Source organism: Tinamus guttatus, unplaced genomic scaffold (assembly GCF_059628265.1).
Source record: "Tinamus guttatus ecotype Peru unplaced genomic scaffold, ASM5962826v1 Tinamus_guttatus_pri_ptg000459l, whole genome shotgun sequence".
NCBI lineage: Eukaryota > Metazoa > Chordata > Aves > Tinamiformes > Tinamidae > Tinamus > Tinamus guttatus.
In genome coordinates, this window is record NW_028288993.1 from 3,885,290 (window position 1) to 4,007,185 (window position 121,896).

The 121,896-nt window shown below is 47.2% G+C and overlaps 1 protein-coding gene and 1 long non-coding RNA gene across 4 annotated transcripts; one reads left to right on the forward strand and one right to left on the reverse strand.

Annotated features, from left to right (window-relative positions):
* Nucleotides 1-27,948: 27,948 nt before the first annotated feature.
* HIC2 (HIC ZBTB transcriptional repressor 2) lies at nucleotides 27,949-95,562 on the forward strand. Of its 3 annotated transcripts, none has more exons than XR_015913811.1 (4): nucleotides 27,949-28,153; nucleotides 87,640-87,783; nucleotides 89,158-89,289; nucleotides 91,776-91,816. XR_015913811.1 is itself a non-coding variant. In XM_088532334.1 (4 exons), exon 4 carries the CDS (start codon nucleotides 93,664-93,666, stop codon nucleotides 95,374-95,376), a length of 1,713 nt encoding a protein of 570 aa, XP_088388460.1. In that variant the 5' UTR covers nucleotides 27,949-28,153; nucleotides 87,640-87,783; nucleotides 89,158-89,289; nucleotides 93,628-93,663; the 3' UTR covers nucleotides 95,377-95,562. The 3 variants fall into 3 exon arrangements, 2 of the variants coding, with proteins under 2 accessions (XP_088388460.1, XP_088388459.1); XM_088532334.1 differs by lacking the exon at nucleotides 91,776-91,816 and adding an exon at nucleotides 93,628-95,562; XM_088532333.1 differs by lacking the exons at nucleotides 89,158-89,289; nucleotides 91,776-91,816 and adding an exon at nucleotides 93,628-95,562.
* Nucleotides 95,563-108,513: 12,951 nt separating this feature from the next.
* Nucleotides 108,514-110,977, reverse strand: LOC148593091 (uncharacterized). The gene is made up of 2 exons (XR_015913808.1): nucleotides 110,812-110,977; nucleotides 108,514-108,812 (listed from the first exon to the last, which is right to left on the reverse strand). It is a non-coding gene; the product is annotated as an uncharacterized LOC148593091 (long non-coding RNA).
* Nucleotides 110,978-121,896: the final 10,919 nt, after the last annotated feature.

Consider the following 121,896-nt stretch of genomic DNA (forward strand, 5'->3'; position numbering starts at 1 on the left):
GCTCCTGTGGCTCTCCCCTTCAGTTTAGCAGTGCCAGAAAAGGGGAAGGTTTCCTTTCCTCCAGGAAAACCAGGAGCCACCTGTTAAACCCTGCCCATGCACAGGATGGGGAGCAGAGGTGCAGGGGACCATGAGGGGACACATTTCAGAGAGCTGAGCTGCCTGGTGCCCTCCAGCCCTGGTCTGGGACTAGATCTCAGCCTGGCACTCGCCAGGTAACAGCACCTTCCCCTTTCTCAGTAGGAGCTGCCAAGGTCTTGCCCAAAATGTCTTAGGGGTAAGGGTTAATTTTGAGATCCCCAGAGGCTCTCTCTTAACAGGGGAAAATAATTGGTTTGGGCTCTTTCCATAGGAAAAAAAATCCATCAGGAGACCAGGTCCTCCAAGTTGTCCAGGTGATGGCAGCTTCCCTTAGAGCAGAAGAGAGGAACACAGATCTTTCTTCCTGCTACCACATAGTCCCTTCTAGCATTTGATCCATTTCCAAGGAGAGATCTGTTCCTGGGAATTTCATGTGACAGAAGCAAGTCTGCAGCCCAGAAGCGAACAGTTCAGATACAGGGTTTACATTCCCACTTCGTGCTCGGTTGAGGACTGCCACCTTCGGCCTGGTTTACAAAGATGTCAAGGCCTGATGCAGACTGGAATCCAAGACCCTTATGTTATTTAAGCCTCTAAACCCCTGATTTGAACAGGAGTTTTGGGCTTAAACTGCTTAGAAGTTTTTTAATCCTTTCTGGACAGCTATCCTCTTCTGTAAGTACTTATAAGCCATTGTGAATTAGGACTGGTTTCAAGATTTTCAGATGTTCTCCTTCTTGAAAGGGGAAAATAACTGCTTTTGGCCTCTTTACACAGGAAAAACTGCATCATGAGATCAGCTCCTCCAAGCTTTTCAAATGATGAGAACTTTGCTTATGTTCAGTGGTCACTGTGAACAGCAGGACCAAATCTGCAAAAGTTTTGCCTTTGGGAACTACCAAACAGCCACCTAACTCCATTTCACAAACATATTCCTGCCCTTATACCTTAAAAGTGTTTAATTATATGTGAATTGATCTACATAAGCATCTGCTGGCCAGCAGACTTTCCTGCTCATTTATGATGTTAAGGGTTGGGATGCGTGACCCAGTGGGCAGGAAATTAGGTACCAAAAAAAAAAAAAAAAAAAAAAAAACACCCACACCTTTCCCTCTTTCTGCCTCATGTAGAAGCAGGAAAGAGAAAATATGGTCCAGGGAAGGAGGAAGAAAGCACGAGGAAGAACAAGGCTGGTTGTTGCACTTCTCTGCCACAGCTTTTACCAGCTGCCACTTCCAAACACCTTCGTCTCGCACGGGCAGAGGATGCAAGGGGAGACCTGCGGCTGCTGCGCAAACCCCACGCGCCTGGGCCACGCAAAGGAGAACAAAAGGCCCTACGCAGCCCACGGCTGCCCCGCTCTGCCCCAAACGCTGAAAGCCACTTTTTAGGAGACAATTTACAGAAAAATAAAAAAGTTTACAAACTGCTTTACGAGACAGTTAAATGGTTCTTGAGGGGGGGTCTTTATAATTGAATTATAAGAACAAAAGAAATCTGAGGAGCAGGCAGAGGCCTTAAGGCCCAACATGCTTGACCTCATTTGGTTTAATTGCACTGCTGGCTCTCTCGCTATAACCTTCACTTGGAGAACAGTCTCTGGAAATCATTTAAACTCTTTGCTTCAGTTGCTTTTGTTAGTGATTTAGTCAATAATGTTATTACCTCTTTGGTAAGATAGCTCTGAGTACCCCAGCCTTTAATTAAAAGCCTCTTAGTTTTGAAACTTTGAGCAATAGGAACATATCTATCCGAGATCTTTATCGGAACCTCCTATAAATTTTATAACTTCCTCCTGGCCATCCCAAAGATGCTGTTTTCCATCATGGACAGAGCCAGGCCCCTTTGCAGTGTCGCTGTGCCCTGTGTGCGGTGCCAGGGCCCGGCAGGCAGGGTCGTACGCGCCGCGCGGCAGCGAGAGTGGAGACGGCTGCAGCGGGGCCCGATGGGCCCGCAGAGGAGCTGCCCCGCGGCTGCGCCAGGGCTGGGTGCTCACAGCTCGGTCCCTCCAGCGCTCTACCCTAGAGCGAACACGATTTGCCTTTGCATGTGGTTGTTACAGCGACCCTCATGGCCCAGTCCTCAAGTTTTGGGTTTTTTTTTTGTTTTCCATCTTCATTGCTGAATTTTGAGAAAGCCCCTCTTGAAAGGCTTTTCAGACCACCACTGTCTATCTTCTCCCCCTTTAGTTTCTTTAATTTTAATGTTGAAGCTATTTTTCTTTTAATGGGCTCCTGTTCTCAAGGAAGATAATCACTTTATCATTGGATTTCTGTTCAACCAGGAATTCCCCTAAACACCCCACTCATTTTCAGCTCCAGTGTGAAGTGTACATCCGCATAGTTATTACCCCTCTGACCATGACCGTAGCTTTCAGATTACTAGGAGGGGAGCAAGGAGCAGCAGTGAGATGGGCATCACTGCAGCACATTGGGCAACCACACTCGTTCCACCTGGGTGCCCTGCTCCTCGCTGCTCCCAGGGAAGCTCCCCAGCAGGTTTGCCAGGGCTGGAGGAAGGCAGAGCACATCCAGGAATCCATCTCCTACCTCAGAAGTGCAGCTCCATCTCACACACCTGAGCATTACTGCCAGTCCCAACGCTGTCCTCTAGCCCTGGGCTAAGTCACAACCTTTCTGCCTCAGTTTCCCATTCTGCAGAATTAGGGTAATTGTGCTGGACACCTCGGGAGTGGGGGTTCAGGGAATTTAATGAGCTCTTTGTAAAGTGCTTAGAATATGAATACTACTATGGAGAGTAAGTGCTAACTATCAATTATTAAGTGGGAGTCAGGTTGCAGGAGCCTTATAACAGGGAAAGGTTAAGCAAGTGTAATAGCAGAAGACATGTAATGAAGCCCAGCACTGCCCTGTAGCACTGGCTATGAAAAACTAATATCCACAGTAAAAATTCCAGCTCTGTGGCCTATGCAGAGTATTTTGCTCTGCTGCTATAATGATGACACTTAGAATTAGACCGACATAACCTAGAGAGCTCTGGGGACTCATCATCTCTGAGATTTCACTTAATTATTGGCAAACTCTGTCATTTAGTATCCCGAGCAGGCTGTGCTATGTATAACCAACACATCTAATTTGATTTCATCTTGAATTGCTCCTATGAGTGGTCTTGAATGGAACCGCATCTGGTATCTTGGCAACGTCTCTTCTTCTCTTGGAGAGAGCTGTCCTTGAATCTATAAAATGGATCTCTTACGGCAGCGGGGGGGATGCACACGATGCGGGGGGAAACCTTTGAGAATGCACAAAGGGAGCCTTTGCTTATGTGCACAGTGCATGTGTTTAGGCTTTTAATTTTTTTTCCAGATAAAAATATATCCATGAATCTTTGTGCCTTTTTTTTAAAAAAAAAAAAAAAAAACCTAGGCCAGTGGATTTAAGAAGCACTCAGGCTACCTCATCTTTAATTAGAGCTTTCAGGAGGGACTTGTTTGTTGGATGGACAAAACATTATTGCTTTCCCCTCCTTGCCCTGTGCAATTAGGGTGGAATGTAGAGGAGAAATCAAGTGTACATTTCAAGGAGAAAAAAAAAACATAAAAATACATCAGACACTGATTTTTGTGTGTAACCTGAGAAGACTAAGAATTCTGAGAAGAATAATTCTGCTATGGAGCAAGGACCGCTCAGCTCCCCACAAACTCAAGATTTCTCCATCTACTTTGTTCATCTACCCTGCAGCTATGGGAAAGGACCTCATCCCAGCTCCATTTTCATACAACATACAACATGGAAGTGAGAGGCAACTGGCAACTCATTACCTGCTTCCATGTTTTGGATCCTGTACTTCACATGGTGACGAGCCCAGGTGAATTAGCGAGAGGCTGATTCCAAAGCAAAGATGTGCCTTCCACTGCTGTTACTCTGCGTGGGAGAAATGTGCAAATAGAGCATTACATTTATATATGTGGCATTATTTCAGGACCTTCTTTAGTTTCTACTGCTCCTTGATGAAATATTGGTTTTTGAATTAGAGGAACTTCACTTGCCACTTAAAAGCTGTCACCCCTTTTTCTCCAATAGACTTTAAATCACTGTAGTTAGTTCAGATAGCACAGTATCATCATACTGGTCAATAAGAATTAATCCTGCAAACCTGAAAGCACAAGAATTCTTTTATTCTACTTGTCTCCAGAGATGGAGGATCTTATTACAAGGGTAAGATGAACAGCAATGGAGAATCCACTCCCTTTGCATCATAAGTTGCACATACTTAAGAGTCCCACTTCAGAACTATGGTTCTTTTAGCTCTGAAACACAGAGGGACATCAGGGAAGTTCAGGAAGCAAAGTAAGTTACAAATGGGCTTATTTTATTATATACAGTTCAGAAACTATATGACTTTTTCGGTCTTCCCTTGATCATTTCCAGATTAAGAAATGAAAATTTTTGTGAGACTAAAATATAGACTAGAGTCAGGAACATAATCAAATATCAAATAGCTGATAAACTACTTGTCTATTTGACAAACCAATACTCACAGAACATTTTTGTTTGTTTTTTCTTCCATGGGAAGGGCCAGTCTTTCCCTGTTCAAAAAGAAAGCTGTGGCATCTTTTGCATGACAGATTTTACCAAACCCAGCACGGCCCAAGCTGCTCATGTAGAACAGCTACCATCCGCTTCCCTCTTTACTCCTCTTTCCCAATTCCCTTAAGCAGACTGAAATCTCAGTAACACATGCATTCGTGAAGGGACTGTTTCTGAGCGGTCAATGTACATTCATCCCAATAAAACACTCAGTACTTCCGGCAAGTACAGGATATGAATCACTTAACGTGAAGATGACCACGTAGCATCATCATTACAAAGCCACGCAAGCACCGCGCTGCCTGCGGAGCAGCTGTGGCAGCGTGTTCACCCCGCACGTTTCCACAGGCAGGGCCAGAGGTAGATGTTTGCAGTCCTCCCCCAGGCACACAGGAGTTAATTATCAAAAACGGCAGCCTCTGGTTGGTATTTTCTTCTGCAATGATATCCCTCACTTGCAAGGCTTCCTTATGATTTTTTCTCCCAATAACAGTCGGCTTTGAAGTACAGAACACTTAATCCTGTTTGCTATCTGCATTGTAAGTATGAAAGAATTGTGACTTTCAAGTAAACAGAGAAAATAAAAATGAAGTTAACATCATGATATCCTGGGTCATTAATAAAGGCAATAATGTTTGGAATCAGAATGGAGACGGCGAGGTTGCTGGGAGAGCTCAAGGACCCTGCTGGGGGATGGTCACTGCACTTGGAACGCTACATGGAGTTTTGTTCATCATGGGTCTTTCTCCAATTTAAAGAATAAAATACATTTTTTTTTTGTTGCTTTTAAATTTAAACCACTGTGGTGACACAGTGCAATGAACATGTGTTTTTTAAAAAGCCAAGAAAACCCTTTGATTAAAAAAGACTGATGACTGCCAGACCAGACAGTCATCGCTCAAGGTCTCTTCCAGATACAATGTTCTATGATCTGGCATTGGTCTGGAAAAGTCTCTGCTTTCTTTTATTTTTTTTTTAATCCTTTTAGTTTCATTGTTTCCAGCTTACGCAAAGCAGCGGAGCCATAGAGAAGCCAAGAAATCAAGAAGGGATCAATGACCAAGTCTGTGCAGAAATCATAATGTTTATTTCCAAGTGTATAACCAAGGAGTACAACTGTCTAAGGACTATTGAGCTTTAGGTCTATCCCACAAAGATTTCTCCACAGAAGATTTCTTTCTCTGAAGGCCTTGGCATCTAATCTTTCCTGTCAAGCATAGAATTCCCAAGAAATTAGCTTTGAATTTAAAGGTCCTTCAACCTTCCTGGCATGCTCATACTTCCCATCTCCTCACACACCGGTAGCACCACTTGCACACACCTACCCAGGCCCTGCAAGGAAGGTGCCTGTTGCTGCTCTGTTCTCCAGGCCACTGTTCTCATCACTTATCTCAAAGTTTTGGAGTCACAGAAGCAGCAAACACATGCGCAGAGGTGGTGAAAAAAACTGGAGACAGGTTTCACTTGTGGGAAGATGGAATGGATGGGAGAAGGAGCCAGGCTGGGCTGGCTTCATGATAAACTGAAGCACAAACTGAACTTCATGAAAACCCTTGTGGGAGGATTAATTTAGAATTACCAAGCTCCCACGTTTTTTGAAAGTGAATGCCTGCACACAACATGAAAGCATTTGTCATTAAAAACCTCCTCCATAGCTGCCTTATAACAAAGGATCTGGAAGAGGACCTGTGATGCCCCATCCTGCTCCGAGTTAGACAAATTCCCACCTACATTTTCCTCAATGGAGACTGAGCTTGTTCTTGGAAAGCTCTAGCAAGGCTATTCCTCAACACTCCTGATAAACCAGGAGTTGCCACATGAGACCTTGCCTTCCTCCACACACAGCTGCCTCATCTTTTGATATGAAAAGCTTCAGTTTTAGGAAAGAAAAAAAAAAAAAAAAAAAAGAAAAACACACTTAAAAGAAGAGAGGAAGAGGGAAGTGCTCCTGAATAACAATACTGGATATTCTCTCTGGATACAGAGAGAACTCACTTCAAGACATAACAGCTGTAAAGAGACAGTCCGTTTCAAAACTTACATGCATTTGGAGAAGCCAAGCCCAGCAACTCCCTATGGACAGATCACACCACTCCGTGCTGGATGCTGCCGATTTGCTGCTGATGTCATTTGTGTCACAACCATCAGTTGGCAACACAAGATGGAAAACATAGCCCTAATACCTACTTAATCTCCAGGAGACTCCACTCCTGTCATTTCATTTTCGGTATAAATCTACTCTCCATGTCATATCCTTTTCTGAGAGGCAGGGACCTGGAGCTAAATATATACATATATAAAAATATATATATAGTGCCAGAGAAGTTAGCACTTAAGAGCCTGGAGGTGCAAGCAGGCAGATGGCTGTGGGAAGGCAGCACTTCTGAGCTCAGTTCGAGTAAGATCGAGGCCTGTCCCCACGAGTAGGCCTGCGCTGAGAGCTACATTCTGCCCTAGCGGTTTTATGCCTGCAACAAGAACCAACAGCCTTCTCTTCCTGTCACCAGCAGGAGAGAGGTGTCAGAAATAAAACAAACGCCAGCTGACTCTGGAGGAATAAAGGTACTAAGAGTCTGCTCTTCATCTGCTCCCTTGGCTTCAGGCTCCAGCCACAAGCACCACTTCCTAAGGAGGGGTCTGATGCTCGTTCAAGTGACAGCGATGTCTATCAGACCATAGCTTGAATTATGGCCCAGCATCGCTGTGCAAAGGCTTGTCCATCTTTGCTGGGTGTTCTCACGTTTTGAATTCTTGCCCATGGCTCAAGGAAATAAACCTGATTTAGCGACTTAAAAAAAAAAAAAAAAAAAACAAACAGTAGGAGACAGGCAGATTGCAAACAAGGGGCTGGTTCCTGCTCCTGTTGAGGACACCGAGTTGAGGTACCAGGGCTCATTCCCAACTCTGCTGTAGGTTTCAGGGACAAAGAATGAAGTAAGAGCCAGCCGTAAGGCCAAAGCTATCAGACCTCTGTGATTACCGCTGAGGGGAGAAACACAGCTTGTAAAAAGTGTTATAAGAGGATAACTGCACCTTCTCCTTCATGAAAAGGACCAAATTCCAGAGCGTCTTCCTCTGCCTTTTGCTTCAGCTTCATTTCACGTGCTGTCTCGCACAGCCGCCTCCAGGGAGTCTTAGTGGAGAGGGGAGGAAAAAAAAAAAGAAAATCACCTCCTATGCCCAACTCTTCCCTTACTGCAAGAAAATTATTTGCTGCCTTCCTAACAAACTGCTTCAGTTGTCACTGTAGTTGAGGTTATGTCAACACTTCTATTATAAACTCCTCTAGTTAGGAATTTATAAGTTGGCTGTAAAAATTCCCTTTGCACTTAATTTTGGCATAGATGGCAAAAACCCCCAGGAGCACATAAAAAAACTACAACGTTTATGCATTAGATTTTAACACATTCCAAAAAAATAAGTTTTCACTGTTAATGCAGACATTGTATCATAAAACAATGACCTAAAACAGTAGTTTTAGGCAGTGTGTGAATCCTCTCCTGAAATGTCACCTTGGATTGCCCTACACTCCCATGCTGCAGATATGGAACATCACACCAAGGGGCACAACAGGAATAAGAACAAAAATCTCCTGAAAAAAAGGAGTCTTATCTACTCAGAGTACAATTAAAATGCAAACTGTCCTGTTTATTCAAGAATACATCCTGCCTCTTATATCTAAAAGCAGAGTTTAATGTATGATTGTTTCAGAGTAGTGGAGGAAGGATTATTTTCCTCTGTCTAATATATTTATCTCACCTTCATCCTCATCTGAGCCCCTCAATCACCAGCACATTTAGCTTTTCTGGTGCATTACTACTGTTTATTTTCATTTCAGAAACAGAACAGCTATATGGAGGGAGGTTAAGTGATTTGCCCAAGGTCAGAGAGGACATGTCCCTGAACTGGGAATGGACTCATGTCCAGGACTGGGATCCAGCCTGTGAGAGTTGCTGTCCTCTCATGGCTTGCTAAGTAGTAACAGCAATTTATCAACCTGAATCTAGCTCTGAGCCTGAAATTTCTTCTCTTCCCAAGGACTGTTTGGCAGGATTTAATAGTTACTAGTGCCACTATGTCCCTCTGCTTCCAGTCTTGCTTTTTGAGGGCTCCTGAAGGATCTGAGGATCCTGAGAAGGGTTGGGGTGGATGAGCTCCCCAGACACTTTGTACATGGGAAGTTTGCTTAGCTGCTGAAATGGAAACAGGCAAAGGTTGCTGCAGATGCAAAGATGATTTTGTTTTCATTCAGCCCCACACAAACTGAGGGGTACATGGCATTAGCTAAACTTTGTCTGTTGAGGGAAAGAAGGATGACAGATGGGAGAAGGAAAAATAAGATACCGACAAGACCTAAGCATTGTCAAATCAGTGTTTCATTCAAACGTTTCGGGAAATTAACAACCAAAAGCAAGTAAAAATATTTCAGTCAGAACTAATGCTGCTTCAGTAAAAGCCACATTTTTGAAAGTAAGATTCAGCTCTGCAAACTCTCCCACATATTTAATGCATGCAAGTCACTGCACGCATGCGTACAAGTTAGACCCATGTTTGCAGCACCACAAGCTGCATTTTAAATCAAGACTCAGGTCTACAGCTTTTACCTTCCTTTACAAGTGTTGACAGTAACGCTGCTTATTTTAGAGACAGCTTGTGGATAAGGTGAAGAAGCAGTAACCCCGAGACCATGCAGGACCAGCGTGGAACCGATGAAGGTACATGTCTTGAGGCAAAACTGCTAAATTCTGTGCAACAGAATCAGGCCCAAGAAGCACAAAAGGAATTTACAAAGCAGGATTTTCTGTAATGTGGTCCATTGACTTGTGATAATAAAAAACATATTGTAAATGGCCAAGAAATTAATCTTTAAAAGGCAGCTGTAGCCCATGTGTATTAACTATTTTTTTCAAAGACATTTCCTCTGAATTTTTGTTACCCTCCTTAATATATGCTTCCAGCCAGCAGAGATGTTGTTATGCTCTGTGGCAAAATATAATATGCATTTTCAAAACATTTATAAATATGTATTCACCCTATGGACTCACATGGCACCATAGGAGCTCTGTTCTGGTCTGCCTTCAAATGAAGGCAGTCTTTAAAAAACAATTACAAATATACTAAGGTGAATGTTCAACACAATGCACGGGGATTTAGCCACATCAATTTCATTAGCACTAATGAGAGGTGTGCAGCTAAAGCCCTGAATATCAAGGCATCATGCATAAAGAAGAGCCTGTCTAATGAGGTATTTACGTATTAAAACAGAACAGCTCTGAAGGGCATGCATGTTTCTCCATTTCTATTTTCATTTATTCTTTTTCAAATGAAAAGGAAATGCACTCATACATAGACATCTATACACCACAGAATTGGGAAAAAATAAATTTGGATAAATTTATATATTGAAGAGTCCACTTAAACGATTCTTTGGCTATATATATATTTTGCAACTAGAAAGATTAAAATGCCCCTTGAGAAGGCAAACCAGAAACATGCAAACAGTTTGACTTGGTGGCATGTCACCTCTGCGCTAGAATACACAGGTGTGATGATAAAGGCGGCGGTGGCAGCGCATTTTGGTAGTGCTGAGACTGCGAGGCTCAGTCCCCAGAGCTGGGAAATTCACAGTTCACCCACCTCATTTTCTCAGCTCTCTCTTTCACCTCTAAAACTTTTTCCCTTTCTGGGGAGCTGGGCACACAGAAGGCAGAACCTCTTGCTGGGAAGGCCTCATTTTTAGTGCACACACAGACTCACAAGCTGGAGATTTTCCAGCAACTTCGCTAGCTGCTGGACGCCATGAACACACTTATTGGTCGCAGCCATCTGAAGCGCTCGCCGGTTTTTCCCTGTGGATCACAAGCATCCTTGACACGCGCTCGGGGGCCGCTGCTCCGATCCCCACGGGAGCGTGGATGTCACCCCGGGCAAGGACGATTCGCCACCCCCGGCCGCAGGGCCCAGCAGTCTCCGTGGCAACGCGGCGGCCCGGCCCGCGCCGCAGGGCTTTGTTCAGGCCGGGGTTGAGGCTCGGGCCTAGCAGCCGGCAGCAGCGCGGCCTGGGCGGCTATGGGAAGCGGAGAAGCCAAGCAGGACGGGAGAGCCACCGAACGGACCCCGCGACTCTGCCTCCGCTTCCAAGGTGCCCAGAAAGCCTCAGCGCGGCTCTGCTTCCAGACACGCTGCACGCGGACACCCTCGGCAGCGCTGTCCCGCCTGGATGTGGGCTGTGCCGCTTGCACACCTTGGTTTGGACACCAGAAAACCTGCACATAGCAAAAGGGCGAACACAGAAACTGGCCCAGCCGACCATGAGCACCAGAGAGGTCTCAGGTGGCTGCTAGTGCTCATGGACACACAGTGGTCCCGCACCACAGAGCTGCAGCTCACTTGGGAAACCCAGCTGCAGGCAGTTTACAGGCAGCATTTTGTCACAAAAAAGAAAAGAAAAAAAAAATCAAGAAATGTAGACAACCACATCCCCCTCCTTTCTTCTCACTGTCCCCCATGATGCCAGGTCCAGACGCACACACCACACACACAGTGTCCCCTCTGCATGTGCTGCCACTACGAGGAGTCAGACCCAGCCTGCTTGAAGCTTCCACTTTCCAACCAGAACTTTACACTTCTGCTGTTCACAACCAGATACCCCCAGATACATCTTGACAGTTATCATGCTTCAAAGGCAATGGAGAAAGAAGTGGGAAGCATGGAAAATGTGATGGATCTGATGCCGGGTGGGCAGCCCTGGCTCAGGATGCAGTGCCCCAGGTTACCCGGTGCAGAACTTCCAGCCCTGCTCAGTTTTGCTTAACAAGAGAGGAACTGCCAGGCTAACATTACTACCTACTTGTATCAGAGCCCATTTCAGCTCAAAACTAACCCGCGTGGTGACCAAATGGCAGGGACACGTCACCTCCCCCTGCCTGCTGGCTCTCAGCTACCAGCTGGTCGGGCAGGGGAGCTCACACTGCTGCTGCCCTCACCCTGCTTAGCATTCGAGATAGACAGACAACTATATTGCACCGGAACCATCATATTAAAAAAAAAAAAAAAAAAAGCCTCTGCATATGTATGTTTCTGTTTTTTTTCTGTGTGTCAGGTATGGACATATGCACATTTATATACACTTATATTAGAAAGGATTTTCATGGCTTTTAATACTCTTCATTTTGTGGCTTTTTGTCCCCTTTATGTAACACTTCATATGACTCAGCTTATAACTGCACTTGAGAGTAGCCACAAGCTACAAACACTTGTGGCCAACATAAAGATCCGGACAGAACCAAACTTGCTCCCTCCTACAGCAACCACAGCTCTGATTACAGTGACACAGAGTGCGGCAATTCACCTTATATCGGCCCATAGTCCAAGTTTCATCAGTATTTGGCATCAGCAGCAACCATGGCAAATACCATGTAATTTATGCAATGTCTTTGAAACTTGGTCTTCGGTACATTTCTTATACTACAAGGTCTGAAAAACACAGAGCACTGGGTAAAATCACACAGGTTTTAGTGCCACTTTATGCTTTTCAGACCCTTTCAATATATTTCCAGCTGGGTTTTTGGACCCTTTGAGCTTCCCCAATGGCCCTTGGTGGAGGTGTGTGTGCCTGGATGGCAAGGGAGAGGAGCACAGGTGTAAATGAAGCAGCTCACCTGCCTCCTGTCACCATTTGGGCAGCTCTGCTGGGATTTCCCAAAACAGAGCCAAAACCAACTGTGAGTTCCCTTCTCTGAAAAGCTTTGCAGCCCTGCTTGCTGGCCCTGCCATGGCTGCCCCAGGGGCAGATGCAACAGCAGGAAGGAAAAGAAGAAATTGGGGAAATGGACAAGCCAACTGCATGACTTTCTCCATGTATTTCCTGCTAAGTTCCTTGGTAAACAACAACAATCTTTCTTTAGGCCTAACCCCAGCCTTCCTGACCATAGCTTTTCCCCTTGGCATCCTGGGCAGGGGGCAAGGAGAGCCCCCTATAAGAAGGGGGAACTCTTTCTCCCCCTTCTCCATCTCATTTCCTTCCCTCCTTTCAAATTCTTTTCCTGAAGGAAGAAAAAGGGTCCCAGGTGAAGCTACTCCTCCATGGAGGGCTGCCAGATCACAGGTAGTCACTCTTGCCCACAAGTCTTTCTCACAGCACACTTATCTGTCAATCTGTGGAACATAAGGTGCAACATGAACTAGTAAAAAATAACTGAGGGGCAGCTCATTTCCTCCTCCCACATCACAGGGCACCTCCTCACAAAACCACCATCGCAGGGTGATACCTGCTCTCCTTAGTGCTACATCCAGCTCTAGCTGTTCTGCTGCTGCCATTTCAGCCTGCAACAAAAGAGCCCGGGGTAACGAGTAACCTAGGGGAGATGCAATGGAATCCAGGCACCAGGAAAACCATTGGACGCCCCTGCCTAATAAATAATAATAAATAGTGTAGTTCTTCATTTTCCTGCTTAGGAAATTGAAGAATTGAGGCAGAATCAGTCACAGCTACTTAGAGCAGGAGATAAAAGACACTTCCATGATGCTTTCAAGGACCAGGTGATATGTCTAGATGACACAACTACCCTGCATGGATCTGTGCACATGTGTAAACTTAGTATTCTTAAATAACCACAGATTTTAAAAATAAAGTTGGTGCTTAAAAATAAACACATTATTTAATGCTTTAAATTCCTGTCCTTTACCGCAGGTCACACGCGACTCGCACTGATGGCGGGCTGCTCTCATTTAAAGACTCTGCTTCTTCAGAGAAGGCACAAATCTGCTTGCTTTGCTAAAAGCCAGCAAGAGCCTGAGCATCACTGAGCTGCCCAGGCTGTGGGGAGACCAGGGGAAGACGACAAGAAGCCTGTGATGTTTGGAGCTGGGTGCTACTCAATGCGCTAAAGGGATCCAGTGTATCCAGCGCTGGTCGGTGTGCCTGGGCAGACAGACGTATTGCTCTAGTGTTAACGACACAGCTGTGCTTGGGAAAACAGGAGCCAGGGGCCGGCTGCACGCCGCGGCCGAGCCACACGGTGTCAGGAGCCGCTGCTTCGCGGCACGAGCCCGGAGCGGCCGCGCAGCCGGAACACTCCTGCCGGGACCAAGGGCTGCCGCGCACCCCAGCTACCCTCCCCTCCTGGGTGAGGGGCTGCAAGCAGGAAAATGAACAACTGCCTCCCCTTTGAGGGCTTTTCCCAAGCCCCCAGTATACAGCTTGCCAGCTCCCTCACCGTACACCCACACTCAGGCTTCCCCCATTACACCTCACTTTATCCGGTTAATTGTGTTTGGATTCTCCATAGGAGTCTTGGCAGTTACTGCCTACTGCAAGCTCCTTAATTCACCTCCCTGTTTGCAGAAACACATTTTACAGCTCCCCCACATAAAATTGAAAACTAGTCATATGTGAGAAAACAGCTACTCACTAGAACACTCCAGATAAAAGACTAAACAAGAGCCTCCACAGAACCATGCCTAGGCTGGCATCCAAAAGCCTTGCATTATATCATTAATAGAAAAAGATGCTTACAACACGCATATCAGACATGCTGTACACCCTCTTCCAGTGAATGCCCAAATCACCAGGCACTAACCTGCACCAAATACTGCAGAAAGACCTTTCCTTCAGAAAAACCCCCTTTCCTGCACTCAGAACTCACCCCCCCAAGCTGGTTTTGTGCTTGGTCAGACCGGCCGCAGCTGCGCAAGCTCCGGGCTCAGCCCCAGCAGCTGTGTGGGGCAGCCCCCATTGCCCAGAGCCTGCACCTCGGTGCCATTTCTTAACAACATTCCTTCAAATCCAGCTCAGTCCATAGGCAGAATCTGACTATTGATGTCACTGCCTGGAGGCAAGTGAGTGGCTCCCATTCTGCTGTTTCTATCAGATCAAAACGGTGGCCCAAGGACACCTGCTGCATTGCTCTCCTTCGCACTCAGACATACAGCCGCTTACTTGCAGAAGGAAACTCAGGAAACTCTCTTTAGGAAAAGTAATTTTTTCCCAAGTGCAAGACTGTTGGAAGGAAAGGATTTGTGGGGCCAAGATGTCCAAACTGATCTGGGCATCTCAGGGCCCAGATCTTTACCTCATTGGTATTTTCAGCTCTTGCCTTCACTGCAAGTTCTGCTGAAACAGGAACACTTGGGACTGCTCTCTCTGCACACGTGTAAATGGCAACACAGGCTATTTACATGGCCATTTATATGGCAGGGGACAGTCAGTTCCTTCCTTCTCCAAACTGGAAACCATATCTCCCTATTTGGAAACGGACGCAAAAGCTCAATTTCAGAAAAAAATCTATCTTACTAGGATATGTTATGCCTAAATTTCCGAATGGTTGCACCACGTTACCTTAGGGACACCTTAGCTGAGAGCACTGCTGGCGTCAGGGAAGGAGGAATCGGGGCCTCTGAGCACCCAGCAGCTCTGCATAAAGACGAGTGTGCTCAGGAATTCGTGCGTGCGTATTTTTGTCTTTCACAAAAGCAGCTGTTCTGCTCAGGAGTAGTCTGTGCAGCAGCACACTGAGTGTTCCTTCAATGTTAAATCACGCTTGTGTCTCATGGATTCTTCCTTTTGGGTCAGTTCTTGCAGATGCTGCAAAAAGAACATTTAGAAAACACCATAATTATCCATTACTGTTGGTAAAATAAGAAAAATAATATTTTTTTTTTGCTAACATTAAATATGTAGAATGCAAAGCAGTGATACTGACATATAGGATATTTTCACTTACTGAACAGTGGTTCAGATTTGGGCTTGGTAGTGACTGGAGATTGTCACTGCACAGATTTTGACTAGCTATGCAAAATGACATGAAAGCTACCAAATTCACATCAGAAAAAAAGCATGAGCATAGATAATACAGGGTTTTTCTAGCAGCACCTGCAGAGTAAATTAAGATTATGCAGGTAAAAGGGGTGAAACGCAGACCCAGTGTCAGCCACGGGTAGGATTCAACTTCCAGAACAGATTTCTGCAGGGTGAATCCTGCTGCACAGGAGCTGTCCTGTCCTGCCTCCCCTGTCTCATCCTCTTTGCCAGGGCCGAGGCTCCTAAGTGGAGCTGCACGGGATGCTCACGTCACCCCTGTGCCTGTGGCACCTCGTAACAAGAACATTTCTGTTTTCAGCATGTCAAAGTAGCAAGCTTAGCCAGCTATGATAATTCAAGGCATTTACCAAATCCTGAGCTTCTCTGCAGCAGCTCTTACCCTGCATTTCATCTCATACTCAAATCACCGTATTATCTTCTGTTAAAAATGACATATTTGGTTCTGTAAACACTGTAAATACTGACTCCAAATTTGTCTGGTCTACAGTTTATATTCTGGGATAAATTTTGGTTTCTTACAACAGAAAACTCCTTGGAGTTTTGCAAATTTGCCATAAGCTATTGAGACAAGAAAGATGAAGTCTCAATAACCCTGACAACTAACCAGGTTCCTCTGTTTCTGTAAGACCCGTGGCACATGGAGCTGCACTGCATTGCCCTGGCACCAGGACCGGTGCCTGCAGAGCTGGGACACGCAGTGCGACCTCGCGCGTCCTGGGGGTGAAAAGCAAAACTACAGCCAGCCCGAAGCGCATGAGAACAGCCAACTAAAACCGCGTGCAGGGCGAAAACGGAAGGAAGGGAAACCAAACTCCAGCTGGAAGGGAAGTTTTTGGTGACCAGCAGCTACACGATGTTATCTTGTCTGAACTGGAAACTGGGGGCTGACTGTTCGCAGGGCTGCCCACTTTTCATATGGAGAAGAAAAGCAGATAAAAAACGATGTTCATTTCAGTCGAGTTTACTTCTAGGCATTCATTTATTGCTCAGTACAAGAAAAGAGAAAGAAACAGCAGATTTGGGCAGCTGAATGAATCTTCCCTATAAATATTTGCAATTTTTTTTCAAGAAAAATATTCTCATTGTCCAGTATACCTTGCTAGCATTTTCAGTATATATGGCATGAAATGTTTGACTAAGTGAATATTGGCACTAGGTAGAATGATTTAGCACTTTTATTTGTTACCTCCCGGGAAAGTTTTTTGCACAGGCAGCAGGCTCCGGCTGTGTACCAGCATGATGGATCTTTTTAGAAATAAATGTTAAAAGAACCTGTGTTCCACAAGTTGAGCCCTTTCACAGGGAAACAAGGACAGCAATGTGTTGGGAGCGCTGCATAGCGTGGTGTGGTTCTGTGCCCCACGTTGGCGGAAAAAACAAGTTGACGGCAGCACAATTTGTAAAGCAATTACCATTGCTGGAATTGAGAGTCGCAGGCTGCTAACTGGGATCTGGCGGAATCGGGGGCTGGAATCAGCAACGACCAAAGCAGCAAATTAGGTGCTATCCTGAGCAGCAGTGAAAATATTACATTTCTTCCTCTAAATGGACAGCTCGGGGGTTTTTATTTAAACTTCAAAGGCTTGCTTGGAGGCCAGAGCGGTGTGTTGCTCTGTGGTCAGTTTACATAAACGGGCAGCAATGCCAGGTCGAGGAGAGAGCAAAAAGCCGCGGAATCTGCTCTTGCAGCGAACAGCCCTCCAGCTCAGCAAGGCTGTCCCGCTGCGTCATGTGAGGGCCCTTACCCTGCCTGCAGACCGTGGATTATCATCCAAACTATTTGGACACACGCACACATGACCCTACAAAAATGCACACTCGCAAAAATGGACTTTTTCTCAAGCCAAAAAGGAAACCACGCTTTCCATGGAAAAGACCAAAAACTTGCACTAGTGCTAGTGATTGGATTAGGTAATGACTAATTAGATGAGGTCATCATTTTCTATGTCATCTATATGCAGTATTTATGGAGAACTTGCTCATTCTAATTAGCAAAGTAGAAATAGTTTCTTGACAAACTTCATTTTCCTGAAACTAAGAGCCTTGAATTTGTTCCACTTTTGATCTTTCTTCGGTGGCTATGTTTGCTTTACATTAAAATAACTTCTAACATTCCCATTAAGGATAATCCCTCCAGCAGCCACAGTATGACATTTCTATATTAATCTTTTAAGCATTTTAGAAAAGCAAGGTTTCATGTTTTAATAATCACAGTGTTTTTCTCCAAGGAGTTGTAAAAATTTATGGGGCCTTTCTATCCTATTTGACTTCTACATCTTTAGAGTTTGGTGCTAATGGCCCATTCAGCCTGCTTACTCTTTGACTCCCTTTTTATTTCTTTTTCATCTTCTTACAAAAGAAAAATTGATTCCATGCCTCACGCTGCTGCAGATGCTATCAAGTGGTAAGTAATTTCAACTCAACCAGCAAAAGAAACCCCAAACCGTTTACCCTCTTCTCAGAGTCACTTGGGGGTCTCCACTGAAGACCCATGCCTATAAACCCTTTAATTCTTAATTAAGAACAAAATGGAGCCACTTATTTAAAGCAGCAAACACCACCCACATACATACATGCATTTTTTGTAGAGTACCTGCCTGTTTAAAAACAGTACCTTTTCTCTTCTTCCTTTAGTATTTTATACCATTATTCACTTTGTATTTTTTTTAGCAGATAAATGGAAGCAATGGATGAACTTTACATGTTCACTATAGTTTTAAGAAGGCCACAGAAGCTGTTACCACGTGGGAGCATTCGAGTCCCCTACCAGCTATACTTCGTTAGTTGCACAGCCAGGCAAACCACTGCGGCCGTACGAATGCCGCCATGCAGTCACAGCAGCAAATTCCTTGTTTTATCACCTAGACCTGTTATCTGTTCTCTGTTACCTGTTACTGACTTTTATCGCCTGTTATCTCTCCCAGTTACATGTTCTGAGAGCCAACAGATCTTGGCTCTTTTTGGCAAAGCAATTTCCAAAATGGAGAGAAAACAAAACGCCTCCGTGGGCGCAGCTTGCTGTGGAGGGGCAGTGCTGCCAGCTGCACTGTGACGGGCCTCGAGAGCCCCGAGCGGGGCACGTGAGAGACAGGGACGGGCTTACCCAAACTCCCAGGAACTACTCACCTAACTGCCCTGGGGAGAACCAGGAGGATCAAAAAACAGAGTTTTGCAGCAGCCCCACAGCTGCAAAGTTGCAATAAGCTGCTTCTGGACACAGTCTTCTGTGCTGGGAGGGAAGGTAAAGAATTGACCAGTTAACAACACTCTGGAATAAGTTTGATCATTAAGGAGCCAGGAGTTTCAGGGGCTGGAAACACACACCAAAGAAACTGCAGCAGCTAGAGAGCAGTGGGAAAACGTAGTTTCTGTTGCATATTCAGGACTGTAATCAGAGATAAGTGCCAAGAAGATCTGCAGCGTCTAGAAATTGTCAGGATTGTCTTGTTGCACCTTCCTTCATGATCTTATCCCGAGACGAGTGTTTCATAAGAGATGGAATGATAGCTAGCGTGCACTTAAGGAAGAGACAAGGAAGATGAGCAAACCCTTTTCTGCACCGGGGGGTCCTACACCCTTCTTAAAACGAGACCCTGTTGGTGGCCGCCAGCAGAGCTGGAGCTGCCCCGTGTGCCCCGGGCTGGCGGCCGGCTGGGTCTCCCCTGCGGCCGCGGGGATTCGCTGCGTGCACAGAAAGCTGCGCGACTCCGGAGCCTCCTGCGTGATTAATGGAGGCGTGGGTTGCTCCTCGGAGCCGAGGAGCGAGATGCACAAACGCCTGTGCTCTAACCAGTTTCTGGCACGGACTGCTGTGGCTCACGGCACGGCACTTTGTTTCTCAGCCTCTGGGCAAGCTCTCGGTTTCCAAAGCAAATCCTGATCATCCCTAGATGTGCTGTTAAGGGTTCCAGGAGAAGACGCAGAGCTGCATAAGTGGCCAGCTAATCCTTCCCAGCTCCTCTGAAAATCCAGCTCTCCCCTCGTTCAGCCCCTAAGAGACAGGGCTGCTGAGTCACTTGATTTGCAAGAAGGGGCAATGATTTTCTGCAGGAGACATCCTTGGTCTCGCTTCTCCAGAAATTTGCTTTGCTCCTTGTTTGAATGAGCACTTTGAAGAAAGATTTGTCCTATTTTTTTCTCTATTTGTACAATTATGAGTGTGATATTTACTGCTCTGTATCCTTCTCTAGCAAGTATTTGTAATGCCACTGAAAATGTAATGTACTAAATGCTGCATTTTGTTGACAATCTAAAGATATTTCTCAGGCAATACTGTTGATGACAGAGGTCATTCTGCTCTCTACACCAAGTGAGATCTTTAGTGGACTTTTGGGATAAGCACAATACTACCTGGCAACCTGTCACAGTTTGCAAACATCACATCGAGCAATGGGGTGAGCATTAAATTTAGGACATAGTGAGTTATCGTGAGCACTTTTGTTAGCATCCTGTTCTGAGAAAGAGCTTGAAACCTAAAGCAGACACAGTCCAGAAATAAATGAGAGTACCTAACCACGCGACTTCTCAAGATTTGGGGGATAGATAATCAATGGATTATTTGTCATCAGCAGATAAATGAAGGTGGAAGATACTTGGCCCTGGTTCAACCTAGAGTTCGGCTAGGGAAGTCCTTAGCTGTTAGCACCAGCTGGGCCATGCAAGGCGGCCCCTGGGCTCTTTGGCCTGGTGTTCCCCGTGGAGGGTGTCTGTGGTTCCCTGTGCCATCCTGTCCCGCAGCTGCTGGCAGTGACACCCCGGCCCAGGGGCCATGGAGCAGCACCAACAGCTCCACCATGCGCGGGAGTCCTCGAGCTGAAACAACGTGGGGACGTTGCCAGACTCGGCACCCGCAGCAGAACAGAAGAGAAAAGTGACCCCAAGCATTAGAAAGAGGAAGGAGAAAGGACTCAGTGGAGCTGCATCCCCGTGTACAACCCCCCGAGCGGCACTGCCTCCCCCAAATCCCGAGAAAGCGACGCTCAGCCCATAGTGCGGGCACACGTAACAATAAAACCATTTTGCCCCAAACACTCAGAATCCATCTTCTCTCTGCTGCTGAAAATAAACCCAGTCCCTCGCTCTTTGTCCTGTGACGAGTCACCTCACATTACACGGTGCCAAATGACTAGCCAGGCTTCCCATTGCCACCGGCACTAATCACCCCCGGTGAATCTGAACCGCCCGCCCGTGCCCATAACCTGCTCAGCAGTGTCCGACACCGGGCTGGAGTCTCCTCCATCTCTCACCCATACAATTTCAGCAGCTTCGCTGTAGTTATTTCTAGTTTATGTCAGCACCAGTGAAGTCCGCCTCAGACAAAAAGACACTTTTAGGAAGGAAAAATCCAACATTTTTAAAAATTAAAAATGAACGGAAAGCCTCAGAGGCTGGTGAGTGTCTGTTCTCCTCAGCTCAGGTGACACAAAAGCCACCTTCCAGGAGAAGTGCCCAGCGAATGGCCGGGGACAACCAGTTGCTCTCTGAAGCAGATCCCCTGCCTGTGTGGAGCAGAACACGCTCCACACCCCTGTCTTTCCGCTAGCGTTTGAAAAATCACAGTAAATACGGTCTGCTTTCATGCCAGACAAGAAAATGTCTCTCTAGTGGTAGAGCCATGTTTATCTCTGCTCACCAGTGCCCTGTTGGCATTAGGATGTATTTATTTTTTAGCATTCAGTGACCTTTGATATGACTAACCGCACAGGGCTGCTGACCTGCCCGTGGGCTCTTCCTTGCCAGTCTTTATCTGTCCCTTACACTGGGCAGTTTGCAAACAGCCCCGCTTGTTTGTGCCAAGGTGGCCGGGGCAGCCCGTGGCAGGGACCGCGGCTGAGGGGACACGTGTGTCTGCGTGTCCAGCCGTGTCGACACTGATGCTGAGGTCACTGCTACTCGGTTAATTCAGACCTACACATGTATGAACCTCATCCATCTATAGCTGACAGAGACACAAATAACACTTTCTTTGTCTCTTATAGGCAATGACTACTGTATAATATATGAAAAGGATCTTTGCATGTCTTTTGGTTTTAAAGAACAGTCTTCAGCTGGGCTACAGCATGTCCTGATATTCTGGTGTCCACTTTTAATGGAATGAGCCTCCGTGTTGTCGGTGGTTTTCCCCAGCTTAGCACAGCTCAGTTGCTCTGAGACAGTTCAGGGTTTTCCCAGCTGGAGAGGCACATTTTACCCAGGCCAGATGTGCCCGTGCCAAGCACCAGCAATGCCAGAGCACTGCAAGTGTCCACCTGGATGTAACCCACTGAGGAGACACCCAGGCGAGGAGGGAGGAAAAGGCGGCCTCTCGGTGGACCTCAACCAACTACATCTGGCTAAAATTACCTGTGCCATCTGCTTAAGTGCCACTGCTTGAGAAGCAACCTCATCATGTGTGCTGAATGCGAGAGTTCAGCTAAAACCGATCCCTCTGCTGTCCCCTGGTCACCAACCAGCAACAAAGCTCCATGTTGACACCGGTTTGGCAACCTGTAGAGTTTGCCCTCTATTACATTTTTGCTTCTATAAGCACAGCTATTATTGGAACTGCTTACTTGACCATATTGTATGCTTTACCTCCATCTGACAATAATTCATTCTTCCACTTGCAACATTAATTACACACACACGCTGTACACACTTCCATTCAAGATGCAAACACACAAAGAAAGCAAAAAGCTTTTGTGTACAGCTGCATTTGTTTTTCTATTATTTGTTTCTACTGTGAAGAGAAAAAAGATTTCTAAGTTACCTATATATTGAAAGTCAAAGCCATATATGTTCAGAAATATGTTATTTTAACATGCACTAGTTGGTTCTGTGAGTTACTGCAGATAATCCAAAATATAACTTAGTATCTTTAGGCTAACCAACAAGCAACGAAATTAAAACATTTTATACATATATATAAACATGTGAGTGTGTGCATGTGTGTGTGTATATACTTACATGCAAACACAAAAAGACCAAACTATATATATAAGCTTATATACATATTTTTAAAAGCTTTGTATATATATACTTGTGTGTATATATATGCATACTTGTGTATATACATACACATTTAATGGTTAACTCATTCCTATCTATAATAACAAAAGCCTAAGAGTGGAAGAACTCTTGGCACCTCGGAAATCCGAGCCAGCACCAGCAGCATATCACACCTCTCGTACCCATGGATCAACATGAGGCTTTAAAGCTGCTATAATTTACAGCTCTCTGGGGGAAAGGCAGCATCTCTCATATTTACTGGAGGCATCTTGAGAGACTGAATGCCTGTCTTGGTCAGAACTCACTCCCTCTGACAGGAGTGACTAGATCCTCCACAGCATCAGACATGAAGTCCCACCAGGTCCTGGTATCAGGGCAGCGGCGCCTTCCTGTTGCTGCTAGAAGAGCTTCAGAGCTTCTCCTAGGATCACACTCATCACTTCAATCACTGCTGTTCTCTTTTTTTGTAGCCAGTTTCTGATCTCTTGTACTAATCTCCATCTTCATCATCTTAATTAATAATTTCCCATGTGTCATCATATCAGATGCTTTATTAAAATCTGCATAGATTATACCTACCATTTTATCTCTTTCTTAGAAAATCAGTTATCTCAACAAAGAAACATTCTCTCTCTCTCTCTTTTATTTAATTAAAGTATTATGTCTACTACTATAAAGAAGAACCACCTCCAACTCAACAACGTTTCTAAGAAGTCCTTTCTGTCAATGCTGTGATTGCATGTGCTTGTTCCTTTGAATTCTGTATTGGGAATTTTCGGGTCTCCCTTGCCTGAAAAACCTGAGTCCTTTTGGATTTGCTTTCAACTGTGGTGTGATAATATCTATTTTCGTGTCCTAATTTCAAGTAATCCTGCTGTTTTACTCCCTTCTTCAACTCCACTCCTTCTCCGAAAGGCTAAGCTTTCATTTAGATTTTGGGTCAGAATAAAGGTATTTTTAATCTTTTCCCTGTCCCCACACTTCACAGGAACACCAGTTCTTCTCTTGTTCCTTGTTCCTTGTTTATTTGTATGGCTGAAGAAACATTTCCTTTTTGGTTTAATTTCCATTTGAGATTGTTTTCAGAGTTATTCTGGGTGAATCTCACTTAATTCTCAACACATATAGGCAGTGATTTTGTTCATCAGTTGTTCTGCTTACTTCTTATTACTCTCCCATAGTCTTCTGAAATGATGCCATTGCACACACTCTATTAACTAATAGGGCAGACAAAGTTAAGTACAGATGTTTTGCAGATACGTATGGATTGAACATACTAGCAATGAAATTCATGGGCCAACCAAAATCAAAAACATTATTAAAACAGAAGCAACGTTTTTATCTGATTAGAGCTGCAAAAACCCTTGCATCAGCCCTGCTTATGCCAAAAAGTCTAGCAGTAAACTTCAGCTTGTATCAAAAAAAAAAAGCTGTTACTTCTTCCTTTCCAAGGAAATTAATACATTCTATCACTAAGAATACATCAGAAGCAGAAGGTACAGAATACTTTGGAGAAGCACTAAACCTCCAGCCCGATTTTTATTTTCAAAACGTTACCTTTCTTTTTCTTCTTTTTTTTTTTTTAGGTGGGTTTTAGATCTCATGATTTTGAAGAGAAACCTTAAAATGTGAAGCAAAATAACAGCTCTGAACTGGGGGCCTTTATGCTTGTATTTGATACTAAGGATTCAGAATATTTTTCTCATTTATAATTTCCTGTGATTGCATTTGTGTTTCTTAAAAGACGCATTTTGCCTTTCAGCTGCATTAGAATAAACCTGTGGGAAAGCTCATTGTAGAGTTTGTGTCCTCTCCGGTTTTGAATTAGGAGCAATAGGAATAGATGGAGAAATGGAAGCAAAGGTCAAAATGCAGTGTTCGTTGGGTCTGTCCTCCAGCTGCAGATGTGTTGGGATGATCAAAAGACCACAGAAAGCAGTGGTAGAATTAATTAATCACACTAATTATGAAGGGGCTTTTCTGAGGAAAGCATATTTGAACGTATAAGTATTTGCAGTTAAGTGACCAAAGATTTTCAAAAGCACTAAAAAAATAGGTAAGCAACATTTTTATTATTGGGCCTAAGCCCTACTTTATTTTTGGTGAGCAGCAGACACCTTGCCTTCACTTTGCCTTCAGACTACACTCAGTGTCAGTTTTATTGCCTTCTATAATTTGCTTAGTTCCTCATGATGAAGGCACAGTGTTTTTTTTTTTTTTTTTTCTTTTGATTCAGCTTTTCTGCCCAGTTTTACCCATCAGTTTTCCACTGTAAACAACTGTTTTGCCTGCTAGATGGCACTGGATATCCACTAGCTTTGGGACTGAAGGCAGGTGGCACTGAAGAGCTGCAAGGGCACACGGACACCCTTTGGTCTTTATTCTATTTACTTTCTGCAATGGCATTTTCATTGCTCAGGTGACTTCATTCCTCATCCACAGCATGGGATTGTAACTCCAACTCACATCCTCTTCCTGCTTTACAATGAACACAGACTTGCTCTTAACGCAGCTACGAGGGACTGGAGGTGCTTTTGAATCCAGAGTTTGGTGGAAAATGACTTAAATTGAAGCCCTCCAATTCCTATGGGTTTCAGCCACTGATTTGATTCTGAATGCCTTTTGAGGGGATAATATTGATTAAACTTTTCTGTCTTAAAGCAGCATTTCTGAGATCTTTATGAATAGACACTGAGGGATAATATAGAAGGATGGCATGAAATGGCTTGTTCTGTGGATTCTGCCCCCAAATCTTTGTGCAATATTAGAGTAAAAATCTGTAGCCACCTTGGAACCAGTGTCACCAGATTCACCCACACACTGAGGAGGAAGTAGAAGCCTTCAGCTCAACAGAGATCACCCAACACAACCCATTACTGTAGTCACGATCGTGCTTTTTTCAACATATATGTTAAAAAAAGTAAGAATAATCAACCAAACCCAGAAGGCAAAGTTAAGCATCAAGCATCTGTGTGGATATAGAACTCTCTCCTTTTCCACAGTTTCCAATAGCCCAAAATACGCTACAGAATCTGAACGAAAAGCCAGCGCTGCTTTCCAGGCTGGCAGACAGTGCTGCTCTGCGCTGGGCAATACCCTGCCTTGCCCCTCGACGGGCGCCCGTTCCGCCCGCTGCGGCTGCCGTTTCTCAGACTCACCCTCGGCCGGATGGCAGGCTCCCGCTGTGGTTGCTTGGAGACATTGTAGGTATCATGGTATCTCCTCGCATGCCTGGAGATGTTTTCCTGGTAGGTGTGGTCACACTTCTACCTGGCTCATCAGATTCTCCACAGATGTCCACGGTTTCAGTGACAGTGCCAGGTCTAGCTTTCTCATTAATTCTTCTTCAACCTTATAATTATCACGCATATATGAAGTTGAATGCAGTGTTGCTTCCTACCACACCATTTCTAGGTGCCAGACACCACCTCCTTTCTGTCCTATTTTGTCCGCTCTCCGCTGGGATGTCTGTTTCTCCATATCCTTAGATCCTGGGCGATCTTTGGAACCGATCGTCCACAAGTCTAGAGAGGATTCAAATAAAAGTAAAGGGTTTTTTTTGGTTTGGTTTGGTTTTGCACACCAGTACTGACAAGTCTCCTTAGTGGCGTTTTAAGAAATTTCTCCTCTTCTTCCCAACTTCCTTAATTCCCTTCACTAACAAAAGCTATCATCAGCTGCGTAGCAGACGGAACAAGATGCTCGTGCCTCGAGCCATTCCTGCGCAGAGCCTGGCACCTCTCGGTAAGGGCATCATGAAAGGGGGTTTGAACTAGGCTGTTGGCCTGGGAGCTGGCAGAGGCACCCAGGCACTTCTGCTGATGCTGTTTCTGAAGTGAGAAGCTCCAGCAGAAGGTGAGAAGATTGGGGGCAGCCCAGCGGTCTTGAAATGCCACACAAGGACTCAAAAAAAAAAAAAAAAAGGCAGAGTTTTATAAATCCCACTGTTTAACCCGGCTGAAATACCCCCAGGATGCATTTCTTCCCTGCTTAGATAACCTAGCACAGCAACTTCTGTGTATTTGCCTACCAATCCCTCTGGCACAGCATGAAGCAAATGGCTACCTCCCTCCCTGGCTATTTGCAAGGCCACTTAGCTTTAAAATACAGCCAGGCACATCACCTCCAATCTTAAATTAACTTTCCCGGTGGGGGCAGAGTCTTGAGCTGATCCTTATCTGCTTCCCCGGGTCTTGTGCTGACACTCGGGTTTGCTGTTCTCCCCACGGCTCGAGTGTGCTGCTTTTATGGAGCGTGCTGTGAGCTGCCCACCAGCGCAGTCCTTCCCGACAGGGCTGTTGTGATCTCCCTTATCTTTATTTGCTATTGAAGCTGCTTTGGTAGGACTGAAGAAACCATCTCCAATAAAAACTTTGAACCCTGGATGAGCAGATAGAAAGTACCTTTATTATCAGATGCGGAGGTTGCAGGCGGCGCGGGGACACGGCTATCGACGATGCAACTGCTGAGCCCTGCACAGGAAGCGGCTGGAGAGCGGCCGGGCTGAGGGAACAGGGAATTCGTAGGGATGCACTAAATGAGAAGCTCTGCTTCACTAATGAATCACCTCACTGCAACTACAGAGGGTTTGGGGTATGGGTGGCTGCGAGGGCACAGTAGAAAATGTCACCTCGCACTTGCACCCAAAGCAGTGATTCCCGCATGGCCTCCTGGAGGAACTTTGGTGTGCAATTACAGCACAGTGTTTATATGCATTGCTGCTGTTATTGCAGATTCATCAGCTACCGTCTTTAAAACACTGAAAGGATTAAGTGCTACATGGGCATTATTCAGATTTCTGCCCAGCTGCACGTTGTGGCAGCGGTCAGTAATATTAAGATTATATCAGCTCGTTTATACAGAGCAGCAGCTTGGGCTTGCAAACTTTTCTCACACGCTTAGCGTAAGCGTCTGAATAGCCCCAGCTTGTTCAGCGTGATTACTGATGTGCTTAGAGTTAAGCATGCATGAAAGTCTTTGCAGGAGCAGGGATGCAAAACACGAGTGAATTTTTCCCTTGATAAACTTCCAATAGGTAAGGACGAAAAAAAAAAAAAAGGAAAGAAAGGATTTAAAAAATGTAGGTTTCAGTGGAGCCAGCGGTGCCAGGGCCGCGTCTTCACCTGCGCCCGGCTGCTGCGCGGCGCCCCGCGAGCCCCGGCGGCAGCGCGGAGCTCGGGAGCGCTGCGCGCGGGACGCGCTCCGCGTGTGCGGGAGCCCCGCGCCCCCCGCGCGCCGCCGCCGCGGCCGGGGCCCTCCCCGCGCTGCCCGCGGCCGGGGCGGCGGCGGGGGGCGGCGGCCGGGGCAGCGCGGGGGCGGCCGCGGCCCCTCGCGCAGCCCCCGCCGCGGCGCTCCGCGCACGGGCAGGAAATCGCCGAGCGCTGCGGGCGCTGCCGCGCAGCGGGCGCCGATGCTGCCGCCCCCGGGCCGCCCCTCGCCGCCGCTCCGCGTGCCGCGCTCGCCGCTCGCCCTCGCCGCGCTCCCTCGCTCGCCTCTCTCCTCTTTTTTTTTTTTTTTTTTTTTCGTTTTGGCTTCTATTCAAATGTGGGTCAGGGGTGAGCGGCTCCCAACGTCACAAGCTTGCAAGATGGCGCTGGGAGGAAGGCTGTGAGATGAGGAACAGGCTGGTATAAACCGAGAGCACGGGAGAGGAGGAGGAGGAGGCGGCGAGGGCAAGGGGAAGAAAAGCCGCTGCTCCCGATGCAATAAGAAGGTAACGCGGCGCGGCCGGGCGGGCTCCGCGCGCAGCCAGCGCCGCTCCCCGCTCTTTATCCGCAGCCCTGTTTATTTGCCCATCCGCACGGGCGCCCGCGGGAGGGTCGCCGGGGTGGCACGGGGGTCCCCTCGCTCGCAGCCTTGCAGCCCCCGCGCCCGACATCAGCGGTAGTTGCGCTTCGGTAAAGGAAAACAAATGTCCATGTCTGTGTAGGATTGATATTTTTTTTCCTGTCGCCTCTGCCCCTTCCCCCGTGCCCGCTCCGCGGGCGCTGCCCCGCTGGGGGTGGGGGGAATGTCGGAGCGCCCGCAAACTTTCCCCCTCCTCCCGTGCCGTTTGTGTGCGTGTGTCCGCGTGTCCGTGTCCGCGTGCATGTATGCGCGGTTGCATCTGCGTGTGTGCATAGACGGGCGTGCATGTATGTGTGTGTGTGTGTGTGTGTGTGTCCGTGCGCGCTGCCCCTTCCCCGCGGGGCTCGGGGCGGGGGCGCAGCTGCCGCCGCCGGGTCCGTCCGGCGCGGGGCCGCCGCAGCCCGTGCCCATCCGCGCTCCCCCCCGCCGGGGAGCTCTCGTTTTTCCCCCTTTTTTTTTCTTTTCCTATATTCCCCCCGGAGGAGGGAGCGGAGGAGCGGGGTGCCGGGCGGGGGGCGTGTTCGTGGAGGGGATCCGGCCGCATTGTGGAGGAGAGGGCAGGGAAGGGGCTCCCGGCTCCTCGGTGCCCCCTCCCCGGTGGCCCGGCGCGGGGCGGGCGGCACCCCCGGCTCCGCCGTGAACTTTTGGCCCGGCTCCCCCCGCGCCGGCCGCCCCTCGGGCTCGCCCCGGACGGCGCCGCCGGCCCCGCCGCCCCTCGCGGCTCCCCGGCTTTTGTTACGGCCGCGGCCGGGGCGCAGGGACGCGCAGCGCCCCGCGCCCGCCCCGCTTTGTGGCCCGCAGGAAACGCGCGCTGCCCCCGGCCGCGCCGCGGAGGCTCCGCGCAGCCGCTCGCGCCGCGGCCGCTTTCGGAGGGATAAGAAAGAGAAATGTCCGTGCGGGGCCGCACTGCCGGTCCCGTGCGAGCGGGTGCGCGGAGCTGCGGCCGCAGCGCTGGGCGGGGAGGGGGCTTGGTGGCTTTAAAGGAAAGGGGATAAAACCAGCGGAGCGGGGGTGGGCTCGTGTACGCGGCCGCGCAGCCCCGCGGGCCCCTTTGTGGGGCGCGGCCCGGGCCCGGAGCGCCCCGCGGGGCGCGCAGCGCCGCGCTCCGGCCCGCGCCTTTATCAGGGGCCGCCAGCAGCGGGGCCGCGGCCGCAAACTTTGCCCGGCGGGATGTGCGCGGCCGCGGGGGCCTCGCCGCCAACCCCCGCGGAACCCGAGCGGCTGCCGGGCACCGGCGGGGAGGGCAGCGGCGCTGCCTTTCCCTGAGAGACTGTCCCTGGACCCAAAGGGGCTTAAATTGATTGCGGAGCGCTGCTTACGGCTCTCGCTCTGCCACAGGCTGACGGGGGAACAATATGCGAGAGTCACTTTCATTGGAAAATGTCGGAGCCATAAGCAGATGTTTGTTATGCTTGATAAATACAGTGTATAAACAACTAGTATTTCATGATGACTTATTACTGCTTTTTACAACTCAGAACTATTGTATGTTCTGCTGCAGCTCCAGAGAGAAAGCTGTGAACGGCTCCTTAGGATTTCAGAGCAAATCTACGCGGAGAAAATGACATATGGAAGGAAAATTGACTTATTTCCACAACTGCAAGTGGCCTCCTTTTTGCTCCTTTTCATTAGCAATCTAATCCTAAAAGCATTAGGAGCAATTATTTGCAGTGGTGCCTGACATTCTAGGTCTAATTATTTAAATCAGTTTAACTTTTGATGGTTGACCCATTAGGTCAATCCGTGTGCCCTTTGTTATATTTATTAAAAAAAAAAAAGAGGGGAGGAGGCCCTTCAAACTTGCCACCTGCCACTGCCATATCAGTTTAGCTGTGGAGATCAGCACTGAGGAGGAGGCACCTCTTCCATGTGTTACTTTCCATTCCAACGTGGGCATGGGAAGGGTGCGTAAACGCCGGGCTCCTCCGCGTCTAAACCGCGTTGCCGGTCGGGGAGCGCGAGCATGAGAGACGGCAGAATGGTGAGGACGGAGCAGTTTTCTCCTTATGTCATCCCTCCTAATCTATGTGAAATGCACATGAGTGCCTGTCTCCAAAAGGGATGGTTTTTTGGTGTTTGGGGGACAGGCTTCTCCCAAGGATCTGGGGAAAGCGCTAAATCTTTAATGCATAAGCGGCTCATGTTAGTATTCACATACGGTGCTTGGCAGAATGACTTAGGGATGTGTAGATAGTAATAAGTATTGCAAGATGCTTGAAGCACTTGGTATCACGTGGTGCCGCGCAGTGTCAGTGCTGAATTGTTTGGCAGAAGCCAATGTGTGACAAGGGGTGGGGGGAGAGAGAAAGAGGACGTTAGAGGCCTTATTCGAGGAGGGTACGTGTCCAATTTATCGCTATTAGTTGCTTAACACAAGTGGAATGCAACCTAATGTGAATCAGGGCGGCTACATAATGGATTGAAACTCCACAGAAGAGCCAGTGCTGCCCCAAACTGGTGGTTGCAACATGAAATTTCAAGTTGTGAATAGTGGCTGCTGCAATACGAGTTCTTTTCTATCTAGCATCTTTACAGCTCACAGTAATTAAGATCCATCAAGTATGTACTGTACGCTGTGCGTTCCTTTGACCTTGGGTAGAAAACAATATGCGGTTGGTTCTTGAGCTCCAATTCCCCTCTTTGATGATAGATGCGGAGAAATAGGATAATGTTTGCAAACTGAGGCGCATTTGCCTTAATATCAGGCGTGCTGTTTGTGCTGATTACAGTGTTTAACCCTCTCCTCCATCCGTATGCGTACGTGTGATGAATGTACTGTAGCTCGATAGGTAAGAGGCGTCGGTATGGCCAGGTTGTCCTGTTTCCTCTAAAGAGAGCCAAACTTCCAGTCCCCTAACTAAACCTGATAAACTGTAGGAACAAATCGCTGTTTCTGACAGCATCAGTGAAAGGCTGTGGCCACAAAGTGGCATTTCAGTAGAGCAGCCAGTGTGGTCCTGGGGTGGCATAAACCGGAGTCGCGTTGGCGACGTCCCCGTTGGGTGGCTCTACTGCGGCAGGCAAAGCGGCCGGGAAGCGGGACCGTTTCGGCAGCAGCGGACGTGCCTGCGCTGCTGGGCTTGGGGGAGAACTAACAGGGCTCCGCTGCGGGCTGGCTCGCAGAGACTCGAGCCAGCCATGAGCAGAATATTTTTTACAGAATACCTCTGACTTCTCCTGTGGTTTGGTGTGGATTGAATACAAGTGATCGTGCCACGCAGGCTGCTTAAATTAGTTTTTATCTCGCCGTAGTATCGGGAGCGAGAGCAGCGCGCTGCGGCAGGGATTCCAGCCCGCTGCGTGTGTTGCTCACTGGCAATACGGCCGGGCTGGCTTGTTTGCATTTCTTTTTTCCATCAGCTGTGACAGTATGTTTGCTCCTCTCGAGAGCAGCAGAAACGATGTAAAACATATTCCTGCAAGTTGCATTTCCTTGTTCATCTGGCACCGCCAGCTTACACCAGGATGATGCCAATTTGAAGCTTTTTTTCTCTCTCTTTTTTTTTTTTTTTTTTCCCTTCCCCATGAAGCACACGTGTATCAGAAGCTCTCTGTCCAAACTTGCAAGTTACTCACACTTCTTGTTTGTAATTCCTGGAAAGAAAATTCACCCTCCAGTGCTGGCTCCCACAGAACAAGGAAGAAATGAAAGAGTGAGGTCAATCCTGCATTTTAAGCTGATCTAAAAGCGATTGCTACAATAGCTGTGAGAGAGACTGGAGCCCTGCAGTAGTTGTACCTGCTCTAAGTGACAGGTGGGAAAAATTTTTGTTCTTTTTCATCTGTGTTTGGATGAGGGCCCAGTGCTGGCCACAAACTACAATCCAGGATTAATCCTCACATAGTGTTTTCTTTCTATATATCAGATTTCTCATTTTGTTAATAAGCACAGCCTAGCGTGCACTTCAAGTCAGCTGTTCTGGAGTGGAAGCAACAGGGTTTTGCATTATTGAAATGACGGCTCTCGTGCCTTCCTAGAGCCTGTCTTGTTTGCGCAGGGAAGGGCGGCGGGTGATCCTGGCAGTCACCCGGCCTCAGCCGGGCTGCTGCCCCTACCTGGGAAGGGCTGGGGATCCCGCCCGCGCCGGCTCTGCGCGCGCTGCCGCCTTCTGCTCCGCGCGCGGCCGGCTGTGCAGGGGCCGGAGAGCGATCTGTTAAACCCAAAACCCAGGCACACGTCGGCCTCTTGCTGGGAATGGCAAGGGGTCTTCCTCAGCGCGGGCTCTCTTGCTGGCGAGGGCAGGACGGACGTGTCCAGCTCCCCGGCAGCCGTGCAGGCCGGCGGCAGCCAGGCCGGCAGGAAGGCTCCTCGCGAAGCGCGGGCAGCGCCGCTCAAACTGTCGTCCCGTTACGATGGTGACACAAACGGCCTGAGAGCAGGACCCGCGTCTCGCCTCTTCTGTAAGATGCTCTGAGAGATCCATATAAGAACTACGGACAACTCACGTCTGCTCTCCGGGCTTTGGGCGCTGTGTTGTCCTCCTGGGGCTCCCGGGGCGGTAGGAGCCCCCGCGCTGCAGCTCGCCGGCCTGCGGCGTTACCTGCCCCTGGGTCTCTCGGGCAAAGGAAGAGGGGGGAGCTTCAATAAAGTATCGGTTTGTCCTATCCGCTCCCTTCCCCCAGCGAACCAAACTATGCAAGATAAAATTGCCTTGAGATCAGTGGTTTGCAATGGGGCTTAAAAGAGATGGAGTGGGGAAGAGGCCTCATACGGTTAACACCCTTCCTATGTTCTTCATGCCATGCTGGTGCAGGTCACTCATGGACTTGTTTAAAGTGACAGGGGTACACGGCACCAGCCAGTTTGACAATTTGGAGTTTTTATCTTCTCTTGTCCAGTAAAGAACAGAAAAGAGTAACTTGTTTTGCGATGCATGAAATGCAAAAGTAATTTTAACTGAGAATTTAAATCAGTCAACAAGAAACCTTATTTTAAGGCTTGCTTGTTTGCATACATGGTAGTTACTCTCCGGTGGAAAGACTGGATCTCACTGATTTGTACCTATTAGAACATGTTGATGTGCAACTAAAAATAACTTTAAAGTAAATTTGCCACTCTTTTTGGTTAAGCAGGAGGGCAGGGTTTAGCACATTCAAGCTATGATTTAATATGCAAATCACAAGTAAAAAGTAATTTACTGTTCCTGTTTCTGAGGGAAGTATCAAGCAACTTTTTATATATCATTAAAACCAATCAAGTGCTAAACCTCAGTATTTTAAAGTGTTAAATAAAAATAATATTTGGAAAATATGTTCTTATCAAAACACTTTCTGCTGTCATCCTAAGGTCCCTTCCAGCCTAACCAACTGTGTGATTCTTCCTGTGCTCTGTTTCAAATGCAAAGCAAAGGAAATGTTCCCCGTGGAAAGGGAACTGATCGTGTTCGTCACCTCCTTTGCTCTGTCTGCTTGCACCAGGAGATATTAGTCTTTAGCACCTACTTTTTATTTGGAGCCTAAAAGCGGGAAATAAGCTTTCCTGCGCTGCCTCCCAACTCCACATCTCAATTGGTTTCTTCAGTCTGAAAGAACTGGTTATTGAACTAAAGCTGAAAGAAAACATCCCCTCTCTGTCCCTGATGCAAAGGTTGGTTTCCCCCGGGATTCGATGTAATGATAAAGCAGTGACTTCCCCAGGGTAGGATTTGGCTTTCCTTAAAGCTTCTCTAGCAAACACGTACAACAGAAGACTAGTATTTTTTTAAAAATGAGAACTCCTTAAAAAAATTGAAATTATGCAGGGTAAAGTGAAACTTAAACTTTTATTTAAGCAGTTTCTCCCCCCCAGGAAGGGGTGTGCTTTGTTGTTGTTAGTTTCTGCTCACCCTTGGACAGTATCCTGAATGCCCATGTGGAACTTCTGGCATCAAACTTCAGAGTCCTTGAAAAAGGCTCCTTGTTCATTTTCTAGGTGGCTCAAATGCTCTTTGATAATATGGTATTAATGACAGGATCATGCCCAGTTTTTAAGTAAAATTGTGGCAGTCCTTCTGAGCAGGAATAGTATCTACCAAAATTGTATATGGCAGGGAATGCACTAAAATATAAGTGTATCTAAGAAGTGCACATAGCTGGGACTGAAGTGCCGAAATACTAAATAAAAGGAACTTTGGCATGAGACTGATAGTTGTCTTGCAATTTTTAAGATGTCAGCAGATAGCTGTTTGGCTAAGACTGTTTTAAATGTAATGTAACTTGTGACTTGAAAAATATTTTACCCTAAAAACATGGTTATAAGAAGTTACTGTTACGAGTTGGTGTAGTGGTTGAGCGTATGCCTGCCTTTAATTCTTTGGGATGAGCTTGTGGTATTGGGAACTCTAGGTTCACTTTCTATCACTGATCTAAATTTTCCATACCCTAGTCACAAAGGGAGTTAAACAACTTGTCTTACATTTTCTTCATCTTTAAAATACGGAGAAAACAATGTCCTTGGTTTGTCTTGTGTATTTATCTTATAAATGCTCATCATATTTAAATGTTTGCATAATGGGACCCTGACCTTAGCAGGGGCCTGTAAATTCTACCATTATACTTAGAATTCTAAAAAACCTTCCAAATGGTGCTGTTGCCAAAGGACTAACAATATAATATTACACAAAACGACAGGAGAAATGGGGAGAAGGAGAATGGAGAAGATTGTGCTCCAGCCCTTCAGAAAGGTTTTGTTTCTTTGCTTCTACGGTACTTTATCAGACAAGGTTTTCAAAACTGTAATGAAAATTGAGACATGCCAGCTATAAAAATTATTCATCCTTGCCCCAACAATGAAAGCATTAATGAGACTGTATTCCCATGCACTGAGCGCTGGGTTTATTTGGAAGGTCTGTTCGGTACCGCCGGCCTCCTCCTGGGAGGTGCCTCAAGATAATTTGAAAGTAATGATGGGTCTGCCCTCTTTGAAGATGTGCAGAGTAGCTGCTTGCATCTTCTCTTCCTTCCTTGCCTTGCGTGGTACCGTGCCAGCATGCAGCATGACGCAACCATCTTGGAAATTCTTGGAAAAACACTTCCGTTTGCTCTAGGTGAAAAATGCATTGGCAGCAAACCTGACTCTGCTGTTTACAACTGGCAGCGCTCTGAAGTGAGCTCCGAAAAGCGCAGCGTAATGTGTGTGCTTGGGCACATCCATGCAAGGCGCAGAGGTGCGCGAGGCTGCTGGCCCCGTGCAGGGATCGTCTCGAGTGCTGCCCCACGCAGGGCTTGCAGGAAGCTGGAGAGTCCCAGCAGGGCTGGATCTCCCCGTTTCTGGCCATTTTTAAGCGATGGGAGTGATTGCAATAGGGATGTTACTCAGCTGTTGAGTGAAGGAAAAGTGATCCAAAGGAGGGCCAAAGTGCTGTAAGCCAGTATCTTCAGTCCGACAATCCCTATTTTGGTGGCTAAATCAGAACTGAGTATAAGACTTTGCCTATGCTGTAGGATTTTGGAAAAATTATTTAATCTTCCTGTACCTCTCATCTGCACCTGTTTAAGGGCATGGTTGAATTTCCATTAGTAATTTATGACTAGTAAATGACAGTAGTAGCCACTCTTTGTCCAGTATTTCACCGTACGATTGCTGCGAGAGGATTTCAAGCTGAGTGCTGTACTACAATTCAGCGTCCGGTAAGAGGACCCAAATGCAGAGAAAAACATTATGCTTAATAGTGCTGCAGTAGTGGAAATCAATCTGTTATTTAAAAGCTGTGCAGAGGTGTAACTAACAACACAGGACAGCCATGGAAGGAAAATACTCTGTAAGAGTCCCCCTGGAACAGCAATCACTGGCATATGCAACTGGAATATTTGCCTTTCTAGAAAAGGGATCCTTTCCACCCAAGCATCTCAAAATCCTTTTATAAGTAGTAAATGATGGTTTCCAGTCCCATCTGGCATCTTCACCTCAGCCTTGCTATGCCCAACGTTTTCCAGATGTTCTGATGACTTTCTGCAGGCCACACGATGGTTCTTCCCTGCTAGAACAGAAGTCCTGGCCACAACCCGAAAAACCAGCTTTGCTCCCAGAGACGCAGGGGACTTGGTTACGCACCTCAGTTCCTCTCCTCCCTTGTAATAAGCAAACCAAGTCTCCCTTTCCCTTCCCTATTCTGAGAGGTTCCCATGAGATGAAGCATGAACTTCATAATGCCAGCTGGGCAGTTTCAGCAGTAGTTCTCTGGCTAATACTCAGACCATCTAGTACCACATGCCAAAGGCTTGGGATGTTCCCCACCCATTAAGGGGTTGGACAAAGAGGGGAGAGTCTAAGTGAGTCCAAGCAAGTTTCCATGCGCGTCTGCTCTGATGCTATTCAGAACATTCATCGACCCTGGCTAAGCCCAGACTTGGCTACTTCTGGAATGGCTCGAGCTGCAGCCCCATGGAAAAAAAAGTAGGAAGCAAAAAGCCCACCCTAAACCTTGGAGCAAGAGCGGAGCACCCCCCGCTTGGAGGCGGTGGGGAGGCCGCGTCAGTTCGATGGCTTTGCCCATCAGAAGTGGTGGCTGGGAGGGTGTCTGGCAGCGCTGGGGTTGGAGACTGGCTGGCGGGGGTCACGTTTTTGTAAGTGAGAAGGTAGCAGCTGTCCTTTGTGGCACGCAGGACGCTGCATTTCAGGGGAAGTTGCAGACCTCTTTCCAGAAGAGCTGCCCCATGCTGCGCCCTGCTGCGGTCCCCGGAGCGGGGCAGGGCTGGGCGCCTGGCGGGCGCTGCTGCTGGCACCGCACAAACTGCTCCTGCTCTGCAGAAATGATACCTCGTGGGGACTGGCCTGCATGTGTGCTGCATTGCTTTGCTTTCTGCTCCCAGTTTTCTTTTAAATGCTCAAGGAAGACAGGATGTCAGCATCTAAAGTACAGGCAGTATAATGTCAGGGGATTTCCATAATTCAGTGCCAGTATTGTTATTTTTCAACCAAAGTGTTTGAAATTAAGGAAGTGGAAGGGTAATATGAAAATGGTTTTGCCATAAAATTTAAAAAAAAGAACAGCACAGGCTGGTTGTTGGTCAGATCACAGTCTTGAGGGGAAACTGTCTCTAATAGATGTCATTGTAAGGGTAATGCCATGCTTGGCATGAAAAATTAGATTTAATGCCATAAATGGAGATCGAAAACGTTGCAGCTGACAATAAACTTCCAGACCCTGTCCCTGGCTAAGGAGTTTGCAATGCAAGGCACAAATAGGTGCAGTCTAGATAACTGAGCGGAGGGGTCAGATTCTGCAAATGCTTACGCAGACCCGGCTCTGCTCGAAGCCGCCGTGGCGGCTGGCGCAGGCGCTTGCACAACCCAGCCCTTGGGTAGAGCACAACGACTTGGGGGGTTTATTTATTTTTCAGGTGCCTGGTGGGGAGGGCTTCAGGTAGAAGCCTGCTTCCCACCCTGACTTCTCATATGCAGGCTTATTTGCTGATACTCGCAGTCACCTGTACCCGAGCATTGCAAAACTCCTGTGGATTCACTAGTGATGCTTTTGGAAGTTTCCTGAGCAAAAAAATCAGCTGGGTTTAAGAAGCGCGTGCTTCTTTCAAAATGCTCTGAGGTTCAATGTGGCACACAGGGAATGTTTCAGGGAAGGTCAGAGGACTAGGGAGCCAATTGCCCAGGCTCATTTGTTGCCTGAACTCTTTAAAGGGAGTGGAGGCAGCACCTCCCCTCCCAGGGCTTCCCTGGAGCAGGTGTGTGGGGCTGCAGGGGCTGCAGGGGTGGCGGTGGGAGCGCTGCCGGCCGGGCACGCGGAGGCTCCCGGGGCAGGAGGGATGGCAGCCCCTGCCAGGCGCTCGGGGGCAGCAGCCGCTCCATGGCTGGGGCAGGGGCTGCCTAATTGTATCCAGGAGGAGCTGGGAGGTGATAGGGCTGATTGAGACCTCTAGTTTAAAAGCCCTGAGCTGGGCTGGGTGAATGCCTAGTTAATGCATTTTCTTCTCAAATTTGTTTGCTTTGAGGTTGCAGCTCAGAGGCTCCAGAGAAGGTGGGCAGGACACCCCTGTGCTCGCTGTCCAGGTGCCCCAGGTGTTGGATGGAGGGCAGTCCCAGGTGGGCTCGGGTGCTCCTGTGCCGGGGTGGCTCTGGGCGGGATGTCCACACGGGTAAGGGCTCGACCGCGTTGTCTTTTCTAGAAAGCAGCTTGTTGACTGGTGCTAAAGACCAATAATTCTTATGGTGGGACATTGCATCCTTGCATCCCCTCTGTAAGACCTTTCTGGCTAATTATAAAATCTGATCTTTAAAGAACACAGAAAAGGTTTCTACAGTCAATGACTGAATAAAAATACCAAGCTGCGAGTGGCCAGCAAGTCTGCTGAGGGCAAGAGGCTCTTGCAGCTCTGTGCATTCCCCAGGGTCACAGACAGGAATAATCCTTCTCCCTCGTGCTTCTTGTTCTAGGTTTAGCAGAAAGAAATCTACCTCCTTCCCAATCCGTATTTGCTCTATGTGGACAAGTCAGAACAGCAATCCTGTTGCATGTTAACTACTATGAAATGTAGTGTTGACTTTTTAGCCCTATAGTGTCAGGAAATGGGCTTTAAGTTTGTTTTTTTTTCCTCAAGTATAAAAGAGTTAGGAGCACTGTTTCAGTAACAGAGTTCCTCACAATCCTCTCACTGAGTCTAGTTCTCCTGTTTAATCTTCTTTCCATTCACCTTTGTGTCCATTATGTGATTTGGTGTATGGTTTTAACCAAGATAGTCCTTACATGCAAGTTGATAATTTAGATCTCTGTGCTGGCTTGAGCCCTTAGTCCACAGGGTTTATTTCCATTCCTGTGTTAGTTGTTGAACTTGTTGGATATTTTACTTCGTTTGGGGTCCTCAGTTGTGCACATACTTACTTTTTCCAACTGTTTCTACATATCTGCCACATGTCCTGGCTGTGCTCGTTTGTAACTACTTTCTCTGTCTCCTTCCATGCACACTTCACACTGTACTTTTGGTTGACCATCATAACGGTCAGTTCTTCACTGCAAGTTACTCCTGAACTTCCAAGAGTCACCAGAGTAGTCCAGGGTTACGTTCATGCAAGTGTTGGTGTAGCATCTGTTTGTGCATGACAACTGGCTTCAGAGCGAGACCACTGTTTTGAACCTCTCTGTGAGCATCACTGCTGCTGTAACACTTGAAGGCCATTTGGCAGAAATCTTTTTTTTTTTTTTTTTTATCTCTGACTGACATCCCAGTAGAAAAGACAGCATAATTGCAAATGCTTTTAGAGACAGCAGCAGTGAGGAACCTCTACAATGATTTGCGCGACAGTCTTATTCTGACTGTTTTACTTAAGATATCTTTCTGCTTCTCCTAGTCTCATTTTTAACATTTGATTTTTTTTTTTTCTTGCTTTTCTGGAGAAGAAGAGTCATATGATAAAGTTCTAAGGGACTTTTGAAAAGAGAGGAACTTGGATGTGTTGCCCCTTTGTCTTGCTAGATACCAGTGGTTAGATGGAAGCCTCTGATGTACAATTCCCACTTGTTCTTGCCCTCAAACCTCCAGCCTATGTCAAAGTCCTGCTTCCCACGACTACATGCCCTTATCTGTAGTGGGAACTTGTGACTGATGGTGGAGGTTGATATAGAAAATTCTTAAATCTGCACATGGAAGATGCTCATTGCTAAGAACCAGCCCAACTGCTGAGATGCAGTTTGCAGATCAGAGCAGTCCCTCCTGCAGCTGGTCACAGAGCACTTGGGAGAAGCAGTAGATGGTCCCAGTCCCTTGCCAACATTCCCTGTTCCATATGGTCAGTTTTGAGCCTTCAGGTTACATTGATCATTGTTTGTTACACACACTTTTACACAGTCAACTTTCTAATTTAACTACAAATAAGTACCAGCCATGAGTGTCTTTTTTTAGAAAAACTGTACTCGGTTTGTGCAGGAAAAAAAAAAAGGGCTTGGTACTTTGTGCGAAATGGCAGAAGCAAATCCATCAAGTCTGAGTTGCAAAAATGCCATGTCTGAATTTCTTAAATAGCATTGTCTACAATAGGCCCAGAAACATGACGGCACACGTGGAACATGTGCATGAAGGGGAATACACAGGACACAAATTTTTCTGCAGGTTTTAACAAGGCCAGAATCTTCTGTGCCCTCTCTGGTCTGCCACACAGAACGAAAGCCCCAGGGGTTTCTAGAGTCATCTGAGAGCTGCCAGCACAAAACGAAAGCTCCAAGAGTTTCTCCAGGCACTCAAGGGGCATCCACAGCCTCTAAATGTGAAAATGCAACCAAGTTGCAGTTGGAAACTGAGAGTACAGCGGCCTGGTTCAGTCCCCGGGGGAGACACTGGGCAGTCAAGACTGCCATAATATGGGACTTGTGAACTCGTGCTCAAAGGAGAGGTAATTTAAACAACTTGTGACTTAGGACATGCGTGTAGCTCTTGGGTCCTGCATTCAGGAAGGGGCTCATGTCCACCGCCTTCCCTGTGTCTGTGCGCAAGCCAGCTCGCCCCAAAGGTGTGGACCACTTGATGCGGGGCAAATCCAGCCGGAAAATCCGAGTGTCCTGCGTGTGGGATGCCCGGCTCTAGTGAGTAACACGGGTTTTCCTCAGCTGTCTCTTCAGAGGGTTTGCCCACGTGTGTATCTGGAGGGAAGGGCCTGCGTGGCTGTGTGAGCAGCGTTACCCTGTGTCCGCTCCCGTCTCTGGCTCCGTCGCGTAGATAAGGTCACAGGCCGTGGCAGGGGGTGCTGCTGCTGTCCCAGCACGTGGCTGGTCTCTCGTGTGGGACACGGCCCTGCAGGAGGGAGCGTGGGACACGCTGGGGCTGTCGCTCCGCTCTCCCGGCCAGGCAGGCCGAGGTGACCATGGCCATGGTCACGGGCAGCTGCAGCTCCTCTGTGGCGGTTACCCGGCACCTTGTAGATGTAGTTTCCCATTGATTTTTGGTGGAATTGATTTATAGAGCTATTTAACGGAATTGATTCTTTTCACAACTTTTTTCCCCTCTTAAAGACCAACTGTTTTGCCTGAGTGATGGCTGCAAGTCTGTGTTTCTGTATTAATATACTCAGGCACCCACAGTACCAACTGTTCTATTCACCCTGCAAAGAAAATCTCAATCTCAAACACCATCTTGACTTTTATATTTAATGCATGAACTGGAATAAATTAAACGTGCTAGAACTTGCAAGATGAAATCCTAGTGGTGGGTATAACCACAAAGCAGTGTTCTATTAAGCCAAGGACTGTCGGGAATGTCTGTTGTGGTTGTGTCTGGGTTAAGAGTGGCTCCCTTTGGTTTGGTGTAGGTGGATATTTTTATTCTGTCTGGCTTACGAACAAGGGCATGAAAATTCAGAATTTACCTAAGAGAAGTACAGAACTCTGCAGAATTTTCCTTTACATGCCCATAGATAGGAACCACATTTTTATCCTAAAACCAGTGTTTTTATTGTACTTAATGTCTTTCACTGATTGTTGCTCCAAAGTGGCTTGCGAAAGGAAATATTTACTCTGCACCTAGAGGAATACTATGAGGAAGTTGAAACACCATTATTTTCTGGTTTTCTGGTTTTGTTTTGCACTTTGTAGTTCAGTTCTTTGAGTAAGTTTATCTTGTCTGTTATGTTTTTAGGCCTCCTCTCTCTATCTCTCTCTTTCTCTCTCCCCATTTAAAAGCACCAAGATAAATCTGGGCAGACTTCTAGCTCTGGGTGATATTGCTGAGTAGATGGCCCCAAAATTTTCAAATAGAGGCTTAAAAATGTGTGCAGTGATCTTAGTGCCCTGCTAACAACTGCCACTCGGGATACAGCGAAATAAATAACCTCTGAAATAGCCAGCACCCAAATCACACGAGGTATTAGTAACCCAGAAGTACCTCCTTAAAAGGCAGTGAGAAATCAAGAGGACATCGGCAATCACCCTTGTGCTGTATGATCTCTCTGTGTGAAATTCAGCTAAGCAGTTTGGCAACTGTGTGTGGTACTAACTGGTGCTTCAAAGTAGTGGCCTGATGTAGCCCTAAGCAAAGCACATTTTGGTAATGTAGTTATTGCCAGAGAAGTGGCAGAGATAGTCAGCAGGCAAGACCCCATTTGAATAGAAAAGCTCTCAACTTCATTACTGCACATCAGAACTTCCACCCTTGGCCAGCTATCGTCTGTAGCCATCTAAAAACTGCTGAGAATCCAGCAGGGCCCCCTGCTGTGCATTTAATTTATATTGCGAGTTTCACAGGACAGCCAAGAATAATATCTTTACTATGCTGAATCTGCAACTGCTGCAGAAGTGGGTTGTACATGTGAACAAAGCTTAGCAGGAAAACTGGATGCTGCGTGCATGATGCAGAGCAGATAATAGCAGTTTAGCCGGTTGTCTTATATCTGCAACTCTAAATCCCACATGCCATTAATTTTGGAAAAGGATTCCAAATGTAAGCAAATTGCCCTGACCCAGATTTTTAACTGGTGTAGGGACTGGAATTCATATGCAAGACAATATAGGCCCTTTTGCAATACACAACATTTAAATGTGGCGCTCTCAGACACTTCCAACAACAATTGGCTTTAACCATGTGCCCCAGAAGACAGCTAAGACTTTATCCAGCATCTTAGTGATCCTAAATGGCATTCTTTGAGAGCGAAACCGTATCATTACTTTGTAAATTAAACTTGCAGCAGTTGGATTATACCATAGTTTTACAGAGGTGTTTTATATACCACAGCCACATTGTAAACTAGATTTTGTTTGCTTGGACATTATACTAGCAATTTGTATTCTGTCTCTGACAGATGTGTGTGTGTGTGTGCGTGTCTCTCACCATCACATGCCCATAACGATTATGGGCAGTTAAGAAAACCTACAGAGAAGGCAACTGCTCTTATCTATCTTGCCCCATGCCAAGTCTTTGCTTTCTAGTCTCTGTTGGGAAATAGTAGAAATTCCAGGCATTCTTTGGAAGAGAGAGGGTTAAGTTTAAAGAGAAGGGTATCTTGTCTTTCACCACCACTGGGGTGGAAAGATTTTAACTGTGCCTGCTCCCTAGAGGTGCTTCATTATGGGTGTGATGATATGGCCTTCGCATGTCCTTGTGGGATAGGTTGGACATTCAGGTTCTGTACCGCAAATTTCCAGGTTCTTCCTTTTCATATGGACAGATTCTGGCATCATGATTCTTGAGGGATCAGGAAAAGCATTTGTATGAAAACACAAGATTTCATAGTTGGTATTGCCTACACTGGTCTACAGTAAATACTTGATATAAAAGTTTTGTTTGTTTGTTTTTTTTACTTTAGGGACTACAAAACCCTAAAGCTTTCATTAGGTGCTGTAAGAAAACAATCTCTCAAGATATCACAATCTAAAAGGACAGGACAGACAGAAGGTGAGAAAGGAAGGAGAGACACAGAGAGGTGTTAAGCCAAGGTGATGTGATAGGTGAGGAGAACTGGGAGAGAACCTGAATTCCCTGAGCTCTAGTTTGGTGTCTTTGCTACCGGAAGAGACTGCTGTTATCATAGTGCTTTTCTTTGCCTCCTTATTCTTCAAACTAAATTAACTTTCCTTGCCTCAAGGACTGACAGAGACCTTGTATTGTCTTCTGGTGTATATTAGCAGTTATTAGAGAACAGGAACAACAAGCACACAAACAAGTTACTGCACACTGAGTGATCACTGGGTGCTCTTTGTATGGAAGACTTCAGCTCATGGCAGTGGAAGGTAACCAGATAAGACAACTTTGGGTCTAGGGCAAAATAAGCCACACAAGTAAAAGCTACTTCAGAATTTGCACAGATACCTGGCAGTCTTTCTAGTTCTGGACATGTCTACTTTTTGTTTTGGTCTCCGGGTGAGTGCTTTCCACAAGCATAAGGCTGGGCAGTGCTAGTGTTGCCCCATGAAACTGCTCTGTTTTCACCTGGGACGTGCATGTGCATCTTACCTGGTTTGTGTCTCAGCTGTGGCCAGCTCTCACATTAAGTTGGAATGCTTTAACAAGTTTTTCTTGATCGTGAAACTCCAAAGGATCAACACTGTCCCCTCAGACTTTGCCCTGACCTCTGGCCACTTACTCTCAGAACACCCAATAGATCCAGTTTTCACACAAATGTCTCTTGAGACAAAGTGGCACTAGGATTAAAAAGTGCAATGTCTTAATGCCCCCTGCTCTCTCCTGACTCTATAGGATTGTTTTATCAGAAAGCTGCTGTAGTTGCCTACTCTAATCTTGCTAGAGTTTTAAATTCCTTGCCAAAGTCCTTCCTTACCAAGTGTCCCAAGGATTACATTTCTGGAGTGCTTGTACCCTGAAAGCTACCAGATGGGAACAAATATTCCTGCTCCAGAAAATGGTAAACAGAACCAAACTGTTACTTACTCTTTGTTTGCTGCCTTGGTAAATTTAAAGACGTCTTTCTATTAAGTGATACAATAGCAAATTCTTTGCAAAAAAATAAGATGCTTGTAATCAGATGATGTTTGTTCTGGTGCTAGAGGTAATGCGCCATTGAATATCTCTTGATTTGGCTTCCATAGTTCAGTGGTGAGGGGAACTGGAATGGTGTTTACTGAGCCAATAAACTTCTCACTAAACATAATTCATGGGCTCTAGCTGGCTAATAACCAGGACCTCAATGCACTAACAGTTGGCTCTATACATTTTGAAACAAAGTTTTATTTGAAGTGAAAACTTTAAGAAAAATAAACTTTAGGATTCAGTGGCCTCTAATAATCTCAACCTCCATAGGCCATAAGAGATCTCCTAAGTATGGAGAGGTTTTAGAATATTGTTATTGCAGTCTCTTTGACCAGTGTGAAAAGACTGCTTGCTCCAGAGATCGCCCCAGCATCATTTTCTGCTTGTTTTGAAAATTACAGGAACCCATATATCTTTTTGAAAACAGCACTGTGCAAGGGATTTTTCCTATTAATGTTTAAAAGACATTTCTGCTGACCATTTAAGTGCCCCAGGTAGTCTGCATTTCTTCTACTTGTTATAAGGACTAAGCTGAAGCAACAAAAATGCTCTTTAGGATAGCATTTTGAAATTAATTCTACGACCTTTCCTATAGTTCTGTCTTTCCTCTGGAGAGGAAGAGTTCTTCTTTAGAACAGGTTTATTCAAAACACTCATTGGAATATGTAGCAGAATTTCCCTTTTTCTCCTGCTATGCTTATGCAGGTTCATTCAAGGAGCGTTCCTCCTTGGAGCACTATAGAGCTTAAGACTTGGATTGGTTTCAGATTTCCTTCCTTTCCCTGTGTGGAGAAGCGTATTCTCGTGTTCCGTGTTTGTTTAGTTTCTAATGAATAAGATTTAAATACCTAAAGAATCCCCAACAGTTCCTGGAGCGGTGTGTGAGTGGTGCTGCTGCTGTCTGGTGCACGTGTAACTTGCACTGGAAGCAGATTGTTTATTTCTAAGCATGGGCAATCAGTTAATTTGGATTTCTGCTAATGGTCTTACCTTGGCTGGGAGACCTTGCTACTTGGTGCTTCAGTTTCTTCCTTGGATGGACAGAGACACAACTCCCATCAAATGCTTTGAAGTCTGTAGATGAAAGATACCGTATGAATGCAAAGTACTTGCCAGTTAATGTCAGTAAGTCATTTTGCTTGTACCTGGATGGAAAATGCTTTATTGTGGGCTTACAATGAATAGATTTGCATATCTACCAATAGCTCTTTCCCTTCTACTTAAGCCTTTTGGAGCATTATATTGACAACCTCTCAGAAAGATAGAGGGAGGTTAAACAACAGGCAACAAAAGATTATCAGAGGAAATTTCTTGTCGTGAGATGCTTTAAAGATAATACTTAGTAACATTTTGAAAAGGAAAGAGAATAAAGAGTAGGCACCCAGTGACAAAGAATTCCTGCCAAATACTATCTCCTTCTCTGTCTTTCAGGGATATTTTGTGCTGCAGAGCTGAACCTCAGTTCCATCAGTGCACGGAGAAGTTCTATTATTGTACACTGATTTGATAAGATAATATAATTAGCCTCTTGGTCTATCCATGCAGACCTCTACTGTCCAAACACAGCATTAGGTTATTAAATCAATTCTCATATTTGTTACAGTAATAAGCTAAAACAGCATTATTTAGATACCACTTGTCTAAACTTAGATAATTCATTCAACTATATCTGCATTTGCTTATCTGCATTCTTCTGCTGCTTTCAAAAAAGAAGGAAAAATTCAATAGGTAGGTGCAGGATTTGGATTTCCTGGCTTTATTTGGCAAGGTTTTCCCTGTCATCTATTTGTGTCCTGTCTGTTTGGCTCTTCCCCTCTGCAGCAGATGGGCAGTAAGGAATTGGGGGCTCCAGTGGATAAATGCAGCAGCAACAGCTGCTTTCAAGAAGGGTATCAATGAAGAAAGTCACAAATGAGATAGTGTCTGAACAGATATCTGCTAGCAGTTTCTGCTGCCACACACTGAGACCTGGATTTGAGACTTAAATTGGCATGGAGCCAAAGTCAGCAGAGAGAAGACTTTTCACATAGAAAGGCAGGTCAAAGTTCCCCCGACCTCAGTTGTCTTGGGGCATTTTGGAGCCTTCTGGCTCAGGGGAAGAGGAAGGAGGCCTTCCCAAATTCCTGTTTTGAGGTATAAATGCAATCCTGAGGCACAAATTGCACAGGACAGTAACTCATGTGGGCTGGTATTGGGAGCCCTTTGTGTCTAGTGACAACGCAAAGTGCTGCATTTTGCTTTACCTTGGGCTTCAGACCACAATTTCACTCTGTGCTCTGGTTTTGTAACGCATTTTTGTTAACAGCCATGAAAATCTCCCACTTCTTGCCACCGCGCGGAGGGTGCGAGCGGGGCCCTGCTCGGCTTTGCTGCCCGGCCTGCGCGGGAACACAGGACCCTTTGAGAAGGCAGAGCGCCAGCTCGTGCTCCGTGTGCTCCCTGCCTGCCGCTGGCAGAGCGTGCAGGGCCACGTGGGGAGGAACGGCTATTTAACAGGGCTCTGTGTTATTGGAACTTGCCATCTAACATTCCTCGCTTTCCCCAGTGTGTTCTCCCCCTTCCAGGTTGGAATGCAGTAATTGCCATACCAGAAAGAAGCCATGATCTGTCTGTCTAGTCTGGCATCCTCGCTCCGAGAGAGGCAAATGCCAGATGCTTGAGGGAAAGGTACAAGAACTCGTAAAACAAACAGCTAAGGAATAACTTGCCCATAGAGGAAGTTAGTGGTTGGCTTATACCCTAAGGCGAGAGAGTTTCTAGCCTACACATGAGTATTCTCTGCAGCTAGGTATCCTCTTTCATACAAAATATACTCGCAGTTACTCTATTCTTGCCAGCCCCTTTGAGTTGGGGACCAAGGCGTCCCACCGGGCAGCTGCCTGGCTGCGTGTGGCGGGGACTTGCTGGGGACTGGACGGCAAGGTACGACGTTGCTGCCGGCGCATCGCATCTGTGGCCAGCGGCTGTCATTGATCTCTTTCTTTCTACTAGTTTGGACAGTCTCTTGTCAGTGGCCCTTCTCTTGTGCTGAAGGAAGAAACTGTGTTGCCTTTTATGTAGTGCTCAGCTTTACATATTTGTCCTGTACTCCGTCCTTTCTACCTCTACCCACACAGAAGTCCTCCTACACCACGCGGCTTTGTGTTATGGCCTTCTCTGCTTTCTAGGCTTGAAGAACTTACTAGATGTTCCTGGTCTCTTCCTAAAGAGGAACCTGAGAGTCTGTGTTCCAGGATGTATCACCAAATGTCAACACTTTCCCTGTTTACTAAAGTGTTAGCTGAGCAGTTCCCTGTTCTTCCCTTCTAAACACAAGAGCAGGTGGGTGGGTTCCCCTGGTAAAGAATCAAACCCATCAGCAAAGGGCCATGGAACTTCTGTTGTGAGCCCAGATAGGGACTACTGACTTCTCTCCCTCCTGGTGCTCTCCACTGGCTGAACCTCTCATTGTAGTTCTGTTATGATCGTGTCCTGCTGCATAGGGATATTGCTGGTGGTTGGTGTGGAACGGTCCCAACAACTTAAAGCAAGGGGGAAAAGGCCTTCTAGAAAAGAAAGTTCTCAGCTGAAAGCTCTTCTCTGGTGCTGATGCAGAAGTCAGTATTACACAGGACCTGTGCTCACCTTGGGGATGAAGAGGGGAGAGCTGAGTTTTTAATTACAGATCGCTAATTCTTTCCCCACTAGCCAGCCCGGGGTTTCCTGGCTTTCCAGGGTGATGCTTTCATCTATCTCCTGTTTAATCTTGACTTGCTTGAGAAGTTGGTTTTCCTTCTTGTGGAAGACTGTGTTGGAACCAGCATGCTGCTTCCTATGAATATGTATAACATAAATTCTTCACCCTCTTTTTCCTTCATCTCCCTTTCAGGGGTGGCAAGGAAAGTAGCACGTATTTCTGTGGGGAAAGGTCATCTGGGTTCAGCCTATTAGTAACCGCAGTTACCTGGATGCTCTCACTTTAGCCACCTAGTCAGTCTCCCTCTTGCTGGCTGGATTTTTATAGTTCAGTTAAACATAAGAAGCATCATTATATAGATATGATTACTGGGGAAAGAATTGGCCTTCAAGTTCTGACTTGCTGCAGACTTTTCAGTAAGCTTGGATAAACTGAGGCACTTGTCCTAAACGGCAGCTAGAGATTATCGTTACTTGCCATTTTTGTTCATAGAAAGGATTTTTGCTGAGCCCTTTTGATGAAAAATCCTGTGTCCATGCAGATATGTGAGCTGTGGTGGTGTGCGGGCCTTGGGGAAGTTGTCAGTGGTCTGTATGGCTCAGGCTGGAAGCATCCCAATTATTACAAACAGCACAACAACGTTGCAACCAGACCTCGAGAAGTGCTTTTTTTCTGGAAGATGCTCTGAATTAGTATGTCCTGGAAATGGCTGGGGTCAAATCTAGATCCAGGTCCACATATACACTTTCCACAGATGTAGTTGGGGTCTGGTGCCTGTCACTTCTCTGCATGAAGTCATGCCAGGAAAGTTTCTGATGTGCTGTTGTCTTTTCCCATATTTTATGCTGTCTGTGTCCTTTTCATCACTTTCTTTCTGTGATTTTTCATTCTTGAACCATACATATGGTCTGGGAGATTGAAACAAGAGGCAAATGCAGGGACAGAGTGTTTGTTTGTTTTTTAATGCAGCTTAGAATTTGTATGCATGGATAGAAAAAAAATGAATTTGTAATTTTAGTTGGGTTATTTTTAAGTGTGGGGACAATGAATGTCAGCAATGGGAGTGGGAACTTCTTATACCACATTCAGCACTGACATATCATGTAACTTCCCCCTTTGTTCAGCCCGCTAATCCCTTGCATGGGCACTCTAATTTAGAATAAAAATGCTCTTAACTTGGAAAAATGAGATAAACCAAATTAAAGTTTCTTTTCATACTGAATGAATGTGTCTGTACAGAAATGTAATGTGGTTTAGCTAATTCACTTTAAATTCACAGCTTTAGTTAATCTGAATTAAGTTTCCCAAATACTGCGTGTAAAGACCTCTTTATTTAGAAAGAGCTGCTTTTGTGGAAAGAGCCCTGGCCTCGGCCCTGTCCCGAGGCGTTCTGGCTTGCATCTGCCTTCTGCAGTGAGAGTTTCTGGGCACTAGCAAGTTGTCTACCACATCCTTTTCTTCTCCTTCTCCCTGAATGCCTCTGTGCCACCTCCTGATATTGATGTTTCTGAGCCATTACTCTGAATATCTGCTCTGTTTTTGTTTGCTGTGCTGCTGAGGAAACAATTTTTCAGGAGCTTTCATGATTTCAAAACAGGGAAAGTCAAACTCCTCCTACACCCAGCTGTGAACACAGGCTTTTCTTTCTGAAGGCCTTGTCTAGTGGAGATCCTCTGTACCAGCCAGCTGAGGAGTAGGAAAGCAGAATGTGGCCCCTCTCTACAACAGCAAACGTGTTTGCAGCAGAACCAACCCCCGTTGCCTTCAGATGGGAAAGCCAAACCATGAGCACAGCTATTTTTTTGGGTCAGAACTGGAGCTCGGAGATCTTCTGGGCATACGTGCTTTTTGCTTGGAATAGATCTTGTGGTCATGCTACGTTTTCCTCATTAAAGGAGAAACTGGGCACATGGCTCAAATATAGGCTTTTAGGACAAATACCACCTCATGAAAGTTACTGGCTTGCCAGGGCTGCAGCGGGTGGGCTCTGACCGGGGGCTTCACCCAGGCCTGTTCCCCGCGCTGTTTTCTGACTCTTGCCCTAATGGGAAATTGTTCATGGAATCGCTGCGTTGTCCAACTGGCTGCTGATGCTGCCAGAGGAGCCGCTGGGGAGGAGCAGCTGGATCTGAGGTCTCCTGGTCGGAATTTCCAGGAGGCTGATCGTGGATGCTAGGAACAATTGGGAAGGAGATAACCGGGGGAAAAAAAAAATCCTTTCTTCCCAACTCCAGGTTGGAGCACAGAGGCAGGCAAACACAGGGGAAGTGCTTGGGGAATCTGTGTTTTTCCCACCTGGCAGGCCTGAAACGCTGAAGTGTCCAGAAGCCCTGAGAGCATCAAGCACTGCGCGTGCATAGTGTAAATAAGCTTTTTAAAAACATAATTTAAAAACACCTCTGGCAAACCGTATGTTTAACTGAAGCTTGCTTGGTGATGATTGACTCAGCAGTGTAGGAAGGAGATGGGGAAAGAGCAAGTGGGAGGAAATAAGTGGAACTTGCTCTGAAAGAAGCCACTTGTTTGTAGTTTTCAGGCTCTCCAGGCTCCTGGCATGTCAGCTTTGTGAGAGACTTACTGGATATTTGCCCTTAGCATCCATGGGGGTGTGTGATAACTGAAAATCCAAGTATTAATCTGTATGAGCAGATTAACCTACTAGAAAAGTATTAGATATCTCAGAATTATTTTTGATTCTCCAAGTAGCTCCTGCTGACAGTCTCCAATCAACCAGACAATAATTTCAGCAAGTCTTCATGCATTTTCATACATTCCACCTGCTGTTTAGGTAGCTGCGTCTCTTCACTTTAAAAGTATTCAAAAGTATTGTGTTCTGCACAGAACCAGAGACTGTTTGAGAAGGTGGGGCTCCCCTAGGGTAAATTTTCCTGGTAATATCTGGTAGATATATAGTGTGCACTGCTGCTGACTCAAAGCTGTGCTGGTTTGTTTACTTGTTTTTCTGCAGATGTGTGAAAACATGACACATCAAATGGGGAAAAGAAGCGGTATTCCACTCCGGAGCTGCTTTCGGTTGGTCACTAAGGGGTTAAGTGAATTGCCCGGTTCTGAGGAAGCCTGTTCCAAAAGAAGGCATTGCCTGGAAGAAGGTTTTGCTGCAGACACAAGCTGATGTGCCTGCAGCAAAGATTGCAGGCTTATCAGTAAAGATAAACATGCAAGGGCTTCCAAAATCGTGTGCCCCTGCCACTTGCTTGGGATCCTTTTTCAGAGGCCAAGAGAAAATGCAGAGCCTTCCCTAAGGCAGATGCTCCTTCGAAGAGGGCAGCCAGCAGACTTTGCAGAAACAGAGGCCACGTATTAATATGTCATTTGGAACAGGTACAGGAGATATTAGTTTACCTGATTCAAAATAGTACTTGAACCCTTGCAGTATCATGTGGGGTTGGCTCTTTCCACTCAATCATCAGCCTTTTGCTGAGTGCCCAAATGCTGTAAAATGCTGGGTTTTGTTGGCCTCACTTAGTTACTTGCCCTGGCTGATTTCTGCATATGGTTTTCTACTGTCAAGCAATCTCCTGGCTTTATTACCCACTTGTTTGCCATTTTCCACAAATACTTTGAATGTTCTTTTATTTTAATCCTGGTGCTGAGAGGAAGGGAACAGGGATAATGTTTCTTTAACAGAATGGAATAAAAATGGATATAGAATGTCTGGCCACAGAACAGAGGTCTTGAGTCGCCTGCAAAAACAGTCTCAAAGATAATATTAGGGGTAATTATGGGCTCCCTCTTTATATAATGTGTTTTGTTTTATTTCCCTCTCTTCCTGCTTGTATCACCAACAATGAAAAGCCAGGGATGCAGAAATCAAACTAGGATGTTTCTAGCACCCATCTTCTTGAAGTTCAATTCCAAAAGTTCACATTAAAAAGCAGAAATTATTCCAGATGGGTGAGGACTGGCACTTTTTCTGTCTAGGAAAGTCTGTGCCATTCTGAAATCTCACCCTGGGTTCCTCTGTTTTGCCACAGACTCTGATTGACACCTACATGTGTGTGGCCCTTTCATACAGGGGTAGACTTAAGTTTGAAAATCCGGACATTTTTGGACTGTGACAACAGTTGGTATGGTGTTTCAATCTGTATTTTAGTTTTTTTAAAAAATTATGTAGATTGCTTAAAAGGGAATGTAGCAAATTACTGCAAAAATCAGAAGAGAGCAGTGTATAAAAACAATTTAAAAGTCTCAGTGGAGTAATTCTCTGAATTTGGAAAGTGGGACTTGTACAATTACAAAAAAATTCTCTTAAACTTGCAATGTGATAGATAAAGCTGGTTCTGAGAATGTGAAAATGTGGGCTCCATGTGCTAAAGCTATTTGAAAAGAGGTGTGAGTGAAGGGGCCGAGGCTGGTGTGAACGTCAGACTTCCTGCCTCTGCTCTCTGTGTCGCAGCTGCGGCACGTTCCGAGTGTGGCACTTCTGAACGTGACTCTGACCTAACGCAGCCTTGCAGGAAAAGACTTGCTGCAGCCAGAAATTCTGGCCCATCGCAGGAAGGCGAGAGGAAGAGCTTTGTTACTCGCTTGTGTTTGATCTTCGCTGCTTGCTTTTTTTATTATTATTTTTATCCCTGCTCTCGGTAGCATGCTAATGATACCTGTGGGAGGTGAAAATTTGGTGAATTCCTGCTGGGGTGCAGACAGGTTTGCAGTTTAGTTCTTGTCCCCTTCTTCCCCTCTGGTAAAAATTTTGGGGGCTGTCCCAAATACATAAAAAGGAACTTTTTTTCGTAGAATAATTTTCTGTCTTACATCTGTGGAGGACTCTGAATCAGAAAGACAGTAAGCAGTTGACTCAGTTTGTTTTGTCTCCTCTCCCCCTTTCTCATGTTTAAAATGATGTGTATTTATGGGAAATGACTGGCTTGAAAGTGTAGGACGAGTCTGAGCTGCCCGGAAGCCATTCCTTTGCTCCTGTGCTCTGTTTTGCTTTAGTTATTTTAACGTTAAACCTGAAATAGGGCCAAGTGCACCCTGAATTCCCATTCTCTTTCAGATTGACAGAGCTGCCAGTTTCATTATGGGAGGAGAGGGTGGAGTGAGGGGGAGAAAGAAGTGCCGAATGTGCAGGCAAACAGGGCCCAGTTCCTGCTGCCCGGGAAGAGGGACTGCAAGGCTGTGATAAGGGCAGACACCGAAGGGATGGGTGGGCCCCAGGGAAGGTGATCTGGATGCCAAAGTATCTCGCTCTGGCTTTGTGAGGAGCAGCATGCAGTGCTGCGGAGGGAGGGCTTGCTGCGGTCCGTGGTTTTGGGAGCTGACACAAACAGTCCCTGGACTCTTTGGATGGGCCTGCAGACTGCGTTGTGCCTGGGGAACCAGAGCTGACGCTTTTCAGTGTAATCCTTCTCGCTTGGCAGGTTCCAGGCTGTGCACAGCGAGCAGTCAAGGCTGGCTGTTAGACTCCTAGCTTACGAAACAGGGTTTAGCATCTCCATAGTTTATGCTATGCTAGAGTTAGACTACGCTGGCCATGGCTGTAATTAAAACCTTGGGTTGGGGTTACTGTTTTTAAACTGTTACAGTAAACCAGCAGTAAATACCGTGGCAGGCAACTTATTACAATGTTTCTGTGCCCAAGAACCACATGGGATGCTAGGCTCCTTTATTATTTCTTTCATTAAGCGAACTGTGTAACTTTTGTGTGAACAGAAGGTACGACACAGCATGTTGACCTTCATTGCTGATCAAAATTCAGTTGCACCCAGATATAACTGGTAGCAGGTCTTACCTGAATTAACTTTCGCTCGATCCATGTAGTTGGTCACATGCAGGGGAAGCGAAATATTCCAGTATTGTGTCTTGTTGTATCTTGAACAAATGTCTGGATGGAATAAGAAGAAACAAAGCATGTCAGAGTGTTTAAAAAAAAAAAAAAAAAGGTACTGCAAATCTTTAAAATTCAATGAAAGAAATTCTGTATCATTCTGTATCAAAGGCTGATGCTGAAATGGAGAAGTCATCCAGATGGGGAGAGCCTTCTCTCTGATGCTAAAAGTGCTGCCTCGTGACCAGTACCGTGCTCCTTGTGCCTCGGAAAGCGCTGGTTGCACTAAGCTCCCAGTCTGCTTCCTTCCAGCTGAGGGTTTTCTGGGGGGGTGACCAGGGGGGCTCTTAGTGATGCTGCAAAGAAGCCTGTTTGCTTAAGGGGGCATATGTACATTTTTTTTTAACAATTTGGTTGTGTACCTCTTTTGTGGGAGGCTCCCTAATCTTATACAGAGAAGGACAAGTGCTAATTAACTTAATTCTGGAAACAGGAGGTGGTATGACCTTTTCCAGAGCAATTCGTTTGAGTTCGTGGAGAGGTATTTGCTAGATCCAATGCCTGAGTTAGCTATAAAAGCATTACTCAGAGAGAGGTATAACATTCTCTGGGGTGGCTGTGCAGGGAAAAAATGACCTCCAGCCTCTCTGGTTTCGTTCATGATTCCTTGTTTCAGAATTACCAGCGTTGTGGCCAGGATTTACATTACTTAGTGTCAAAACACATTCAGGTTTCCTATCTTATCTTTCAGCAGGAACTCGGCAAGTAGATACAAGTTATTAGATCATAGTTTTGACTATGCTGCCACCACTTGCCATACAGTGTGAGCATCCCGGCTTTAACTGGCACCTGAAGAGTCAGTTCATTTCTCTGTCTCTCAAGATGTCTGTACTGAGCATCTTTCAAATCTCCCCGTTTTGGCAGAGGAGCAGTGAGGATTTTTAACAGCACCTCTCTGCCGTGCTCCCTCCGAGCAGCCCAGAGACACAATGACGAGCACCCCAAGTATGTGGGATGGTTTAGGAAAACAGCAGCAGCATCTTTACCATGCAGAGCTTTCTGCCATGCTCACTGGAAGGTCTAGTCCATGTGTGAAGCCTTGCCAGGCTCATATATGTGCTATTAACATTGCGAAGCCAAAGCTGCCACGTCCTCTTCCCACTCCTTGTCACTGCTTCGCCAGCAGAGCAGGAGGCTGCTCAGTGATGCAGCTAGGGAAGGGTGTTTATTTAGATCAGAACAAAGCAAAAATCCCTATTTCCCCATTGGTTTGACCCCTATTTACAAAGATCTACTAATGCATGTATGTAGAATAAAGATGTACATAAGTGAAAATGTGACCCGCTAATATTAAAAGGTACACTGTGGGATTTTGCCTAAGGATAAAATGTATTTTTAATTGAAAGCTGCTGTAACTTGATAGGGAATATCCAGAGCAGTCTTGAGGATCTACTTTAAAAAAAAAATAGTTAAACACAGAGCCACCTCCCACCACTCTGTCTCTTGAGCTACCTGCCCTCTTTGATCCATCCATGGTGCTTATGATTCCTAAGGGACACGCGTACTGCCAGTAGTCAGAGCTCATTAATATTGATGCGATGCCTTCCATCTGAGGATGTGCACTTTGCAATTATTAATTAAAGTAATTTTACAAACCCCTAAAATTTAGCTCCATTTTATGGCTTGCGAAACCAAGACTCAGGCAGTTTGTGTGCTTGGGTGAAGCCAGAATGAGATTAGGAATGAGGACTTCCCATAATCTGCTTGCTGTGAGCATGGACTCATAGTTCCATATTTAGTTGTCTTTCTCTAATAACTTTTGAGAAAGTAGCATGGGTTTCCTTTGTGAAGAAGGTTTCTCTGTGCCTGTTCTGCCTAGAAAATCCTGAGCAGGTGAGTGAAGGAACCTTCTTTTTCGCTTGGTTTTGTTGCTTTTGCACTGCATGTGGTTGCTCTTTTAGAAAGTCCCTGAAAATGCCACCCGGGAATGCTGCGGGCGGTAGCGGAGGGCCCTGGCGAGCCCTCGCTGCGGAGCGGGGCCGTCGGCCGTCGCGCCGCGCTGGGGCTGCCGCGGGGTGGGCAGAGCGGCGCGGGGCTGCGGCGCGGCGGGACGCGGCTCCCTCGCTCCTTCCTGGTGCCGATGGAATGACGGAGCTCGGCCTGAGTGCGAGACTGATAACGGCAGGGAGGGCTTGCCACGCGATTAGACCGGCTCACTGTAAACACCCCAGTTGCACAAGTGGCTCAAACTTTGATCTTTTTTGTTGTGGAAAAGAAATCTGAGACTGTGAAACCTGCCCTCGGTCACAAACAAGGAGGTGGACATTACTCAAACCCCGCTGTGGAAACGCAAATACAGATAAATGTGATCAAAATGGAACAAGCGCTTCTTTCTTCCCCATCCCGCGCCCTCGGGAGCGCAGAGCTGCTTTTACCAGGGGCTTCCACTCTGACTTGTCTAGCTCTGTTTGTGAACGCGGGCCCCAGTCCCACACCTGAAACGCCCAAATCCAAATGCTCCCAAATACTGTCTGGGAGAAGGTTTAAGCCGCAGGTGCAATTAAGCTTTTAAGTGGTAAGCCTATTTGGTTAGGGGCACACCTAGAGCCTACAACAAGCTGAGAGAAAAGCGATCAGTCTTTCAAACTGACAGGCGGTTCCCGAAATACTGCTGGAAGGGTTAAGAAGAAGCTACAACATTCGTAATTCTCTTGGTATTTATTGTAGCAACTCTCTAAACAAGTTCTCCGTGGATGCATCTGGCTGCCCTACTGAGGTGGGACTTGATTTTAATTACAAATCTTGTAATGGATTGTCAAAATGATGGTGTTGCTAGGGCCCTGGGCACACTTTTCTTAGCCCTCTCTTCTTTCTCCCACCCCCTCCTTGCCAAATCTGCTTGAGCAAACACTGAAGGAAAAGGAGAAGTTTCACAAGAGTGGAGGCTCTTAGCCCCTGAGCTCTCTCCCATTGGCATTTGGAGCTTTCAGTAGGTTGTTTGAGAGAGGAAAATGTCATAGCAGGTTGTCTGGTAAAATGTTGGTGGATGTCTCAAAACGCAGATGGTCGCCCACGTTCACGGGACGGGAGCTGCTGCTGGGCGCCGTGTCGCAGCTCCGCTCGTGCAGCCGCGCGGACAGCGCCGCAGCCCTCTGCTTCACGGGGCCTTGAGTCCTTGGGAAGGGTTTGGAAGGGGAACATGAAGATGCGTTAACGAACACATCCTAATTAGTCTCTAACTCCTGCCCATGCTCAAAGGCCGCGAGCCTCGACTGTGCTAGGCCTCTCAAGCATGTTCAATAGTGTACCTTTTTATCCCAGTCTAGACAAAGTCTTAGGGGTTACGTTGTCAACTAATCACTCCTTTTAGTGGGAAAATTGCTCTCCTTCAGGATCGTTTCTATGCCTGATTTTTGCCTCCTTGCTGTCTCTTTTCTCCTCCTTGCCTCTGCATACCTTCCCTGCAGCAACTCCCGTTCCATCTGCTCTAATGTAAGCATTAACTATTTAATTGCTGATTAGGAAAATCTCATCACTTGGGCTTTAGAAGAACACTGGAGTGCGAATAAAGAGGTGGGGAGCAGAGGAAGGAGATGGGTGAGTTCCTGGCTCCCTATTGCTGGCCGGCCTAGAAGGGTGTTAGTCACTCCTGATGCTGCGAGGGTGCTTAATGACTCTTTGGTCTAATGGGTAGAACTGTTGGATTTGGATCTAGTTGACTCCTAGATCATCTGCTGCTGCTGAACTTGCTATTTGACCTTGAGCAAGTTGGGCCTGGCCTTTCATCCCTTAAGTGGATAGAGTGCAAGTACTGTAGTATGTGCTTGGAGATTCTTGAATGCAGAAAACCATAATCATGCAAAATACTCTTCCGTGTTATTACACGGAGTGTAATACAGTGGGGTTTTAGATTTTTTTTTTCATGTTTCTGCACCAAGTTGCACAGAGTGAGATGAGAAGCTGGAGGAGATCTGCAGTTCTCTAAACAGTGGAAACCCTTTTAGCCCTATGTTTCCAAGCAACCATCTGGGGGCTCCTACCCAACTGACTCGCTTCACTGTGTGATGTAAATTCAGCTGGTGTCCCCCTTCACTCCCCCTGGCATCAGCTATTCTGAGCGTTCGCGCGTTACCAGCGTTTCGGCACCACTTCACGCTTGCAGCACACGCTTGCCACAGTCCTGGGTGCTCTGTAGGATCAAACTTCAGCAACCTGGGCAGGCTCCTGAGGAGCTGTGGGCACGGGAGCTGGGCAAGCAGGCGCTGCAAGCCACAGAGCTGTTTCTCTGCCCTGGGAGTTTTTGCTGCAAGTCAAATCAGTCGCCTTCTCTCTTGCTTTTGCAGGACCCCAAAAGTGGACGTGGAGATGGGAATTAGGCCTTTTTCTTTGGGTCATGAAAGAGAAAGGCCTGAAATATTTTGATAGTTGGAGAACTAGTGAAAATACCATTGTAAAGGACAAGAATATGATATTCTTAGCAATTAGTAAGGGAAAGCTTTTTAGTCAGACTGAAACTATTTTCTCATTTGTATGGGGGTTTTATTGTTAGCAGATGTTTAATTTCCCTAAGTAATTAATATTTTGGACGGCTTAAAATTATTTATATGCATATAAAAAAACCCTTGCATTTGACTTGGGGGAGTGAGCGCTTGCACAGTGCGTCCTCAAAGGCTGCAGCGAGACCGTGAGCAGCATCCTTGATGCTTTGAAGGGACGGATGGGTCTGTGCGTAGGAGAGCACGAAGGAGAGGGCAGGCAAATACGTGAGCAGGAGGGGAAGTAAAGGAAAATACACCTTGGATTGAGGGACAAAAAGTGCCCACGTACCTAAATGCTGTCTCTCGTCACCACGAACAATTCCCACCCCTTATCCCCCATTACTATGCCGAAAAAATCCACTTCCAGTTCTAAACCATTCTTCCAGATCCTGTGGCGGCTGGCTAAGGCTGCTAGCCCTTCTGCCTAGGACAGCTTGAACTCTTGAAACAAAGCAAACTGGGTTGAAATTTTAGGCATTAACAGCATGGCAGCTGCCTCCCTGACACTCCGAGTCGGACTCTCAGTTTTGCTTCTGCTAGATCTTAGGTAATGTGACTGCTACGGAGCAACTGAAATCAGGATCGGATCTGCTAATGTTGGCGTTGGGTCACCTAATGGCAATCCATCTGTTATCGCCGCTGCGCTGGCGGGAGCACGCACACCCACTCCCCTTGGACTGCAGTAATTTATTTGGCCTGTTTTGTGCGTGATGGTCACTTGAAACTGTACCTCTTGCCTGTCAGCAGCTGTAGTTGTTTTGCTAAGTGAGTATCTAAAGTGAGACTTCCTTGTGCAAATGTGTATTTTAGACACCGTCACCAGAAATCCAGTGGTTCTCCTCTCTCCCTACCCCTCCCATCCCCTTCAGCTGTTTAAATTTCAGGACACATGGCTTAAATGAGCGTATGTTCGGAGTTTGCAAAACGGCTTGGATGACGGGAGAAATCGGATCACACAATGAGCGTTCAGAACCCGGCTACCAATTGGTACAACAGGAGTTTGCAACTCCCCTGCACTTATTATTGCCTCGGCACGACACGCAGCGAGGCGCCCTTCTCGCGTCCCCCTCTCCAAATGGCAACGCGATCGCGGAGGGCGGCGGAGGCGCCTCGGAGCCCTTGCCTGCTGCGGTACCCCAGGGGCTGTGGGTATCGGGGTGGAGAAGGGCCCGCACGCCTTGTTGTGCCTTCTTGCTTACGCTGGAGAAGCTCCAGCTTATCCCGCCGGTGCGCTGCCTGCATGTGGAGGAGGGGGAGAGGTTGTGTTGCAACCTCTGAGAAAATTAGTTGTCTCTATTTTATCTTCTGCAGCTGCAGCACTTTTTTTTCCCCCTCGTTGCTTCTCCCCCCCACCATGCAAGTGGTGTGTCTGAACCATATCCTTCAAAACCAGTTTTCTAAGCAGATTAGATGGGTAGCAGAGACAGCTATGCAATCAGGCAAAAATGTGCACTCAAGCCTTCATTTCGTGCAGTGGCCAGAGCCGTGTCTACCACCTGGATTTTTTTCCTTCGTTCCCTCCTTTTTCTGCTATTCCGCAGTGCTGTGGTCTCTTATGTTGTAGACTGAAACTAAATGCTCATCCCAGTCCTTAAAAATATCAAGAATAGGTAGGGAGAGGAAGCTGAGTTCCGTGTTATTAATATGAAACATGGTGTGCTGGCCATGCAGCACGTGTCAGTGTGGGATGGGATGTTTGCTCCTGTGAGTGTTGAAGGGTAATCCGGGGATTGCCTTTGAGTTCTCCTGTACCAACCTCCCTGACCAGTCTGGAAAAGCAGTGTCTAAGTTTAGTGCCCCCCTGAATCCAGTACCGCCTCTTGGACTGCAGCTGCGCTTGAGTTGGGTCTCTTGCTGCCCCATATCTCAGTGCTCCCAATGAGTCCTGTTGCATGCTAGGAATCTGACAATAATGGTCCTCACCTGCTCCGAGATATCAGGAGACCTCTTAAGCATCAGTATTGGTTTCATGTCTGGACTCTTACAGGACACGAAGCTGAATGTAGGGTTAAGCTCTTCAGACTAGTTTGGAAACCTTACGGCGTGTTCGGTGTGGGTGGGAAGCGGGGATAGGTTAGTGGGTTGAGTGGCAGACCTGAGGAAGAGTTGAGTAAGTTTTGGCTCTCCTCCAAGAGAGCAAACAGAGCACAGTGTCCTAGGACCATGTGGTGCTTCCCTGATGGACAGGAAGGAGCCCAGAGCAAAGTGATCCAGAAATGCTTTTCACCAAGTCTGGAGAAACACAAGGCTTAAGAGAAAGAGGGAGAGAACTCAAATGACCGGCCTAGAAAAGTGAAGCTGGAAATTAAGTTTTGGGACAAGAAGAATGAAGGAGAGAGAATAAACTCTGGCATCTTCCTTTCCTATATAAGGCACAGAGAAGTAAAGAGCTTGGTAAAAACCAAACTGAACTAACCTGGTGTGTCCATGGGGTAAGAAAGAAACTACCAGAAGCTCAGATGAAATAAGTTATATTTGAGATGCTGAGAGAAAACCGAGTTTTGAAATGTTGGCGCAAAGCATGTGATGATCTTATGCTGATCCCCTGCAAAGTAAAGAATCTCTCTGAGACGATGTAAAAATTGCAAACAAAATGAGGACTCAACCTTCCTGGTGTAAAGGGGGTGAAAAAGTGGGCGGAAAGTCATTTCGATGAGTCAGCCATAAGAGCAGTGAGATAGGATCATAAAGCAGGCCAGGTTTAAAGCACAGAGATGTTTCACGCCGACCCGCACACGGTCCCGGTGCTGCTGAACCCGCGCTGGCAGAGGGGCGCTTGTCGTGGGCGCCCCGCGCAGCCACGCGCCGTCTGTCTGAACCTCCCCGCGAAACGGTTGGTCTCCCTATTCCCTTCTATTAGACGTGACAGGTTAACGTCTGGCAGGGCAGATCACTGCTAGGCTAGATCCCTCCCTGGTTATGGTTCCCTATAACTATAAAACAGTCATGAGGTTATGGGGTTTAAAGAGAGAGGTTTACTACAGTTCCAACACGGAAACTACAGGATAAATGTCTCGTTTTTCTTTTCTTTTCCTTCTTAACAAAAGGAAATCAAAACCATACCTGTGCTTACCCTCCACCTTCTCTGAGCAAGCCTGGGGTGGAAACACACGCTACAAGGCAGCATTGCAGAGCCTACAGGAAAACTAGTAAAACAGCCTTTGGTGAATATAAACTAATCCTCCCATCGGGTCTTCTCTGCCGGCCAAGCCCGGGCTGGTGTCACCCGCAGCACCGGGCAGGGCGCGCGGCCGCGCTGGCTGCACCAGCGCACGGCCCTGCCGCGCTCGCGAGAGCCGCGGCCGGGGCTCAGCCAGGAGGAACGCTCCGAAATCTGCTGCAGAACCTCCACTTGGGTCTTGTCCAGTGTCTCTAACCTGACGTTGTGCTCTGACCTCAGTCCTGCACTCCCTGGGTCACAGCAGGGGCTGTGGAAGGGGAAAAGGGGAGCTGATACTGCCATGATTCAAGTTCCCTGTTGGGGAAATTTCTTTAAGGCTGAGCTTCGTTTGGCAGTTACTTGTAAAGACACTTTGAAGAATGCCTCTAGTACAGTGCTGTTGTGGTCAGTTTAGCCTGGGTTAAGTTTTACTTTGGAGGAGCTTTTTCAGGAAAAAAAATACATTTTTTTTTTAATAGACACTTTCCTTTTCTATAAAAACCTAGTTTTTCATTTTTTTTCCCCTGTAAAATTAATGAATCAGTTTTACTTTTTTTTTTTTTTTTTAATACCAGAAACACTATGTTAACCTGTCCAGGCTGCTTGGATGGGAATATCTTTTTGCTCGGCTTTTCTGGGCCCCGTGCTGGTCCGAAGCGCTGCGGCGCATTCGCGGCTGCCGCTCTGAGCGCGGGGCTCTGGCCTGGCCCTTCCTTCTGCCGGGTGCCTCATGGCCCTGCACTTCTGCCAGGCGTTCCAGGCCTCCCCGCACCGAGCTGTGTCCTGGGACGCCTCCAGCGCGATGGGAATCTCTCCCGCCGGAGAGACCGACCCAGAAGTGAGAACGGGGCTGCGGAGCTGCAGCGTCGCTGAAGCGAGTCAGTGTTGTGGGAATAGGAGCAGTTCAAGAGTGTACTGACTCAGAACAAAACTGCTCGTGTCAGGTCACCGAACCAAAATGAACCAACTTTGGTTTCGGCAATGTCAGAATATTCCGTTTCAAATGAGACAAAATGCATTGATGTTCATCAGTAGTTTTTTTTTTAAACTTATGAACTTCCGTCTGCAAAGAGTCTCCAATTTCAGTTTTTCTCCCCGATTTGGGATGAGAGCAAATGTTGAAATACTGGAATTTCTTCCTTCCCAGTGAGGAGGCAGCTGATGAGTATGAGCAACCAGTTTCAGGGTTAAGACAGCTGACTCCAAGCGTTGTGCGCTGGAGCAGAGCACGTGCTGATGGGGCAGATAGGTGACGCGGGGAGGGGAAGCAGGAATGCGAAGCCGAGGAGGGTAGGAAGGGTAGGAAGTGCCGAGCTGGGCAGGGCGGCGGTTTCGCTTCTGCTCCCCGAGCGGAGGAGCCTCCTGGGCTAACGGAGCGGGGCGGCCGGCCCGGGCCCTCGCGCTCCTCGTCCTGCTGCAGCCCGTGCGCCTGGGATCAGCTCTCTGCGAAATGTAGGAACACAAGGAATAGTCCTCTCTGATGCTACTGAGCAGAAGCATTCGTTACTGTTTGTAACAGACTGAAGAGAGTTTATTAGGCTGTTGCTTTCATTGTTTAACACATTTCCGAACTTCTTTTTTAATATACCAAATTGATACAGTCCATCAGCAATGCCCTCCAGGAGTGAGGACCTAATTAGAGAGAAGGACTTGTGAAAAGACAAACCTGGGTTATGCACAGAACAGGTTTCTCCAGTATTTATTGCCTACGTTACTGGCCAAGCTTCCCTGTAAGTAATAGTCAAATAATCGGCCTGGGTCCTTTTGTGACGGGTTTGAGTCTGTGTGGTCCTTCTTTGTTAGAGCAGCCCAGGGCTTCTGAAAGCTCCTGCACCCCCTGTTCTGAACAGTGGAGCCTGGTGGCACCAGCTGCTTCTGCCTGGAATAAACATTTGCATGTGACAAAAAAAAGCCAATTTCAAAATATATTTGCATTTTTTTGTCCTTTCATTTTTCAGTCCTTCTCAGAGCTTTGGATATGTTTATAAGAAAAATATATTGAACTTTTGCTGCAAGTTGCTTTTAAACAAGTAAAAAGAGGGCAAAGAAATCTTTCCTTTGGAAATAAAACAGCAGCCAGTGTTTGGAAATATTTTAACAATAGACCATATGGGAGTCCCAAACTATTAAGCTTTATTATTCAGAAGGCGGAAAATGTGGTTTGATATTCAATTGATATACAGCATAAATGAGAGCCGCAAACTCGGCTCCCTTGAGCTGGGATTCAGATGTTCTCTTGAATATAATAACTAACGTTTTGGCCTAGTTCCACAGAACGCATCCAGCTTGCTGATCGCAAGCCAAGAAACCAGAGGGGTTTTTTTTCTTCTTTCTTTCCCTCTCTTCTCCCAAGTACTTTCCTCTCCTGCCAGCGTGAGCTTTTGGCCTGAATATCAATCTCTCGATATTAGATGCTTATAGAAAATGGGGAGGATGCGAGGAGCGCACAGCAGTCGAGCTCTTGTGTGTGTGCAAGTGCATGTGTGTTTGTTTTGCCTCGGCTTTAATGCCGAGAAGGTTTTCCCTCTTGATATGCTGCTGGGGATTATGTTGGTCATTCTAGGTGGGAGCCGCTTTGTTCCTGCTTCCCTGTTTGTTTCTTATTGCTGTGGGAGCAGGTGAACATCTTCAGTTACTGTGAAGTACTGCCAGGGACCACGAGAGTGGAATTTGTTGGATAGAGAGACTGGAAGTGGTTTCAGTTTCTTCTTTGCCTGATTTGACTTGCGTAGATTTATAATTATCCTTTCCTGTTCCTATCATGTCTCTCTCAACCGTCTCTCTCATATGGGGATAAGAACCCATAAAAGTCGCATATAAAACACTAAACACCTTGACTAAGATCACACGAGTGTTAATGGAGACTGCAGATCACACAGATACGGAGATCTGTTTTTTGCAGGCTGCGTTACCTGCTATTTCTTGACAGAGGATCCCTGTTTGCTCAGTGTCCAGCCCCGTCAGTGTGACACGGGCGGTGGAGGGTGCTGTGACCGGGGCGCTGCCGGTGGCCCGGGCCCCGACACGGAGAGTCACGCAGGTGGTCCAAGGGAGAAGGGGTCAGGAGTCGATTAGGAGTCGTGGGGTGCAGCGACCGCGGCGCGAGGCTGGGCCCGCGCAGCAGGACGTCTCCTTGGGCAGAAAGGGGCAGGGGGGCTGCCCCGAATGCAGGGACAGGGGCAGAAAAGATGCCAGGCACGTGGTGAGGACCGTCGCTTACTGGGTAGCGCTCATCAGAACGGTTATGTCGGGTCCAGGTCTCTGATTCTGAAATCTGCCAAAATCAGAGCGCACAAGTTGCACACTCTAAAGTTCGAGTTCAGATTTGGCTTCTGCCTTTCCTCCATTTCTCATTTATCAGTTTGTTGTGATAGCTGAAATTTTCCATGTTTTTGTCCCAACCCTCTCCCATTTTTTTTTCCTTTGGGGAAAATTGGAGCAAAATCAACCTTAGTGTAATTTTTCAAGTGTCTTTGACTTGCACCTACATCTGTTTGGTGTGGGGGAATGGAATTTTACCATAAAACGTTTGATTTATTTAATGTATTCAATAAGCGTCCAAGATGTGCCAGGTACTTTCTCAGTCCTTTTTGGATGAGAAATCTTGCAAGCTAAGACCTTTAATAAACAAAGAAATAACAGAACTCAAAACTTCCTCACTCTTAACGTCTCCAAGTATCCAAGGAATATACCAAATTTGAACAAAATGGATCCAGCCACCTCTCAAGTACAAAATGTCACATTTGGTACAGACAAGGACATACACTACAGGAACAACTATATTTTTTATGTGATTCTTGACCCTGTTATCTACCCAAGTTACAACAAACTGAGTTATGTCCATATAGCAGCTCTACTTGCACTGCAACTGTTAGTCTATGTACATTGATGCACCCCAGATGTGACTGTATGATGCAGTACTAAACATGGGCTCATCTAAATGGGGCCATTGATTTGGACCAACGTAAGTTACAAATTTGAGCGGAAGGATCCACTTTGGGATCCTAACAAAGAGGTGATTCGGAATAGTTAGGAATAGCTGTTCTGGAATAACCCCCCTTACTCTTTCTATAATTGCATTCTAGGAAGCTATTCTGTACTGAATCAGCATGGGATAGAGTGCCTAGAAGACGCTCAGAGCAAGCCCAGCTAGCGGTGAGTGGGGCAGAACGCACTGGGATGCCCTATTGCAGGTATCGCGAGCGAGCAGACCCGCCAAGTCTGTGCGTTTCTCGAGAATTCAACAGAAAGTTTGAACCAAACTCATGGTGCAAAGGCCTCTCTCAGCGGCCATGAAGTCTTAGGTGGCTGCTACTGTCTGAGCACTAACCCTGTGCTGTGGACAGTGAGTGTCTGTTAACTTGGAACTGGCAGCGATTGGGTTCAGTGCTGGGGTGTGGAAAGCCTGAGTACCCTTTTTTAGGTGTATATTTACTGTATCATGAGGACAATCAATTTGCCAAATCCACCTGATTACCTAGTAGCAGGAAAAGACAACTGCCTGGCTGTGTTTTATGGTTTGTAAGGTGAAGAAAAACTTATTTCATTTTATTGTTTAATTACACAATCTTGTTTGGAAGAGCCTATGCTAACAAACCATATAAAAACTAGGAAAAGCCACTAGTTTATAGCTCCAAAGAAAATTTTTCCTGTAATGTGAAATTCTGTGCTTGACCTTGTTGAGACAGTGTTCTTGTGTTTTACGTAATATCGTTTATTTGATATAGTTGCTGTTAGTTCATATTTCTCCTGACTTTTGGAATTCTTCCCTTCTCTTAAAAGGGAAGGTGACGGCTGGAGCGGAGCTCCAGCTCTGGCTGCAGCCCTCTGGATGTTAATCCACCCTGACTTTCTTAAGCCTCCTACTTAAATCATTATCTTAATGAATCACCATTGCTGCTGTCTTCAGTGCTACACAGGAACATGCAAATTTTAAACAGCCTGGGGGAAAGACCTTTTTGTCTGCAAAGTGCTCTGATACTTGCATTGAGATGCTGCCATGATAGGTACCTTGGATACCCCTTCTGCCTAACCCTACGGATAGATGCAGGGTCCCTGGCGCGGGGGCTCTTGCCTCCGAGGGGAGATGGATGCCATTCTGCTGCTGACTGCAAGAAGCAGCTTTAGCTCAAGGGGTTGAAGGCAGATTGCTGGGCAGGTTTGTGATTTATCTCGCTGCCTGGTGGCTATGCTTTTGTTCGGTTGCAAAACGGCAAAGAGTGAAGGGAGCCGGGCTGGGGAGGAGGGGGTCTCTCTTCAGCTCTGCAGCTGCTCTTGTGACTTTGGGGCAAGTTTCTTCACCTCTCCACTTGACTTTTTTCCAAGCACGAAGAAATATGATGTGCAAATGTTAATTTACCAATAAATTTCCCCCACATAGGTAAAGCAGGGAAAGAAATTTAGTACAGCAGGAAAATTATCAGCTTGCTGGAAAGCCTTACAAGCATTTGTTTGAAGAAAAAAATGCATGTCGTGAAACCTCTGTGAAGTATCTCCAAAGCTTCCAGCATTGTGGTGTTGAAGGTTTTAGCTGAAGAGTTAGCTTGGCTACACCCTGAGCTTTGCCCAGTGCCATCTCCCCTGCGTGACCGTGTGAGAAATGTTCATTTGCTGGTAGTGGATGTGGCAAAGAGCAACATAGAGCTGTTTCAGATGGCAAATCTCTGCAGTTACGTTCTGTATATTTGAAAGTACTTGATTCCTTTATCCAGTTAAAACAAGAGCTGAGAAGGTGGCTTTACAGAAAGGTCCTAGCTAAGTGCTCTTCTCCAACTGCAAACTGTGTTTGGCCATTGTCCCTTTCTATGCCTTAGAAGACCCCTTCTGTGGGAAGCTGGTTCTCACCAGTAATGGTCCTGCATTCGGAACAACGGGATAAACACTGAGGATATTAAGTGCTGGAAATGCTGTACTTCATTAAGGATGAAGTGCAGAGGATTGTATTAACAGAACTGAGCTAAAGAGCGTTTTCTGTGGTAACATTATCAACAGTTGAAGTTCTGTCCATGCTGGGAAAATTTCGCCCACACGAGGCCAGGACATCTTGCAGAGGGCATCCTCCTCTGCTCGGCCAAATCTTGTCCCAAACCAGTTGAGCTGGAGCTAGATGTTTTTAAGAGGAAATGCATGCTCTCGGCTCACGCTAAAGCCAAGTAACCTGTCCTCAATTACTGACCAAAGGAAGGAGATGTGAGCAAGCAGAAGGCGCTGAGTTTTTGCAGCTCGAGGCCTGGACAGGAGTCCAGTGTGAGGCAGGAGCCGCAAACTGCTTCCTTGTCCACTTGCGCTTGCCTGCGGGAGCGCGGCGGATACCTGGCCCGGAGACTCCGTTTCCTCCCTGCTGGGCTGCTGTGAGCAGAGGCCACTCTCTTGTTTGAGGCACTTCTTGCAGACTGCTTTCCAGCACAGTTCTTCTGCTCCTTGTCAATGTTTGGTGTATTCAGTCTGCTAGCTGGTCCTGCTCCCTCGTCGGTGGGGAAGTGTCTTTACTTGGGAAGCCATCTAGTCGATTCACAGAGGGGGTTTCAGAAAAAATACCAGAAATTATTTTTATATATGTTTGTGTATGAGAGTTTTCAAAAGAGGAAAAAATGGAGGTGACACATTTGGAGCAAATGTGTGCAGAATCGGAGTGCAGTTTTCTCTCATTCCATTCTCGGAAAGTAATGGTGCTGGGTGCGACCGGGTCTCTGGCTGACTCTGAATTGTCTCTGTGCCAGAACCCCATAGGGGATCTGCTGGAATTTCTCATCCCACTGAGTAAAGATGATGTCCTGCCCCATGTTACTTCACTTCAAACAGAGGAGAGGGATTCTTTTCACCACCCCGCCTAAAGCACCCAGTTTAGCTGAATTATTTTTGCAGGCACTGTATGGAGAACATAAAGAAAATGAGATATCCAGAAGGAACATTCAGCTTCCAGCTTGCTGACCTGCCTTGCGTTGCTCACCCAGCTTTGTGTGCTACCTCGTGCTTGTAGGCAGCAGCAGTCATGTCCATGTGCAAAGGTCATTGCACTAGTTTGATCAGCCAGAGAGGTTTTTAGCTATGGAAGTAAAAGGTGTCTGTGCTATTACTTTGTTAAACTGTCTTAAGCTACTTTTTTTTTTTAAACTGCACATTCACAGGATTTGGATTGGCAACTATATATATCTCTAATTTTAATGGCTTTTGGAGATGTGTTAGTTGAGCTAAGAGCAGGGAGATAAGCCAAGCAATTCTGTGGAGCCTGTATCTTTGGTGGAGCCCAGCTCTTGGGATTTGTGATGACTGAGGCAAGGAGTGACTTGTGCATCCTGGTGCCAAGCCAGGCAGATCCCTGCAGGAGAGTCACCGTGTTAATATGCAGAGGCCTGGGAAACTTCTGAAGACCAGGGCACTTGCTGCGATGAGCTCGAGGAAGCTTGTGTAGTTTGTCAATATGGATTTAAAAATAGGAATATTTTTCCCTGCCTGCTGGGGGGATCCGTGTATCCTCAGCTTCCCAGTCTGGGGGATTCTCACTGGCTGCACGAGTGACGCCGTGAGCTTTGGGCACCGCGAGCTGCTGGGGCCGGTGGATTGGACTGGGGAAACGGCAGGGAGCCGAGAGCTGCAAGGTTCGAGAAAGAGGGACAGCCCTGGTGCCTCACGTGACTTGTCTGGAGCAAAGGAAGGCTTCGGCACTGGGGAGGAGAGGCAGGAGCAGGGAGCCAGTTATCTCCTCGGAGCAGGAGGGTGTTTCTGCCTCGGCCGCTCGTGCTCTGCCCAGCGCAGGCCAGGGGCCGGCCGGGCGGCCTCTGTTGCTGTTGGACAAGAAAGGAGGGGGTTTCTGCCGTGAGTTAAGGTTACCTTCACTCGTCCAAGTGGCACCAACGGCGAACTTCAATTAGCAAGACCAGCAAGTAATGCTTTTGGGGTGTTGTTATTGTTGTCTCTATAAACACAGCAAGGTTTGCTGCAGAGTTTTGCGTAAGGTCAGCTAATAGAGGAAAAGTCAGGGGAGGACCTGGGCACAGAAAGTCTGTCTTTGGAACCAAATGAAGAAAATACATAGATTTCTATTTAAACAGCAAAGAAATAAATGTAAGAGCAAGAGACCTGAGGAAGGACAAAACGAAGGAGAGTGTTCAGGGAGATGTGTTCCTAAGGCTGGTTCTTCCTCTATGTGCTGCAGAGTTGCATATAGTGGGCTCACTCTATGTTGCTCCTATAGAACATGCTTTATGTCTTGGCCTGGGACAGAACGTGCTCTGTTGAAGCTGGTTTTGTGGTGTCTGTGCTGCCCACTCCCATCTGAGCTGCTGGGACTGCTGCAGGTACCGCCTGGGCACAGGCTTTGTCTGTGAACAGACAATCCCCAGAAATTCCTGCAGAGACTGTGACCCAACTGGGAGAAAATGCTGCATTCCCTGGATGATCAGCACGCACTCTGGATGTTTACCCAAGCTGGTAAAACAATCAGAAAAAATCTGTGCTGCTGTGTAAGTTTCTGGTGTGCCAATACCTTAAACACTGCAGTTCTAATTCGCAGCTCTCGGGGTTAGAGTAGGCCCAGGGAGGCCCAGGGAAGGCCATCAAAGCAGTCTCACGTCAGGCGGATTTCCCTCTGGACCACAGAGAGGAGATGACTGAGCCCAAGAATTGCAGATGTTTTACCATCAGGAATGGGGTGGGGAAAGGGAATAGCGAGTGATTCTTGATAATACTTTGTTTTGTGTTAACTGAATAGACTTGAAACATGCAGAGGGGGCACTCCGTCAAGCAAGTTACCTTGTGAAACCCATTGCCGAAGGGTATTATGCATAACAAAAGCCTAAATGGATTGAAAAATCAATGAAGGATAGATAATTCCATATTAAAAGTGATGGTCTGGACACAACTTCAGGATTAAAAAATCTTTAACAATTGGAGAAGGTATAAGAAGGGAGGAGATTGCTTGTACTCTGCCCTGTTTTAGTGTATTTGTGGGGGGACACTATTATGGCTATTGAAGACTGGACAGTGAGCTGGACCTTTGCTTTATTATAATATGGCTATTTTTATAGATCCAAGGTAGAAGGGGAACTAGGTACACTGCAATGCAGGGAGCTGGCTTTGCCTTGCACCTTACATAGAATTAGGAGTCGAATCCATCCTAATGCCTTAAAACCTCTTATGTTATGAAATGCCGCTATAGTCTCCTTTGTTAAAATTCTGACTTAACAAAAAGCTGAGGGTGTTAATGAGCTATGAGTCACTAGCATGTTTCTAGTTATTTTTCTCACTTTCCCTGTTCGCTGCTGCAGGCGGTTGCATTGCTGATACTCCCCAATGTGCTGGCTTAGGCACTTCAACCCGTGTAGCAGTGACACGCTGGGCTGGAGTCGGGTTGGCTGCCCGCAGTGGAAGGGGCTGCGGAGGGAAGGAGGCTGAGGAGGAGGCAAGTGCTGCCAGTAACAATTCTAAAATCTCCCGTATGTGCACAAAACCCGGAGAGTCTAATGCAGAGCAGGGCTTAGAGCTGCAACTGCAGTGGCAAAAGTCCGTCAGTATTTGGAAGAAGGAAAAAAAAAAAAAAAAGTGTTACATTTTGCTAGATGACTGTACTGTAATACAGCAGTGCCTCCTGGCAGGGAAAGCAACGTAATGTAAAGCAATACAGCAGGGAAGAGCAGTTGGAGCTGTCAGAAGCTGAGCAGCTTGGACTGCTTCCATGTGAGGCTGAAAGCGCCCGGGCTCACTGCAGTGTGGCATTCCTGTGCCCGAGCTCGCTGCAGCGTGGCATTCCTGCACCCGGGGAGCAGTGTGTGAGCGTGCTGCAGCGTGGCATTCCTGTGCCCGGGGAGCAGTGTGTGAGCGTGCTGCAGCGTGGCATTCCTGTGCCCGAGCTCGCTGCAGCGTGGCATTCCTGCACCCGGGGAGCAGTGTGTGAGCGTGCTGCAGCGTGGCATTCCTGTGCCTGAGCGTGCTGCAGTGTGGCATTCCTGCACCCGGGGAGCAGTGTGTGAGCTCGCTGCAGCGTGGCATTCCTGTGCCCGGGGAGCAGCATGTGAACTTGCTGCAGTGTGGCATTCCTGCACCCGGGGAGCAGTGTGTGAGCTTGCTGCAGTGTGGCATTCCTGCACCCGGGGAGCAGTGTGTGAGCTTGCTGCAGCGTGGCATTCCTGTGCCCGAGCTCGCTGCAGTGTGGCATTCCTGCACTCGGGGAGCAGCGCGGCCGCAGCGCGGGCAGAACAACGCGCTCTGCAAGCCTCACAGAGCCTCTGTGTGCAGGGGAGCTGCAGGGGGGTTCCTATAGCAAGACAGTTGGACTTTTTCTTCTCGTGGGCCTTGCCTCCTCCGGGGAGTTTGGGGATTTCTTTGGCAGCCCCGGGCACAGCAGCGGCGCAGACGTGGGCAGCCTGGCACAGCTGAGCACGCGGCGCCCACGCTGCCCAAGAGGCAGCAGCGACAGGCTGGGGTGCCGGGAAGCCCAGGCTGCAGGAGAGCCTCTGTGTGAGCTGTCGGGCAAACAGGAAAGTAATGAGGCTGCTTTTTTGTGTGTATTTCCAGAGGGCTTTGGTGCAGCTTTGGTGCATGGCATTGGCTTTTATTCCAGTTTTTAGCTGTTGGAGATGCTTAGCAATCTTACTTGTGGTTTTTAACCCTCCCCCCTTTCCCTGCCCCCAGCACTTTCCTTCCCTTCAAACCCTCTGTCTCCACGTATTGCTACTATAAATTGCTTGGGATGATGGGTCCTGCATCTTACTCAGAGCCTCTGGATGCTATTAACAAGTAATTGCTGGGAAAGCTTATTTAAACATCAAAAACTCACGTTATTTTTTGAATTGCCCTTTGAGGTGGCTGAAATGCTACTGAAAAAATTACTTTCCTTCAACAGTGGGCAAGGAACTTTATTAGGTAGGGGAGGCAGTGCTCTAACTGCAGCGTTTCTCAGGTGCTCTGTCACCCTCCGCTTAAAGAGGGACATGTAGCTCCATTCCCTCTGCTTGTTTCTCACCCTGCACCAGCAAAATAATGTATAGAAAGTAGATAGTGAGGAGGTTTTATCAGTTTTATCCCTTCACCATGTCTAGATTTATTCTATTTATTTATTTAGCAAGGGCTCGGCCGTTCATTCTTCATGCCTGCTATCCAGCCGTGCTGGTGAATCACCCGGGGAGCTATCAGTGACGCAGCAGCAAGGCGCACACCGGAGCGCTGCCCAGGCGCTGCCGGGCCGGGCGCTGCGTCCTTCGTGCTGCTCCTGTCCCGCTGCGGTCGCAGCAGCCTGATCGCCGGTGGCGACGCGCAGCCCCGGGTGAGCGTGAGCCCGGCCGGCCGCTCGGAAACGCGGCCAGGCCCAGGCGCGATGCGGCCCTCGTGGGGAGAGTCGCTGTCAGACGGGCTGCAGCGCAGGAGGTCTCGCTCGCAGCTAACCGGGGCTGTGCTGAGCTGCTCTGCCAGCAGCCAGCAGCCAAAACCTAGTTATTCATATCAGTTATTCCACAGAGTGGGCAGTGCTGGGTACAGACCTCCTCGGGATCAGGGTGCAGGCACAAGCAGCTTGGTTGGCGCTGGTGTCTGCGCAGCTGCAGGGATGCTGCAAACCCTTTGACTTTCTGTTTCCACTTCTTCAGAGAAGAGGAAAGCAGCGTGTGGGCTCAGAGCTGTGCCCCATCACTTAACAAAGTGCTTTAGGGGAATGACATGGGCCTTCTGGGGAGCCTCGAGAAGCAGTGGATGGGCTGCCCAGCCCTGAGCCCGAGCAGGCAGCGGGAAGCAGGTAATGGCAGGCGCAGCAGGCGAGGATGTGCTGGGGATGAAGGGGTGATCTTTATAAATGGAAGAGCTGCATCAGGGACAAACAACGAACCTAGGACAGGATGGTTTGGGAAGGGCTGTGGACTGTGAAAACATGAAGCAGAAAGAAGCATGGAAAAGTTTTCTGAATAGCTGTCCCTTCTGCTCTGTTTTGTACAGCTCTGATCTGGTGAAGCTCTGACTCCTACTCTTCTGCCGTCTTCCTGATAACAAATTATGCTTCATCATTTCACATATGGCATGTATCCTACTTTTTTTTTTTTTTTTAAAGATTCCTCTCTAACCTGAATTTCTAAAGGAAATGTGGGCAGGCACAGTCGCAGCCTCCCGATGAAAGAGGTGTAGTACAACACTTGCTGCTGGAAGCTGATCCTCACTTCATGCTTTTGTGGTACACAAGTGAGTGCTTCCCACTCCTGTTGTTTATTTCCAGTTGTTTCAATAGCCAGTATCTTAGAAACATATGGGATATTGAGCTCAATGAAATGCTGTGCCCTAGATCACACATTTTCTTCTTAATGAAAGTGGGATTTTTGCCTCTTTCCCCTGTAAAGCTCCTTCAATTACGTAACACGCACATTTGGTTTAAGGGGATGCTGTCTAAAATTTTATGCCCCAAGACAGACCTGTCATGAAATAGCCTACGAATAGTAGGTTGGTGAAGAACCTCTATTGGATTAAACACTTACAAGTACTGACAAGAGTGGGAGTTAAACATTTGGATGGAGGCCTGTACAGAGGCTCTTGGAGAGCTCTGTTCTCAGCTACTCCTACTTGAAATAAGTTATTTTATTCTGCTCTCACCAAGCAATTCAAACTTCCTGAGTTTTCACAAGAAAATGAGAGTGCTGCTGTGCCTCCCCACGGGAACTCACAAATCTACCCCAGCACGTGTAGAACTTGCTCTTAAGAGGGCTTGGTTTTCCCAAAGCCTAAATTTGTAGAGAAAAAAAAAAGAAATGAGTGATTGCACCCCTGATTTAAATGAGGGGGGTTTCTTAGGTAACTGTTTCTGAACTAGAAGCACCTTTAAGTATGAGGGATTTTTATCCTATATGTCTGTTGTGTGATTATAAAAATATAGCTGGATCTCCCTTTGTCTGTGGGAAGATGGGTGTGCTCTTGTGCTTTGGTTTCAAGCTGCTGCAGGAAGAGGTGACAGGGAATATTCCAAGGTCCCGGGACAGGCATGTAGAGCTAAGTGCTCCTAACCAGGCTGGCTGCGAACTGGTGTGAGAAGGGCTAACGTGGAGGTCGACAAAGCAAAAAGAGAAAGTAAAGATGTTAACCCATGAATATGGGAAGCTGCTCAACGTTTACACTCCTGAGAACATGGGGTGGCATTTGTAACAGATGCTTGCCTGGTAATCAAAGACCCACTGTAATAAATAGTCGTTTAAAGAGTAAGAGTTCACGTGGTGGTTAGGGCTGATATTTATGGCTATGAACTTGAGATGTCTTGGAAATGGGAAATGGCAGCAATAAGAACTGTATGTGTTTCTGGGTTTAGGTGGATTTGGGGTCCTTTCTGTTTTTTTTTTTTTTTTTTTTTTTTTTTTTTAAGCCCTAAGTATCATGCTCTGGCCTTATTCTGGTGTCATCTGAACAGCAATGGCCAGCGAGCTGCACAGTGATGAGTATGTGGACTGGATGAGAAATTCTCTGCTAACCTGTGCTAGATGGATGTGTTGGGTTCAGGTCATTAAGCAGAGGTGGACTGGAAACATTCAGCCTACGCTACCTTGGAAGACCTTGGAGTTTGGCACTGCCAAACTGGCAGCTGCTGCCTGCTCACGATGCCTGGAGCCATTTACTGTAGGCATGAGCTGAAACACTTGGTGTGTGCTTCAACTTGGAAATGTGAATTCATTAACCAGTGGCATAACTTAGGGATGTGACTAAATTAGACTGTTCATCCGGATTGCTGCGTGCAGTCTCACGCGTGCACTCTTTCCTGAAAGCTGCTGCCTGAGTCTAGGAATCACTTGCTGGAAAATGAAGGTTTGTGCTGTGACAGAAGGATAAGACTGGAGGATCCTAAAGGGCCCCTTGCTCCTCAGCAGCTATGAGCTCTGCAATGGAGAGCAGCAGCTTCTTGCCCCACAGGTGCCCAGTTAAGCTCCATTAGATGCTTTCCATGAGATGTGGGCCACTGGGCAGTTGTCTTCATGTTGAGGAACACCCTTGTGCTGTGATGCAGACCTATAGCTCAACCAAGGAGATCTTCACTGTATTAACTGTGCCAGTCATGAAACTGAGACTCAGAAATTCCCCTTAATGTAGTTGCTGTCTAGTATTCTCTGAGGCTGGTTGAAATAGCCAACGGGTTGTTCCTTTTGTACCATCTCCTCAGCTCACTCGCCGTTGTCCTTCCTTCATCCTGCCCCAGCCATGTCTGTTGGAGCCCTGTCAACATTTCCTGCTTGGGAATGGCTGAAGTTTCCCGTCATCCGTGACTTTAAGGGATTTCCAAGCATCCTTTTGTCGTAAATAAGTGGTGAAGTAGCTAGCAGTGGGCAGCAGGGTAAAGCATGCCTGAATTCCTTCATTTCTTTCCCTTGGCGATACCTTGGGTTGCTCTTGGAGGAGGTTTTTGGCTTGTCCCTGCGCGGCTCCAGCCCCCAGAGCACAAGTGCTGCGAAGCTGCTGCCTGTCTTGGCAGTCACGCGCCGGGGGCTCCGCGGGGTTTGGAGAGCGGCTCCCCCCGAGCAAGGAGTTACAGGATACTGCTGGGGGCAGCCACAGCTGGTATGCACGGGTACTAACATAATCCCCAGCACGGTATCCATGAGACACAAGTGTGACACGCGAGGTATTTAGGGAGACACACCTGTTCTAGGCACAGGCCCCGTATTGCATGCCTTGGAAATGGACGTTTTTGGTAGAGCAGGAAAGACTCTCGTTTCATCCACAGGAGGATTTTTCTTTTTTTCTCTCTCCCCAGTTTAGCATTATTTTATAATTCCCTTTCCTTGCTTGCACAGTCCCGTGGGTACTTTCAAAGGCCAGGCTCGTGCTTGCATTTAACTTCTTTACCTTAGTGTGTGATTCCAGAGCGATTAGCAGGAGAGAGCAGCTTCTGGACTGAGTGATGGTTTGGGTGTAACTGCTCCCAAGAAAGGGCAGGGAATTTGGAGAATGTCATCTATGTGTGGGGTTGGGCTTTTTAATCCTATACATAATTTAGATTTTACTTTGTGTTTACCTGTATTTTTACTGTAAGACCCTTGGTTTGCGATTTGGAGCTGTACATCAAGTAAAAGTGGTATCATCTCACCAAATTTTGTCCAGAAATATTTCATCCCTTTTGGTCTGAAAACTCTGAGTGTCTTTCTCTCTTTTCACCCCTTATGTTCCCCAACCCTCATCCCAAACTTCTCACACAGAAGGAAAATCAAGCAAACACAAATCGGATAATTGTGTAGTAAAAAGAAATTAACTTCCTTAGATTTGAATCCCTCTTTGTCAAGCTAATTTGGCATTGCTTGTAAGGGTGTTTTTTGTTGTTGTTGTTGTTGGTTTTTTTTTTGCCATTGAAAAGGGAATGTATTAAATGGCAGAAAAACGTACTTTGTGGGGTTTGTTAAAAGACTTGATTACGTTTGTCTTTTTTGTCTTTTCAATTAGAATGGAAATTTTATGTTCATTTTTTTAATGTGCCTTCATTTGATGTGAATGAGGAACTGCCTAGTTTGCCCTGGTTGTGTTCTGTATGCTGCAGCTTTCCAGGGATTCCTGCTCTTGGTGGGGTTTTATGTCTTGTTAGTGTGGAAGAACTCCCAGCATCAGGGCCAAAACTTCTCCTATATCTGATACAAGGTTGTGTGAAAATAGTAGCAACTGGAGTGTCTTCCCCTCCCATCTTTATTTCAAATGAGTTTTGTTAATAAAACTCCAATATCCCAGTTGGTTCTAGAACTAATACTGACTGGTAGAGATGAGGAAGAGGCATCTTTTACGTTAGGATTTGGTTTTGGCAGTCGGGTATTGGGTGGTGGGAAGTATTGGTCCTTTCTTTAAAAGCTCTGATTCTTGAGTGGGGTGGACTTGCCTTGAGGAAAGACACTGGTTTCAGTCCAGTACAGCTGCACATGGGACAGACACAGGTATGTGAAGATGTCTTTGCTGAGGAAACCAACGTGCAAGGGAAGCATCTTGCTCATGCAGGTGTGGTGTTGCCAGGTCTGGACCGTCTCTGCATCCCTGCCTGTCACTGCACAGACGTGGCCTCACTGCCCTTGCGAGCACAAGTTGGGCTCTCTCCCAGCCCTGGTTCTCCCAGATCCAAACACAAAGCAAAGCTGTGTATTCTGCTTGGGGACTTTTTTGTTTGTTTGTTTAGTTTGGGGGGTTTCTTGTTCCTTTACTGCACCCTGCAAAATGCCCCTGCTGAGTTGTTTCCAAATACTGGCATCTCTAGGGAAGGGGTTATAAATTGCTAATTTAAAGCCTGCAACAGGATAATTAACTAACCAGTTTGATGTAAATGGCTTAATGGGGTTTTACTAGCCCCTTTGAACTTAAAGTAGCACTAAAAAGTAAACTGTAAATACCTTCAAGGAAAGTGCTGGCATGTTTGAATGTGGTACTGCTCGGTGGTAGGCAGCGAGCCTGTTTGACTTGCAGGAATCTCGTGGCCTGCGTGACAGCAAACACGTCGAGGGGGTGCGGGGACGAAGCCGTCACCCCTTTAGGAAGGCTCTGCAGCTACCTCGGTGTGCAGGGAGAGCACAACCCCTGCTAGAGCAGGCTCTCAAACCTGCCCTGCCTGCTCGGGGAAATTTAAATCAGAACCTCGGTTTAAATGCAACTGTAATGAATTTCATCGGGATTGAAGGGGGAAAAAAAAATCCCTGAGGGGGAGGCAGCCACTAGAGTCCACCCTAATTTTCCTCGAGCTGTATTTGCATTAAGGTCTTTCGGCAAGTCCAGGCAGAAACTCTTACAAGACTTTGCTTCGGAAGACCTTGTTAGGCACCGAGTCTGCTGCGACAACGTGCTGCGGCCCTGCAGCAGATTCCAGCTTCTGCTGCCCCTTGGGGTCTTTGGGGAGAGCCCTGAAACTTTTCTTTTTCTGGAGCTGTTACAAAATGCCAAGGGAGGGAGCCAACAAACATTAAGCATCCAGAATGAAAATCATTACAGAACAGAAGCATCCCGCACAGTTAGGCATTGATCCCACTTCTGGTGTGGCAAAGCAGGGTGCCAGTGAGGAGAATCTGGGGCCTGAAAGCAGCAGGGAGGAGTGTCCAGCTGCCCCTGGCTCCGTGGAGCAGGCGCTGCTCCTTGTCCGCAGCGCCGCTCTGCTCCGTCCCGTTCGCACGCGCGCGGCCCGCGCTCTTCTCGTTGCTCTCTTTCACCACCGTCTTCCCTCTGTTGCCAGCAGCTGACCTGCTTGGTGGAGGATGTTTTGGAGTTTGAGGCATGACGCTTAATTACCTGTGTGCTGGTGTGACCTCTGACACACGGGATTTGGTTTTACAGCCTGCTCTGCTGATGGTTGTCCCTGCTCTTTGCCTGGTACCACGAGGCTACACGTGAGGCTGGGTGAGAGCAGAGCAGTGCAGGAACAGGGCAAGGCTTCATGTTTTCAGTGCAGCTGCAAGGCCTCATCCTTTATATGAAATAATGCTTCTTCTCCACGAGCAGTGGAGCTGCTTTCAAAAAACAGAAAAGCGCTGAGGTCTGTCATGGAGGACAACAATACAGAAGTGCTATAGCTTATTTTAAATGTCTGACATAGGATTCGGTCCTGTACTGTAACTGCTCCTGTGTCTGTGGCCTGGTACGTGCAAAGATCAAGTCGCTTCAGCGTGTCCTTCGCAAGCAGAGGCAGTAACGTGGCCGTGTTCGCGCCCGCCTGCAGAAGCGGCTGAGCGCGGGCAGGAGCAGCGCGGCTCACGGGGTGGGTTGTGCAGCGGGGATGCGGGCGCAGGGATGCGGGGGCTGCGGGTGCTAATTCCACACTTTTACAAGCACTAACGTAGGTCACGTGTTTAAAAGATTAAAAATGCGGGTGCTGTTGGAGAGAGCCGCAAGCAGAGCTGCGTGCGCGGCCGTGCCGGTGGCTGGAGCCGCCCTCGCAGGGAGCCGGAGCACCTTAGCGTGCCAGCTCCGGCATCTTGGCATCGGCTGGGAAATGCTGCAAGGGCTCAATCTTAACCCTTCGTTCCCACACGCTGACTTGTATCCAAGGGGAACTTCTGTGAATGTTGCTGTTCTTCCCATGTAATTTCAGCTATTTCTTTCCTCCCCAGCCTCCCCCTTCATGTGGCAGGTTGAGTGCAGTGGCTTCCAGGCCTTTTATGCCAGATCTCTTGGATTCTGCTCTGCTCACGGGAGGAGGCAAACGGGCAGTTAGTTGCGTGCGCAGCGGGAGGACCAAGCCCCGGGGTGCGGGGCGGTGGGAGGCTTTTCTTTCTCTAAATTATTCCCCCTCAAAACTTTTCTCCAAATTTTTAGATTCCTCTGTCACTCCTTTAATATTATGATCCATTAAAAACAAATAAAAAGCCATTTTCAAACTTCCCAGGAAAATAAAAACTAAAGAAAAAAAAGTGAATTGCCATAATAAACTTTTTTTTTTTTTTTTTTTTTTCAAATTACCGATGGTCAGAGTTGGGGCTTCTCTCTGAAGTTCTGGTGTTCCTTATGCTAATCCCACCTCTCTTAATAACCATGTTTTGGCCTCTTATAATGGAAATTTTATATGAATAATAAGTAAACAAGAAAAAAAAACCAGCATGGGTAAGAATTTCTGCTGTGCCTTGGGTACATATATCCTATTGAAAGACCCAGGCGTGTCTGTCACTTTGGGACAGCGTATTTATTCGGCCTGGCTTGAGCTTTGTGCAGCTCCCAGTGACCTGGTCTCCTCCGAGGGGAAGGCAGTAATATTTTCAGGATGACAAGGCAGAATTTATTTTCTCAGCAATTTCACTGTTAGAAAAACTTTTTTTTTTTTTAAAAAAAAAAACCCACTCTCAGTCCCACCCCATACACCTTTCGCTTTGAAACCTACCCAACCTGACATCCTTATTTTTATTCATTGATTTGAGAATAACAGGGGAAAATGTGAGCAATAAACCCTGGCTCAGCCCCCTCAGTGGCTGCTGCTGGCAAAAGAGCCAGTTACCTGTAATGGGGCCTTCTTGATCTTTCCTCTTTTTTAGAAATACGAAAAATTCATCAGCATTTTCTTTTTCTAGATGTGGCGAATAATAGAAAGCTGGGTGAGAAACAGAACACACTGCAGACAAATTTTAGAGCGATCCCTTTGGGTTTGTTGAATTGCCTCCTGGCTGGAGAGTCCTTCTGCAACATGTCAAAGCCAACTTCTTCAAAGGGTGCAGTGGCCGTGGCAAAACACCCTGCCTGTTTGTGAGCAAACGTGCTCTACCGGGAACAGCTCTGCTTGGGCCGTGTGCGTGTGTGCAGGTGCGCTGCGTTACATCAAGCTGATGAATTACTAAATTTTAAAGATTGGTCTCTAGACCAGTCCCTGCTGCTTCCCCCTGTACAAGATGAAAAGCATTTTTATGTTATGGATCTTCTTATAAGACTGGAATTGCATGGAGTGTGTGTGTGTGTGTGTGTGTGTGTGTGTGTGTGTGCAATGACCGGTCTGGAAGGATTTGGGTCTTTAGGATTATTGTCAGGTGTCTCATGCTGAGGGTGCAGAAGGGGTGTGTGGAAAAGCCCTGTTAGCATCAGGGTGGCCTGTCTGCAATGTTGTGTATGGTGAGGAGGAGGCTGCCTGTGTTTGTCACGTGCATGTTCTTTGCAGTGGGTGACTGTTGGTTGTTTTAGGATTTGGGGAATTTCTTGCTAACTTTTATTTTTATTTTTTAAGAACTCTTTGAATAAGGCCTCTGCCAAGAAAGTGTCAGGAGAAGGGAATAGATGTCCTTAGATGGACTGACTCGATGCTAAACCTAGAGAAAGCTGGACTGAGGGAGCAGGCCGGAGCGGCGCCTCCCTCCAAGCTCCAGCATGGAGCTGCGCTGAAAGCAGCTCGTTACAGGTGTCTGGGGAGATACTTTGCCAAAGAGATGTTTTGGTCCAAATCCATCCTTCCTAACCACATTTCGTGCCCCCTCTGGGAGTCTCCTGGTGCTGTGTGTTAGCGGGCTCAGCTGGAAGTGGCGAGGCTGCAGGAATGTCCTCCTTGGCTCCTGCTGTCCACGGGGCAGTGGTGTTTGTTGTGGCTGCTGGAGGTAGTTGGTACACGCATCGCTCCCTGGGCCAGATCCGGATCCTGTTTATGTAGTTGCAAAACTGCTGAGTTGTTTCATCTGTGTAACGGAGGTTTCAGTCCCTCTGGCTGTTTTGTGTTTGCTGTTTTGGTTTTTGTTTTTCCTTCAACCGCTTTCCTTGCTGACAAGAGAAAGCTCTACGGGAAGTGATCCAGAAACCTTTTAAAATAGATTTTTTTCCTTTTTTTTTTTTTTTTAAACTCTTGCTCCAGTTTTCCCCCATGCCTCCGGATTCCCCGCGGAGAGCCCATGCCCATGCGGGCCGCGCGGCCACGTCTGCGTTCCCGGAGCCGGCTGGGCCGCAGGGACCCGGTCCACCTGCGTCTCCTACCAGTTTCAGTTCTGTCACAGCTGCACCCCCTGTGCCTGTTTCTCTGGTACCTCCTGTTTTTCCCCAAGTTTATCTTCTATAAATAGAATCTGCTCCAGCTTTTTATTCCTCCACACCCATCTTAGGAGAATAATTACTAAATGAGATGATTTTAATAGTGCTGAAAGGGGAGAACAATCCATTCTGCTATGCTCTTTGAGGCTTGTTTCTGACAGGAAATAAATGCACAAATTGCCTAGCAATTTCCTTAGGTGACAGCTGTGGAGCAAGCAGCTCTTGGAATACTTCAGCCTGAGTATTTAATCATTTGACAAACTATAAGTTCACTAACAAACAAAATTTTTCTGCTTGCTTCGGAGCCCACAGAATTGCCATGCAAATGTCTCAATCTAAGTATAAAGTCTAATATTTTCCTTAATTGCTTTATAGTGGTGGAAATAACTGTGGAGGCAGCATTCACCTGTCCAGAAACCAAAACCTTGCTCAGCCAGGCTGGTAGAGATGCTTTGGACGGTGCAGCCACCTGGTAGCATGTGATACAGGAGCCAGAAGTGCAACCACTTCAAGCATTCATAAACAACAACAAAAAATCTTAAAAAACAGATAAATGCAACCACGTAAGGATTTAGGTGATACTGTGCTTTTAAGCTACACCTGCAGCAGCTCAGAGCTTTATAAAGTATAAAACCAGACAAATGGAGCTCTCTGTAGGCTACGTGATGCAGTGGGGAGCAGTTGCTCAGGTATCAGGGTGCTCTGTAGGGATTAAGTGCCTAGAGATACAAATGCTGTGTGACGGAATCACCAGTGTCACAGAGGTACGTGCTGGCAAGCTAGACTGTATTTGGCGGAAGGATAAGAATCTCCTACAGCTTTTTTTAATTATCCTCATCACGATCACTCGATGATAAAATACTCATTTCTCCAGTGCAAATAGAAGCGTTGCGCGTTTCCCAGCTAACCTCCTAAAATAAGAACAGGTTGGCGCGTAAGCATAAACCAGGTTGGGACAACTAGTCTCATCCCACAGCGGAAGCACCCGGAGCACAGACCAAAATGGGAACGGTGGTATTTTCTCAGGTTTTACAGCCACATCTTTACTCTAGTTTGATAATTATTTATTACCACATATATTGTGCTTTGTAAACTTATGCAGTGCATTAGGAAGTAAGACACATTTCCTGTTTTGGAGATCTTGTGATCTCGTGAACTGATAAGGGATACAGATTATCCCTTGGCCGCACATAAATACTACTAGCAAAAGAGTATTATAGTGCCGGGTCCTTTCAAGCCTGTGGCTCTTTCTTTTTCTTAATAACAGTTTCCTCACCAAGTGCTGAAATAAGAATTTTGAGCCCTTCATCTGCCAAGCTTGAGCAGCGTGGACATTGTTTTGCTTGTAGTGAAAGCAAAAGCCAAGCAGAGATGTGGTGCAGTGCCGGCAGCTCTGCATGGGATTAATCCCCTGCTTTTGCTTTGCCTCCGAGACGGCAGACGCGGAGCTGGGTGATGGCAGCAGAGAGCCGGGCTGTGCAGCCGCTCTGTGCGTGCGCGTGGTTTAAATAAACAAACAATGGAGCAGCAACTCCACAAATTGTGAGTGGTGCTAATTTGTTATAGTGCTGTCTTGCCTTCTGGCAGTGTTGATTTAGGAGAGGCTGAGCAAACGGGAACCGTTGCGGGAAGCGCCGCTTCTCGCGCTGTGGGCTCTGTGCAACGTGCTCCTAGGGGTCCTGTCCTGAGGAGCTTCCAGATTACAGGGCAACACACAGGCAAGAGCTGCCAATCCCCTTCCCAAACCAAACTTGGGGCAGAGCCACCTCCTCCCTTGTCTTGCCCCTCCCCTTCCACTCTTTTTTTCTTTTCTCTCTCTCTTTTTTTTTTTTTTTTTATAAATAGGGACTTGGTTTAAGTCGTGATTCATGACAATAGCCTGTAATTTGTGTCTTTTGAGAACTGCCAAAAAATTCTTGACCTTGACAAGAATAGTATGTAGGGAAGGAAAGGAGGAAGATTCTTTTCTTTGGGCTGTAGTAAAGCTTGCAACATCCCCGACCTTGCTGGGCTGCCTCTCCCAGTGCGTCTGGCTGTGCAATCCCTGGCGCTCAGCAGCCTCCCGGCAGAGAAGGTCGACCAGCCGCAGCGGCAGCCCCGGAGCGTCGTCGTGCCGAGCTGCGGAATAACGATGGCAGGGTGGGAGCCTTGCTGAGGAGAGCTGCTCTGGGAAGCATGTTAAGAGTGATCTCCTTACGGTCTGCGAGTTGAGTTTAGGAAAGCTTGAAGCCTCAGGCGAAGGAGACAGGGGAATCAACGGCTGAAATGCTCAGCTTGGACGGGTTTGGAGCAACGCAGAGTTTGCAGGGCTTTATGGCTTCTGCCCTTACAAGTGTTAGTGCTTTCTGGCACCTTGCTGGCCAGCCTCAAAGCTGCAGAAACCCTTTTGCAGGGGTTACAAAGGACCAACTGTAGGAGGTTTGGGGGTTTGATTCTAAGGGATGTTTGACAGGAGAACAGCACAAGATCTTGATGCTGTCCGGACCAATTCTTAAACAGTGGTCTTCCCAAACAGCTTCATGGAAGCGCAGTGCACAGATCCTCTTCTGTTTGTGCCAGGGCTCCAAGGCCTTGTTTGCTCTAACAAACCCTGTAACTAAGGGGTCTGAATCGCCATAGCCAGTGGATTTAACAGGGCCAGCTGCCTGGCCTCCCTTCCTCCCCGTCCTGGAGATCCCCCTGCAGTGCAGGGACAGCGGAAAGCCCTGCGCGTTGGCTCCAGGGATGCAGTTCCCAGCCCAGGACCGGCTCGTGCGGGTCGCGAGTCCAAGGTCTCCCGCTCCGCTGCAGCGGGGAGGCTGCGGCGGGACCCTGCGGCCTGGGAAACACCCAGCGCTCCCTCTGCCAGGCCGTGGGCTCCTGCCCTCCGCGGTGCTCGCCTGGTGCATCCCCTACTATCCCGAAAGGCCGGTCCCACTGCCCGTAATTCACAGGTTTGCTAATTCTGCCTGACGCTCTCGGGGATTAGCCGGAAAGTAGCAATAATCATTTTGTCGAATCTGAAATCCTTGCTTTGCACAGGGAAAATTCTATATATCAAGTCTCAAAGGTAACTGGAAAACAAGAATTTTGCCTACCAAAGGGAACCAAAGTGGTGGATGGTAGATCGTATCCTTCCAGTGTGGGCTGCGCTGCTCCACTGAACGAGGTGAGTGTTTTAATGCAATAAGGAACCATTAGCTGAGCGTGGGCCGTGGGGCTGCCGGCGCCGCTCGTAACGCGGTATCGACAGTGGCTGCAGCTGGGCTTGCTCAGCTGTTGCAGGGCTGCAGAAGGGCCCAACATCTCTTGCCCCTCACTGGCTTCTGAGGCTCGCTTTGTCTTGTGCCATCCTGTGGCTCTGAGATCAGCTGTGCTCTGCAGATATGCAGAAATTTTAACTGCCTGGCTCTCCCTGACAAGATGCCGATGTTCATGCCTCTCCTTTTCTCCTCCCACCTACGGGCTTTGGGTAGTCCTGATCTCCCTCGTGTTGACAGTGGCGCTAAATGGATGCTATATGAGAGCGCTGCTCAGGAGTTGGCAGCAAGCTCCGTTTCTGACTGCAGTGTAAGGTTCCAGCATTAGGAAACACCTTCATTTTAAACAATTCTGTTAATCTCTGCCCTACGGGGAAATACAGCTGTGGAGAAGAGCTTCTTGCTTCACAGTAGCAAGAAGTAAATTGCTGTAATCTGAGTGGATATCTGCATTAGGGCTACTGTCTCAAAGCCAGTCCAAGAAACACCTCCCTGCCGCGCTCGGGCTGCGGATTGCGGGCGCGGGGAGGCCGCGGGCAAGCGCAGGCCGGGCTGGGCCGCCTGGCCGCTCTGAGCCCTACCGGGCCACGTGGAGACGGGCAGCTCCAGCGCGCGGAGGCTCCGGCCCCTCTCGCGGTTCACGTGCGGGGTGGCCTGTTCGTGCTGGCAGTGGTCTGCTCAAACTGGTTCAGCAGATGCTTTTGGCTCAGCACAGCCCAGGTCAGTAAACAAACAGTTGCTTATATTTCATTTCTGTATTGTATTGACAAGTTTTAAAAATCTTCAGCTTGAGCAGTCAAAACAGGCCAATCTGAATCAAAAGACCTGTTAGTTCAGCATGAAAGGGATTTAGTTACAGAACTGGGGGGAAACGATGCAGATGGGAATCATGGAGACTCTATTCTGGGCCTGAGCCCAGCAGACGTCTGGGAAGAATGAGCAGCTTTCTCCTTATGTTCAGTGTCCTTTACACGATGGCACTTTCTGTGTGCCAGGCCGGTGCACCCCTATGTTTTCACTCTCATCCAAGTAGATTCATTATTTCAAGTCTCTTTGTTGGCCTTTTATTGTGGAAGGTTGAAATTACAATCCCAATTCCTCTAACTTTTTAAATGCTTGTGAGACCTGTAGCTCCAGCAGCACAGCTGGAAATGCAACTGTCAGTGTGACAAGAGCTCCACAAAAGCCACACTTTGCCACGAGTGTCTAAAAACCTATTTTAAAACCCTGCAAAGCTGCCGGATTCCTTTCCTGTTTGCTCTGTTGTTGCTATTTCTGCTCCACGGGAGCAGCAGCAGCGCGTGTAGAGAGGGAGCTGTGCTGAGCACCCACCCTGGGACGCTGCCCCTCGGTAACGCGGCCTCGGTTGATTGCAGGGGCTCCCGGGGAAGGAGGATACTCACTGCAGAGGACACCTCCAGTTAGACGAGCTGTGTGTATCTGGGGGATGTGCGTTTCCTTGGCTTGGAAAGAATGTTGTTACTTTTTCCTTTGGATAAGGAAGAGTGGAATTAAGGTGCAGAAACATTCCCGCTGTAATTCACTGTGAATCAACTTATCTCTGGTCCCTAAGAACACGAAGACCTAAGTGTTATCAGTGAAACATCATTATCAATAGGAGTACTTCTTTTACCTCAGCAGCTGTAACAAAAGGCAAAGAACCCTGCCTTGCTCAATGCCATGACATTGCTAGAAAAGCAGGATTTCAAAGGCTTGGGAAGCGGGACAGGGAAATGGAGACAACGCAGTGGATCTGTAGCGGGTTTAAAATGTTCCTGCCATTGCCTGTACTGTGTGGGGAACAAGACCATGAAGCTCTGACATGAGACTTCTTGTTGCAGAAATATTTCTAACTGGTGGTATTTAGTTGACTGAACTGCTGGGCAGAAGGAAGCTGGTGCAGAAGCTGTGGGAGCTGCTGCTCTTGTGCCTGCGTGGCCGGGTCCCTCTGAAGCTCGGTGCCTTTGGAGCCCTGAATGGAGAGGGGCAGAAACTTTGAGACCTTCCCCTCTGTGTCCATTGCAGTCCAGTCCGGGGTGATGGGTGGAGGGGAGGTTGTTCTAGTAGTTACATTTTTAAGGCAGGTGACCGTTTTAAAATGTACGTTTCAATTTTGATTGCAGTTTTTTAATTGCATTTAACAGCGTCCCTGCTGGTTCTCCATTCTGCATCCGTGCAGCCACGTTCTATTGATGGCCTGTTGTGATTTCAATGGAACATCATGGGATGTACCTGGCACGTCGGGCAGCACTGGATGGAGGTGCCTTTAGCCCAATGTACCTGGCATGGTAAGCGGCAACCAAGCGGTTAATCTGCATTCTACTGCTCGTAGTCTCAGCTTGTATAGCAAGGTGTCCTGCTTCGCTGCAGCCTTGTCCTGACTAGAAATCACTTTGCTCTCCTGATGTTAGTGCTTTTGTGCACACAGAGCCCCTGTCCTCTTCACCTGTGGAGACTGCTTCCCTGGGCAATCAGCCATGGAGCAGGGGTGGCACTAGCCATGTCACACTGTTATTCTAGAGCAGCAGAAAGGAAGGGCTGGGGGCATCATGTCATCCTTTTTCTCTCTTCCTCCTTGGGCCAGGAGCTGGTAGCGCTTGAGCATGTTGCCCATGTCCTTAATATCCAAACGTTGCCGCACAAAGGTACCAAGCAGGTGCTTGTGTCCATGAGCAAAGCTCTAATGTTTCCGTGGGGGTCCTGCAGGGCCGCTTCAGGGAGCGGGGAGGGCAGTTCTGCCTGGCGCTAACCGCGATGTCACAGACTCAGGGAGGGCTGCTCTTCGCTTGCTGCTGCAATGTCCTCTCTGAGAATGTCCTCCTTGCTCCAACCGCAGCTGCAGCTGCGCGTCCTGCCCTGCCCTGCATGCTGCTTTCTCTCCCTTCCCCTGCTCTGCACTCGCTAACTCGACATGTTGCTCTGACCTCTCTTGAAGCAGGAGATACTCCCGTGTGACAAACGGGTGCTGCGGCCTGTTTTGTGCTTGAGCCCCCGCCAGCTGTGGCTGCCCCGCTGCCAGCGATGCAACGTGCATGTTCCCGCTTCTGCTCCGGAGCTCTGCGCTCTGCCTGCGCCCAGGAGCTGGGGACAGGGAAGCATTTGGGCTAACACAGGCTCTGCATTTCTAGGGCTGCCTCTGCTGCGCTGCAGTGTGAACATGTTTACAAGGCACGGGCTAATGACCCGCCAGCTCAGCTCCCGGGGGAAGGTTAGGGCCATGAAAGCCCAGCTCACTGCTACCTGGGGAGAGCTTGTGCGGGGCTGTGTAGAGAGGAAGGCCAGGTGAGCCGTGAGCAGGAGGAAAGCTCTCATCCACCGGGGGCTTCAAAGGTAGATCAGCGGGAAGCGAGGAAGTGATCCGTCTGTTTCACACAGATCTGGCAGCAGCTGGACACGTGCTTTTTACATCCAAAGTTGGAGAAACACTGTAAATTGGTGGGAGAGAGCAACATAGGAGTCAACTGATTTTGTTTTGCCTTGATCTTCTCTATGCTCACTGCTGCAGTGTCTGCTCAGAGCAGCAGCACTGCTTGGGAAGGTGGAGAAATAATTAAAAGGCCCCTGTATTTCATGGGTATATTATAACATGCACAGTAGGCTAATGCTTTAATGGCATCTAATTTGCTATCACCTCTAATCTGTTTGTTGGTTTTTATCTGCAGTACTGTTAGGCACTATTCAGGTGCTCGCTGTCTAGCCTTCTCATCCATCCACAAATCCTCTACGTGAAATGAGTGATTCCTTAGATCTGTTTTTGATTGATTCTTTGCTTCACTGGTGTTGCTTCTTAAAAGGTAAACTATGTTCATATGCTGCAATCTATAACTCACAGGTGGAATCAAATAGCATCTCCTGCCAGAGGTTGCTAAGATAACACATTTAGCATTTATTGTACAATTAATTTTAGGAAGAGATTTAGCAGTATTACAGAGAATCAAATCTGCAGTGAACACATAGATTTATACTTTAAGGGGGTGAAGGGACTCTCTTCTCCTGTACCTGGGCAGTCTAATTTTCAGTGACTTTCAGAGTCTTTGTGGAAACGGAGAGCAAATGAAGCATTTTCCTGCTTTGTAGAAAAAGCAGCAAAGCTCCTGCAGTGTTGCTGTGTTCTGCAATCTTCATGCCCGTTGGATCCCCGTGCAGCCCCGGCTGGCTCTGAGCCACTGATTAGTAACTCAGTTACCCAGTTCCTTGGGCAATATTGCTTATGAAGACACTATCAGCTCTTCGCTTGCGTAGCTTTGATGTGTGGCATCCGCTTGCAGCATTACTGTGTTCTGTGATTTGTGCCCTGTATTTTTCGCATCTCTGCATGTGCTGTGTCTGTGCCTTGGAGCCGGTGGAGGAGGGAGAGCCTTCGTCCTGCTTCTTTCCTCACCTGCACAGGAATCCCTGACCAGGCTCATTGCTCTGAAAACTAAATGTCCCAAGTGACTAGGAAGCAACTCCAAGTAGAACAGGAACCAGAGCTGTTTGCCAGAGCCTTCTCTGGTCCTGTTTTGCAGCCAAGAAAATGTGAAATTTTGCTTACCAAATTCAATAATAAAAGATTGTGGCCCCAGTGAGACATTTACATTTTCCTGAGGTTTTGTTTTTGTTTTGCTTAATAGAAATGTATCCAACTCTTCTGAGCTAGGACTCCTTTGAACTGGGAATATGTTTTTCTATCTTCTTCCAGAAAGTAGAAAAGGATGGCTTCTTAAAAACAATACCAAAACAAGAAATATAAATCACTGAATTCTGAGGAGCAGGGTGGGGTGATGGTGGTTCTTCTTGTCCAGATGTTCAGGGTTTGTTAAAAGCCTGTCCCTGCAGAGAGGCCTTTTTAAGGATGGCTGTACCTGCTGTTTGCTTAAGATCTGCTATTTTTTATACTGTACTTTATCTCAGTTATCTTTGGGCCCATGTTTTCGACCAGAAGTGAGATCTTGGGAATGCTACAATGTCTGCTTCTCTTTTGCAAAAAAGGTTTCTAACACTTCCCTCTTATCCCATCCCTAAGACAGATCATGGCTAAAGAAGGGGGTAGAATTGGCCAGCTCCAGATAAACATCTGGAAGGGATTTATTTGTGTTCAGGACTGCACACGATCCACAAGCCAGGTCGATGCTATAAAGTTGTTGCCAGCAGAGGTACATCAGTCAAAGGTGTTTTCTGACCCACGGGGCTGTCCTGCTAGAAGCCCCCAGTGGGGATTTCCTGGCAATCTTTTAAACTTGGAGTTTTAATGTTGGCAAAAGCTTTTGCTGCCTTGTTCCATTCCATGAATTTTATTGGGGCTGCTAAATCCACGTTAGACTTCAGCCCTGAGAGCTCTTCAAATTATTACTATGTTGTAGTGCTTAAACCTGACCACTGCTTTTAAAATCTACAGAGGGTAGTAACCTACCTCATACTTTTGTCCTTGTGAACATGAATACTTTTGTAAGATTTGACATGTGGGATAAATAGAGGCAATTTAAACAGCTTGTACTATGCTAATTTTTCAGTTGGAGAACATAGGAAGGCTTAATCTTCCTCATGAAGGTCAGTAAATAGCAGAAGTATAATTCTACCCCTGCTCCCAGGGCTTTCCCCTGCAGGCTCACTACCTTATTTTGTTATCATTTAATGCAGAAAGAAAAACTAGAAGTAAAAATCGAAGTATATTTCCCCCTAGTAACTTCAGCAATCCTGTAGTGCAGAAAAGGCTTAGACAAATGTCCATAAAGGGTTTTCTAGACCTCTGCTTCAAGTGCCACAGGAATGGGGAGTAAGTTTGCTTTTAATTCGCTAACGCACATTTTTTGTTAGTCTACACAGGCACAAAATATTATTGGCCGCTGTTTTCCTTCTTGCATTTCTCCTTTATGGAATGATTAAAAATCATATTGAGGGATTTTGTTTCATAGATTCATGTAGAGGAAATATTATATCTGTAGTGAAAACAGTGTAGCAGCAGGCTGACTCTGGCTCATCTTGAGCAGTATGCATTATATACAGAGACACCCTCTTATGTTGCAAGTGGTGTTTTTGTCCTTCCCTATCAATGTATCTCTGTGACCCAGAAGTAAGTCCTTTTACTGGCCTCGTTAGATAAAAGTGGGTATTTGGTGCCTCTGTGCTGTTGCTTCTTCCTCTTAATCAGCAGTTTTGGAAGCAAGCCACTAAAACCAGACACGTTGCCTGCGTGCTGCAACTCTGATGTAACTAATTACAGCAAAACTTGTTTTTAAAGTGCTCAGCACTGTTTGGTGGTGGTAATCCCTGTCACTGTCACGTTTTTGTGATGCTGCAGGGTGAGTTTCTATGACAGAAACACTGCACAGGGAGGAAAAAAAGTAAGTGGCCAACGTCATGGCAAGCCTGGGTCTCACTCTTTGCCACCTTCCTAAGAGCGAGGCGCACTGGGCCCGAAGCGGGTGCGCGTGGGCCGTAGGGCCGAACCCCCATCTCCTGTGGCTCCTGCGCACTGCTCAGACCCTGCAGAACAAAAGCAGAGCAGCCGTTCAGCTGGGGTCAAGGTCACAAGCTCTGAGCGGGCGCAGCCTGGATTAGATGCTGCTGCGCTGAACGGGGGCCCCGAAACGCTGCCCGGTGCCCGAGGGAGGCCCAGGCCACCCAGGCGGGCGCTGCCGCGGGGTGTCCCGCGCGCGGGGACGGCGCTGGCCGGAAGCACCAGCCAGCAGAGCTGCAGGAAAAGTCGCATTCCTTTATTTTTGGTAGGTTTTTTTCATGTAAAGCCAAGCCTTTTCATTGTGCAGAGATGGACAATGTAAATTTACCATCTTTTTTCCCAAATTAAATCCTCCTATTTATCATCAGTTGGTGAGAATGAGGTTTGGGGGAGGATTTTTTAGCCTTTATATTGAAAATATCACTCAGTATTTCTTTCTCTTGAGTACACAGACTTGACCCAGAGGGAAGATAATGCAGTCTAATGCTGCATCATTTGAAATCTGGTTGTGGTAATGGGGCTCACAAGCAATAAAAACATTAACTATTAATTAGCCTACTGATTTCAGGAGAAAATTTAATCTCTTTATTTCTGTGGAAGTACGGCCTGCTCTTTCAACAGTTTGAATAAGTTTGAATAGCAAGATGAACTGGAAGAGAGAAGGGAAAGGCTAAAGATGCTTGTTGTGTGCTTGGTATTTAATTCCTGTATTTGAACCTCAGAAGCCATTTAAAATTAACTATAAAGAAATAACTTAGATAACTGCCTATTACAAATAGTAATTGCCACTTTCAAACAAAGACTTCAGCAACAGAAGTCAAAAAATTGATCTCGGTTTCCTAATGAAGCCTCAACTCTAAATTCAAAATCTTATGAACAGTAGCATCTACCAAATCCGACATTACAATTGGTTCTGACAGTCCTCAGAAAAGGTCCATACTACTTGGAAAGCCGACATAAATATCTAACGAGCTCAGCACCCCAAATTGCAGCCAGTTCAGGGTTGATTCCAGTCCTTACTGGCAATGGTTTGTGATGGGGACTTTGCCAGGGGGCTGCTTTTTAAAGCTGCCACTTTTTACTCTTAAGGAGATTTTCCATTCACACCTCAGTGTCATTAATTCCACCTTCAATAGATTTAGTTGTTACATGTCATTTTCTTAGCCCCTGAGTATTTAGGTGTTGTTAAGAGTTCAAATATAAGAGCCAAGAAGCAAACTACAAGTTAAAGCAGGGAAGCTGCTGCTTATGTTAATTATTTTACATGCTCAGATATGCAGATTGCAGTAAAATAGGTGCTTTTTCTTTCCTTCTTTCTCCTCATCTTTGCTTCTGATTTATTTCAGGGAAGAGGAACCTTCCCCTATACCTAAGTATTGTTTTCTGCTGACATCTTTTGACTGATAATTCCAGGCAAACATGATTCCTTTTGTTTAATAAATAAATAAATAGAGAGAAAAAGCTATTTACAAATCAGATTTTTAACAACCTGAAATTTTAGCCCAAGAAATAAATTTTACCAGTTCTCCTGGTATTCCAAGCAGGATCACAACTTTCAGACCTGGAGGTGCCCAGAGCTCTTTAGTCAGTGTCAATCCTAACGCTAGATCACATCATATTAAGCTAGTCTATTAAGCATAGACCTGTTCAAGTGCAAACAGCAGTTCATACCTCTCATTCTCCTGTCTCACAGGTGGTAAAGTGAAGGTGAAAGGAAGAGAAGGTGGAGATGGAACTGCCAAATCATGCCAAACAACTGCTACTGCAGCTGAACCAGCAACGAGCCAAAGGTTTCCTCTGTGACGTGATCATTGTGGTAGAAAATGCCCTATTTCGTGCCCATAAGAACATCCTGGCAGCCAGCAGCATGTATTTCAAATCCCTCGTCCTGCATGACAACCTGATTAACTTAGATACGGACATGGTGAACCCCACCGTGTTCCGGCAGATTTTGGACTTTATTTATACTGGTAAGCTCTTAACGACTGACCAGCCCGGTGAACAGAACTTCAATGCTCTCCTCACCGCAGCAAGCTACCTCCAACTGCACGACCTGGCAGCTCTCTGCAGAAAGAAGCTCAAGCGGAACGGCAAGTCCTTTGCCGGCAAGGCCGGTGGCCTTGGTGTTGGGAGAGCTGCCAGGAGTCAGAGACTTTCCACTGCTTCGGTCATCCAAGCTCGCTATTCAGGGTCAACCGAAGGGTTGAAGGGCTCGCACTCGAAGGAGCTGTCAAAGGGAAAGCTCTCCGATGATGAGGTCTTCATCAGCAGCTCCAACCAAGAGAACTGTCACTCCTTAAGCAGGGGAGCCGCTAAGAACGGCGGTGGGGGCGGCAGTGCAAACGGAAGCACCGGCGACCAGGAGTTAGGCCTCGACCTGTCCAAAAAAAGCCCGTCGCTCCCCGTTGCAGCCTCCCACGATGACACGCAGCACAGCGAAAGCCAGCACGGCTCTCCCCAATCTGCCTCAGCCCCCGCAGCCAACAGTGCCTCATCGTTCGACGAGTCCGGCGTCGGAGCCGCTCACAGCATGGCGGACAGCAGCGACCCCATGGAGATGGATCTGAGCGAAGAGTGTCACCACTCGCTGGCGGAGGGCAACCAGCGCAAGGGCCTCCGGCACTCGTCCCGCAAGAAGGAGTGGATCAGGAAAGACAACGCCTTCGACCGCAAGGAAGGGAGTAAAGACAGAGACGAGGGCGAAGGGCTGCCCAATGGCATCCTGCTGGGACCCTTGGCCAAGTCGGTGGAGCGGAGCCTGGCCGGGGCCTACGGCGCAGACCTACCGTACCCGTGCAAGGAGGAGGTGGAAAACGGTAAGGAGAACAGCGACGACAGCGGCCAGAGCGAGAGCGAGAGCGGCGGACACACCAGTGCCAACTACGTCTACCGGCAGGAGGGGTTTGAGCCTGTGCCCTACGGTGACAACCTGTATGTCTGTATCCCCTGTGGCAAAGGCTTCCCCAGCTCCGAGCAGCTCAACGCCCACGTGGAGACGCACACCGAGGAAGACCTTTACATTAAGGAGGAAGGCACATACGGCGGCAAGGATGAAGCTGAGGATTTGTCCAACCCCAACCAGCCCTACGCTGCGGAGTCCCGGCCCTTCAAGTGTTCCGTGTGTGAGAAAAGCTACAAGGATCCGGCCACGCTGCGGCAGCACGAGAAGACTCACTGGCTGACGCGGCCCTTCCCGTGCAACATCTGCGGCAAGATGTTCACGCAGCGGGGCACCATGACACGCCACATGCGCAGCCACTTAGGGCTGAAGCCCTTTGCTTGCGAGGAATGCGGGATGCGCTTTACCCGGCAGTACCGACTGACAGAGCATATGCGGGTCCACTCAGGAGAAAAACCTTACGAATGTCAACTGTGTGGTGGGAAATTCACCCAGCAGCGCAATCTGATCAGCCACCTGCGAATGCATACCTCTCCCACATAAGCCAAAGACTCCAGAATGAGCTTCGAGCCCATCCGCAGTGATTTACCTTTCTGTAGACTTGCTGCTTAAAAAAAAAAAAAAAAGAAAAAAAGGAAAAAAACAAAAAACGAAAAAAAAACAAAAAGGGGGCAACTCCCCAACTTCTGTTCAGTCATGGGAGGCCTAAACAAATGTAGCTTTAACATTAAGATTTTTTTTTCCCTTTTTTTTTTTTAAAAAAAAAAGAAAGGTCCACAGCCAAGCTGATGCATTTTGCCAACTCTTCCTCCAAACCTTGGTGATCTGGCAAGAAATGCCGTTTCTTTTTGTGCATGTTGACTTCATTTTGATTATTTGGAGCAGGAAGGGGGACCACGTGGAACACTTGATTTCACTGGCTGCCCCTTCCCTAGCTCTTCCGCGTTACTACCACGCTGCCGATGTCCTCGTTAAAGCCAGACTCGGCAGAGGTATTTCTTGCCACGAGGAAGAACGTGAAGGTCCAGCTGCTTTTCGGCGGCCCGAGCAGCTCCGAGGCCCCATGGCGCCGCGCTGCCGAGTGCGGAAGCTGTCTGTGGACCCGTGCGCCGCGCTGGCAGCCCCCGCTGCCGAGGGGAGGCCCTGGCACTGGGGGACGCTCCCACGTGCCGGGCGGGCGATGCCGGCAGCAGCGTCCCCAGCCCCGCTCCCCGGAGCGTTTCAGCAACGGCAACGCTTCCCTCGGCATCCCTCCTCCTCCTCGTGGTTTTGGTCTTTCTCCTAGGCACAGGTAGCCACGTGCCACCTTTTCCCGCAAAACACGCAAACCTCTTCTGCCTTACCCATGACTGAACAGGGACTGGATGCCCTCAGAATTTCTTTCAGTGAGCAGGGGGTCGTCTTTACTTTTCTAGTAGTTTCGTATGAATATTCTTTGCTTAGAGGTACTTGTTTTATTAAAGGAGAAACCATTGTAACGTTTATGTGAATGTTTGAACTGGAAGGTCTGAGGTTAATTCTAGGGTGGGTGGGCAGGGAGGGGGTTTGATGTAGGCTGGACTTGCTACAAGTTCCTTAGGTACTTTTTTATTATTTTTTATTTTATTTTTTGTGTGTGTGTATGTTTTTAGCTTTCCTCCCTCACTAAAGAGCGAGTCTGTGTGGACAGACTTGTTACCTTTGCTACCTCTTGAATTCATGAGAACAATAAGATGGTTAGTGAAAGATTAGGCTTTTTGTTTTTTTCTTATTGTAAGTAATTAAATGTATAAAAGTAGAAGCTAAATTAAGGGATTTTTACCACCCTGTCCTTCCATCAAAAGTCAGCTAGAAAAGTGTTAAAGCAAAGCTCAGCCAAAGACAAGGCAAAAAAAACGTGGAGCCAGAGGCTGTGCTGGCAGCTTGGACTGGCTCGCACGGCAGTCGCTTGGGTTTTTGTAGTCACTTTCAGATTAAAAAAAAAAAAAAGAAAAGAAAAAAGAAAAAAAAAAGAAAGAAAACTTCTCTGAGCTTTTTGGGCCCTTTCCAGCTTTGTTTATTGAATCTGGATACTATGGGGAGGGGAAAATGTCTCCCTCATCTTCCACTCCCCCAGCACATCTGGGTCAGTGTGTAAACACCTGGCAGGACAGAGGGTGAGGGCATAGCAGCCTATAATTTACTAGAATCCAGAGTGCAATAAGGTGGGGGAGAGGAGGAAAAGCAAACCAAAGTGTTTCATATCCTCCCTTTTAGACAGTTTAACACACGCACACAAAAAGTAAGAAAAATGAAAAGAAAAAGAAACAAAATGTTCTTGCAACATCTGCATAAGACATCACAGCCAACAGCTGCTATTGGTTTAGGAGAGAAGACAGAGAACTTAGCCCACCGCTTCTTGGCCCCCTTGACTTTGTTGGCGTGACCTTGTGGAAAGCTATGGCTTATTTCAAGCCTCCTGTGACTGTGGTGGTAAAAATTCACAGCCAGTAGAATCATCCCTTCTGAACTGAATAAGGTTTACACTTGTGGGTTTTTTTGTGTTTTTTTTCCTTTGTTGTTTTTTTTTCTGCTCAAAACCAGTACAGTCTCTATGCGTAGGGTTTATCAAACCTCACGTATTGTCCTTTTTTTTTTAAAAAAAAACTTTTTTTAATGTTTTGACCAAAAAAGAAAAAAACAAAAAAACTGAGCATGTTTGACTAAAACAAAGAAATATAAGCTTCATTTTCTACTTTTTGTTTTTGTTTTTTTTTTGTTGTTTGTTTTTGTTAAGGTAGACTAGTCCATAAGAAGTTTTTGGGTCAATTGAATGAACTGAGGAAACTGGAATCCAGGCTCCAAGCAATAGACGCCCCCGGCCTGGCCTGGGCCTGGTGTCACGTTACAGGGAACAGCTCCCGCTCCGGCCGCTCCCGCTTGTGCCATTGTCCGGCCGCTCCGGGCGCTGGGCAGCGCAGAGGGGAGCGGGGCCTCCTTATGAATTCTTGTTTTCTAATCGTGCTGAGATGCGCTGTTTTCTTTTGGGGGGTTAGGTGGGGTTTTAGTGTCTTTAGCACTTGCACATTTTGATATATATTGGATTTTTCTCCCCGTGGCTCCTTGCTAAAGCCCCCCTGAGTGTCATCTCGGGGGGCAGGACGGGGAGGGCCTTGCAGCGGGGCCCAGGGGCGGCCGGGCCAGATGAGTTCCTAGGCACTTTCACCCTGCGCCCGCTTGGACCTTTCCCTGCAGCAAGTGCCCGAGTCCAGATTTTCAAAACGATTTTTAGCCCCCCACTTACCCAGGGGTGTTCTGCCCTGCCCGGGCCCGTGGGCAGCTCGTTGAGGCGCCCACGGGCCCGGGCAGGACAGAACCCCTTTGGACACCCAGCTCAAGCTGCGACTGACTGAGCCACGATGCGGAGCAGCGCGTTGGGCTGCTCGTCGCTCCCCTGCGTTTTAATTCGATTTTTCACAAGCGTTCACATGGGTGATAGATCCTCTCCTTCCACCCCCAGGCCCCTCTTCGTTTGTTTCTTATGCCTTGAAAATCATTTTGAAGTTTCAGGACCCAATGCTACTTTTTAATTTTAATTTTTTTTTTAGGAACGTTTATTTTTTATTTTTCCCCCTTCCCCCAGCACTTAAACAATACGACATAAAGTCTGTGTACAGCAAGAGTATTGTACAAAAGGAAATTTTGTTCTTTTTTCAAGTAGCTGTGTAAAGTTGTGTTCCATAGATTGAATATAAACAACATTTTCCAAATTGTGACAGTAATAATGAATAATAATACTCAAAACTTCAGGGACTGTTTAAGGCCTGCTTGGGGCCTAAACACTCAACTGCATTTGTACGACATAGTATTGTATCAAACATTTTTCTGTATTTTAATGAGAAAGCAAAACACTAGTTTCATATTTAAGATTTTAAGAGTTTTAGGGTGGGGGGGAGGGAGTTGCATTTTTTTTTAATTTTATTTTAATTTTTTTTTGAAATACACAAAGAGCCTCAAGAGGAATAAAACAATTTAAAAACAAACAAAAAAAAGAAAAAAAAAAGAGGCCAGGCAGCTTAAGTATATGCTTTAGTCACTTAGTTCCAGAATGTTTTCGGAATAACAGGAAAAAAGAAAAGATAAAATAGCGAAAGTTGTATAAAAAAAAAAAAAGAAGCTCATACCCAAATTCACAAAACTATTTTTTAAACCAAAGCACATTTGAATGAGTATGGAACCTCACTTGGCTCAGAAAAGTACTAATATATTTATCTCATTGTTTACATAAACTTTTACAGTCTCAGACCTCAACAGATCTAGGGGCCAGTCAAAATTAATCTTTGCTTTTTCCATTGGTTTGTCCCGGGCGCGACGCAGGGGTTTGTCCCCAGCACAGGGCCCGCGACGCTGAGGGCCCCCGCGAGCGGGGACGGGGCCTCTGTGCTGGGCAGCCTCCCTCTTGCTGGGACGAGGGCAGCGAGGGAGGAAGGAGGCTCTGGAATCCAGAGCAGGCGGGAGCTGCTGTAGCCAGCAGCTCAACTGGCATTACCATGGGAGCTGGGCTGAGCTCTTTTCTGATCCTCTATTGCAAAACCACCAAAAAAAAAAAAAAAAAACACCTCTCAAAAAACCCAAAGCCCAGCTCTGTGCGCGTGGGGAGGCAGCAGGAGCCACAGAGATCCCAGAAGACACCAAAGAGCTACTGACATGCAGCTTCTGGGAGGCTCTGTGGCTGCTGGTGAGGAGACGCGCGGCGGGAGCTCCCGCGCGACCAGGACGACGCTCGGTCGCTTTGGAGGTCCGGCGCGAGGCGCCCGCACAGATGTGTGACCTCCTGCGGACGGCCCTGCTTGTGCGGGGCCCGAGCCCACCTGTTTGGGCTGCTGGAGCCACCTTTAAATGAAACAGCTGGATTGATTCACTCCAAACCTCAGCGTGAGGCGCAAGAGAGTCCGACCAAATCCCTTAAGGCTTTCTTGGTAGCAACCTAAGCTTGATTTGCATGTTAGGACAGTCTAAGAGTACCAATGAAGATAGTTTGCTAAAATACCGCTGAAGCCAAAAAAAAAAAAAAAAAGGATTAAAAAACCTTATAAACAGAAAGCTCCCTCTAATTAGTTTTGACCCCCTTGTAGCTTTTACCTTCTACACCAAAGCCACCTCAGACATCTAAGGGGGGCTGATGGAAAATGAAATATTAATTTTGCCTGGTCTTAATATCTAACAAAGATGGTGCAAACACTATTTGACAGTGTTGTTTTTGTATCAATATGTATGTGCAGTAATGAATGTATTTATTTCTCGGATTCTGTATGCACAGTTTTGCAATGTAATTCAGAAAGTTGCAAACACAAAGATGTGTCCGCAGGGTCTTCTCTACAGGATTTCAAAAAAATGAAAAAAAAAATAAAAAAAAGAATCTCAGAGACTCTCAGCATAGCCATAAACCATAACCTGTGAAGACAATACAAAGACTGGACTTTTGTAGCTTTGCATAGAAAAGGAATTTATGTTTTGCTGTATTTAAATGTTTCCAGTTACAGTGTCATTCTTTTAAGATTCCTGTTTTGTTGTTTTTTTCCCTCTCTCGCGCGTGTGTGTGTGGAAAGCACTGCTTCCAAGCAGTGCAGGTTCAAAGTCTGGGTTAGCAGTATTTTACCGTGTCGCTTCAGTTACAAAAAGCAGGAGTATGGGTCTTGACCAGGGAAACATCCAGGGCACTCAGCGAAACCAAATGTACTCCGAGGTGACTGCTGGCAAAATCTGGGGAATGTAGAAGCCATGAGAGGAATAGCTGTGTGCTTCCCATTGAGACTTTGTGACTGGGACGAGCCCCGTGTCCCGCCTGAGCAGCCGCCTCGCGTTCCTTCAACTCCCTCCCACACTTACTGGTCACCGTGGAAGCAATAAGGACCTCCCAGGTGGGGAGCTGATGCCCCAGGTAGCTAGAGGAAGCTTCGTGCCAAACCCAACAGCTTCTGGGCCATCTTGGGATGGGCCCTGCAATTTATACTGAAGCATCAGATTCCCTGTAATATAAGGTGATTAAAGTCCCTGGGAAAAGCTGTATTTACAGAGCATCACATTCCAATACTGGTAGAGTTACTAGTTCTGTGACCTGCTAGAGCCTCAAAAATTAGCATGGAGAAAGGATGTTTGGTGATTTCTGGACATAGACCAAATTCAGAAATCTTTCCAACCAGCTGTGCTGGAGTTAAGGGAAAAAACAAACCAAAAACAAACAAGACATGACCACTCGTAAGTTTTTTATGGCTTTAAGAAGATCTAGACTGTAAACACCTAGCTCTCCCCAGATAGCAGAAATGTTCATGACAGATATGGTATGTCTGAGTAAGCACTTGCTTAAGCAAGAGTTTAAATGAGCACTGGACTGTGATCCTGAAATAATCAGCTGGACATTTGGCATTTTTCTTATATTTTGTTTAAACTTGTTCATTTGCTTAATAAACTCCCCTCCGCCTTTTTTTGTAAAGCCCTTTCTTTTCATAAATTTACTCCTGCACTTGAAAACTTGCCATATTCTTCAAACAGAAAAGTTGGGAGTTGCTTTCAGTAGCTAAAAGTAGCTTGTTGCAGTGTTTTAAGTCCCATGGTACTCGATTGCCCTGATTTTAGTGCAAGACAAGTAGCAGCTGATTCTCAGGCCCTTTCCACTGCTTGAATTTTGCATGTTTCGGGGTAGAAATGAAAGCAATTTCACCTCCTCCCTTTGATGATTTCCCATTATGGTCACTAAATTTATGGCTTTTCTCATAAAAGGCAAACATTTGGGATGCCCTGTGAGGCCCTGCCAGCTCTGCTTTAGGGCTCCTGGCTGGACCTCCTGGTCAGGAAACCTCTTCCTTTTAGCCCCAGTCCCTCTCTGTGCTGCAACCTTTATTCTGCTTCCCCCATTCTAACTACCTGGACTTAAAATACTGAATCATAAAGTGAGAGGCAGAAGTGCATTTTTGTCCACTTAATGCCACTTCATTATTGTCTCTGCCCCACCATCTCCACCATCTGCTTCTGCCTTTCCTTCCCCCTGTTCTCTTCCTAAGCATTTAAAAGCCAGTGTTGAGCACACGGATCACTGTTTTGGATGCAATAGGGAAGGCTGCAAACAGAATACTCCGTGCTACAAAACATGGTGGCAGTCAGGGGACACACTTACTTTCCCTCAAGAGTGGGGTGTACTGAAACTTTGCCATGCACAAGTCACCAATCGAAGCACCCAGGACAACTGTTGCTCTGATCCATAGGAGTTTTGGTTGGCTGAGGAGTTGTCTGTGATGAGAGGATCTTGTTCTAGCTGGCTGGATATTTTCCCCTTTTTTATTTTAATATTTTAAATACAACTGTAAAAGGGATGTTGCATCTCTCTCTCTCTCTGTCTCTCACTTTTTATTTTTTAAGCCTTAACTATCAGTCAGTCTAGGAGCCCTGGATGTTTCCCGGGGAGGGGGAGAGGAGGGCAAGGGAAGGCCGACATTCCTGCTGCAATGTTCTGTTCATTTCCTTCAAGAGCTTGAATTCAGGTCAGAGCCACACAGAGTTGTGGCTTCAACTCAAGTGTCATATAAAAAGATACAGAAATTATAATATGATCTCAGCATTCAGAAATTTGCAGTCTTAATGTACAGTGATGAGAAACTGTTATTTTATGATCTTTTCATTAAAAGCTTGATTGAAAAATTCTCTCTCTTGCTCTGGAGTTCACCGTGTTCCTCCAGGCGCCCGTGTGCCCGTGCTGCTCCGCACAGCATCCCGCGGTTACTGTGACCGGGGCTGCGCTCGCGGCCCTCGGGTGCCCGCTGGGACGGGGGGAGGCCACGGCGCGCGGCCTGGCCCCGCGGGCAGCCAAGGTGCGGGCCGCAGATAAGGGAGGCGTCGGGATTTCACCTTCCCGCGCGTGCCCCCGAGCGAGGGGAGGCTGTTTGTGAAAGCTGCTCCTGTGGATCTCTGCTCAGGGCCTAACCAAGTGTGAAGGGTGTTTCTCAGAGATAGGAGATGGTGGATGGACCAGCCGATCCTCTCAGTCTCCTTGGGCTCTAACTGCCTACGCACACCTTGAGGAGAAGAGAAGCACCTCAAGTAGAAAAGAATCTCCTAAATGAAATTAAGATTCTCCGTCCATGTGGCAGTCAAGTAGGTAAAAGGGAAAATACTTCCAGAGGAAGTGACAAGTGGTGACACTTCAGTTTTCAAGCTCTCAGATGTTTAGAATCCAGACATTTTTCTTGGGCAGGTTAAATGTGATCCTAGCAAAATAAACAGAAGTTTCCTTGGTCTGGCTTCTTAATAATATTTTCTGGTTCTCATCACCTTTTTGGATCTAAGAATCCTTCAGCTAAATATAATATACATTTAGCAGAGCAAAATTAAGTACCTTCAATACAGGGCAAAAGCCAAGCCTAGTATTTTGCAATGATCCCCTTTGTCACCTACTCAGCACAACAGTTTTGCAGGTTGTCCCAGAGCCTGGTGCAATCCCTTAATATGCAGGAGAATAACCCTGGCTTTGAATTCACATATATATGTATTTTAACACAATGCTGACTGTATTTTAAAATGACAGACTGAAAGAGCTTCAAGTTTACACAGTTTTCTGACAGGTTGCAAAGTCAGCAGTACTGGTAAGAAAACCATTTTTATTTGTCCTTGGAGATGTGTTTTACCCAGCAAGGTTAAAGAGAAGGACAAAAATGAACAGCAAAACAGATGAAGAGCTACAGAAAATCGACGGCTGGTTTTCAGCAGTTCAGCTGTGGTAATGAGTCTGTACTCTTCTCCCAGCTACCAACATCCTCCTCTCTTTTTTTCCCCTTCTTCTGAAGTTTTTGCTTACTGGCACCCATTCCTCTGTGGCATGAGTGGTTTCCAGCATAGTTAATGCATTGCGTGTTCTGTTTTACTTTCTTTGCCGTGGTCAGCTCCTTTTCATCTCACAAGATCCTGTGACAACTATTCAAAACGCTTCATGCAATAACTCACAACCGAAACGCAACTGCCCCTGTGATGGGACACTGAAATACGCACAACTGAACAACAGCTCAAGATGTAGAGGATACCAGTTATGTCTCAAAAACCCTGGAATTTGTACTTGCTTTCCTCTGCTTTCATTACCTCCATTTCTTCAAGGGACTTTTCTCCCAAAATCAAACCTTCTTTCTCTCCACTACCTCTTGAAGAGCAAACACCAGATCAAATCTTTGAATAATATGTTTGTGTTTTGCTTTTTTGAGGAAATATACTTTCATCAAAATTGGAACTTTCTTATGGTAACAAAACTTTAATATTTTTCCTAAATGAAATTTAGGAATGAAATTTAGTTTCAGCCACTGCTGAAATCCCATTTTGACACTGTTGAACAGATACTGATGCAAAATGCTTGTTTCTTTAGAATTCTGATTACAGAAATCACACCAAGAAGTTAAAAAGGATATATATTTTAAAAAAGAATAACTTGAGGTCAGTATAAGCCAGAAGACTAACACCTCATTTTGTAAGTTATTTCTAAAATATGCCTTCATCTTTTTTTTGGATTGAAAAAAAACTTTGAAGTACTGGAGCTTTTATCTGCAAGTAATGCCAAATTTTCCACAGCTCTAAGAATGTTGAAGCTGTTACCAACTATAAACTTTGCACCCCTATCTGGGTTTTGTTCGGCTGAATGTACTAGAAAAATTGCCCAGGTTAAGCTGATTTTGTGTGCACTTGTGCAAAGCCTGATGTACATCAAGTATAGTGTGACCTGGCTTAAATCAGTAAGAGCTAAACCTCATTGCTCTTTGTCTATGAAGTATTTCTTAAAGTGCTACAGGAATAAAAATCTAGGCATGCCATTTTTCTCATTTTCCTCTCTTCTGAGAGGAAAATAAATTATAAATAAATTACATAAACTCTCTCGGAGCCTTCTCAGAGAACGACGTGTGGGAAATACCTACGAAAAGCCATTCTCCTGCTGGGTAGGAGGCAGAGGCCGAGCTCCTCGAGCAGCCGGGAAGCTGCGCCCGGAGACGCCTGGCTCCTGGGGACAAGAGCTGTTGGGTCTCCTCCTCCTCCTGCATGGTGGATATACAGTCTGAAGCTGCCCGCCGGGGTAAAATTCAAATAACGCAGGGCTTGCAGCCATGGGGAGCTTCGCCCCAACTGCAGAAGCACTGCTGCTTTCATCTGTCTCTACACCTGCATATCATTGTGCGCCTGCAGTCACAGTTTGCTCCTGGGAATCTTTGTGCTCAATCCCTTACCAGGGGCCTCCCGTAGCATTTGAGCACTCACCTTGATGCCCACCCTGAGGTACCTCTATTCCAAAGGCTGGGACAGAGGGCCGGAAATACCCTGGAGTTTTGCTATTTGGGCCAGAATAACTTCCCTCTGCACTGCTCTAGGAGCTGCTCTTGCCTCCATTTGGCAGTTTCCTCCCTCCTATAGGTCACCACACCACATCTTCATTCTTTCCCTTCATGGCTCCGTAGCACTGATCTGTTTGTTTTCCTGTTGTTTTTTCTTTCCTCTGCAGCTGTGCACTATGATGAACACTATTGGAAAGTGCTGCAGAGCAAGGGCTGAATCCATATGTTTCAGCTCGGTAGGTTGAGCCAGTTCTAAGAGAGCACAATCCCCCTGCAATTACAGTGCATCCACAGCCCCGGTACTACACAGTGAAAAGCATCCATCATACTGTCTTCTGCTGTTCCAGGTGCTGAGAAGAGAGGCCAATGTTGCTGGTATGTATCAGCCTAGGGGATGATTGATAGTCCTGCCTATTTCCTTTGCTTTTTGCCTTCTCAACATTTTGCCCCATCCCTTCGGTTTCTTGCTAACTTACAGAGAAGAGCACTGGGAGAAGAGGAATGTTACTGGACTCTCAGCAGAATGGAGTACATTTTTGCAGAATTGGGCCATGGTCAGCAAATACCTAATTATTTCTCCTTCTCTTTGCATTCACCATCCTCTTGCACACAATTACTTATATATATATATAAAAAAATCCAACAGAACTGCACACCCCCCTCCTCTGGCTTCAAACTCTGCCTCCACGTTCAAGCCACAGAGTCATTTACTTCTGGTTAGAGAGTTTGGTTTCATACAAACCAGGGCTTGTCCTGACTGTAACTGGCCTGGCCACTGCAAGCAGCACTGTCTGGATGGACAGAGATAACCACGGCGCAGTGAAGAGGGTCACATCGCCGTGATGTCCCTTTCCAGCCCTCTGGGCAGCCCAGCACCGCGCAGGTGACAAACGCGCAGAACCGAGTCCCGGCTTCCAGGCTTGTGGGCATGGAGGCTCTCACTGTCCTGCTGCCTGGCAGCAGCCTCCTGCCAACTCCAGCTAGTCCCTCGCCACAACAGCAGCCAAAGGCTGGCCAGGGAAGATTGCACAACCAGCCCTTGATCTGGATTTTCCACTGCTCAGCCAGCAAACCCCTCCTTTTTTCCAGCGCAGCTGTTTTCCATCTCTGCTCAGGAAACATGCCCTGCTTTTGATTCCTGGGTCCTGCGTTATGAAGCAATCCTGGGCAGGCTGGCTGGGTGGAACGGTCCCAGTGGCTGTGGGATAGCTCCAGATTCGGAAAGCAGCACAGAACAAAGGGGAGCTTTGCCAAGGCTCAGGTGAGCCTGGGGTCAGCACGCAGACGGGCGATTGACGCAAGCACCAACACCGTGTTTTCTTTCTCTGGCCCACAGCATTTGAACCCCCTCCTCCCTCTTCCTCTCCTGCCCACGTGCCACAACCTTTCCCTTGTTACATCCACATTTCAGTAGCAACGGGCAGCGCACGGGTGAGGCGTCACTTTTTCTCTTACATCTTACTCCAGCAGAACTCCCCGACCAAGCGGGTGCCTCCCCCTTCTAGACGGTTGTTGACGGTACCACAACACGCGTTGCAGTTGTACCCATAAAGACACCCACCCCTGGCGCAAGGGCTGGTGGGGTGGCAGAGAGCGGGCGGAAGCCCAGAGCGAAGCACAGACCTGGATGTGTTTTACTTAGAAATGTCAGCAGTCAGAAACACCCTGGCATTGCACTTCTTGGCTCTCTCCCCAAAACACTGGAAATCAGCCAGCTCCCTGGTCGTATCGACCCAGAAATTAGCTAACTTCTTTAAGGGTTAAGGCATTAACGTTAACACCATCTATAATAACTAGAAATAATATGTGTTCAAAAAGGCCTGAGTTGCAGCTGTTATGGGAGTCAAACCTTGGCTTTTCTGAGTCCTGTGTATTTAAACATAGTCCTCTACAACTCCTGCAAAGTGCCTGTTCCTGCTTGCCTTTAGGCAGGACTAGGCAGAAGGGACAGTTATGAACAGTCGTGGAGCTCACAGAACACGTGCTCTGGAGCAGACTTTGAGTTCCGCAGGGGCAGAGCAAAGGGTGCTGGGGGCTGATCACTTTTTCTTCACGGATCGGCAGAAGCAGTAACCACTTCTAATACAGAACCATGGGGCCCGCACTGACCGCCTAGCTGGGCAGCGAGGCAGAAGGACAGACAGAAAAGGAGAAGCGAATCAGGGCCCCATTTCCTTTTCTTCTACAAATTTACACTAGGTCGGTTCTTCTAACCAAGAAGATTAGTTCTTCTTCTAATCAGTTCAAGAGAGTCCACGCAAGGGACTTACTGACAGAAGACGAAAGATTCAAAAATCAGTTAATTGAATCAGTGCTGTCATCACACGAGCCACAGCCTGCAGCAGCAGCCGCTGACACGTGGGCAGCACCTAGGGAATCTTCTGCTATCGCTACTTGTTTGCTCTTAGTGGGAGTGTTTGTTTCAGGGATGGGGACGGGGATGGGATGTGAAGGACAGCAGCAGGCTCAGAGGTGTGCGCTGCAGCCCGCTCTTCCAGCCGCGGCTCTCCTGCGAGCAGAGCGCGCCGCTCGCACCACGTTGTGCAAGAGCAGGTTAGGATCCGTCCAAACACTGGCAGGAGGAAGAGCTGTCAGTTTGTGCTGTAAACTCTGACCTAGCCTGGCTTCAAGTCAGTGATCACAGCGATGAGGCTGCATAAACCAGGCCTTGCACCCGCTCCCAGTGCACTCTACGCTTCCCTGCAAGGTTCGTCAGGTTCCTGCTGTGCTTTGCTTTGTGTGCATACAACAGAGCCTAGGAGTGTTCTCATCCTACCTTTTTCCCTTGAAGAAACCAAAGGGGAGGGGGCTCTCTATCACTTCAGAGAGGATTTGGCTTAACCCCCAGAAGTCTGTCTTACAAGATGAGTTATCTTCCAAACCTCCTGACCACGGTGAACACCTTCCATGGTGGGATATCAACTTCCCTTGATTTCGTTTGAGTACCTACCTAACCTCTTCTGCTTTTGGCCTGCATATTACTATTCTGCAAATTATCATTCCACAGAAGACCTCTGACCACAAAGTCCAGTCTTGTTCTTCATTCATAGCAAAATTGCAATACAAGTAAAACAACAATTTTCAGAGGGATCACCCCTCCTGTCAGTGTCACATGCCCAACAGTGGCTCATGTGTGGTCCATGGGGCACATCCTCCCAGCAACGTGGCCCTTTCACACCCTAGGAACCAGCGAGGCAGCATTCTTGAGCAACAAAGAGAAGCATGACACAGTGGCACATAAAATGAACTTGTTAAACTTCTTCCCCAGCCATGTTCTTTCTGATGGGCCTTGATTTAACCGTATCTCCAATGCTAGCACCTTGTTTTTAAACTGCATCCCTATTTCCTTAAGTAGTTATTACAGTTTCTTTTTTTCCCCATGAGATACAGTTAAAGAATTTTATGAAAAGCAAATACTTGCTTTGTTTTGATGCCAAAGGTCATTTTTTTCACTACTTTTTTTTCTTTGCCTTTTTAGTCTAAACAAGAGATGACATACCTTTTGAAAAGCAGCTTTCCTGGGGTTGCTTGTGCCCTGAAAACATGCACCTGGAAATTCCAGTGCTTGAGAGGAGCCGTAAAAGATCAGTCCTTAAATGTTCTTGCTGCACCTGGAGAGCTAGAAAACGGACTGGGTTCCATGCTCAGAGGCCTCAGTCTTCCCTAGAAACCACAATACAGAATGGGTCAGTGCTGACTTATAAGAGCAGACTAAAAGGTCAAGCTCCCTTCCCTTGAACAAGATCTCTTGCACAGCCTTCCTCCATCTCCCAGTAGACTTAAGGAGATTTTTGGAGAGGCTCTGATTTGACAACTTGATTTCAAATTATGCAACACACCAATATAGGTAATACATCTCTTAACACCACAATGATGGTACCTGGCCAGGAGCAAAACAAAAGCTCCCCAAGTTCTCTTAATAAATAGACTGAGTCCTCTGAGCCTTTGTATTGGCTTGTTCCACCTGCATCACTGAGCCTGGAGAGAGGACAGGATTAAAGTGCATTTCTTCTCTATGAAGCAAAGCCTGGCACTTTCTGCTGTTGGAGAGCACTGCACTCTTCACAAAGCCTTGGGGTGCTTGAAGGGGAGGATCTGTGAGCACATATGAAATGATGTGCAAGCACAGTACAAAGCCTGTTCCAGGAGCCAGGAAAATTTGAATTGTGCTGCCCTTCAAAGGAAGCCTGTTCTAGGCAGAATTAGATAACATCCCACCTAGGCTGCCCATTTCACTTACAGTGATGGAACTGAACATGTGTTAACAAAGCAGTAGGAAGGAAAATTTCAGAAAGGGTCTGCAAGACTTCGGCCATTCCCTTTAGTGCCTGGGTACTTGCTGCAGCCAAAGCACTGCAGCTGGCAGTGCATGCCAAGGGTTTGGCTGCTTTAGAAGTGTGTGTGGCAATAAGTAAAGCTCTCAAAGCTAGGTCAGGCTGTTCAGGTTCTTATCCAACCAAGGTCCAAAAATCTCCGAGGATGGAGCTTTTATATTACATCCTTGCTTGGCAATCGGTTCTAGTGCTTAACCCACTCTCACTGTGAAATATCTTTCCTTATATCCTTACATGTATAGTTATTTAACCAGCTGACAGGTTTGCCTGCAATGCCAACCGGATACCTCCTAAGTGGAGGTGTGGGGCAAGTCATGCGCTGGCACCGTTACAAAGGGAGCCTGCATCCAACTGGGCATGGACACCCAGGCTGGAGGCACCCAGAGTCTGGAGCTGAGGATGGACAAAAGAACCAGTAACTGGCTGGGCCGTCCTGTCTTTGCTTCCCAAGACCTAGGCCAACCATGCTGGGAAGCCGTGTGCACATTAAGTAATGGTCTGGAAAAGCTTTCCCTCTCAAGGCACATTCTGTGCTCGTGCTCTTTGCTGCTCTGTAGCCAGCAAGCTCTCCCTCCTCCTCAGTCTCAGGAGGCTGGGGTTGTGGAGGAGTCAGCACATGCAAGGGCTGCAAGGAGGGGACGTCCTCTTGCTCAACTCCCTGGCTTGCTGAGGAGTGGCAGTGCGTGATGCTAAGGACAGAAGCAGGGCACGGGTCCTGAGCCGCTGGTGTGGCACAGCACGCACGGAGAGGCAGCCCCAAGAGCTGAAAGCGAGAGATACCCCTCTTTTTCTCTAGGCAAGCTAAACCCCGTGACTTTATTTCCTTCTACAAGTTGAGTTAGAGGAATATCTGTATTTCTGTATTTTAGAAAGTGGGAGTAGTAGGAATTGAAATAGCACCACCTTTTCTGCCTCCACTGTGCATTTAAGAGGACACAGGGCCTTGGCTTCCTCTAACAAATAGGTAAAGGGACGGCCAGGGACTGGACATGTATTCAGATACTGCAGATACTCTCCTGGCTTTGATAGGCTGAGTTATAGTATGGCTGGGAGCCAAATACAACTCTGTCTTGAGCCATTCCTTCTCCTCCCGCACTAAAGAATGATCTTTAAGCTCTGGACCCTCATCTCCACCCAAAATGACTGCTCTGATTTATTTTATGCTTTTTTTGTTTTTTTTTTTCCTTTTAAATCACTTCTAAGCTAAGCTTTTGTTTGCCAAGTTTTCAGCCTGGAGCAAATTTTTACAGACGAATTATATCCTCTTCTCCTTCCCCTTGAAAAAGAGGTGTTTTTCTGGATATGCTGCTGTCCCACCCATTACTCACCTTGCTGCAGCGAGCCAGAGAAGATGGCAGGCTCTTTAAATAACCACATCCCAAAGTTCAGAGTTGCAGGCATGGGCACTCATCTGGTTAAACCATTTCCCTCATATCTTGGCTCCAAATCCTTGGCTGCAACCTCTCATGGCAGTAGACGAGTCCAGGAAGCTGAGAGGGAGGAGAGTAAAGCAGACAAAGTGGTTAGGTTTCTCAGAAAGGGACTGGTTGTGGGCTGAAATACAAAGAAATGCCAGGACTGAAGAGTCTGCTCTCTCAGCATGTTACAGGGTTTTGAGTTTCCAAGGCTGCACGAGGCTGCCCTGCACTTGGGAAGCCCCCTTTCAAGCACAGGCTGTGGAGAGAAGCAGACTTTTAAAGGCCGGTGCCTTGCATTGAGAGGAAAGATGAGAGGTGGTCTGAACTGGTGCTGTGCATGCAGCCTCCAGGAGACCTGGACGCGTGTCCTTCTTCCTCAGGGCTTTCTGTTCCCTCATGTGGACCCCAGTGAGGCCTCAGAATCCCTGCTCGGCTGCAGTGAATTCCTGACGCTGCTCCGGAGCCAGCACGGTTCCGCAGAAGACGTTTCACAGCCGGCAGCCTCACCTCCCGACCCGCCGGGACCTGGTCCTTTCTGCTTCCTCCAAAGGCGCCTAAAAGAGCTATCCGTGCACCAGGGTGGGCACAGGCAAAGAAGGTGTTTGGTGAGGAATTTCCAGCGGGTATCTCAGACCTGGACTGAAAGCTGTTCACTAGATTAGAGATGTTTCTTGTATTTGAACTGATGCCCAAATTACTTTGGGTTAAGACCAGAGTTTTTATTGCTATTACCAGCTCTTTCCCTCTTGTCCCACAAGCCTGGTCAATGAGCAGAGGTCCTCTTTCTTATTCCAGGCAGGTTGCCCACCTTCCTGCCAGACTTCCCTCCAAAGGAATTGCTCCGCGTTAGGAATCCACAGTGCTCTCCTGACTTGAAGGCTCTGACTGCAAGCTCAGGTGGGTTTCACTGGGGTAGCAGGAGCAATAGCTGTTCCCAGTACTCCAGTCTCCTCCAGACTGCTGCAGTTCCTGAGCTACCTTAGTTTATAACTAGATGTTTTCACGAACTTTGCTTTCGGCAGCAAGTTATGTGATGTGCTTAAACTACACTTTGCACAGGTCTCCAGTAAACATATTAGAAGGGGAATTGCCTGGGAAGGAGAACAACCAACATTTGGCACAACACAAGGGCCAACCCTGGTAGGGAGCATCTTTGCAGAAAGGGGAGCTGGTGCCAGAAGGAGCTCTGCACTTGGTGATGCTTTCAGATGGGACACAGAAGATGACGCTCCTTGGGATCTGAGGTCTAGGGTAAGAAAAGTGCAGAGCAAAATCCCTGTTGCTTATCCTGTGCGTTAGGATCAAAGTGCGGGTAAGGATGAGGAGTCTCTTCCTGCAGACAAGTTCTCCGCTGCACATGAGCTCGTGCTGTCCTGGGAGTCACAGAAACTGGGGACTTAAAGGGACCCTTCTGATCCGTCCATTTGCTCCAAGGCAGGTCAGCTCTGTCTGCCATCCCTGACTGGAATTTTAGACCCTAATTTAAAAATTTCCCTGCTGCACCTCACAGCCACCATTGCCCCTTATTCCAGGGCTTCATTAGCCTAACTGCTAGAAGGATTTTTTCCTATTGTCTTGTTGCAATTAAAAATCTTGACATTTTGTTCTATATGCCCTGGATATGGAGAACAAATTATACCCATCCTCCTTGTATGACTTGAATTGTCCCCTGAGCCCTTTACTACTTCATGATGTTATCACATTTCTCCCTCATTCTTTTTGTTTCGGAGCCTCAGGCCCTTCGAGCTCTCCTTTTTCTAGTCCTCCAAGATCCTCTTCTCATACCTCGAGGCAAATGCCAGCCTTGCTATCTCAGCAAGGAATGGCATGGGCTCGCGCTTGGGGGCCTGGGCTGCAGTGTAGTTATATGATAGATTGCTGTAAATAACAGAGCTGACTAGAAAATTTCCTCTTCCACTGCTTTTGCTGCTTTGCTACAGTTCACCCCTTCCCTCAGTTGTGATCACCAATTAGTCTGCAAGCCACGTTCCCATAAAGCTCTTCCTTGGAAAAATACAGATTCAATATAGAGAGTTATTTTTAACTGGGGTATTTTCAAGGATCTAGGGAGAACTGCTTACGATAATTTCACCTCCCAGGACACCTTATCACAATTAGTCTCTCAGGCGTATTTTGCAAGTACGGTCATAGCAGCACAGGATCGCGGAGGCTCTGGAGATCACCTAGTCCAAGCCCCCTGCTCAAAGCAGGGTCAACTACAGCATCTTGCTCAGGACCATGCCCAGACAGGTTCTGAATATCCCTCAGATTGGAGACTCCACAACTGCTCTGAAAAACCTGTTCCTATGTTCGATCATCCTTACAAAGAAAAAAAAAAAAGTTCAAAGGGAATTTCCTGTACTCTAGTTTGTGTCCATTGCCTCTTGTGCTTTCTGCGTGCAGCACTAAGAGTTTGGCTCCTTCTTCTTTATTCTTTCCCATTAGGTGTTTGTACACGTTGGTCACTCATTTCAGACACCGAAAACCTGCCCTTTTCTCTCATCTGCACCATCTTTTCCCCTCATCTTGACGTAAAAAGGCAAAACCAACCAACCAACCAACCACCACCACCATCACACGAAAACAGTATTAAGTCTAAAAGCATCAAGCCTGCAAATGATAAATATTTGAAAGCCCATTTTGAGTAAGGAAATTTGTAAAGTCTGCCTGAATCTGCACACAGCATGAGACATAAATAGCCCCTGCTTATTTCAACAAAAGGTAACCAAGAACCACAGCTCTGGACGGGCCGAGGAAGGAGAAGGCAGCTGCAACCCGGCACATTCCTGCTAATACTGGGGTTCTTGTTCAGCCTCCTGGCTATCCCGGCTTTTCCAGGGAAGGAGTACGTGTCAGGGTGGAGCGAGAGGGAGAAAGAAGGAGGCTCTGCTCCTCCCTCCGCGCCGTGTTTGCGTGGTGTGCCAAGATCCCCAACTGCACTAATCTGACCTTGCCAGACTTGTCAAGGAAACAATTACCCGGGTGTCTGCCCTAGGGACTTTATATTCAAAATCTCCAGCTCTTCAAAGATGCCTACACTTGGTTCATAGCTGCTCCTATCAATGTGATATGAATGAGTTACACGCAGAGAAGAGAGGGGACAGAAAGGTTGGGACATGCATATGCCTCCTTATACACCCATACGTACTTTCTAGGAGGGTTGTCAGAGAGCAGGAGACATCCACAGACCATGTTTCTCTCTATTAGGTGAAAAATTTTCCAAACTGAGGTTACTGCTAACCCTTCTGCTTGTCTAAAGCCTGATTTTTCACTGGAATATTTATGTGCTTCATACATGTCCCCTCAGTAATGATCTAATCAAGCTGAATTCTTTTGGTATTAATCAGAAGAGCAGGGGAGCGCTCTGTGGTTAATATCATCAATGGGGATGTCACGGAGACTTTGACAGGATTACCCCTGGAATTTGCCATTTATTAACCAAGCCATTAGCTAAAATGGCAGGCAGGGGTGGGGCTGGTTTTGTTTTGCACATGGGAGAGGGTTTGTCGGGTGGGGAAGCCGAGGGTGGCGGAGTTTTGTCTCCATCTGATTCAGAGATCTCGAACAGCTGCCCTGGCAGCCCTGCGGTATCTCTCTCCATCTGTGCGTCTTTCTTTGCTTTCATCATCTCTTCCCACTGTTGGGAAACCATCGCAGATCAAGCCGCAGACCGCGCTAGGAGAGCTTGCACCACCGCGTGTCAACGGCGGCCCCAGCCCGGGAGGAGGGCAAGGACCCCCCGTCACAGGTTGTTCTGCTGGGAGCAGAGATAAGAGCTTCAGCCCTTAGGCCAGGGCACCAGGAAGGAGGAACTGGGCTTAGGAAAAGCAACATATTAGACTTGCTGGAGCAGCCAGGATACAAAACGGAAGCGTGCAGAAAGTTTGGTCAAGAAAAGAAACAGAACAAAGCAAAAAATTGTTTCTGTCCTTAAAATGCAGACAGGTGCTAAACATGATTGGACAATGGAAGAAGCCTATCAATCATGAGAGAGGAAAGAAGTGTAAAACATAGCTGTCAAAAAAGAGAGGGAGGGAAAAAAAAAAAAAACCCACGGGTTTCTGCCCCAAACTGTAGGTGCTGGGCATCTTTCCTGTTCCAGGAAATTTTATACAGGCTATTTCTGGCAGGAACTTTGGCAGACTTGAGTCTCAAAGATAAGCCAGAGAAGAGACAGCCAGAGGCACTTGGCACCAAACGTGACTAGGCCATGAAGCAAAAGGCCAAAGAGTTAAGAAACTCCCTGACACATTCCAGGATATGTCTTATTCATTCCTTAATCTAGCTGGAAAGGGGAAGATAAAGCATTAAGTCCTGTGCTTGGTGCTATCCTTCCTACCAGCACACTGCAAAATGACCAGGCAAGGCTGCAGCAATGCCCTGCGTGCTGCCAGTCCTGCACAATGGTGCCAGGCGATGGCACTGATTTTCCAAGGGCACCAAAAAGGGCGCTGTGTCCCTGCAGGAGAGCCAGGGCTCCGGAGCTGCATTCTGCAAAGGGCAGCACTCACCTCCCAGGAGCCTACGGTGAACGTGTCACCCACAGCAGCCAACCACCTCAGCAGCATCTCCACGTCAGCGGCTCCAAAGCCGGCTGCGTTTGTACCCGGCAGCACCTGCCGCTGCATTCGGATTCACCGCGGCATTTATTGTCCTGAGCAACACAGAGGCATAATGGGACTCATTACACTCAAGTACGTACACTCAAAGTACGACCAGGCCATTGCAGAGTGTTTAGACACAGAGGGGGAATGTTGCTCTTCTGTAACACAGCACTGCAAGCAGAAAGATAAAAACATCGCCACTGCTTTCTACATCTTGTCCTGCCTGGTCAGCTGAAGAAAGAATTAACACAAAGTCCAAAATCCTGTAGGAACAAAAGCACATTCAGGCCACAGTTTCCTCTGCTTCCATACATAAACACACTCTGAGTGTGCGTGGAATCTCATGCACTTCTAATGCTGCGCCAATGCATAGAAAGGGCTGCAAAAAGAGGCCCTGCAACCTCAGCAAAATTTGTAAAATGGAGTTTCTAGATCATAAAGCAAGACCTTGCAACAGCCCTTTACCAGTTATTCAGCAGGAATAGAATTAACCAAAAATTCAACAGCTAGTCCATAACTTTTCACAGCTCTTATGGAAAAACCTATCGACTCATGTCTCAAAGTCCAGGTGTGAAATTCCTACTTCTCTATTTGTTCCAGCAACCTGTCTGATGAGGGAATATCCCTGAAAAGGCTCTTCTTCACCAAGCAGTTTGGACAAGTCTGGCTTCTGACCCTGAAACCCCCATTTCAATGGCCCCTTCTTTACCTTAAGCAGCCTTTGGTCTGAAAAGAAGGATATAGGTTCTCCCAATGCCTCTCCTTGAGGCTGCTTGCTCCAACGAGGTCCACCCAAAAGATAAATGATAAGCCAAAGAAATGTCAACATAAAATAGGGACTCAGCCTAGGAAAACTGCTGCTGATATTCAGGAGCAGAAACCACATGCCTCTTGCCTGAACAATTTCCAAACCATAAATGATGTTTAATGTGGAAAAAGTCATAAATGTACAAAAGTTACTTCTAAAACCAAAAACACAGAGTTTCTTACTTATGGCTTTGATGAATGAAGTGTGTTGTATTCTGGCGTCACTCTTCTGGCGCGCTCCAGAACCCTTCTGCTAGGTGGAAACCAACGGCGCTGCGTGTCGGCGCGTGCGGTGCCCGTGCAGCGGGCAGCAGAGCCCTTCGGCGCCCCTGCACGCGCCCTCTCCGGTGACTGCTCTGCAAGATGGAGAACCTTCTCCTCCCATTAGCAGAATATCACAGGAAAGAGTTAAACACACGGAAGGGACATAAAATATTGCTCTCCACCATGTTCTTCTGTGCTCTCTGTTCTTACCTGTCTTTCAGCACAGCGCTCTTTATTGCCTGTCCAATACAGCAAGAGACAATGTGCGAATGAATCACGGACAAACCAGAAACAGTTCAGATAAAGCAGATTACAGTATTTCAAGAGGATGCCAAAGTTAAGAAAGTGGTGCTCTAGCCTCCTCTCTGTCGCTGTTGAGTTGCAGACTTTTCCAAGAGTGTTCCAAAATTTTATCTGAAATTAAGCTTCTAAAGTAAACAGTTTGCAGTGCATGCCAAGAATGTCTTAATGCCAGAACAGAAAACTCTGTTTGTCTGGTACATGCATCACTTTCCAAGCAGGAAATCCAACAAAGCATTTAATACAACAGACATAATTTGATAGTCTCAACTAAGACGCCCACTTGGTACCGGCAGTAACCAGTATTCCATCAACTGAATCCAAAAGTGATGCTTGCCTAACTTGTTATCATGCAAAACAGCAATGGGAGTATCTTCCTCTTTTGAAGTCCATTCGAACAGGAAAAGTAGGCTGAAAACGCCTGCTACGCAACCCCGCTGAGCGCTGGAGATGGAAGCACAAGGATAACACTGCCCTTCCTGTGCTGTGAGTCTCACCTACAGGCAGTGCTGGGAAGTCCTTACGGGAGCTACGGACATTGGGAACCCAGGGATATAAAGTGGATAAATATTCCATGCATGTGCTTCGGTAGCTAGAAGAGGGCAGCAAGCTGCAGCTGCCCAGTTCGCTCTCTGAAGGCTACTAGTGGCCACTCTGCAGACCACAGTTTTGAGCCCTGTGATCTGAGCTCTTTTCTTTTTCCCTGCCACTGTTTCCTTTTCACATTATGTGAACTCAAGGTTTTCTACAAGGACATTATTCTCTTCCTGCATCAGTGTGAGGCACAGGGCTACACCCTAACCTGGCATGAAAGAGCTAGGTTGGCGCCTTCACTTAGAGAAGCAGGGTCACTTAGAAAAAGCAGCGAAATTGCAAAAGCATCTACAAACAAGTGCAGGAGCCCAGCCACCAGGACAAGCCATCTCACTAGCAACAACTGAAGATTCATCATTTCTCTAGGCAAGGGTCACAGCTGACGATACTAACAATCCCAGGAATCAGCTAGGTGAACTCCTCTGAGGTTTTCTGAAGCTCTCAGCTTCACTCAGAGAAAAAGAGAGCTCCCCACCGATCCTTTTCAGCACATCCTGAGTGTTATTTCCATCATTTCTAAAAGCAAATGACTCAGTTTTTCTCTTTTCCTCTCACCTCACTCAATGAACTAATCAGTTAGGTTGTCAATGGCTCAAGGCAAAGTCTGGCCCTCTCACTCTGACAACATGTTTTAATTTTGCTGTTCAAGCACTTCTGCTGGGACAAGTGCCCAATAAGTGCTATAGAAACCAGTGTTTACTATTCACAACAGGAAGAATTTCAGGAAAAATCCGTCGCAACATCCATGCTGCTTTGTCGTCGTCCTATTGTTACAGCCCCATGCCAGTTTTGGGGCATCCATGTGCATCTTTCTGGGGGCCAGCCCACTCCGCGCTGCATCCTGTGTGCACCAGGAGTGAGCACTGCCTCAGGTCTGACTGTCTAGATCCAGGCAATCGGCTCCCTAGGGCAATCACAGGGGGAAACAGTGATTAACAGGTTCTCTAAAGCTAAGTAGTTGGAACTGAAGTATTTCAGAGGAAAAATATTGCTTACCTTACCCACTGCAGCATATCCGGCCTTTCCTTATGGATGGAACTAGAAACACATTTTTTCTTGTGCATCAGCAGACACCTAAATCCTGATCAGGCTGCATTGCTGAGCCGGTCTCCTAGCAGCTCTTGAAGTTCTCTCTCTTTTTCACTGTCAGTATATTTTGCTATTTGACTTCTAGACAGTTTCCTCCCCATCATAAGCAGTTTCCACATGATCAGTGACAGTGCTGCTCAGTCTGAGTCCATATTCCCAGTAAAGTGTCATACCCCAGATGCATTAGCTTGAATTCAATGTGAATGATGACGTACTCTTCCTCAGCAGTGGTTTTATTTTACTCTCCAGCTCATTATCAAATGCCATCCCTGCTTCTTATTCATTCTCCACATGTCCACGTTTTTACACCTTTTGTACAGCCTCCAGCAACCTACATATTGCTCCCATGCTCCTATCTGGTGCTCGCTTGTAGCTACCTTTTCTGTCTTTCCTATCCTTTTCCCCAAAAGCTGAGGTGTTGTTTGCTTTTTCTCCACTGTAACATTTCCTTCCTCCTGCTTATTCGAAATGCCCCACAACAATCCAGCCTGCTGCCATCGGCTGTGTCACAAAACCCCCTCTGGAGCCCTTGCTGGTGCTGCTATGGAAGCACGAGTAGTGCTGGGATAGTTTTCTGGGCAACCCCTGCTCCTCACCTGCAGCCTGGGGACAGGCCCCTGAGGCTGATGTCACGATGCCCTATTTCCTGGGCAGAAGGAAGATTTGCAGTCTTCTATTCCTCAGCATGGAGCATAGGGCTATCTGGAATCAATACCATTTTAAATACGATCATTTCTTTTGGAGAATGATTCCAGACTTCATCTAAATGGCTAGCAGTGAAGAATACAGTGGTAAGATTTTCAAATGGATGAAGATGCCCATAACTGTAATACTCTACCCTCCTTCTCACCTAAATTTACTGAGCTTCAGCTTTTAGCCACTGTACATCTAGCACACCTTTCTTGCCCCAGTTGCATGACTCCATTATCAACACTATATTCTCCACAGAAGTACCAAGGCATTACGAAAAAGTCTCTCCAGTAAATTGAACACATTGTTAAGTGGGTGCTTAAATTCACCCTGAGTAGTCAGATACAGATGTCCCAAGCTCAGAGCCAGACACAAGGGACAGTAAGTGTCAAGTCAAAGCTCCGAGTCAAGGGAAACATTGGGATTACTTCCACTGGAGCTGGTGAGAGCACAGCCAGGTTATTAACTCAATAAGCAGATGCTCGTGAACCCCAAATTCCTGTAAAGAAGAGAGAAATGGTCCTTAGACCAGGCTTGAAGAGACACAGAAGTTTTTCCTGTTGCTACACCAGCTATGTTTGTGACTAACTAAAGAGCCTGTGTGTCTCATTAACAGGGCCCACCATCTTGCCAGCTGACCCTTCGCAGTAAGGAGTGTGACAAAGAGACAAGCATTTGAACAGGGGGGAAGGCGGTGTGCCCCAAGCACTGTAACCCGAATAAAGGGGCTTTCTAAAGGAACAAAGATGCTTGTACACAGGTGCCTGCTACAATTTCTGCTCGTGGGTAAGGTGCAGGACAGTTACGCTGTTGGGAATTGAATGGCACAGGAGTTTGAAGCAAAGAGGCCAGTTTCCTCAGCCTCTCAATTTCACAACAGTTCCTGAAAGTTTCTGAGTTCCAGGAGAGCTGTCCGACTTCCTCTGAGCCACTGCCTCCGAGCTGCATTCGCAACACTGGCGGCCTGTGTATTTCAGGAATGTGAAAAACTGGCACAGTGAGGTCTGTGATTCAGCCAAGATGATGTGTTGGGACATGACTAAACTTAATTAAAAGGAGCTTAAGACAGACAGACAGAAAAAAAAAAAGAGGAGTTTGCAAGACTTCTTAAAGAGCCAATTAATTATTATTTGTGGCTGCACACGCCAGCTGGGCCACAACATGGAATCTCCCTGGTCTTTACCACTCACCTCGGAGCCTTTATACAAAAGCCAAAGAAAACCCATATCCAGGTCAGGGTTTGGGACCTCTGGGCCTAACTCCTTGCACTGTAGCTTGGTCAAACTCTCCTGAGCTCAGCAGCGCAGCACCCTTCATACCCACAGATCGATGAGAGCTCTTGGGGAAGGTTGAGTGCCCCGATGGGTGACACAGAAGAGCTGAGCATCATCGTGGTTTCCATGCAGAAACACGTGGCCTCCCCGGAGCAGGATCACCTAACCAACATTCCTTTTCTTTCGGTTTGTGGACTGGAAAAGGAAGGACTGACTCAGCACGGAGTCAGGGTGGGGGAAGAGAGAGTAAATATGAGTAATTCCATCCTCTCTGTTTCGTGATAGGGATCACTTGCAGAGCTGCGTGAGGAGCCCACACTAACATAGTTTCACAGATCACTTCTAGACTAGTCCAGGGAATTCACTGCCTCCCTAGCAAATCCCATTGACAGGAGGAACTCTAAATTCCCATTCTGGAGTCTATGGCCTTGAATCCTTCACGACCTCCCCAACATACAAAAGCAACGCAGGTACAGTTCATGTGGGAGCAACCTTCTGCTTCCAGTTCTTCCACACACTGAAGTAGAAGTGTCCCGGAGGAAGAGCTTAGCAAAGACAGGAGCGGGTCTGGGAGCCCAGAGCCGTGTGCTGCCCAGAGACCCAATGAGGAGCTACACAGGACAAAGCAGGCGAGGTGAGCGTGCCTGATGCACAAGAGGAACAGCCTCCCTTACACCCCGATAGCAACACATGAGCACGTTTAGCACGAGAATGAGAATTGGCGCTCCGGCAGCTCCTGATGTTGGCTGGCTGTCGCTGCAGCCGCTTGTGGCGATGGCCGATCACGGGCTCCCGTGCGTGCGACTGGCACGGCTGCTCCCCCGCCGGAGCCTCCTACCGCTGCGGGCCCCACACCTGCTCGCGCAGCCCGGCCTGCACGTACCTTGGCAGCCCCTGTGGCATTCGCTGGGGTGGGGGTGGGAGCCCACGGTGTCATTTACGGAGGTTGAGCAAACCAGGTGCAATCAGTTTGGGTTTGGCTGAAGCATCCTCCACCCTACTGGAGCTCTTTAACCCCTGCACTGCCAAACCTGAATGCAGGCACAAGGCAAGGAGAGCACTGACCTTCAGAGGAGAAGCAGTCAGGTCAGTCGCTACTCCCAATTCCCAAGGGCACCACAGGAGGGATACAGTTGCATTAGGGATTCACTGCCTATAGGCAGGGCTCCAGCTACAGTGCTCTGAAAACACTTTGAACCACAGCAATGAAACGCACAGTAAACATTATAAACCAAACTGTCATTTGGACATGGGTTGGTCTCCCTTGTGCTAGCTGGTCTGAGACGAGTTAAAATGAAGCTTGGAGACCCTTTGGAGAGCACAGCTTTGAGACTAACATGCTTGCAGTGCAATGGGCAAGACGACTGCGAGCT

What these genes read in the sequence shown, in the direction of transcription:
- HIC2 (XM_088532334.1), top strand. Translation starts at nt 93,664, where the DNA reads ATGGAACTGCCAAATCATGCCAAACAACTGCTACTGCAGCTGAACCAG.